We start from the raw sequence: 141,680 nt of genomic DNA, 5'->3' as shown, positions 1-141,680 counted from the left end.
CTGATCGGTTGCTTTTGGGATGCAGGGTTGGAAGCTCGTCAGCTAATGCGTCCATCTCCCTCTTCTCTTCCAGGTGGGATGAGCACAAGATTCCCTGGCAAATTTGGCAGCTCGTAAGCGTTGGCGCTGCCCCCGGTTCCTCCCCCCTGGAAAGCTTGACTGAGAAAAATAAACCTGGGGATGGAAAATTGGTGTCCTGCTTCCTCCGGTGTCCTCTCAGATGGGCCTCTGATACATTAGTGCTGTGATACATGAAGGGGGGGAGGGGAGTAGCTCCCTTTGATGAACACCCAGCCAGCCAGTTAGCTGTGAAATCCCTCTTGGTCAGTTCTCTGCTTGCTTTACCTGTAAAGGGTTAACAAGCGCACAGGTAAAAGACAAGGAGTGGGCACCTGACCAGAAGAGCCAATGGGAAGGTAGAACTTTTTAAAATTGCCCTCTGTCTGTTGTTCTCTGGGCTGCAGGGACACGGGGCAGTGATGCTGTAAGCAGCTTTAAGCCGGGCTTGATTATAGATGATCAATTCATACCTCGAACCTACTTATCTGGAGCCTCAGATATGCACTAAATTTAGGGAATGTCTGAAATGATGCGATTTAGGGTTATTTCTTTTCTTTCTTATTGGCTTGTGGACTCCTCTGTGCTAACCCCAGATGCTTCTGTTTGCTTGTAACCTTTAAGCTGAACCCCCAAGCAAGCTATTTTGGGTGCTTGACTTCTGGAATTGCTCTTTTAAAATCTAGCAAAAGCCTAAGTCCCCGGTGTATTTTCTTTCTTTTTGTTTTTAATAAAATTTACCCTTTTTTAAGAACAGAATTGGATTTTTGGTGTCCTAAGAGGTTTGTGCACGTTTTTAATTAGCTGGTGGCAACAGCTGATTTCTTTCTCATCTCTTCCTGGGGGTGTGTGTGAAAGGGCTTGAGTAGGGTTACCATACGTCCCCTTTTTCCCGGACACGTCCGGCTTTTCGGCAGTCAAACCCCCGTCCGGGGGGGAATTGCCAAAAAGCCGAACATGTCCGGGAAAATGGCGGCTCTGCTCCTCCCCGACTCTTCGGCTCTGTTTAAGAGCCGGGCTGCCTGAGCGCTACTGGCTTCGGGCAGCCCCCGTACCTCCAGACCCTGCGCCCCCAGCCGGGCACTTCCCCGCCCGGGCTCCGGCGGCACGGGGGCTGCCCGAAGACGGTAGCGCTCGGGCAGCCCGGCTCTTAAACAGAGCCGAAGAGTCGGGGAGGAGCAGAGCCCCCGTGGCTGGAGGCTTTGCTCCTCTTTGGCTCTGTTTAAGAGCCGGGCTGCCCGAGCGCTACCGGCTTTGGGCAGCCCCCGTGCCTCCGGAGCCCGGGCGGGGAAGTGCCCGGCCGGGGGCGCAGGGTGCGGAGGCATAGGGGCTGCCCAAAGCCCGAGTGCTACCGGCTTCACGGTTTGCCGGGCAGCCTCCAGACCCTGCGCCCCCAGCTGGGCGCTTCCCCTCCCGGGCTCCAGCTGCCCTTGGGAATCGCTGGCTGGGGGCGCAGGGTCTGGGGGCTGCCCGGCGAACCCTGAAGCCGGTAGCACTGGGGCAGCCCTTTCCCCCTGGCTGGGAGTGAGAGGGAGGAGGGGGCGGAGTTAGGGCGGGGAAGGGGTGGGCTAGGGGTGGGGAAATGGGCGGGGCCAGGGCCCGTGGAGGGTCCTCTTTTTTTATTTATGAGATATGGTAACCCTAGGCTTGAGGGTACCCCACGGGGAGGAATTCCCAAGTGCGCCTTCCTGGGTCCAAAGGGTTTTTTTTTTTTTTTGCATTTGGGTGGTGGCAGCGTTTACGAAGCCAAGGTCAGAGAAAAGCTGTAACCTTGGGAGTGTAAAACAAGCCTGCAGTGGCAAGGCTTAATTTTTGGAATCCTTGTGGGCCCCCACTTATGGAATCATAGACTAGCAGGGTTGGAAGGGATCTCAGGAGGCCATCTAGTCCAACCCCCTGCTCAAAGGATAAACAATTGCCAGACAGATTTTTACCCCAGATCCCTAAATGGCCCCCTTAAGGATTGAACTCACAACCCTGGGTTTAGTAGGGGAGTGCTCAAACCACTGAGCTATCCCCCCCTTTCTGCACTTGGAGTGACAGAGTGGGAATTCAGCCTTGACAACTGCCTTAACAGATGGGCCTTTATTGATCAGCTAAGCCAGTAAGTCTCTGGGGGAGACTGAGACGGGGGCAGAAATCTGGGACCCCCCCACCTTGAATCTAGCAGCGTTTGCAAATTCTATTCATGATAGAGGAGTTGGGTGATGGGGTGAGCGTAAGCAACAGTGGGGTGAAGGGTTTGCCAGTGTCCCCTGACATCAGCCTTTGATCCCTATCAGTCTAAGCTTCTTTCCTTCTCAGGGTCTGCAGAGCAAAGCTCTGTTATCTTTTTCCTCTCTCTCCCCTGCCCTGAGAGAGTCTTAGTTCACCCAATAAACTTCTCACCTCCGATAACGACTCTGTTCTCGTTACAAGACAAGTGAACCTACTAGTGAGCGTCTGTTACAGGTCCCCGATCCACAGAGGTTGTTCCTCTACTGCCTATGCTAAAAAACCCAGCTATCAGGACCGGGGTGTGGGAGGTCAGGCCTAGTTGTCGGAGCAGTGGTGGTCAGGCCTAAGGGTCAGAGCTGGAGACAGAGGCCAGGCACAAGTCAGAGCCGTAGTCAGGAACCAGGAGACAGAGCCAAGGGTCAGAGCTTGAACCAGAAGTCAGAGCTGGAGTCAGGAATTGAGCAGAGAAGCTGGTCTGTGATTGTTTTGGGATCAACGACCCACTTGATGTTACTGAGCAGAGCTGGGTGAGTGGGGTGCATTGTGAATAGGGCTGGTCAGAAGATGGATTTGCTGGCCCATGAAAAATTTGGGGATTGTGGGGAAAAAAATTCATCCTGAATTGGGATAAAAAGCCAAAGCTTCAAAGTTTTTTGCATAACGAAATTCCGAGACAATGACCTTTTCAGGCCAATCGGAACAATCCCTTTCCACGTTGACCCTTTTTTATTCTTAATTTTTTTAAATATAAAGTAAAGAAAATTTGAAACCAAAAAAAAAAAAATCAAAACTGTTCTCCCCCCTGCCCCCGTTTTTTTCCCTAACGAAATTTCATAGAAATGGAAACGATTTCGCAAAAAAATTCAGATTTGGCAAAGTGGCGATGTATTCCAACCATCTCAAATTGGGCAGGGATGAGGGTCTGGGATGGACGTGGCAGAGGATTTGAGGGCAGGGGAAGGGCTTTTCTGAGCGAGGCATCATAGGAGCAGAGAAGAGTCAAGAATGGGGTCAGGAAGGGAGTAGCCGGATCTGGGGAAACTGGAAGGGAAGAGAGACATAACAAAGAAACCAGTGGAAGAGGAGGAGAAATAAGCACACAAGTGTCCACTTGCCATGAAGGTTTAAATTTCTCTCCCCTGCCAGCTGGGACGTGCAGAGCAGATCATAGAATATCAGGGTTGGAAGGGATCTCAGAAGATCATCTAGTCCAACCCCCTGCTCAAAGCAGGACCAATCCCCAGACAGATTTTTGCCCTGATCCCTAAATGGCCCCCTTAAGGATTGAACTCACAACCCTGGGTTTAGCAGGCCAATGCTCAAACCACTGAGCTCTCCCTCCTCTCTGAGCAGCTTTGGCAGTTTATATACTGGGGCACAGAAGCTGTGCTGAGTAAATGTTTACCCCCTCCCCCCATTCTCCAAATGGGTGAGAGATTCCCTGTCTTCCCTCGAAATACCCCCTCTCCTCCTGCTGTGCAAGGACGCTGGGTCTCACTCCAGAGCCTGTGCCGGCTCTTGTGGGTGGAGATGGTGCCCCTAGCTGGTTGCTCGAAGGCAGCTGGGCTCGTCTCACTTTTTGCACTTTGCACGGGGGAGTGAGTGTGAGCGAACGCGAGAAATGGCTCAAAATTCTGAGCCCAGCCACTGGCACAAAGAACAGCCCGTGCTATCCACCCAGCTCCGCCGTTGGGCAGAATCCAAAATGTTGGCGGAAAAAACTGTTTCAATTTTTAAAAAAAGTGCAAATAATTCAAGTAAAAACCCCGGTTGAAATGGAAACAGCTCGAACATTGCAAAGCTGCTGCAGCAAAGGTGGTGGCCCAGGCCAGCTCAAAGCTAGCTTGGGGATGTTACATGTGCTGCAATCACACCTTTGATTGCAGTGTAGACATATCTTCAAGTCAGGTCTGTCAGGAATCAAGGCCTGGTAGAGCCGTCTCTGGGCAACCTAACGAGCGCAGCTGGCCTGGAGTTGGCTGCCTGATTGGCTAGACAGCCTGATTGGTGGGAAGAATAAGCAGACCAGCTCTTAAGCACAGCAGCAGGTTAGCAATTGCTGAGAATATTTGTGGTTGTACCTGTTTGGCTCCAGCCTGGCCTTATTCCAGGTAACTTGGCTCTGACCCCTGATATCTGGTCTCTTATTCCTGCTGATTGACTCCTGCTCCCAACACTAGGTGTGGCCACCCATGTCCTGGCTGTTGATGAGATCAACCCCCCAGACATGTTTGCTGGTACAGTAATATTGCTAGGGGGTGTGATTTTTAAATTCTATTGTGGCAAAGCTCTATTGTAGACACACTTGTGTTGGCATAAAAGTGCCAGCATAGCTTAGCTCGTTTGGGGAGCTGGTGTGATGAAGTGGGGGTTTTATTCACCTTATGTTGCATGTGATCCTTACTGTCCTATACTAATACTGTGTATACCTTGGTTTCCCAGTGTACTGCACCAATACTTAGGTGGTGGGAATTGGGGGTGTGACTTTGCAGCCTCACCTGCCCTGAGGGCCTCAGCATCTATGTAACCTGAGACCCAGGAGGGGTGTGTGACCAGGTGACACCTTTGGCCCAGGAAGTGAGACAGAGAAGGTGGAGGGGGTCAGAGGTCAAGTGGCTGGAGGCTGGCAGTGGGGGGGACTGGAAGAGGGGGAATTCAGGGCGTCTGGCCCAGGATTCCCAAGATAGACTTGGCTGAAAGTCACTGATGTCTGTAATGGCAAGCTCTGTTCTACGCAGCGTTTCTGTCAACGAATAAACCTTCTGTTTTACGCTGGCTGAGAGTCCCGTCTGACTGCAGAGTTGGGGTGCGGGGCCCTCTGGCTTCCCCAGGAGCCCTGCCTGTGCGGACTTGCTGTGGGAAGCGCACGGTGTGGACGGGGATGCTGAATGCTCCCCGAGGTCAGACCCAGGAAGGTGGAAGCTGTATAAGCTTCTTGCCCTGGAGACAGTCTGCTCCGAGAGAGGAGGCGCCCCCAGTCCTGACTGGCTTTGTATGGAGTAGTTCCGTGACCGCTGGTATCCGCTATAAGCACTCTTGCTGCTGTAAGCTGTGTCTACACTAGGAGCTCTGCTGGCGAACTCTTTCTAGTATGGACTAACTGCCCCACTATGTGCTTAATGGGGCATGATCTCCAATGCTGAAGCATTTGGACCTGGTAGCGTTCTACACCAATATTGTATGTCTGCTTTAGACACTGATATGGCCCGTTACCATAGCACGGGAGCACCTCCCAATCCTTGAGTGTTTAGCCTCATAACCCTTCTGTGAAGCAGGGCTATTGCTCCCATTGTGCAAATGGGGAAACTGAGGCACAGAGCGGCTAAGTGCCTTGTTCCAGGTCAAAGGAGAAGCCTGTGGCTGAGTTGGGAATTGGCCCTCTGTCTCCTAAGGCCCAGGCTCATACCCTATCCTTAGGAACAGGTATAAATGACTAATGCAAGGTGCAAGGCAAATTGAGGGTTGAGTCCTGGGTGCTCCAAGCCATCCAGGTTTTCCTTGAGCAGCGAGCGCATCAACATTTCCTGTCAAGGGCGCTGCATGCAAGTTTCTCTGCTAGGTGGCACCGTGCCCCCTGCTGGGGCATGAGGGAATTGCTTCAAGGGGAAAACTGGCTGGATTCTCCTTGCTGCTCCTCTTTGGGGATAAGAAATGTCTTTGTTCCCCGGAGAGGGGCTGGAATGCGTCCAACAGACCTCCCGCTCCAGCTGCTCTGACCTGCCCTCTCTGCTAGGAACGCACAGCCGTGGGGGCCTTTAAAAACAAAACCTGGCTGAACCACGCCATGCATAATTCTTCCCCTGGGGAGAGAGCATGAGGCACGCGTGAGGGATGTTAGTCGTGTCCCTTAGTGCATGGCTGGAAGATGTTCAGATCCGACAGGGATGAGAACCTACAGAGGACAGATCAAGTGTCTGGTTCCTTCCTCGCTGCAGTGGGGGCAGGCTCCGGCACTGGGGGCTGGCTCAGGCTGCACGGGAAACATTTCTGGTTGAGGCTCCTTGGTTAGCATCTGTGACTTGGCACCAATTTCTGTCGCCAAATAGCTAACGGAAAGAAACTTCAGCCTCTGGGCAGCTCACAGACTTTCCACTTTGCCTAGTTACTACTGGTCATGTGTTGATTGGTTGCCCAAGTCACATGGGATGGCTCCTGTTCCTGGATTGGATGACTAGAACTCTTAAAATGGTGGCTGAAGGATAAAAAAATGAAGAGCAAGTGTGACATGCTGTATTATTGGGGGTCTACATAGAGGATAAGCGCCTACTACTGCTGGCAGCCAACGGAGTTACTACTTCTGCTCAAGTGGTAAAGGTCTACTCTGCATTTGAGCAGCCTGTGTTTTCAGCCTTGCTGGGGAGATGTGCTAGGTGCTGTGCATTATTTATTAGGTGCATTATGGTAGCACCTATGTGCCTGTCACGGATCAGGACCCCATTGTGCTAGGCACTGTCCAAGCAGAACCAAAAGACCATCCCTGCCCAAAGAACTTACCCAGCAGGTGTCAGAATAATCAGACTCCACAACTAATAGAGTGAATGCTCCTTGTTTGTTCATGAGGGCCTCAATCCTGGGCAGATCCTGTTGTCCATGCAGAGCCCCATCATCTTCAACGGGACTCTGCCTGTTTCTGTGTGGCTCAGCACGTGGGATCCGGCCACAGATGTTGTTCCAGGAGCTCAGTGGAATACTGGGAGCCCGTGGGGTGAGTGCAAACAACCTGCCTTAGGCTGCAGTGGGACCGGTTCGCTTGCCATCTGGTGCCTTTGTTTTTCCACATTACCGTGATGACTTGTAAATTATGGATGCCCCTTCTGGGGATGCTGCTGGGATCCACCCATTCCTCTTCTGTTGCATTTCATTTGTTAGAACATGGAAACCCCAGTCCGTGTCTGTCAGGTCAGAGCTGTGCTTCGCTCCTTGGGGGTAGCGGGGCTGAAAGGGCAACAGACATTTCTTCTCCTCTTCCTCCTTCTCTTTTCGCCTTGGTCTCCCTCCATGTGGCCCCTGTCACTGTTATAGTAGGATCTCAGCACCTCTGCAAAGGCAGGCAGTGCCTCCCAATGTATTCTGGGAGGTTATCTCCTTCCTCTGAAGCATCATCAGGCATGGCCACGGTTGGAGATGGGATAGGGGTGGGCCAGGGCTCTGAGGTGGCACTGAATAGTCTTTCAAGTGCTTGGCTGGCTGGTTCTTGCTCCCCTGGACAGGGTCCAGCTGATGGCCATGTGTGGGACCAGGAAGGAATTTCCCCTTCACAGATTGGCAGTGGCCTTGGGTTTTTTTGCCTTCCTCTGCAGCATGTGGATGTAGGTTCCTTGCTGGGGTTATGGGGGGTGTATCTCAATCCTTTCCTTGCCACTGGGCACTGGTGCAACTCCATCGCCCCTATTCTCTGCCTGTGGCACAGCAGTCTAAACCCAAGTATTTCAGCTCTCCAGAGACTAATCTTGAGTGTCAGGTTTAGTGTGCGGGAGCTGGGTGGTGTTGGTGGCCTGGGATATCCAGGAGGTCAGAGTAGATGATAGAGTCCCTGCTGGCCTTAAATTCTACAGCAATGTGGCCTGCTAGGTAGGGCACTGCCTTGGCTTCAGGACACCTGGGTTCCATTCCTGGCTCTGTTGCTGGGTGAACTTAGGTAAAGAGAGGGGTATGTGTGTGGTAAAGCACTTGGAGGTCTATGGCTGAAAAGCGCTCGGTATTCCTAGGAAGATTGGAAAAAGAACATGAAGCTGATGTCGATGACAGTCCAAGCCTTGAATCTAGCCCCCACCCCATTCCAGTGTCAGCAGTTCATGAATCCTACAGTCTTGCTTTTGAATCGGAACAAAGTTTGGCAGGTGCTGGCTTTGGTTCCAGATCAGCTGAGCTCGGGAGGTCTCTGTCAGTGAGGGGGTGGAAGACTGGCAAGTTATCTGCTACTTTCGGGACAAAACCTGGGTGGAGCAGCAGACCCAGCCTGAATCTTGATTCAGCCTCTAACCCAAACAGTAGCCTAAATCTGGACCAGGATACAAACATCATCTCCAGGAGAAATCAAACCAGCCCTTGACCTGTCTTGGTGCTGTGCTGAGAAGGGGTAGCTCAAGCAATTGTATTTCCTGATGCATAAGAGGCTGGTGATAAGGTAACACAGCTAAACCTTTGGGGAATCAACCCCTCTTGTGGGCAGACATTAGCACCTACAAGGTGGGTGAGATAATGTTTTTTATTGGGTCAGCCCCTCCGTTGGCGAAAGAGATCAGCTTTCTGCAATAAGATCAGGAACAAAAATATTGCATTAGGAGAGTGACAATGCTACCCTGGTCATCCTCAATGCAAGGGAGACCTCTGGTGGGCAAAACACTTTGACAAGCCTCAATACAATATTTTAAATACTTCCTGTGCTGACTAATTGTCTGCTTCTTGAGCAAGGTCGCCTGCTGCAGGAATTCTGCTGCAAAGACACCCCTGGCTGGGTCATCCACAGGGACTGAACCTTGCCTGGACCCAAAAGTATTGGCTTCCTTTGCCATAGCAATAAAACCAGGTTCATGAATAGGGCCCTACTAAATTCACAGCCATGAAAAATGTGTCCCGGACTGTGAAATCTGGTCTTTCGTGTGCTTTTACCCTACACTATACAGATTTCATGGGGAGACCAGCATTTCTCAAATTGGGGGTCCTGACCCAAAAGGGAATTACAGGGGGGTTGCAAGATTATTTGGGGGGGAGGGGGTTGTGGTATTGCCACCCTTACTTCTTAGCTGCTGTCAGACCTGAGTGACCGGACGGTGGTAGATGCTGGCCAAGGGCCCAGCTCTGCAGAGAGCAGTGCAGAGTGAGGGTGGCAATACCATCCCACGCCATCCTTACTTCTGCGCTGCTGCTGGCGACAGCTCTGCCTTCCGAACTGGGATCCTGGCCACCAGCCGCTACTTTCCAGCTGCCCAGCTCTGAAGGCAGCACCACCGCCAGCAGCAGCGCAGAAGTAAAGGTAACAGTACCACACTCCCCCTGCTACAATAACCTTGCAACCCTCCCAACTCCTTTTTGGGTCAGGACCCCCCAATTACAACAGTGTGTGGAATTTCAGATTTAAATAGTTGACATCATGAAATTTCTGATGTTAAAAATCTGATGACTGTGAAATTGACCAAAATGGACCATGAATTTAGTAGGGCCCTATCCATGAACTCAGATGCAGTAGCAGAGGCATACATGGGCTTGCCACCAGAGGGAGCCAGAGCCACACAGTGGGTTTTACTGGGAACAGCAGGAAATCCACCGCATTAATGCAACACTTTCCATAGGGAAGCCTCTGCCGACAAGGTCTGATGCTGGACCTCTATCTCCTTGCAGAGCCCTCTGGGATCAGAGTCTCCTGCACCCAGGGTGGGCTGAGTTCATTGGCAGGGCTGGGTGGGAGGCTCTGGACAGGTGGACAAATTTTGCCTGGATACATGGGAGTAGCGCCCACATTCACTGGAGGAGCTCACGGGAATCTTTGAACTGGCTGGATAATAGTGATGCTTTTTGGTCCAGGGTTCAATCCTGACAGACCCACCCACCCTGAGGGCTGCCACATGCCCACCTTCAGACCTCTGGGTTTCCCACAATCCAAGGGACTTCACCTTGTGGAGTATGGAGGCTTGTGTGTTGCAATGGCTGTGCTGGCAGGACCTTTAACTCCGGCTAGGAGCACCAAGGCCAAAGGGTAGGGACCAAAGAGCAGACCACAAGCCCTCCAGGCTGGGGCTGAGGGGAAGCTGAACAACAGAGCCTCAGAACTTTCTTTAAGTTACAGAAGTACAGCTAGGCAGCGGTGCCAGCCAACAGCACACCAGACAGGGCACACACCAGGCCCCACCATCCTCATGTGTCTGACAAACTCTCAAAGCTGGGATGCAATGTGTGTCAGTCACAAACTGAGGGGGACACACACGGTAGTCACCCTGGACACATATCTGGGGAGGTTCCTTCTCTGATGTGGGACTGTTCTTAATGTTTTCTTTGGATACTGGGTGGGGAGTGTTGACCTGGGACGGTTGCAAGGGAGTTTGGCTGGGATGGTCTGCATTGGGGATGGGAGACTTTCCTTGAGGGAGGATACCTCATGTTAGGTGCATGTAACATGAGAACCCAGGAGGGGGGGTTGGAGGCCAGGTGACACCTCTGCCTGGGAAACTGGACAAAGGATGGGTGCTGAGTGAAACAGCTGGAGGGAGTTTCAGTTTGGAGCTGGCTGGGATGGGGCTCTGGCCTCCCTGGTCCCCCCAAGAGGGACCTAACTGAATGGGGGGGGGGGATCCTGTTGTCTGTGCCTGTGCTCCTGTTTAAATAAACCTTCTGTTTTACTGGCTGGCTGAGAGTCATGGTGAATCACAGGAAGCCGGGGTGCAGGGTCTTGTCTTGTCCCCCCCCCCCCATGTCCGTGACTCCTCCTATGAAGAGGAAATCAGGTGTAAATTTTTAACAGTGAGAGGAGGGAACTGACCACTGGAATAACTTACCAGGGGCTGGGGTGGATTCTTCCTCAGTGGCAACTTTTAAATCTAGACTGTCTAAAAGGACCATAAACCACACGATTGATTGGCGGTCCCTCAATTTGAGGATGATCTCTACATGGATTTACATATAGGTTCTGAGTTCATTCAGGAGTTTGATCCTGGAACCGCAAATCCACCCGCAGTAAGTACAGACACTCTCCTAGCAGGCAGCTGGCCTGCCACAAAGTTTTCTTCTCTCTTTTCAGCTTCGAGGGCAAGGCGTTTCTCCTCGAAGCGGGCCACTGCCTAATGGAGGATATGGCGCCATTGAGGTTGGTTGGTGGCTTGCTCCTCCCAGCTGGTGATGTCCACATTGGTTTTCTGAAGATACGCTTTCAGTGTGTCTTTAGCATTTCCTCTGACCACCATGGGATCTCTGACCATGGGTGAGCTGAGAGTAGAGGACTTGTTTTGGGAGGTGAGAATCTGGCATCCGCACACAATGTCCAGCCCAGCAAAGTTGGTGCATGTGGATCATTGCTTCAGTGCTGGTGACAGTGCGGCAATCTTGCCTCTTGATGCGAAGGATCTTCCGGAGGCATTGTTGGTGGGACCTCTCTAGACTCTTGAGGTGCTGTCAATGGGTCACCCAGGATTCGCATCCATAGAGGACTGTAGGAACAACAGTTGTCTTCTAGACCTGAATCTTGGCATCCTGACTTAGGTTACGGTCCGTGAAAACGCACTGGAGCAATTTCCCAAAGGAAGACCTTGCGCACCGGATCCAGGGCTGGATCTCACGGTTGGGGTGTGTGTGTGTGTGTGTGTGTGTGTTTTTTGCATTTTGAGAAAATTGGCTACCAACGTAGCCAAAGTGCTCGACTCTCTCCAAAGTCTGACCCTCGATGGCGATTTGTAGTGGGTCACATGCAAAGCCTGCGGTAGGTTGATAGAGCACCTTAGTCTTCTCCATATTGAGTGAAGGTCCCTATAGGTTATATGCAACAGTCGGTGTCTTTCTAGCAGCCTGTCTTGGCACACTAGACAGCCTGCTGTCGCAGGCTGAGCTCAGGACATTATATAGGGCTCTGACTCTCTCTGTGGCCTTGTGCAGTTTTTCAGCTCCAGCCCACGGGGCAATGAGATCCAATTATCTAGGGCCTATAACAAGGGTGGTCAAACTTAGTTACTGACTTTCTGAGTCACATTTGATCTTCAGAAGTCGAGCGCTGCAAGACACGTACAGCCTGCCCTGTGGGGCCTGCTGGGGTACAGGGCTAAAGCCCAGAGATCTTTCCCTTCCGCCCCCCCCCCCACAGGGCAGAAGTCACGTGGTCCCACCGCATGGCAGAAACCCCAAGTGCCCCTCTGCCCAGTCCAGAATGGGGGAAATGGCGGGGGGGGGGAGGGGTGGCTCCATGAGCCGCACTTTAACTGCAAAAGAGCCTCCCGTATCTCATGAGCCATGGTTTGGCCATGCCAGGGTCTGAAAATTCTCTAGAGTCTATAGAGTGAATAACTAGGGGCTTGTGGATGAAATTAGCCAGGGAGCTTGTGGGTGAAATTAACTAGGGGCAATGGATTGAAATAAAGAGGGGTGGGGAGCTTAATTACCAGGCAGATCTCCCTGACCTGGGAATGTGAGACTGGGGAATTGGCCCCTGGTCAGGAAGCCCCCTACCAAAGCACAGGGGAATATGATGTAGGGAAGAATTCTGCCCTGTCCAAGGTGCTTGGATGGACTAGGGGACCGAATAGGCTTTGCCCACATGTCGGACTTGGATTCTTTTGATTCCTCTTGGTTCTGCCCCCAGCGGCTCAATGATGGGGATACACTGGGACAAGCAGCAGCTACAGAACTGGCAGCTCCCACTGGAGGGCAGCAAAGGAACAGAAATGAAGCAGGTGTTTTCCAGCCTGGAGTGGGATTTCTGTGGCTGGCAGGTTAATCTGCCACACTCCTGTGGGTATTTAACTGGTGTGGAGAAGACGCCACCTCCAGACCTGCTGGTGAGCTGGGCCTGGAAACTGTTATAAGGCCAGTTCCATCCCCAGGACCAAGGACTCTTGTCAACTTTTTTAAAGCCAGCAACAGGCTGGGAGCAGGACTCCTGGGTTCTATTTCTGTCTCTGGGAGCAGTGTGTGCTCTAGATGTTAAGAGCAGGGAAGTGCAAATTGGGGCTTTGGGGTTCTCCTCCCAGATCTGGGAAGTGATTAGAACAGGGGCAGAACCCAGGAGAGAAGGAATCGGAGGGCCTTCTATCCCCAGCTCTGACCCTGACTTTGTGGGAGTGTAGGTATGAGCTCTGTAAAATGGTGCTTAGTGCCTTGATGGATGGATGACAAGCAGCTTAATAATTTACTGGGCACTGCTAGTTTCCAGAGGAATCAAGTGCCATCTGTTCTCATGAACTTTCCCTGCTGTTGTCGGTGTTCAGTGACTCTGAAAATCAGAGTTAGCATCTCTTCCTTCAGCTGATCTTTAACCAGGGTGTGAGATCTTAAAAATCTGTGCACAATGTCACTGCATTTCAGTGCATCGTTCCAGCAGAGCATGAATGGGCCCCAGTTTTGGGCATTAACATGGCGCTTAGGACAACTGGGTTTATTTCCCTGCTCTGCTACAGGCTTCCTGTGTGATCTTGGGCAAGTCGCTTAGTTATACTATGACTCAGTTGCATCTGGCCAAGGGGGAGAATAGCAAACTTTCTGAGGCAGCTGCCTCTCACCGAGGTAGCTTTTGGCTGGTATAAGTGTGGGGATTTTGCTGGTACAGCTATGCCCACTAGTGGTGTCTTTCATAGATATGCTGGCAAATCTTTTCATGGTAGAGCAGACCTATCTGGCGTAGGATTCTGGAGCTGATGCATTAGGCTGGAATGATTCAGGAGAGGAAAAGTCCGAATGACACCATCTTAAGTTATTATGGGGCCTTGATCCCAAAGCAAATAGGCAGGGATCTGCCCTAAAAGGCGCTTTCTTTGGGTTGGAATGCTGCAGGCATTTCATGCTATTACTCACTGAAGTCTTTTCCCCAAGGACCTCCAAAGCCCTTAGCAAGCACTAAGTAGTTAAGTATACAAGACCCCTGTGACTCACCAAGGAAAAGCCTTGTTAGCGCATCCCAGGCAAACCTGTTCCTTCAGCCATGGGCATAAGATGTGGAGAAGTCTCTCGTTCCCCAGGTGCGGGAAGGTTAAATGACTCATGCAGGGCACACGGTGAGTCAGGAGCACAGCCAGAAATAGAACCCAGGCGTCCAGAGGCCCAGCCCTAACTGTGTAACCCCCCTCACCCCCCATTCCTGAAACTGTGGGCAGGGGTGAGTTGTGGGGTAGGTACAAAGGCTGATTGACACCCCCTGCAGCACAGCACCCCCTGTGCACTGGATCCCGCTCTTCCCTCCCCCCACTTCTTGTGGCTCAATTCCCCCTGGTTGTCTCCCTCCCAAGGGCTGATCTTTCAAGTCAGGAAGAGCTCCCAGCCCGAGGAAGGACCGCACGCAGCTGGGATGCTTCACACCGTTTGTGTCCTGCACTGGCATTACTTGCTGCTACCTGCATGGTGCTGCAGATATCAGGGGGAGGGAGGGAGCATCACTTCATTTGTCCTGTGGGCTGCCTCAGGCCTGAGCTCCTGCTAGCCATTGGCTCTGTCCCCTGCAGGATTTCTGCCTCTTGGGCCCAATCTGCCCCTGGTGCTTGCAGATCTTTGTTCCTTGCAGTGGTGCTGCTGCAAGGAGGTGGGGGGGGGGGGCAGGGGAAAAGATTTCCCTATACCTGACTTGCACTGATTTGCACGCTCTCCCTGGGGCTGTGGCAGGAGGGAGACTGGAGCCCTGTTCTCAGCTTCACCCGGTCTATGCAGCACCGCTTCCCCCTTCCCCAGCAGCCTGTCTGTCCCAGCTCAGGCCAGGGCCCTGCTGCACCTGGCTAGCTAACGCTGCCCCAGGGTTATGTTGGAGTCAGGGTGCCCTCGCCGGAAAAGCAAAGGGGAGGAGCTCTGCCAGGGAGCCCTGCTGGACCCTGCAGTTCTTGGCTCCGTTCTCCCAGCGGGTGCTGCACCCGCCACGGACTCATGGTGCCAAGCCAGCGCATGCCTTAAACTCCAGGCCGAGACCGCCCCTGCCTCGACAGTGTTCTCTTCGCTGATTGGCCTGGCCATCCCCGTGCAGGACTCCCAGCACCCCCTGGGCTTTCTGTGATCCCTTATGCTGCAAAAGTAGCAATAAAATGTATCTTTCCCCTGGCCACTCATTTTGAGGGGTGCTACTTGTGGGGCACCTCATTTTTGTACCCCACTGACTTAAGATGGGGTTGTGGGGGCTAGACCTGACCTGACAGTGGAACCTCTGAAAAGGTCTCAGGGAAACTGGCAGCCCCTTTTGACCTCCCTCCTTAATCCTCCCCACGCCTGGTTGGGCAGGATCACTGTGCCCCTCCCCTCCACTTTACCAATGGGGAAACTGAGGTACAGCACAGGGAAGCAGCTTGTCTGCAATCCTAGAGCACCCAGGCCCCCTAACACCTGCTGTAGCTGCTGGATGATGCGATCTCCCCCTTAAAACCCAGATGGGATTCTCTCATCTGTGCCTCAACTTTGTTTAAATGGGGGACTGATTGCTCCTGAGTTTAGGGTGGCAGCAAGGGGATTGGAGCAGGGAGACTAAATGGCCGGGGAACCTTTCTCTGCATCAGGGGCCAGGCACCCGTTTTCTGGCTAGCAGAGAAAATCCCCAAATGTTCTGTCCCTGCCCTAAGCACCCACGTTGTGCCAAAGCTTGTAATTTATTTTAATTAAAGGGATTAAATATCCTGGTGCCCTCCCATTAAATCCTGCAGCGAGGCAGAGGGGTGTATGTGTTGCTCCTAATTCATGCTGGGAGATAGGAGCTAGGCACTTCCCAAGGACATGCATGGTCAGACCCCTCCAACTCCTGGCTCTTCTAGAGAGCTGGGAGTGCTCCCTCTTGGAGCTGAGGAGTATAGAGAGAAGCACATGCCACTCCTACCCATTGCGTGTGTCCTCATTGAGTCTAGTGGCTGGAGCAGGGGGATCTCGGAGGCCAGACGCCCAGGTTCTCCAATTCTAGCACTGACACTGGACAAGTCCCTTCGCTCTCTCTCGGCCTCAGTTTCTCCAGGTGTGAGACGCTCTCGGCCCTCACCTAGCGCTTTTCATGAATAACTCTCAATATGCTGCCAGCCGATCAGTCAGTATCATTGCCCCCTCTTTTACACATGGGGGAAACTGAGGCACAAAGCAGGGTAGTAACACAGCAGCTCAAGGGCCAGGCTGGGAATGGAACCCAGGAGTTGTGGCTCCCAGGTCTAAGCCACTAGGCCGTGCCGCTGTATCTACCTAGGGTTCAGAGGGCTTGTGTGCTTTCATGAATGAGGCTCTGGAAACCACTTGGCGCTCTGCAGATGAAAGGGGGCATTTGATATAGCGAAGGGCCAGAGCTTGGGGGTGGCGGTTTGAATTGAGCTTGCAGCAACACATTGGCTGGGTTTGCATATTGCAAAAATCCAAAGCTGGGGTGGTTTGTCTTCTGATCCCCTGGGGGTGTGTGTGTGTGTGAGAGCTGAAAAAAGAAGGGGGGAGGAGGAAGAAGGAGCCTGTTTTGGCCCATCTCAAAGGCCTTATTCAGATCACTGATGACCCTTTGGATCAACGCCTTTTCCAAAGGGGCAATTTGAAAAGCCAGTTAACGGCAGGGGAGGGTCCAATTCTCCCCCCTCGCCCCCACTGCCTGCCCCCAATCTCCCTGCCCTGCTGGGGGGGGGGGGGACCTGGAGCCCACAGCAGTACAGCCTTCTCCCCCCCCCCCCCCCCCCCCCGCCTGGTTGCGCAGACGAAAACCTTGGGAGCTGCACTTTTTTGCTGAGCTTTCTAAACGCTCGGCTTGTGGTTCCTGGCAGGGCTCCAGGCAGCTGGGTTGCGGGTGGGGCGGCCCCGCCCGGACAGGCCCGGGCAGAGGGCTGGGAATGCACTGGCTGCATGAGGGCGATTATGGGTTTTGGAACAAGAACAGGGCTTTGTTGTCAGAGGCGTGGCGCTGGGAGCGTAGCGCGGAGGCCTCGCAAGAGATAAGAGGTTGATGTGCTGCTGCCCTGCAGGGCTGGTGAACCCCACTTCAGAGTAAGGGGCAGCAGGGCTGCAGAGAGGAAAGAGGAAAGCCAGGCCAGGAGCCCCCCTTAAGGGAACTGCAGTGAGGAGGCAGGTTCAGATCTGGCTTGCCCTGCACAGTAACGGTGCATTGGCTTCTGCTGCACAAACCTAGCATTGTTAGGGGTCTGCTCATGGGGGCCCTGCCAATCTCCCTCTCCTTCGCATCAGGGGGTTCCCCTTGTTCATACTGGCAATAGGGCAACCAGACAGCAAATGTGAGAAATCGGGACGGGGTGGGGGGTAATAGGAGCCAATATAAAATCGGGACATCTGGTCACCCTAACTGGCAGTCCCCGCTCTGCCCTGTCCAGGGTTCTCCCAAACACAAGGCCTCAATCGCCGCTTGCTCCTGCTAAACCTCTCATTGGTCTCCTGATTTGTAGTGTTCCCAACTCTGACTCCATCATGAGTCTTGTGCACTTTAGCGCTTTCCTTAAAGCCCCAGCTCTTGGAGTCAGGTGAGATGAGACTGTCAGTGTTGTTGTTTTTTAAGTTTCCACCCTCATGGTTGTGGATTAAAAACACAACCTATTCCAAAGAATAAGGAACCCCATTTAAAAACCCCTTGCTTTTTAAAGTGAATTTCAAGATTTGAGGGCTGACGCATGCTCTGGAAGGCTTGGGATTGGCAGTATTGAAAGAGATCAGCTCACTTAGGCAGCTAAATGAAGCAGTCAGGGCAACGACAAAACAGAAGACAAGAACCCTTCGAATCACCATGGCTGTGTTGAAACCCTAGTTCTTGGACTCACTGCTTAAGATCTCCCTCTTTTCCCCCCCCTCCCCCGGTCCCAGTGACCATTCAAGGGGCTGATCTTGCAAAGTGCTGACCACGCTACCTCTCGGAGCAGCAAAGCATTAAGAACAGGTGTTGGGGCACTGAAGGGCTGGCCGACATGCTGGATGCAAAGCACAGGCTAAAGTGTGTTGCTGAATCAGGGCCAGAGTACTCTGCGCTCTGCAGAATTCAGCCCTGGGTAGCTCGGTGAAGTGGCCAGATATCCAAAAAACGCTCAAGCCGGCAGCTCCTGTGGGGAACAATGGAGATCTCTTCTCTCCCTCCCCCACCAAGGCCCTGGCCACTTCCCATGGAGAACAACAGGAGCTGCTGGCTTGTGGATCTACATGAAAAATCTGTGGCCCAGAGAGGGGTATCTTGACCATTGCAGGGCTGCCCCCGGATACTTTTTTTTCACATGGGACGCACATGTACCCACGTGCACTGGGGAGATCCCAGGTGTCACCGCCAATCCCTGTGGAGCCATTACTGCTGGCCCATGGCCTGTCTCACTGGGGGTAGCTCTTGTTGTGCGGAGCTCTCTCTCTCTTTTCTCCTCCCCCCCACCCCCCGCTCAGGTTTGGCCCGTCCGCCCCTCCAGAACATCCCCAGGCAATGCTAGCTGGCGCGGGGTCCCTCTCAAACAGGGGGCCCAGAGCAAATGGCCCCTTTTGCCAGCAATGTGCACTACGGTAACTGAATTTCTCTCCCAAGCAGCGGTTGACCCAGCTGTGACTCTGAGAGCAAATCCCTCGGGATCATCCGTCCTTCTAGGTGTCTCCCACAGGCATTTGGGCTCATCTCTCTTTTGTACGGCTTTGCAAAGCGCATTCGCCCCCCACTGACACGGTACCAATGGAGCTGGTTTGTTCTGGCTGCACAGGGAGTGTGTGTTTGGGGCAGGGGGGGGGGGGAGCAGAGGGAGGCTCCCAGAGTCTGAGAGAAGCAACCAGAAGTTCCTGACTCAGCTTGTCCTGGTGCAGCTGGGCAAGCCAGGAGAGGAGGGTGGTGGCCGGCAGCCAGGTCTCCTGAGTCATCGAGGGATTCCGTACAATGCCCTCTGGGGCAGGGCGTGCTAGCAAAGGACCGCGCTGGGTGCTAATCCCCAGGGGAGTGGCTGAGTCCTTTGCTGCAGCCCAATCGGCTGGCGCCAGGTTGCTCCTCGGTTGGAGATGTTTCGCAGGCCGGGCCTATGCTGCGTCCTGGCTGACCTGTGTTTGCATTAGGCCTTGTGCTGTCACACCAGGGCTTCCCCCAGCAATGTATACACCCCCCCCCCCGCCGTGCCTGATGTGCTTCTGTCAGAGTCCCCAGGGAGGTGGGGAAGGGGTTTGCCATCCCCTGCCACAGATTGAGTTTTAGGGGGTTTGCTTGACTTCTGGTTGCCTTGTCTTGCAGAATGTAGGCAGTCAGGACTCCTGCGTTCCTCTTCTGGCTCTGGGAGGGAGTGGGGCCTAGTGGCTAGAGCAGGGGCCTAGGCCTTGCGGGGGCGCTGTGCATGCGGCGGGGTGAAATTCACCCCCACACAAGGTGTAAGGGGCAGCGATTGGGGTGGGGGGAGGAAGATTTCCTACAAAAGAAATGAAACCTGTTTTTGTGGGAAGGTGGAATTTTCATATGCAAAGTGGCCTGGCTGCCGTCCTCTGAGTGACTTTGTGACCTGGGTTCTCTTCCTGTCTACGGCCACAGCTGCTTAACCTTGGGCAAGGCACTTAATCTACCTGGTGCCTCAGTTTCTCCATCGGCAAGAAGGCAGTATTAGCCCACCCATATCTTTCAGGGATGCTGTGAGGCCGACTGGCTTGGGAGAACTGGGCGTTATTCCCAGCTTTGCCACTGGCCTGCTGGGTGACCATGGGCAGGTCCCCCTCCCGTGCCTCCATTTCCCCATCTGTAAAATGGCGATAATGATCCCAACCTCCACTGAGATCTACGGAAGAGCTGGTGTGCGGTGCTCAGACACTGCAGGGGTGAGGGCCGTGTCACTACTGCGATGGATGGTCTCACTTGCAGGCGAGTTTTGTTCCCAGCCCTGCACGCTAGCGATTCGCTTGGAATGTTTACAGGGGTTCCACTCACCCAGCAAAGAGGGGAAATACCCCCAAAGCCAAACCACCCTCCTGCACCTCAACCTGTCCCCCTCCCGCTCGGATTGCTTTCTTTTGATGGCAGTCAGCAGCCGTGCTAGGGAGCGGCGGGATCGGCTGCCAAGCGTCCTGCCCGGTTCTGAGAGCAGCGTCGGGGTGTGGTGAGAACTCAGCACTTCGCCTCCCACTCAGCCCAGGAGGAGACGCGCCCGGCCGTAAACAGAACCATGCGAAAGGAATCCAGGTCGCTTCCTGGGCACTGGGCTGTCTGCAGCGCCTGGGACCAGGGGGTTCCTTCTTTCACCCAGTCAACTTCTTTAGCCCTGGGGTAGTCTATTAAAAACTGCCCACTTCTTTTGTTAATGCAGCAGCAGAAAGCGTAAGCAGCCTAATGTAGTAGTAGCATCGCTGCGTGACCATCCTCGACCAAATCCAGGGCCCCCGTTGTGCGCTGTCACGAGACGCTGTTCCTGCCGCCCAATGAGCTAGAGGGAGGGGATGGGTAAATGGGGAAACTGAGGCAGAGAGGACAGGTAAATGGGGAAACTGAGGCAGAGCGACGAAGTGACTTGCCCAAACTGTAGAACATAGACTTCCTGATTCCCATGCCCGTGCGCTAACCATGAAGCTGCTTTATCTAGGCCAGCCAGTCCCTTTCCAGCACTAACCCAGCTCAAACACATCAGAGGGTTGGGTCCCTTCTTGCTCTTACCATTCGACTATCGGAAGCAACAGGCCCTTACACCCAGCTGTGCTCTCCTGGGGAGAGGACGGTGCTGCCCACAGATCAGGACTGTGACTACCGGATGTTTTCTCCCCCTTTCTGTCTCCTCCAGCAGGCTTGCCCCAAAGAGGATGAGATTGGAGGCTGTGTGGTTGTCTGGTTCAAGAGTCTTCCATGCAGACCTTTTAGCAATCTCCGTGGTGTGCAATAGGCCAGCTCCTCACCCTGGGTCTAGCCGCGGGCCCCATGCAACGTCTGTTTCCCCCTTCTTGTGCTCATGGGAGGCCGGCTTGCTGCCCCTCCCCACCAACTGTGCACCCTCCGCATTTTAGCCATTCACCGTTTAACAGCTGGCCAAATTCTTCTCTCAGTCATAGAAGCTTAGGGTTGGAAGAGACCTCAGGAGGTCATCTAGTCCAACCCCCTGCTCAAAGCAGGACCAACCCCACCTACATCATCCCAGCCAGAGCTTTGTCAAGCTGGGCCTTAAAAACCTCTAAGGAGTCCCGCCTGCGCACCCTCATTGATTTCACTGGGAGAGAATTAAGCCCAGTGTGTCTCTCTCTCTTCTCTTCCCCCCGCTCCAGACTGAATAATCTTGCAGGCAGTGGTCCAAAGGCTACTGAGCTCCATGGGACCCTCTCCATTGACTTTGGCCATTGGATCAGGCCCTGGTAGAGAGATCAGAAATCTGGGTCCAGTCTGGCTGGAGTTTCTTTGGAGCTCGTCAGTAATTGGAGCATAGCCCTGCAAGCCCTTTCCTTTGGCTTTTTACTGAGCATCTGTTGCTGTCTGTACTTGCTTTGTACTTTGCTCTCTGAAAGATTTCTTCCTGACTCTTCACCCTTGATCCACCTAGTGGACACCTCTCCACCAGAGAAATAGCTAAGAATTGTCTGTCTAGTTGATCCATCTATTTTTTTCCAAAATCAAAGGGAGTGGAGGGGGGTTAGGTTTTTATGTGGTCTGTGTATTATTACATTTGGATTATTATTTTTTCATGCATTTCAGGCTGTGTTCCTCCATGCGGTTTGTTGGCTGTCAGGTAAAGGGGTGTGGTTTGGCCGTCCCTTGAAAAGCAAGATTTGGCTTGCCTTGGAGTCTTTCCAATTGAAAATTATAGCTTATGCAGGCCCTACCCAAAGCTTGTCTCTTCACATTTTCACACACACACCCTTTGATTCCTTCCTGTCCTCAAACCCAGTGCAAAAAGGGGCTAGTTGTTGAAAACAATCAACAAGAACAAAAGCGGTCTGGACAGCTGGGGTTTTTTTATTTTTATTTTTTGCCTTTTGAAGCCAATACAAAGGTTTTGCTTTTAGGGTATATGTAGATTTCTATTCGTGCCCCCCCCCCCCCCCGCATCTCATGACGTCATCTAAAAAGGCAATAAAACTTCTGCTGATGTAGAGTATCTCAAAGGGGTCGTTGCCTTCTGGGATAATATTACCCAGGACGGGACGGGACGGTGTGGTATAGCGTCCGAAGAGAAGCTTTAAAATTCCTGGGTTCTAAAACCTGGAATGAAAATGAAATCAGAGAAAGCTTCATTTGTGGACTAGGATGACCAGATAGCAAGTGTGAAAAATCGGGACAGGGGATGGGGTAATAGGTATCTATATAGGAAAAAGCCCCCAGAATTAGGCCTGTCCCTATAAAATCGGGACATCTGGTCACCCTATTGTGGACTTAACTTTGCTTCATGGGAAGCACCATCCTGCAATAATGTCTGTGCCCTCTAGAGGGCACTCTTACCTACTTCTTTGAAGTCTTACCCAAGCGTGGCTCCAGTGCATAGGATGTTAAGACTAGATTGGACAGAGCATTGGAGGATGTGCTGCAAGGGACAATCAATCCTGCTCCAGGGCCGTCCAGAGGATTCAGGGGGCCTGGGGCAAAGCAATTTTGGGGACCATTTCCATAAAAAAAAAAGTTGCAATACTATATTCTTGTGGGGGCCCCTGTGGAGCCTGGGGCAAATTGCCCCACTTGCCCCCCCTCCCACTCCCCGGGCAGCCCTGTCCTGCTCTGGTTCTTGCGGTGGATGGAGAGGATGGCAGTTCCTATGTCATCTGATTCATGGGCCCACCGGGGGACAGCGAGCCTATAGTCCAGGGGTAGGCAACCTATGGCACATGTGCCAAAGGCAGTATGAGCTGATTTTTCCAGTGGCACTCACACTGCCCGGGTCCTGGCCACCGGTCCAGGGGGCTCTGCAATTTAATTTTTCAATGAAGCTTCTTAAACATTTTTAAAACCTTATTTACTTTATCTACAACAATAGTTTAGTTCTATATTATAGACTTAGAGAAAGAGACCTTCTAAAAACGTTAAAATGTATGACTGGCATGCGAAACCTTAAATTAGAGTGAATACATGAAGACTCGACGCACCACTTCTGAAAGGTTGCTGACCCCTGGTCTAGTCCATTCTATTCTCTCCAGCAGATTCTCGCTGCAGTTTGTTTTAATGTAGCTGTGGGCTCAAGATGCAAAATTGCAAGATTCTGAACAATCACATTTTTTGGGTGCTTAGGGAGTTGGTTGGGCCTGTTTATGTTTTGGGGGTATCTGCAATTTGGATCCAGATCAGGGTTTATATTCCCCCCCCCCTTTCCCCACCTTGCAATTCAGAGGTGTTCAGGGTTTGAGGCACATACCTATTTTAAAGGCTATTTTGGGTGGATTCCTTATTTAACTAATTTAAAAAGGGTGTAAGGTGATGGATTGATTCAGGAGCAGAACCCCAGGCCTGGTTCTGATCACGCTTCCTCCAGTGTACAGCTGTTGACTTTGAGGGAGTCGCTCCTGATCAACATCCGTGGAATCAAGATCCGGCCAGATTTATTCCTGAAAGTTAGAGGACAATATTTGGGGGGGGGGGGGGGGAGAGAGAGAGAACCAAAAAGCCTAATGGTGAGAAACCTAATGACTGCCCCCATCCCCAGTGGAAACTTCCTTTTCCAGAGGCAGTCTGTCTTCTCTGCTTCCAGGTAGCTATTCTTAATCTAGCCCATCCCCTGAGCCCCAGTGTAGGGGGAGGGAGAAGATGCACTGACCCCTTGTTCACTGGAGGCTGCTTCATGACTGTATGTTGGACACACACACTGCAATCCTTGCAGCACACTGATGTTTGAATGACTGAGGCCAGCAGTGTTTGTTAGCATGTGTGTGAAAGCAGAACCACAGACACGAAGCTGAAAAGGAAAAATCTGGTTGTAAGAGAAGCGGGGTTTGCTGGTAGAAACCTTTCAATTGAGTCTGGAGACTGTATTTGTGTTACAAGGCAGCAGGGTGAGCTTGTTCAGCCATCTCCTTTCCTCCCCTCTTGGAAAGAGAGGGGTGTCTTTCTTTCCTGTGTCTAAAATTGCCTGGGTAAACTCACAATCCCAGTGGATTTAGGTGGGAGCTGTCACTCTTTCCTCCAGAGGGCCTCCCGTATCTCCAGGGACCAAATATGAAACTGACAAAGGTAGAGGCATTGGAACAATTTCTATAGTGGGGTGCTGAAAGCCATTCAACAAAACTGGAAATCACTTCAAGCCAGGGGGTGCTGCCTAGTTCCAGCACTCCAGGGCAAAGATCATTTCTGTCCAGGTACGGAACATTTCCCATTCACTTTCTAGCCTGGATGTTCTGATCGGTTTTTTTCTGCCGCTGGGCTTGATCACAGCTCTTTCCTGACATGAATTGCCTGAATCCGAGCAGCTCCTTTGAAGAGGAAAGTCCCTTCCCCAGCTGATCCTAGGGGTGAATTCTGGGTGTGTGTGTGTGTGTGTGTGTGTGTGTGAGAGAGTGAGATCATGCAGTTACTGAGGAAGGCCTAAGTGTAAGAAGGAAAAGGAGACGGCCTTGGATTCTGTGTGTGTGTGTGAGAGAGAATATAAGAACAATAATCCAATTCCTTTCCATCTTGTGTATTGGTTGCTAAAGCCTAGAGGCTTTTAACTATAATGCATCTCATGACTGAAGATGTAGCAGCATCACTCTGGTCTAGTAGTTCCCATCCTAGTTCTCCCAGTAATTACTTTAGACAAGTCACTTCACCTCCCTTGCCTTGGTTTCGCCACCTATCGTAAGTTACCTGCTCGTAGGATGGCTGTGAGAATTGCTTTCTATAAAGCACTCCGAGGTAAGACGTTAGTGCAAAGTATAATTAGGAAGGTATTCAGAGTTCAGGGGTAAAGGACGTTATTTAGCTCATTGAACACGATGGAGCTACTCTAGATTCTATGGTGGTAACTGAAACCTAGACCCTGGTCTACACCGGGGGAGGAATCGATCTAAGTTAAGCAACTTCAGCTACGTGAATAACGTAGCTGAAGTCGACATACTTACATCGACTTACTGTGGTGTCTTCACCGTGGTGAATCGACTGTTGCTGCTCCCCTGTTGACTCCACCTGTGCCTCTCACGGCACTGGAGTACAGGAGTCGATGGGAGAGCACTCAGGGGTCGATCGCTGCCCGCCGATCCAGCGGGTAGTGTACCCATACCCTTAAAGTCATTGGAGCTATGTTGCTTTACACCAGTTTACTGTCAGACCTGCCGGTCAGGCTAGATTCCAACCTCACGCTGGCTTTGCACCATTTTCACCCCAGTGATGCCTGTGGAGTCACTAAATCAGAGATCAATTCTGATCTCCTTTATGCCAGTTTAAATCGGGAATCCCCCCCCTTAGGCTTCAGTTGAGTGACTCCACGTTAGCAGAGGTGTAAGTGAGATCAGAACTGGATCCAAACCCCGGAGTTTAACACTTGATTTAGTAAGGGGAGGGAATAACTTCAGGTTTTTTCCAATGCTTCCATATTTTGGTCGCCGCCCCCTTTTCCCCCCGATCCTCCAACCAACCTACCATATTTTTACACGTTTTATCTCCAGCTTTTCCAAAGAGCGCCGGTTCCATTTAGGCTTTTAAGTAGTGAAGCAGCCAGATTTTTCAAAAGCATTTAGCACCCAGCCTCTCCTCCTTGAGGAAATTCCCCTCTACCCCCCCCAATGGAGAATTGCTGGGGGCTGAGTGCTCTGACAAATCGGGCTTGTGAACTAAAATATCAGCACAGGCAGAAATAAGTCTGTCCTCCTTCGTGATGCTGGAGATGTGCTGTGACAGGACATCCCTCCCTGGCTAACGGCGGCAGAGCGTTGATTACGGACATCAGAGCAGCAGGACAAAATGCCTGTGGATGTTTAAAACCTGGTTTATCCAGATGTCTTCTGTTGGTTTAAGCCTGCAGATTTTTGACAGGGCCTTTCCAGGCCCAGGCTAGCTTGGCTGATCAAAGACCAGCCAAAACCCTGGGAGAAATACCGGAGCTGAGCATTACATGGAATTTGTTGCGTATCAAGAGATCCGTATGAGAAACGTGTTGGGTTTGTAAGTGTTGCTGCAATATCATTTTTTATTGCAGTGTTTCACATGATTTATTGTAGCAGCAAATCATGGACATTGTGAGCATCTGGCAATTAAAACCCTTTGAGCCAGGTCACTGATTCATTAGCCCCATTTTACAGACTTCCTCAGGGAAAAACTGAGGCACAGAGGAATTAAGCCCTTTGCCCAAGGCCACATAGTGAATCAGTGGAAAAGGCAGGGTTATGACTCCAGCGTTTCTGCTGTCACACACAAAGCCACATGCATTCCTAGGGTTTTTCAGCCTCCCTCCTCTGAAGCATTAGGACTGGCCACAGCTGGAGACAGGACACATGGTAGTCTGACTCAGTGCTCTGAGGTGGCACCAAACATTCTGTTTCTCAGGTGTGTGGCTGGCTGGTTCATGCTCAGGGTCTAACTGATGGCCATATGTGGGGTCAGGAGAGAATCTTCCCCAGGTCAGATTGGCAGTGACCTTAGTGGTTTATTCACCTTCTTCCGTAGCATGAAGTGCGGGTCACTTTCTGGGATTATCTGGGCATTTCTCACTTAATACACCTGAATTTTTGGTTTCTGCTTTCTGAAAACCAATGCTTTCAAAGAAAGCATGAAAAAAATTCAAAGAAAAGGGACATTTCCCCATTCAAATGTTCATTTTGCAGGAAAAAGTACTTTTTTGGGGAGGGGGTAACCCAGAAGAACAGCACAATGTTTAGACAGTAGAGCTGCCTGAAAACTGAGTCTCCCCCTGCCCCCCAGAACTTTGGGAAGGATTTGGTTCTGCTCGGAATCCAGACCCTAAATTGCTAGGTAGATGCCCTGCCTCTAGGGTCTAATCTGAAGGGGACATTTCATGAGGCTTCTCACCTTCGAGGTCCAAAAACCCAGGAGCTCTGGGATAGTCCCAGCAGCTCTGGGATAGTCCATAAAATTGGACAGCTGGCAGCGTGCATTGAGTGCCCCCAACGGATTTCCCAGCTACCTCAAAGAAGGGATGATCGCAGGAAAACCTGGTGGCCATGTTGTGGTGAATGCGTGCATATCTAGCCTAGCAATGTGGAAAGCACATTAGGGTGTCTAGATCTCCATGAGAATGACCGGGGAAAAATGTGGCTGTAGGTAACGATGTCTTGCTGCTGGGAACAAGTGAGGAAGCGTGTGCTGACAATCTGTGAGACCTTTGATCCACCATCTCCTCTCTACCAGAGGGCTCTTCGCTTGCAGTTGCCCCATATCTCTTGATCCTCCCTTTGACTGTTTTCCTGAAGTAGCTGTTGACTAGCGTTAGGGATCTAACAAGATGCGAACTCCAGGCCAAAACAGCATATGCATGTGTATCCTCCTCTGTGCCTGCTCCCCAGAGGAGGCGAGTCTCTTACTACGGCAGCAGCTAGGTAGCCTTGGGTCTTTGGCATGGCTTTGGAGGCCCCAGGCTCAAGCCCTGAGGCATCAGTGAAGATAGCAGCTGACCCGTTGGCATGGAATAGCTACTGCTCACAAGTCTACCATGTACCGAAGTGTGTTTCTGAAATGTCCAAGTAAAATTGCAGCAAGGCTCAGACACGTGTTTAGAACAAGCATTTCTTCTTCCACTCCCTTGCTTGTTGTCCAGTAGACTGTCTTCATAATAGATACCTTGCTATAACATATGCCTGTCCATTATGCCAAAGAACAGCTCTCTATAAACAAAGAGAAAAAGACTCTTAAATATGGTAGAGGGATAGCTCAGTGGTTTGAGCATTGGCCTGCTAAACCCAGGGTTGTGAGCTCAATCCTTGAGGGGGCCATTTAGGGCTCTGGAGTGCTAGCTCTGCTCCCTAAGCCATCCTTCCTCCTTGAGGCACTAGAGGAAAGTGAAACAAAATGTTCTTGGTGGTAATACCATCTGATTGTGGCAGCATTTAAAGAACTGTAGGATATGGTCTCATCTCCTTCATTTGGAGTCTCATGCTGCTGTTAGGACCCATCCTCTTGGCCAAGACGCTAGGGACTGAACCGGGCACCTCCAGAAGGACCAGGATAAGACAAGGGCGCCTTGTAACACCTAAAAAGCAACAGAGGGTCCTGTGGCACCTTTGAGACTAACAGAAGTACTGGGAGCATAAGCTTTCGTGGGTAAGAACCTCACTTCTTCAGATGCAAGACCTGCATCTTGCATCTGAAGAAGTGAGGTTCTTACCCACGAAAGCTTATGCTCCCAGTACTTCTGTTAGTCTCAAAGGTGCCACAGGACCCTCTGTTGCTTTTTACAGATTCAGACTAACACGGCTACCCCTCTGATACTTGTAACACCTACTTACCAGTGGCTTACACTACAATATATACAGTTGCAAATCCCTAGGATGAAGATCTGCATGCACATCCTAGCAGACTGTAGTAGCCTGTCTGGCCAATACAGCGGAAAGTCCCAGTTCGGAGGGGTTTAAAAAAATAAATCAAGATTTATTTTGAAAAAGAGGGAAAAACAGCCACAAGGAATAACCTCCATAAGTCTCACAGGCCCAAGCTCATCCTAATAGACCTCTTGTCCTGCAACTCTTGATTCCCGTCTGGAAGCCACTGTCTTTTATAGAGAGCTTCTCCACCCAGAACCCTTTGTGGGGAGGGGAAGTCCCACCCCAGTCTCTCTCTCTCTGATTGGCTGGATGGGCTATCAATCAGCTTTTTCTCCCTCACTCCTGGTTCTACAAGCGCTTTTCTCCATCCCCTGTGTTGCCGATCGAATGAAGCTTCTCACTATATTGCCTGTACTTTTGTAGCCCCACCAGCATAAGCCACAGCTGCCTCATTGTCTGGGGGGGGAACGGATAGCTCAGTGGTTTGAGCATTAGCCTGCTAAACCCAGGGTTGTGAGTTCAATCCTTGAGGGGGCCATTTAGGGATCTGGGGCAAAAATCACTACTTGGTCCTGCTAGTGAAGGCAGGGGGCTGGACTCTATGACCCTTCGGGGTCCCTTCCAGTTCTATGAGATAGGATAGGTATATCTTCCATGGTCACATGGCCAACACTGGAGCACTGTTGTGATCTGGGTTGGGGAGGGCAGTGTTTATTTAAAGCTCCAGGTAGCTGTTGGGTACTCTGCAAATGGAAAATCCATGCCTCAGAGTGTGAATTTTGTGTAACCCATCTTTATTCTTCCAGAAACCAATTTTCATTTATGAGGGAGCTGTCTAACTGCCAAGGAGATTACACGTTGCTCAAAATGACTCGATAATTATGGAGCCATTGGGACGCGTGCTCAAAGAAATGAAATGCACCCCAGGAACAAGGAAAACTCAGTGAATTCTCAGTGGTGGCATTTGTGTGGATTCATGATGGAAAAACCTTCAAACTCGAAGGCTAGTTATGGATTGGAATAGGCTACCAAGGGAGGTTGTGAAGTCCCCATCACTGAAGGATCTTAAAAATGTGTTAGACGTACACCTGTCAGGGATGGTCTGGTTTACGAGGTCCTGCCTCAGCATGGGACTATGGACTAGATGTCTTCTCGAGGTCCTTTTCAGCCCTACTTTTCTATGCAGCTTTGTTACTGTGGTAGCAGTGGGGGCCAGGTGGCAAATTTTAAAGAGGTTCCTGCAGGGGGGCACGCTGGAAATACAGATCCAGATGTTTGCAACAGAGAACAGGGATCATGTCCTCTACTTTCTTCTTGGGTTTCGAGATTGATGATAAACTAGCAATTAAGTGGCACAGATGTTTTCAGCCGAGGAGTCAGCAACCTAAGGGGACGTTGCAGCAGGTTTTAGGGGAATTCATGATGACTTTACAGCTGGGGAGAGGAGGAGAGAACGGACGTGAGAGATGTTGGTCACGTGGCTTAATGCATAACTGGAAGGTGCTCAGATACTATGGTGATGAGTGTGGTTAGGAGCCTATAGAGCAGTGGTTTCCAAACTGGGGGGTGCAGAGGAATGTTTGGGAGGCCTGGGGGGGCCCAGGCCAGCCCCCATAATGGGTGGAGAGGGAGCACCGCCCGGCTGTGGCTACAGCCCTGCTCCTAGCTGCATTCCGGCCCTGATCCTGGCTCCGGGCTCCCATCCCTGGGCCTGGGTTGCAGCTATGGCTCCGCCCCCAGCTCCTGACCCTGGCTCTGGCCCCGCTCCCAGCCCCGGCCCCAGCTCCTGACTGTAGCAAGTGGGGGGCAGGGCGCAGACAGGTTCCATTATGAGTAATGGGGGAGGGGGAGGTGCCACAGAAAGTTTTGGGACCGCTGCTCTAGAGAAGAGAATATTCCGGTCTAAAGTTAGCATTTGGAACTTGCTCTGAGCAAGAGAACAACATGCTATTTGCAAATAGGATTCTGGTTTTGATCCAGCTCCATTAAAGTGAATGGGAATCTGTCCATTGCCGGTAATGGGGTACGGCAAAGTCGTATGTGACTATAATACAGAAGACTTTGCGGTGACAGGACAGCATTGCTGTGTGCCTGTTTTACAGATGGGGAAACTGAAGCACCAGGTTGCGTCCTGATCTGCCCGGCCCACCCAAGCCCACTAGAAAAATCCTTAATAGAGCCAAGATGAGAACCCAGGAGTTCTGGGCTTCCCGCCTTATGCTCTAGTTTCTAGATTAGGACTGGTTGAGTGGGAAAGGGAAGCGGAATTTATTTTGAAATTTCCCTCCCTTCTTCCCTCTCCCATTAAAAATTTCAGATAGTTTTGACACTTCTGAAACTCTCTGACATTTCAGAAGAATTGTGACCAGCTCAATACAAGTGCTTTTGCTTGGGGAACCAGTATAAATTGTACCGGCGGCAGCAGCACTCGCCTCCCCCCAGTATAAGCTGTGTATACTGGGATAGCTATATTGGCAAACCTTTTCTAGCATAGACCCAGCCTACATCTTAGATCACTAAGGATGAGTATACAAAGAAGGCGAACTGTAGGGCTAATGTAGTTGCGTCACTGCCCCATGCCTCAGTTTTCCCATCTATAAAATGGGGATAATGAAGCGGTTTGAGACTTACTGATGAAAGGCGCTAGCTTTGAGCTAGGTGGTGGTAATAATAATTAACGATTTTTTATTATTATTTTATTAATGACTTTGGCCCAATTCTACAAACACGTTAAGCTGAGAACACGGCTTTGTACCCTGAGTCACCTCATTGGCTGACTCCAGTAGAACTAAGGAGGTTAATGAGGACTATGCCTGGTAGTAAGTGTTTACATTATCCGGATTCTGCTCTTGTTCGCATCCAGGAGTAACTCCCTTGGAGCTGGGATTCGGCTCGGACTTTGCTCCACGTGCCAAATAGTACAGACTGCAGCTAGGAAATAATAATAATTAATGGAGATATCCCATCTCCTAGAACTGGAAGGGACCTTGAAAGGTCATCAAGTCCAGCCCCCTGCCTTCACTAGCAGGACCAAGTACTGATTTTGCCCCAGATCCCCACCTCAAGGATTGAACTCACAACGCTGGGTTTAGCAGGCCAATGCTCAAACCACTGAGCTATTGCTCCCCCCGAAGTAGGCCAATGCCAGGTGCCAGACACTCCAATGCTGAGCAAAGTGTCTTGGGAAAGCTTTTGGAACAAGCTCAGTGCAAACATTCGAGGGCCTGATTTTCCTCTCTTCCCTCCCCCCCCCCCCCCCACTGTAAATCAGGCTGAATTCCACCACGGTCCTTGCCCTACGCTCCCGCCGTGCACCTGGGCAAAAGATCTCCCAAATGGCCATGTGGGTGAATTGAGAGGACTCCCCATGTTCCCCTGAGTCTACCTACATCACGAGACCGGGAGCAACTGAGGTTGGGATACTGCTCCCCTTCCCATACAGGGGGTGGGTGGGTGTGTGTGTGTGTGTGTGTGTGTGTGTGTGGTACACAGACCCTTGTCTGGCCAGGCTGGGCCAACATGGTGCAGATTCCTTCCCCTTTGGAGCAAGAGGGAAGCAAGAATGGAATGTGTGACTTGGTCTGTATCCTGCTTTCCTTCGTGCTGCCCCTTGCTTGGGCTGGCCGGCCTGGTGCCAATCCAGCCCTTGATTAAAACACCTGGGGCAAAATTCTGCTCTCTCACGCCCCCTGCCGCAGGTCCCACTGGCTTGCATCAGCCCCAGCGCGAGTCTGACCAAAGGGTGCTGCCCCGGCCAGTAGTGTTTTCCTGCAAAGTTCTCTGGTGAGGAACAGCTGCAGCAGGAGTCGGAGGAACAGGTCGAGTTCTTGGCCTTGGGCAAGCCATTTGACCTGCATAGCAGCAGCAAGGAGCCCAGATTAGCTTGGCTATTAGTGCTCCGAGCAGGAGCTTAAAGAAAAGGAGTGTGTGTCAGCGTAAAATGCACCGCACCACAGCAAGGGAATGAGCACTGGGGATTGCAGGGATCCAGGCCTGAATGCAGCCTCGCAGGGCAGCGGGTGAACTGGCTACTTTAGGGTTACCATATTTCAGCAAGAAAAAAAGAGGATGGGAGGAGCCCCGCCCCTGCCCCTCCCACTTCCCGCCCCCCCAGAACCCCCAACCCTCCCCCCGTTCCTTGTCCCCTGACTGCCCCCTCCTGGGACCCCTGCCCCTAACTGCCCCCCAGGACTCCACTCCCTATCTAAGCCTCCCTGCCTCTTGTCCCCTGACTGCCCCAACCCTTATCCACACCCCCACCCCCAGACAGACCCCTGGGACTCCCACGCCCCATCCAACCACTCCCCACCCCCTGACAGCCCCCCCCAGAACTCCCAACCCATCTAAACCCCTCTGCTCCCTGTCCCCTGACTGCTCCGATCCCTCTCCCCACTCCTGCCCCCTGACAGCCCCCCCCAGAACTCCCAACCCATCTAAACCCCTCTGCTCCCTGTCCCCTGACTGCTCCGATCCATCTCCCCACCCCTGCCACCTGACAGCCCCCCCCAGAACTCCCAAACACTCCCCCCCTGTTCCTTGTCCCCTAACTGCCCCCTCCTAAGACCCCCCCCCAACTGCCCCCCAGGACCCTACCTCCTACCTGTACCCTGACTGCCCAAAACTTTCTCCACTCCCCCCAAAAAGCCCCCCCCCGTTTCTTGACTGCCACCTCCAGAACCTTCCTGCCCCCGGTCCCCCTTACCCTGCTGCTCAGAACAGGGTGTTGGGCTCTGTGCAGCCGAGCCGGACACGTGGCTGAGCTCCCCTGCACAACAAAACCCGGTCCCTGGCCTTGCACAACAAAACCCGGTCTGGCCCTGCACAACAAAACCCGGTCCCTGGCCCTGCACAACAAAACCCGGTCTGGCCCTGCACAGTGCTGCCGGACTGGGCTGCAAGGGAGCTGCTGGCTCAGAATGCAGGGCGGATCCGGCTCCTCTACAGCTGCTCCTGAGTCCAGCCCGGGACTTCCCTGCAGCCCTCCCAGCCGCTCGCTCTGCTCTGCCGGGGGGAAATCCCGGACATTGTGAGTGCTTTACAAATTCCCCCCGGACGCTATTTTTAGCACACAAAAGGAGGACATGTCCGGGTAAATCCGGACGAATGGTAACCCTAGGCTACTTCCCTCTCCTGTCTCTCTCTGGCAGGGGTGGAAATCAGCTCCTGCTGTCACCAGCTCTGCGCAGTACCTTTCTCCGCTGACATGGAATCATAAGACTGGAAGGGACCTCGCGACATCATCTAGTCCAGTCCCCTGCACTCACGGCAGGACTAAATATTATAGACCATCCCTGGTCAGTTTTGTCTCACCTGCTCTTAAAAATCCCCAATGATGGAGATTCCACAACCTCCCGAGGCAATTTATTCCAGTGCTTAACCACCCTGACAGGAAGTTTTTTCTAATGTCCAACTTAAACCGCCCTTTCTGCAATTTAAGCCCATTGTGTCTTGTCCTATCGCCAGAAGTTAAGATGAACAATTTTTCTCCCTCCTACTTGTGATAGCCTTTTTATGTACTTGAAAACTGTTATCATGTCCCCTCTCAGTCCTCTCTTCTCCAGATTGAAAAAATTGGGTTTGTTTAATCTTCCTTCATAGGTCATGTTTTCTAGACCTTGAATCATTTTTGTTTCTTTTCTCTGGACTTTCTCCAATTTGTCCATGTCTTTCCTGAAATGTGTCAAACAGAACTGGACACAATACTCCAGCTGAGGCCTAATCAGTGTGGAGTAGAGCGGAAGAATTACTTTTCATGTCTGTATTACAGCATTCATACACCCCAGAATGATGTTTGCGTTTTTTTTTTTTTTTTTTTTTTTTGCAACAGTGTTACACTGATTCATATTTAGCTTGTGATCCACTATGACCCCCGGATCCCTTTCTGCAGTACTCCTTCCTAGGGAGTAATTTCCTATTTTGTGTATGTGCAACTGATTGTTCCTTCCTAAGTGGAGTACTTTGCATTTGTCCTTATTAAATTTCATCCTATTTACTTCAGACCATTTTTCCAGTTTGTCCAGATCCTTTTGAATTTTAATCCTCTCCTCCAGAGCAATTGCAACCCCTCCCATTTTTGTATCATCTGCAAACTTTATAAGTGCACTCTCTATGCCATTATCTAAATCATTGATGAAGATGTTGAATAGAATTGGACTCCGAACTGATCCCTGCGGGACCCCATTCGATCTGTCCTTTCAGCTTGACTGTGTACCACTGATAACTGGTTGGAAAACCATTTCCAGAGAGTAGTTATGCATCCACCTTATAGTGGCTCCATCTAGGTTGTAATCCCCTAGTTTTGTTAGTAAGGCTTTTGATACTGTCATAGAATATCAGGGTTGGAAGGGACCTCCGGAGGTCATCTAGTCCAACACCCTGCTCAAAGCAGGACCAATCCCAACTAAATCATCCCAGCCAGGGTTTTGTCAAGCCTGACCTTTAAAACCTCTAAGGAAGGAGATTCCACCACCTCCCTAGGGAACCCATTCCAGTGCTTCACCACCATCCTAGTGAAAAAGTTTTTCCTAATATCCAACCTAAACCTCCCCCACTGCAACTTGAAACCATTATTCAAGTTCTTGCATGACCTTCTCATAAAGTTAAGATATACCATATCTACCACTTCCCCCCCCCCCCCATCCACAAAGCTTGTTACCCTGTCAAAGAAAGCTAGTAGGTTGGTTTGGCACGATAACTTCTTGACAAATCCATGCTGACTGTTACTTATCACCTTATTATCTTCTAGGTGTCTGCAAATTGCTTAATTATTTTGCTCCATTATTGTTCCATGTACAGGGACATCCGTGTTCCACTGGGTGCTCCACTCTTTCTGTACCCGTGGGCTCTGGCCGCGGTCCAACAGGAGCGATTTAAAACCCCATTCCATGCCAAATGAATGCCATGGTATACCTTCCTACATCCTCCCCAGGAGAGCCGCTGAGGTCCATGGGACTGTCAGTATGGGGAGTGGCTACTCCTACGGAAAAGGGTGGCAGGTTCAGGTCCCCAGAATTGGGTCTGAAAGTACCACAAAGAGGACAAGTGAGAGGGCGGGATGCAGGTACGGGGCTGGGAGGCAGGTGATGGTGGCACGGGCAGAGTGGGAGGAGGAATGTTGCACCCAGTCTGGATTTGTGCCACCTGTAACGCCCATCATGTTTCAGTTTTACTGAAACTTCTTACGCCTTCCCAGGTCTTGGTCATATAATGTTAAAGAGGAAGAAACACACGTGGAGTCAATATACAGTGGAAGTAGCACTAAGGACCATCATGTCCAGCAGACAAGTCTCCTGTCTTAAGTGTCCACTCTACGGTCTCTCTAAGCTTTTCCGTTGTCTGTCTGACAAGCCTGGGCCTTGGAGACAAGCTGGCCTGCGTCTCTCCGCAGAACAGAAGCGAGATGAACACAGCTGAAGCTGGAACCATTCAGTCCCTTGACAAGCTGATCTCTCTAAAGGCATGTCTGACATAGCAAAGGAACCCACGATGGTGCCAGGGACCTCCAGGATCCCGTAAAGAGAGTGGGGGCGGGAGGAAGGGAGCCCCCTGAAATCTGGGTCCCAAAACACATTTTTCCAGTGAGGAGATGACACAGCTTCCTTGAGGCTTCTCTGCTGGTTCCTCTCTGCTGTCCCATCCCTGGATGGAATTATGCCTGATGATGGGTCTCATTCACCCATGCAGAGCACTCCATGCCACCGAAGCCCCACGGGGACCCCTCTGGCAGTGTGCCCCCTGCTGATTCTGCAGGGGTCTTGGGCAGCTCTGCTGGGGGGACAGAGGGTGGCAGTTCTCACCCTGGGGTGAATCCTCCTCTGAGGAACAGAGACACAATCCTTTGTGGACAGTGAATCAATCTACTTCTGGAGGGTGGGGCGGGGCAGATCCGTAGCTGGCGTCAGTTGTCACAGCTCTAGTAAAGCTGATGGAGCTCGGACAATTCACTGCCACTGCGGATCTTGATTATAAGTAGCTAGAGTGTGGCTAAAGAGCATCCCTTCTTTTTCCCACTAGGAAATGAAGAGCAGGCTTCTGGCCTAGGCTTCTGGCCTGGGCCCCTGGGATGCTTACTCAGGGAAAACCTCTAATCTCCAGGCTGCATCAGCGGTTCCCAGCCAGCCGCCTGCTTGGCTGTGGCCGGCCCAGCAGGAAGACCGCAGCAGCCTGTAGGTGGCATTGCTGGCAAATGAGGAGCTCTCTTCAAGCTGGAACATGTCAAGAAGCAGCTTCTTGCTTTGTAACCAGCCCCCTCTCCCCCCTTCCATTCTGTCTTCTCCTCCCGTCCGGATGGAGCACAAATGCAGCTAGGCCTGGGGCCGGGTTCGAGACTCCAGGGTGAAAACCAGACCCCGTGAGGTTACTCTGGATTGACACTGGTGGAGGTATGATAGGGATTTGGCTCTAACTTTTGTCTGAGGCGTGGTACCAGCAACAGGCATGTGTGGCCTTTACCGTCAACTCCAGGTGTTCAAAAATCATAAATCAGTCCTCCCCCCAAATCATGAGTGGCTTAAAATCATGAGACTTTGAAAATTAAATAAATAAATATACTTTGTGTTCTCTTTCTTTGAGGTTTTTTTGAACACAAATGAAAACAGTCTCACCTAGTCATGTGACTCCAGGTGCTGGGGCTTTAAGGCAAACATGGAATATTATGAAGCTGGGGACAGTCCTACTGAATGTGCATGTCATGCTTATCTGGCTTTTGGCCTGGAAAGAACGCAAGATTGGACAATTTTGGAAGTTCTCCAGCGTTTCCTAGTTTGGCCATTCCAGAAACATATTCCCTTGTGCCTTTTAGTGCTGTGGCATCTCCAGCGCGAGGTGGAAATAGCATGTGCAGAGAGAGACCAATTGAATAGCAACCAAAAAAAAAAGTGAAACCAACCTTTTGGCCCTGGTGTAACTTCTCAGGTTTGCTGCAGTTCCAGATATTCCCACATTGACTTCTTGGTAGAAATTTGAGACAGGCCTAAGTTCAATCACAAATCTGAGCCACCCAGATTTTCAGAAGGGAGGTGGAGATTCAAAATCTGGAGTTGGAAACGCATGTGAATTTTGGATGAAATTCACCCAAGGTCCTTCACATGGGGTTGAAGCAAGGCCTGAATGGTCTGGAGCCCACTGGTACTGCAATGAGTTTAATCTTTCGCAATGGGGCACCTGGTTTAGGTTGGATATTAGGAAAAACTTTCTCACTAGGCGGGTGGGGAAGCACTGGAATGGGTTACCTAGGGAGGTGGTGGAATCTCCTTCCGTAGAGGTTTTTAAGGTCAGGCTTGACAAAGCCCTGGCTGGGATGATTTAGTTGGGGTTGGTCCTGCTTTGAGCAGGGGGTTGGACTAGATGACCTCATGAGGTCTCTTCCAACCCTGATATTCTATGAACTGCTGCTCAGTTACGCCAATGTAAATATGGAGGCGTGCCAATGATTTCAGTGGAGCTCTTCTGGATTTACACAAGCTATCAGAGCAGAATTTGGCCCTGGCTCTAGAATGTGTTGAACCAGGACCCAAATTTATACAGCCACCATCTCTTTAACGTTGAGTATCAGAGGGGTAGCCGTGTTAGTCTGAATCTGTAAAAAGCAACAGAGGGTCCTGTGGCACCTTTGAGACTAACAGAAGTACTGGGAGCATAAGCTTTCGTGGGTAAGAACCTCACTTCTTCAGATGCTAGTGGTATCTTGCATCTGAAGAAGTGAGGTTCTTACCCACGAAAGCTTATGCTCCAAGAACCTCACTTCTTCAGATGCTAGTGGTATCTTGCATCTGAAGAAGTGAGGTTCTTACCCACGAAAGCTTATGCTCCCAATACTTCTGTTAGTCTCAAAGGTGCCACAGGACCCTCTGTTGCTCTTTAACGTTGGTTACTGGAGTTTGAAATCCTGACCTAAACTTAGATCCGTATTTTTGCCGCTTAGGCCCCTTTCTAGGTTAATGGCTTGATCCCACCATTACCTCACATCTTCAGTTGTCACTGATGCTTCTGCAAAGATTGCAGAGCTGGTTAGAGTTCTTTTCATCTAAAAGATTTTTTTGGCAAAAAATGCCACTTTCCTAAAAATCAAAATGTTTTGAATATCAGTCAATTAAGATGAACTTGCATTGGGGGAGGAACCCAAAAGAAACATTTTGCTAATGGCAAAGTGTCCTGTTTCGACGCTTTAGGAACAGAACTTTTTTTATTTCGCAGTGGCACGGCAGAATAAAACTTGTTGATGTAGTTTGATGATCTACCTTAAAAAGTTTTGCAAAAGGTTAAAAATCAGAACAAAATGTTTTGATTTGCTTGAAACGAGATGTTTTTTGATCGAGCCGAAGTGAATTTTGGTTCGCAGGCTATTTCAAAACTCTTTACGTTTTGTTCTATTTCACAGTGACATTTTTTTAAATGGTGACATTTTCCCATGAAATGGAAAATCCGGTTCCTGCCCAGCTGTGAAAGACTGTAAAATGCTGCCATTCTGATTGGACAGAGCGGTATGACGTTTGGCTGTGCAGAAGATCAGAGAAAGGGCTTGTCTATATGGAGCAGTAATGCACGTTACCAGGGGCGTGATTTCTAAAGGGCACCTACGTGTTGTGCATTAACTGGTTCCTGTAGACCTTCCTGGTATGCACAAAAAGTTCCCTAATACACTTCAATGTAGTACAGTTTCAAACAGCATAGGCTGCAGGAGGGTCTACATGGACCAATCAATGCGCAGCACATTAGTTTTAGACATCACACCCCCATCGCATGCATTACTGCTCTTCGTAGACTTCTGGCTTTCAAAGCTATGAATAAACGATGCTGCAAAATGCAAAGCGGAAGAGATACAGGCCTTAAATCTTCTAGAGGAATAGAGATGCTGATTTCTTGTAGTAGGAAAATACTAGACACGTAGGGAGGTTAATGCTAATGCACAATCAGGCAAAGGTGTATAATCTTTTATTATTATTATTTTATTTAAGTATTTATAGAGGGCCACATGAGTGACACCAGTTCCCATGGGGAAGGTGTTGCCTGTAAGCTACATGTTAACGAAATAGTTTAGTGCATTAAGAAAAACCTTCCTTACAAGCCCAGGGGTTCCTTTGTTCTCTGGAAGCTGTAACAATGACTGGCCTAGGTGTGCCTGCAATTTTCTTTAATAGTTGTCTTTCATCACTGCTTAGGCTCCACCTTCCTATTTCTGCCTCATGGTTATTAACTCTTGTCCCAACCCTGCAATTTGCCATCTTAGTAAATTGCAGCTTCGTGGCGCCTGCCTTGATGGGACAGTGTTCTACTTTTCTTCGAAAATAGCTTCTTGGTTTCTCCTCTTTGTGACTATAGCCTGGCAGTATTTTCAGTAGTGAACTGGGCAGCCCAGGCATGCTCTGACCCATTTTATTTTAGTGGTATTACACTAGTCTCTGAGGACCCCCGAAATGTTCATAAATTAGGCACGGCTTTTCAAAGGTACCTAACTACGTTAACTCTGGGATTCAGGTGCCTACATTCTTTGAAAAGCCCAGTGCTAATTGTCATGACGATGCTTCCTGCTTGCCGAGAGGCTTAGATTTGTTGGCCTTTGGAGCAAGGAACTGAGGCACTAAGTGGTGATGGGACTTGCCCAAAATCTCACAGGGGATGGTAGACAAAACTCAGATCTCTCCGAACATAAGAACGGCCATATTGGGTCAGGTCAAAGGTCCGTCTAGCCCAGTATCCTGTCTTTTGACAGTGGCCAATGCCAAGTGCTTCAGAGGGAATGAACAGAACAGTAAATCATCAAGTGATCCATCCCCTGTCGCCCATTCCCAGCTTCTGGCAAACAGAGGCTCGGGACAACATCCCTGCCCATCCTGGCTAATAGCCACTGATAGACCTACCCTCCATGAATTTATCTAGTTCCTGTTATAGTCTTCTGGCCTTCACAACATCCTCTGGCAAGGAGTTCCACAGGTTGACTGTGGGTTATGTGAAGCAATACTTCCTTTTATTTGTTTTAAACCAGCTGCCTATTAATTTCATTTCTTGACCCTTAGTTCTTATATTATGAGAAGGAGTAAATAACACTTCGCTGTTCACTTTCTCCACACCAGTCATGATTTTATAGACCTCTATAATATCCCTCCTTAATTGTCTCTTTTCCAAGCTGAAAAGACCAGATCTTTAATCTCTCTCCATATGGAAGCTGGTCCATGCCCCTAATAATTTTTGTTGCCCTTTTTCTGAACCTTTTCCAATTCTAGTAAATCTTTTCTGAGATGGGGCGACCACATCTGCATGCAGTATTCAAGATGTGGGCGTACCATGGATTTATATAGAGGCAATATGATATTTTCTGTCTTACCTATCCCTTTCTTAATGATTCCCAACATTCTGTTCGCTTTTTTGACTGCCGCTGCACATTGAGTGGATGTTTTCAGAGAACTATCCACAATGACTCCAAGATCTTTCTTGAGTGGTAACAGCTAATTTAGATCCCATCATTTTATATGTATAGTTGGGATTATGTTTTCCAATGTGCATTACTTTACATTGATCAACACTGAATTTCATCTGTCATTTTGTTGCCCAGTCACCCAGGTTTGTGAGATTTCTTTGTAACTCTTTGCAGTTTGCTTTGGACTTAACTATCTTGAGTAGTTTTGTATCATCTGCAAATTTTGCCACCTCGCTGTTTACCCTTTTCTCCAGATCATTTGAGTACGTGGAACAGCACTGGTGCCAGTACAGACCCCTGTGGGACACCACTATTTACTTCTCTCCATTCTGAAAACTGACTATTTATTCCTACTCTGTTTCCTATCTTTTAACCCAGTGGTGGGCAACCTGGGAGCGGGGGGGAGGGGCGTGCCTGCAGACAATCAACGTCAGCAAAATGACTTGCGGCCCGCAATCGGATTACCCTGATGGGCCACAGGTCACCCACCACTGTTTTAACCAGTTACTGATCCATGAGAGGACCTTCCCTCTTATGCCATGACAGCTTACTTCGTTTAAGAGCCTTTGGTGAGGGAACTTGTCAAAGGCTTTCTGAAAATCTAAGTACACTATATCCCCTGGATCACCACCCTTGTCCACATGCTTGTTGACCCCTTAAAGGATTCTAATAGAGTGGTGAGGCATGATTTCCCTTTACAAAAATCTTGACTCACAAGTCTGAGCCTTCACCACAGCCGTTTCCTTCCTGTGCTTAAAAGACTCAGTGTTGGGAGTTAAAACATGCTAGCTATTAAAATATGCTTTTGTGTATTGAAAGGTGTTTTTAAAATTGTAAACTGTCACTTTAAATTTTAGGGATTTTTTCCTGGTCCTGCTTGCAGGCCAGGGGACTCTATAGGGAAATGTGTGATCTGGGCTTACCAGCGGTCAGTCTGCAGCTAGCCAATCTAGAGTAAGGTGTGGTGAGTTGTACCCCTCTGCTTTTGGGAGCAGCCTGCTTTGTCTCTCCCTGTTTCTGGGTTCTTGCGGTGGTGGCCTGAATTCTAAGTAATAAAGGAGTGTTATGTTGCAACCTTCCAGCAAGAGTATTTGTTTGTACCTAACTTCTCTGGGAGTATGCTTTGAAACATAATGACTTTCTAAAGCTCTTGTCTTAAATTCTGTCCCAAATTTAGAATGCACCCTTTTCAAATGGGTTCTAAATTCGGCCCAAGTGGGTTCTCCGTCCGTCTCTTTCTAGGTTTTTAGATCGTGCCTATCACCACGGTATTCGAGGGATTTCTGGATTCTCCTGCCCGTGGAGGAAGAATAATTACTATCGGGCTAATTTACAGTCCGGGGTTGAAACAGGCATATTATGTAGCTACCAAGGGGATATTGAGGAGCATTACTGAAGAGTTCAGTCCCCGTAGAAGTCTGACTGGTGTCTCTAACTCCTGCAGAGCGTCACCTTGAGATGGAGGGCTAGATCCACAAAGAGGACTTCGGTGCTGCAGCATCGCAGCGCTTAATGGAGTTTGCAACCCTGAGTTAGAGGCCGGGGCTCCCTATGGGATGCGTGGGGAGAGTTAGGTGCCCAAGAATAGGATTCACAAAGGGGGATGGGGTGGAGAGGGCTGCCTGAGCAAGCCAATAGGAAACGTTGAGGGAAGAGGTGGGGGCTAAATGCCAAAGGGAGTTAGGTGCCTAAATCTGGGTTGGAGGGAGATGCCCATCTCCCCTTGGGATTCTCAGCTGTGAATCCTGTCATGAAATTAGATATCTAAGCCCTTTCTCTCCTCCCCCCCCCTTCCCCAAATGAGGGCCCCCCCCTTCCTCAATTTCTAGCCTAGAGGTTAGGGCACTCAGACAAGATGGGGGGGTGACTTAGGTTTGCATCTGCCTGTTGTGGACCAGAGATTAGACTCCACATCTCAGGAGAGTGGCCTAACCTCCGTATGATGGGATGTTGTGGCCTGTGTGTGTCTGTCTCCCGCTGAAGCTGTTCCCCTTTATCAATAGTCTTTGGGCCACAGAACAAGTGAGACCGACTCTATGCCCCAGCGCTTCGGGCACTCACCTGGCCTTTAGGAGATCTTGCTTCAAGACCCTGCTCCACTTGAGAGAGGCCTGGACAGGAGCGCCGTCAGCTTTTCTGCCGCCCTAGGCGGCGGAGGGTCCTGCCCCGAAATGCTGCCCCCGACAGAGGCGGCGGAGGGTCCCGCCCCCGAAATACTGCCGCGGTCGCCGCCCCCCAAATTGTAGCGCCCTAGGTGACCACCTAGGTCGCCTAATGGGTTGCGCCGGCCCTGGGCAAGGTTAAATGGGCAAGGTTCCATTGAAACCAGCGGAGGTGTGCTGATTTCACACCAAGGATCTGTCCGAAAGGGCTTAATTCTCCGCTCCCTTGGGCGGTCATTTACACAGCGCCGCATGTTCTCGCTTCAACCGCGAAGTGTTTTACACCTACGCTACACTGGTGTAAAGGCCAACACAAGTCGCAGGGCAGTGGCGATTCAGGCTTGAGGGGTTGAATCCGGCAGCCCCGTACTCCTGAGTAATCTATGCGCTGGTGTGTAAATTCCATTGCACCCAGTGATGCGTTTGGCGGTGTTAAGCCCTCTATATGCACAGAAGGGGTGCAGGAGACATGACGCAAAGGTTTTGTTTTTTCCCCATTGGAAATTGCAAAGAAATTGAAATGTATTTTTTTTCCATTTAAATTTTCCACAGAGGGAAAACCTCCCATTTCTGGGACTAGCTCCATCTCTTTTGCCAGAAGCTGGGAATGAGTGACAGGGGATGGATCACTTGATCGTTACCTGTTCTATTCATTACCTCTGGGGCACCTGGCATTGGCCACTGTCGGTAGACAGGACACTGGGCTAGATGGACCTTTGGTCTGACCCAGTCTGGCCGTTTTTGTGTGTGTGTTTTCCCCGGCCCTACATGCTCGAGAACTGCTATGTCCCTGACTACACAGCTGATGACAACCCATCAACTAAATCTCTGCAGGGCTGAGCCAGGCGGAGCCCGCTGAGTCAGCCGAGTGCTCTGTTGTCTTTCACTGATGTAGTGTGAGAACCTTGCTGCCTATGGTACTTGCCAACAGGCGTGCAGTGGGTGTGGAATGCGAATGAGCAAGAGGCGAGGGTGCTGAATCAATCTACCACAAAGGGAAGATGAAACAGAGTCCCAGGCTAGTGGTCAGGTCCTTAGATGTTACAGGAAGGATGGGATGGAGGAGGGCAGCTCTTTCTACATCCTCAAGCATACCACTAGGGCATGCGGGGTGAGAAGTATTCTGATTCTGGGTGGGAAGTATTCCGATTCTGATCTCTTACCCTAGTTTTCCTGTGGTGTCAGACCATTGGTTTAACTGGTGTCACTGCGGATTTACACCCATGTGTGTCAGATCAGAATCAGGCCCCAGAAGTCCAGCTGAGTCACCTTGGTCGCCTCTGCTGTCAGGAGGCTTTGAGGGGTAACTCTTCAAAGCTACTCTGCTGTCATAGGACCTGGCTGCACTGTACCTGCTACCAACGCATCTTCCTGGTGGAACATGTATGGAGCCAAGACACAGGTGTGCATGGGACAGTCAAGATGTGGCTCACTGAAATAAAGCCAGAGGTGGAGTCTAAAGGAGAGGGGTCTTGGTTATGTTCCAAGCTCCTTTGCTCCCAGAATATGGCAAGGAGCTAGAGACTGGCCGTCCTCTTCGCTCTTATTTTAGGACCTGATTCCCCTCTCATTTACATCCGTTTTACACTGGCTTGACTGCATGGGGTTACTCCTGATTCAACCGAGTAGAATTCTACCCACTTTGTGGAGTTACACCTGATCTACACACCTGCACCTGAATGGAGAATCAGGTCTCTGCGCTGTGGTATCTTCCAAGTGCACTGAGCCAGATTTATCTGTTCAGTAATCTCCTTTCCAATTGCAACGGCAGAACAGCGGCTTGGGAGAGGTTTTGGGTGTAACAGGTGATGACAGGCCCGGTGTTCTGGTACAATCGGAGAGATGCCCAACAGCAAGGCACAAGCCTATTGGAATGGGAACTGTGCAACACGTGTTCAGGTAGGGCAGGTATGTTAATAATCACTTTGCTCTCATGAGATTACCTGCAACAGCTGGGAGTCCTTGCACTGCAGGTCTGCATGAAGCATAGCGTGACCCAAGCCAGCAGAAGCCCCTGGGTCTGTAATGCCCCAGTGGGAAAGGAGAAGTCAGGAACGTTTGCTGTTCGCATTAGGAATTGCTTGCACGTGTCAGGAATTTTTTGACCTGTCAAAACGTTCCCAACCAGCTCTACCCACACCTCCCCTGGAAACCCTGGCCTGAGTAGAAAACTGAGTGAGGTCCTCAGCATATTTGGCCCTTTGACTTCATTGGGAGCTGAAGGCACTCAGGACTGAGGTGCCCAGGCTCTTCTGAAAAGCCCACTAGTCATCTAGCGGCACCTCGAGGTGCCTAAATCCTTTTAACAATCTAGCCTTTGCCACCTCGGGGGATTGGATCCAGATTGAAACAGGAGTGGCACCAAATGTTACCATTCCAAGGAGCCGAGAGGCGACCACCTCTGCTGGAATAGTTTGACTTGTAAGGGCCTGATCTAAAGCCCCAAGCAAGTCTCCTAGAAACGAATTAAAAGTAACGCTGCCCTGCAGAGCACAGAAGTCGTGTCGGCTACAAAGAGCTGCATTTAAAAACAATTTGTATTCAATCAGCTATTTCTCTCTTTCTGGGAGTGTCTGATTTTTTTTCCACTTCACTTAACGCATTTAGGCCCTGCTCTAGCAAAGCGCTTCAGTGTGTGCTTAATATCAAGCATGTCGTTACTCACATGCTTTAAATTAAACTTGCGTGTAAGTGCTTTGCTGGAAATTCACGCCTGTGCAGCATAAGCCCCATAAACCACCGAAATCCCAATTACTCCCTAAAGGGCAGAACCTCAGGTGGCATAAATTGTCACAGCTCCGTCTCCTTACAGCAGCTAAGGATCTGCTTCTAAAGCCTTAAATGGGACTTAAGTCTTGCGTGGGTCATGGGTTGGCTTTTGGTAGGGGAAGGAATTCCCTCCTGCCGCTGTGGGATCTTCAAGCCAGGGACTCAATGCGTCACTCGGTGCTTGCCAAGTGCCTGGCACCTTCTGGGTGCTGCTGCAATTTTAATATAACAATAATTACTGATAATAATAGAGAGGAGGGGCTGTAACTTGAACCCTCACTCCAGCCTGCAATGAGATAGGCACGAGAGATTAGGGGAACGAGTTTGCAGGCAATTCACACCGGGGCCATGTTGGTCCATCAGGTTTTTCGACGCTACGCCCCGTTGATTTCAAAGGGCAGCTCTGCTCAGCTAGTGGCGGCGTGTTTCCCACCCCCTGAATCCTTGGCACGAGATCTCTTTTGCGACTGGCGTGACAATCTCGCCAGAGGTTTTGGGGCCTGTTGATTGTGGTGCCCCTGGTCTCCTTTGGGGAGGGGTGGTCTTTTCCTCCCGCGTCTGGTTGGTGATGTTGCCTAACATTGAGTGACAGAAGGTGGCAGAGAGAGAGAGAGAGAGAGAAATATGGAGGGCAAAAAGGTCTCAAGATGTTGCTCCAAACAAGGTAATCTGGTACGGGTTGCTACGTGCATCTAGCCAAGAAGACGAAGGCTCTGTCTACACGGCAATCCGAGGTGTAGATACACCCTAGCTAGCTCCAATAACACTAGCAGTGAGTCCCCAGCAGCACGGATTTCAGCACGGGAGAGCCAGCTGAGTACGTACCCAGGGTCCCATGCGGGCGTGTGCAGCCCACACGGCTATGGATATCTGAGGTAGCTAGATCAAAACTAGCTCTGGGATGTTCCGCGTCCTGTTTTGAAAACACCTCTGACGACAGTGTATACGTGCCCAAGTGTGCCACTGATTTATTTAATTTTAAAACGAGAGAGAGAGAGAGGCCTAGCCCCAGGCTCTCGGCACCTTAACATAATTAATTATATAATGGGTACGATGTAAATTAAACATTAAAATCAGCAGTTCCACAGGAACTCAGCCAGCCATCCACCTACCTCCTTCATCTAGGGAGCATACCCCAGCCTTTTCCATAAACAGGTGTCTCTTTGTAGCGTGCCTGGGAAGTAATCAAATCTGGGCTACTTCGGCCAAGGTTGCGGGGTCTTGGAGCTCTGCCAGTAGCATTCTCCTTTTTATCATCATGATGGCGTCTTTTTCCAGTCAGGGAATATGATCTACGGTATATTCAGAGATTGGGCTTAACAAAGCGGCTGGGAAACTAATGGAACATCCAAGAGGGAAAAATATGGAGATGTCAAAAAAGAGGCTGGGGGGCAGGGAAGGCAATGGGAGGAAGGAGAAAATAAAAACAGAGGAGGAAAATCAAGGGGACAGGTAGGGAACATCCACCTGTGATTGACCAGTCACCTTATATCCAGAAAACATCTACAAAAACAAATGCTCCCCCCACCTTTCCTATCGTATTTCTTTTCCTCCTGGTGTTGGTCTGTTTAGCCAAAGGCTGGGTCAGAATTCAACCACAAAACTAGCCCTTTCATCCCCATTAGAAAGGATTGCTTGTCAGATCAAGAAGCCCTAGTCAAATATCCTCTCTCTCTGAGAAATGGGGCTTGAATATGTTTTCATTAAGATGGTTTTCCAGAGCCACTCCATTTCCCTTTGAAAAGGCTTTAGATTTCATGTTGGATTCGTTTTCTTCCGTGTATCCTCCTCAATGCATTTCCAAACATTGGCGTGGATTTCCTAGTGTGTTTGCCATGGCACTAAGGAGCCTGCGGTCTCTGTACTTGAAATCCCAAGCCTTGTGCAGTGGCAGGAGTATGTTTACTTTGTTGGTTCCACGGGCCCCTTATTCCATTGACATTAACGCAACATTGCAAAGAGTGGGAGACGCCAAAGAAGCATTTCCAGGGATCGGCTTTACATCTGTTGCCAACTGTCCTTGAATTATGACCGCTTGCCTCCTAGAACGTCTTTGCACCTACCCGTCATTATTACGGCACATGGCGCTATCCCCTTTTATATGTCTTAACAGCATGACTCTGCACCCCATAGACGTCAATGGCAAAATTCCCTTTGTTTTAAATGGATCCTTAACCAAGAAGTCCTGGCCTATATTCTCAAAAGCGACTAACAATAATTTTTTGGGGTGTCCGGCCTGGGACACCTTAAAGGGATCTGAAAGCTCTGAGCACAGCCCCCCTGAAAAGCAGGCCCTCTATATGGGTTGGACGCTGCAAATTGCTAGCAAAATTTAGGCTCCTGATCTTGTCAGGATCTCTAGTCTTCTCCTTGACCTTCTCCTTCTGCTCTGTTCTTGTGAGATGGGCGGCCAGAGAGCCCCACATGTGGGCAGCCCATCGACTTCTATAACATGACGCCACACCTCACGATCACAAGCGGGTAGGCCCACTATAGTACCCCGGGGACTCGGGGCACGCTGGCTATTGTCACGCCCAGAAGATGAGAATGGGATGCCCCACTGTAAAAGTGTAGGACATAAGGTAAAGTAGCTACTCTGGAAACTCCCGGTAGCAACTCTCCCTGTAATGGCCAACAAGACTCAAACAGGTTAATTCAGTTTTCTAGCAGACTTGTCAACCGCGCAAGACGGGAGAGAGACAGACTCCGCCTCACTCCCATCAGTGAAGAGCTGAGTTCAGTCCCTTACCTATTCATTTCATTGCACGCCCTGGGGAAGTATGCGGAGAAGCCATGAAAGAAGCTGTTCGCGCCTAGAGACCTGGGGTATCCAGGCGTTCTGGCATGGAAAAGGTTTCCTGGGGCTGGACAGAGGGTTATATATAGTAGGTGACATTCAGCCCTGTGTAGAGCCAGGAAAAGGCCTATGCACCGTTTAAACTTTCAAACTAATCGTGCAAGTTCTATTCTATTCTGCACAGTGTGAATTTTCACCTGCTGGGCAAATTCATTGGCCAGTCCCCTCAGGTAGAAGATGTTGTGGCCTTAAGGCTGAATTTGCAATGCAGGGAATATCTTTCCTCCAAATCTATGGCCTCCTGGGGGGGTTTCCCCCATCCCCAGAAGTCCCCTTCGTGAGTTGATTTACTAGACTCCATGTATGGTCTAGTTAGATGCAGAAAGAACTGGGGCAAAACAAGTGGGATTTGAAGAATTGGTTCACTAAAAGATTACCCACAAGCCTTACGAGAAATGAGACTGTGACAGAGTGCACAGCACAAAATCTGGCTTCCTTGTCTCGGTTCAGGAACAGCCTGGGGTTGGGGCAAGGTGTGGGTTTTGTTCCAGGGGCATAGATGAGGATCTTGCATTTGTGTGACTAAGGACACCAGTGCTAATTACAATATAAATTAAGAGCTGAATGAAGCAATTAGATTTTTATTGCTTTGTTTGTTTTTCCTCTCCTTTGCAGCGAAAGAGTCTGTAGATGACTAGTGCAGAAGCAGCAGAATCTCACGAGGGCGGAGGGAAAAAACCAAGGCATCGTTCCAAAAATGTCTTGCAAAATGTCAAGGAGAGCAGCTGGTTGGGAAATGGGGTTTTGTTTCCCCCATGGAAAATTTTGCCCTTTTCATTGAAAAACTGAAATTTTCAGGCTAAAACTTTTTTTTTTCTTTTTTTGGGATGAAAAGTCAAAATTTTCTACCCAAAGCCAACACTGTCCGTGAAAAGAGTCTGTGCATTGAAATGCCAGTTTTCTATTGGAAGAATGGTGTAGACATAATTTTTCCCCCACCAGCCCTATCAGGGATAATGTTACCTACCTTCTAAAGCTGTAGATCTGAAAAGCACTTCACAGCAGGTTGCCATTTTACAGCTAGGGAAACTGAGGTACAGAGTAAAGAAGCAACTTGCCCAGGGGTTTCACACCAAGTCAGCGGCAGATGTGGGAGCAGCACCCATGTCTCTTAATCCTAGGCCCCATTCATGGGACTTTGCTACTTGTACCACAGAGCTGTCTTGCTAGCTGTACCTTGTACCGAGAGTCGGTCGAGAGTTTCAGGGTGAGGTTAGCTACTGCGATTGCCGTCTATCGGAGATGGATGGTGAGCACAGGAAACAGGCAAAATCTTTTAGAGCCAGCAGCTTGATCCTCCGATCACCCAATTTTACACTAGTGGAGCTGGTGTGATTTAACAGAGTTACGCCTGCGGAGGGCTGGCTGGAAAGCCAGAACTCCGGTTTGTGAAAAATGGCTTATTGTTAAAGGCGGCCTCGTCAGCAAGCTGTAAATTGGCCATTCAGCCGTCTCAGCTTGACCAAGGCAGGAGGGGAGGGGGAGTTTTGGGGTGCCACAGAACGGGCAGCTGGACCCCGCGTCCTTCCTGATAAGAATTGTGTTGAAGTTGCTGACACATGTATTTTAAAAGAGCAGGATGTGCCCCAGGAATGTCCATTGGGGTCTCCAGGCTGCAAACTCTGGAAAAACCCACCCCTGGTTAATCAATAATCAGAAGGAGCCTCTTGCTTGCCCATTGGAACTGCTTGCTTAACAAGTTTTCTTTAAGGGACATGTCATTGTATTACTAATGTATAAATAAGGGGAAAAAGCTTGAGATAGTTGGACTCGTTTGGGGACTCTTTTTGGACTCTCCCTCTTGCGATCCCCACTGGCAGACAGAAGATTTGGCCACCGGAAGCCTGCCGCTGTTTCACTCGAGCGCCACACTCTGCTTTGGTAATTATCAAGGGTTGGGGGTGTTTTACTAATCTGTTGCGGACATGTGTAAGTGCTTGAGACTAAAGTGTAGCTTTAAGTGAAGCACTCTTGTGTTGTCCTGTTTGTGCCAGCCATCTATCGGTCGGACAGCCGTGTCTCCCCTGATTTATTTCCTGACACCACCTCGCACAGAGTAAAAGTTACCAAGAGCTTTGGGTTGAAAGAACCCCGGGTAACAGGAGATGCAGGTGCAAATCTGTGCTGTGCTTGATTTTAACTAGGCGAGTGCCCTAACCACTGAGCTCTCGGCTACTCTATCCTCTGCTTCCCCACCCCTGAGAAATTCTAGCCTGGACCTGAGAAAATTTCATTGAAGCCAAGATGCTTCTGGGAAAAGTTTCCATTTTGAAGAATCAGCATTTGCTAAAAGAAAAACATTGTTCAAAAATCCCCCTCTAGCTCAACTCCTGTGGTTGCTAGGTCTCCCTTGCCTGACACGTGATGGAGATGGACCCGAATCTAGAGCAGTAGATATTACCATCTCCGGTAGAACTGTACGTCACTCGAATAGGCCCAACGCAGAACACCAAATCTGAGCCACCCTCCCTGTTCAGGAATCCGAGCTGGCCGCTGGAGTTGAAGTCTGCTGTGGGGGGTCCGCCCTTGCCCATAAACTGTTTGGGTGAAGTACCGTGAAGTCTTATGGAAAAGCCTTGTAGAATCTCATAACAGCACCACCAAGAAGATTCTGTAGAAATTAAAGGGCATTCACTAGGAACTCCTTATAAAGTTTGCTAGAGAATTTTATCCTTGCTGTAGAATTTGGCAGGTTGGTCGACAGGAAGTCTGTAGAAAGGTGATCATCTCCATTAAATTCTATTGGACTCTTCTATATCTATATTTATCTATTCTGTATAATTCTATACAGGCAGGAGCTACCCAAAAGACGTGTGTAGGAGCATACTGAAATTCCAATATAACAGATGCAAAGAACCCTGTATAAATATATGCACAGTGATTCCTGTTTTAAGTGGCCAACGTGAAACCAGTTTACATGAGTGGCCAGTGGTCTAGTGGGTCGTGTATTGGACGGAGACTCAGCAGACCTGGCTTCTAGTCTTAGTCAGGTCATTGGCCTTCTGGGTGACCTAGAGCAAATCATATGACCTGTTTTGGCTTAGTCTTCCCATGTGTAAAATGGGGATAATCATACTAGCCTGTAAAGAATGTTGAGATCTACTGATGCAAAGTACTAGGTGCTGTTATTTACATTTCTATTACCGTCGGCCTGCACCCAAGGGCTTGTTTACATGAGTTACTACATGGCGCCCTGTAGATTCACACCCAGGCTTGCTGTGCAGTAACTTGATGTGCAGACAAGCTCTAAGATCAGGGCTCCATTGTGCTAGGTGCTTTGCAAATACAGAGTTAGAGACGGTCCCTGCTCTGAAGATCAAAATAGGCAAAACACAGGAGGGGAAAAAGTGGCATGTTTTACTTAAGGTCGTGCAGTGGATCTGTGGTAGAGTGTGCCCCAGTCACTAGATCACGCTGGGCTTCTAAGAAAAGGAGGGTCCGCATTCATCTCACTCCAGACGTGTATGGGATATTTTGGGTGGGATCTTAAGACACGAGGTGTGTCACAAAGTAGTCTTACGTTCAGGTTCCAGTGTGTTTAGTGAAACACAACAAAGGCATGTAACACTAGCCGATGTGACCATCGCAACGCTGGTATGCTCGTTTGCCCACAACCGCTTTCTTGCCAAAGTCAAATGGCCTGGGATCAGTTCACCCAAATGTTCCTGATTTCACGTCAAAAGGCCACCTGTCCTGTTGAAACCCCATGAGACAGACCAACAACCTATTGATGGGCTGTGATGTACAGGGCAACGCTGGGATCTTTCCTCTCCTCACCAGCCCAGAAGGAATGGCATTTCTAACCTGCAAGACTCCAGCATGGTAGGTTCCCCAGATACCTCAGTGGGTGGAGATCACTAGAACTATTCTGATGTAGTTTGGCCCCGTGAGTGATTCGTACTAAAAGCAGAATACCCCTCGCCATGAGCACACACATCATCATTAACTGAATGTAATGTCCTGAAAAAAATATCTGAGGGCCAGTTCCCTGCGCAACCCACTAATGGGTCCATGTTGGAGATGGGGCACTGGATGGGATGGATCAATGCTCCAAGGTGGGCCAGAGAATCCTCTTCCTAGCTGCCTGGCTGGTGGGTTTGGCTCACATGCTCAGGGGCATATTGATACACACAATTGGGGTTGGGAAGGCATTTTCCCCCAGGCCAACCTGACCTGGGATGTTGGAGAGTTTTGACCTTCCTCTGCAGCATGGGGCGTGGATTGATTGCTAGGCTCATCAAAGCATATCTCACCTAATCAATTCCCTGCCATTGCAGGGGTCTTGGGCAGTGGGGTCACCTTGGTCTCTCTTGTTCTCTGCTTGCCATATAGTGAATGACCTTGTCTTTTCTAGCTTGCATGCTGAGGCTGAAATGGGGAAGCTAGATTGCAGACACTAAACATTTGATTAGAACGGTTGGTAATGAAACGCCTCACATCTCTGCAAACCTATGTATGTTCTCCAGCTAGCATGCATCAGTCCTCTTAAATAGGACCGAGAAATGAACACGGAGATTAATGTTTTAATGTTTTAACTAAGTAAACCCACAACCTCTTTTCATTGCTATAGTTCAGACAGCTTCCCTCTCTTCCCCCTGGATTAAGAAACTGATTTTGGAGAATGCAAATCAACATTTTTTCCAAGCAGAAAGTTGATTTATGGGGCAATCCTGGGGTGTGTTGTTTTTTGTTTTGTTTTGTTTTCTGAATTGTGAAAGGCAGGGTATTTCTTCTAAATTCACTAAACCAACACTTGCCAACAGGCTTTAAAAAGTCAGTGATCTGGATATAGGAAGGGTCTTGCCCTAGGGCAAAATATGTCAAGGAATTTAGAATGCCGTGCCATCGAAGAAAGACTCTGGATAATCTATTCTGGGTTGGTACAAGGAAAACGCAAGTAATTTGAGGCAAACGAGTTCCCAAAGACAACAGTACTGCTGCAGGTTTTTTAGCTCTTTGGGGTGTGTTTCAGGGAAAGTCCTTTTTTTTGGCAAAGGGAAGAGGTGATGGCTTATCTAAGCCCAAAGAACACACAAAATGACACCTTTCTCCACTTCCCTGTTACCTAGCCAACTCCCTGAACAGATAAAAAGGAAGAGATTTGCACTGTCTTTAGAGGGACTCAACGGCTTTTGCCCTGGGACTTTCCTCTGGTAGCTGCCCCGTCAAGGTCTCCTTCTCTTTTCTCTTCTGCTGCAGAGAAGCTGCCGCTATGTCTCACCAGTTTTCTGGCCAAAGCCTGGGAAGCAGCATTAGGGGTTTCAGCTCCAGCTCTGCCTGTTTTGGTGGTGGGAACAAAGTCAGCTTCAGCACGGTGTCACGTGGAGGATGTGCAGGCTCAGCCTGTAGTCCCAGAGGCTTTGGCAGTAGGAGCCTGCATAACTTGGGAGGAAATAAAAGGATTTCCATTGGTGGATTTGGTGGCACTTGTGGAGGGTTTGGGTCTGGCGGCCAAGCGGGTGGAGGGTTTGGCGGTGGTGCTGGGTCTGGGGGACAGTTCAGTGGTGGGCTCGGTGGTTGCTTTGGTGGTGGGGCTGGAGGAGGATTCGGTGGTGGATGGGATGGCCCTGGATTTCCTGTTTGCCCACCTGGTGGCATTCAAGAAGTGACCATCAACCAGAACCTCCTGACTCCTCTCAACTTGAAGATCGACCCAGAGATCCAGAAAGTGCGGAAAGAGGAAAGGGAGCAGATGAAGACCCTGAACAACAAATTTGCCTCCTTCATCGACAAGGTGAGATGAGTGGGGGAAGGGACATTCTACTGCCCCTAGAGACCCCATGCAAGATCAGCCCCTCCTCAACTGCCTGTGACTGTGCAAACACTTTGCAAAAGAGAGCCCCTTCCCCCAAAGACCTTACATTGTAAATAGACGAGACAAAGAGTGGGAGGGGAAGTGACTTGCTCAAGGTCACAGAGAAGGTTATTGGTAGACTAGGGAATTGAACCCTGGGTTTCTGCTCTACCTACTGGACCATTAGCATTGGTTACCAAGGCAACAAATTGTACGATGTATTCCCTGCTAAATGTCATCTCCCATCTGGTCAACACCATCCATTTACGTAGTTAGCCCTATTGGCGTGGATTCTTCTAATCCATTGGTGTCTCTGTGATGAGAAAGCTCAAGTTTCTTTTGCCTATGACTGAGAATTTTGTCTGGAAAAAAATCCCTGCACAAATATTTGATTCTGCTGTTCGAGGAGCATTTTTTCCTGTTTTTATTCAAGAGGATTCTGGAGCAGGGTTACTGAGTCATTGCTCTCAGGATAGGTGTATAGGGCAAAAGGTTAAACTCACTAGACCTGGTCAACAACAATAAGAAAACAAACAAAAAAGAAGGATGAAAATTTTAACTAATCTTTTTTTTCCCCCCCAACCACTCTTGGCTTTCAGGTCCGATTTCTAGAACAGCAGAATAAAGTTCTGGAGACGAAATGGAAACTCTTGCAGGAACAGGGCCAAGGCCCCATTAAAAAGAGCCTTGACCAGCTCTTTGAGGCTTATAGCAATGGCTTGAGAAAGCAGCTAGATGGCCTGTTAAATGAGAGGAGACAGCTGGATACCGAGCGGAAGAACTTCCAAGATCTGGTGGAGGATTTCAAGCACAAGTAAGGAAATAATAATGAAGTATAATCATTGCAGTCTGACTCCAGTCAGAAAGCTGGGAAGCCAACTGGAAATTTGCCAAAGTTCAGATTATTGGGTTCTGGGGTTTGGCCTGGTATGGTATTGTCACCCTTACTTCTGTGCTTCTGCCTGCAGAGCTGGGCCCTCAGTCAGCAGCTGCCACTCTCCGGCCATCCAGCTCTGAAGGCAGCGTGGAAGTAAGTGTGGCACGGTACGGTATTGCTACCCTTACTTCTGCGCTGCTGCTGGCAGGGCGCTACCTTCAGATCTGGGTGCCCGGCTAACGACTGCCACTCTCCAGCCACCCAGCTCTGAAGGCAGTGCTGAAGTAAGGGTGGCAAGACCCCCCTAAAAATAACCTTGTGACCCCCCCGCAATTCCCTTTTGAGTCAGGACCCCCAATTTGAGAAATGCTGGTCTCCCCTGTGAAATCTTTATAGTATACGGTAAAAGCACACAGGGGTAGACCAGATTTCACAGTCCGTGATGCGTTTTTCATGGCTGTGAATTTGGTAGAGAGAGAACAGCAGAGAACTATCAGTTTGACTGGATGGGCTCCACGATTCTTATTCCAGAGCTATGAGAAATCCACAAACATTCCTAGGGTATAAACTCATGGGCTCACAGAAGTCAACAAAATCCTTTGATCCTTCACTGAACCTGTTCTCTCAGCTTACACGCATCCCTCACGCAAGCACATGGACAGTGAGAAGAGTTTTCACCTCTACGATCCCGCCATATTGGAGGTTTCTAAGTACAGGTTAGACAAACATCTGTCAGAGATGATTTAGATATACTTAATCCTACCTCAGCATGGGGAGATGGACTAGTCTAGATGACCACTGGAGAGGTCCCTTCTAGCCCTATATTTCTATGATATTGTTACATCCCCCTTGAATATAGACAGTCCTTTAAAACAAAGCTGCACAAAACACTAGAAAGTGTACAATTTGCTAAGCCATTTTAGGGGTGGCCCAGATGACCTGATAGGTGTTTGCACTGCTAAGTCCCTGAGAGATCATGATTCAATACTTGAGTGCAGTTATATCATAATAAGTTGGGTTATCAGACGTAGTATGGAAGAACCACTTTGTGTGTCTAATTTTGCAAACACTTGCTATCGGGTGCAAAGTTTGCTACCATGAGTGGCCCCACTGAAGTGAATGAAGCTCCTCATGGAGGTCACATGCTGCTCTTGGTAGTAAGTATTTGCATCATTGGACTCTTTGTTGGGTTGGGAGTTTTAGAAAGATGGCAGCAATCAGTGGTTCGTTTGGGAAGGCAAAATGTTGCTGTTTGTCCATAAATCCTCAAACATGGTGGTAGATTTTTGCCAAAGGGGTCCGACCCATTTCTATTAGCCTCTTTGTCTTGTTGCCAATGACTTAAGCAAGAATAAAAATAAGTAACCGGACCCTGTTTTCTCTCTTTACACTCAACAGGTATGAAGAGGAAATAAACAAAAGGACAGTTGTGGAGAATGACTTTGTGGTCCTGAAAAGGGTGAGCCAACCAGCCGGGTAGAATCCACCGGAAGCTTTAAGCGATGAACAGAAAATGGTTGGGATTATTAGGAACTCTTTGTTTAAAATTGCCCCCCAAAAGAACAAAGGGAGAGTTGATAATTCATAATTTGCTGATCATCACCAACCAATGAATTGATAAGCAATGACTGCTATAATTTTAAACTGTGATTATATGTTTAGGGAGAGTGGTTTTCTCGAGTCGGGATTAGTTCAATAACAACCCCCCAGTAAGTCAGCTTTGATTGGATTTATTGAAGTAACAGTTAGTAAAAACAGCACATACACAGAGAGGCAAACAGTTACTGCTGAAGACCTCCCCGGAGTTTGCAGATTGCCTGCATCCAGTCTGCAGAGGGTCTTACTTCTCTATGATTTAGGAGCCACTATACCCTTGTTACCCATATTGTGTATCTTCTGGTTCTTATCCATTTCCTTTTTTTGGTACGCACTTCTTATCTGAGGCTAGTTTCAAAGTTCTTTGTTCCACTGCATATCCTGTGGCTAGTACACTGCTAAGATAGCTCTTAAAATAGTCGTCAGAATATGCTAAGAGTTGCTGCTCAGTAAAATTCCACTCTTTAAAGTCTGTTTCATCTTAACGGAGCTCCCCAACACACCTTAAGATCTTGTGGTGAAGCACTGGAACGTGTTACCTAGGGAGGTGGTGGAATCTCCTTCCTTAGAGTTTTTTAAGGTCAGGCTTGACAAAGCCCTGGCTGGGATGATTTAGTTGGGAATTGTCCTGCTTTGAGCAGGGGGTTGGACTAGATACCTCCTGAGGTCCCTTCCAACCCTGATATTCTATGATTCTAAGGTCTTGGCCTATCTTGAGTTTGGACCAACTTCTGTTGGTAAGAGAAACAACACAAAACTCTTCTTCAGGTCTGAGTCTCAGAAAAGAGTTCCGGTCAGGCTGATATAATAGCAAAATAGATCAGGAAAAAGGTTGTTAGGTACCAGTGTTTCTACTGCTGAAGGCCAAGTACACAAACTGTGTAGACAAATACACAATTTACACAGATGCATGTCTCTTTTTTGTACATGATTAGCCTTAATTCTATAGGTGTTTTACTCCATTATTATTTTTTATTTATATTGCAATAGAACCTAGGAACTCTAGTCCTGGCCCAGAACCTCATTGTGCAAGGTGCTGTACAAACCCAGGACAAAAAATGGTCCCTGCCTCAAAGAGCGTATAATCAAAGTATAGTAAGACAAAAGGGTAGAGGCAGAGAGACAGAGAGCACAAGAAAAGAACGAGACAATATTGTATGCGTATGCATAGAAATACCCTTCCTCAATACACAATTCAGCTTGTCCCAGCTTCAGGTTTACTGTAGGCAGACTAACATTAGAGACCATTTTTTGGAAGCATCACTAATAAAAATGATTAGAAGTTTTTTTTTTTTTGTCCCAACTTTTTTTCCCCCCAAAATGCAGTTTTCGTCAAAACTGAAAAGTTTAGAAAAATGTGTCAATGTTGAGGAAATTTTCATTTGAGCAAAAAAAATGAAAGGAAGTGTTTTGATGTCCAAATGTCCCAGTTTGATATTTGTGGAAAGGAGCATTTCACTTTTTTTCATTTTAAATTTTTTTTTAAAAGTTAAAAAAAGATCAAAATCGGAAGAAAATGTTTCACTTTTATTGAAAAAACACCAACAAAAAACAGTTCAATTGTCCCCAAATTATTATTCCCTCGCCCAAACTGAGCCGTGCAGGAAATTCCAAAATTTTCTGGTTTTGTTTCATTTCAGAACAGGAAAAAATATCTTAATCATGGATTTTCCTGCAAAATGGAAAATCTGGTTTCTGTCCAGCTCTAATTAGAAGCCTGATTTTATTAGCCTCAGGAGATAAAGATTCACTCTATTACCGATCTTTCCTTTAGGACCTGGATGTTGCCTATATGAGCAAGGTGGAGCTGCAAGTGAAACTAGACTCCCTGACTGATGAGATCGACTTCCTGAGATGTCTGTATGAGGCGGTAAGAAGGCTTGCCTTTCTCTTGGTCAGCTGCGGAATACACCCCCTGGAGAGCTAATTCTAAACAGCTGGATGGTGCCATTAGATAGCTGGGGGTTGGGATTTTTGGCTTTCTGAGGATGAATATTCCTCTTTAAAATACATCCATGTCGACTGTGTAGGATCAGGTTTGTGTCTTAGCAGCCTCTCTCCAATTTAAACTGAAGCAGCACCAGGGTCTAAATAGATTCTTAGTGTTTAAGGCCAGAAGGGACCATTGTGATCATCTAGTCTGGCCTCCTGTATAATACGGCCAAGAAATTTCTGTATCAACCCCATAACTTCTTTGTAAGCAAGAGCATCTCATAGAGAAAGATGTCCAGTCTTGATTGAAAGACTTCATGTGATAGAGACTCCATCCCTAGGCAAGTTGTTCCAGTTGGTTAAATCATCCTCACTGCAATTAAAAATGTGCACCCTATCTCTAGTCTGAATGTGTCTAGTTTCACCTTCCAACCACTAGATCCCGTTGTGCCTTTTGCTGTTACATTAAAGAACTGTCTACTATCAGAAATCTCTTCCCTGTGAAGATACTTGGAGACGGAGATCAAGTCATCTCTTAAACCTCTCTTGGATAAATTCTACTGGCTTGGGAGGACCTAACTTGTGATATATTTAAAGGGGGCTGATTTTCAGGAAGTGCTTCTGAAATCAGGCCTCTTGAAGGCGTCTTATGCTGGGCACTCCAAATCACTAGGCGCTTCAGAAAATTCAGACCAACTTCTCTAGTCAGGGAGGATCTGAAATGGAGAAGGGCTGAGAAAGAGAGGAACATATACAATGAAAAACATGGTGGGGCTAAAGCCCACGTTTATGGGACTTTCAGGAACTGTCTCAGATGCAGCAGACAGCTTCTGACACCTCCGTGGTCCTGTCTATGGACAACAACCGAAACCTAGACCTGGACAGCATCATCCGGGAGGTCAAAGCCCAGTACGAGGAGATTGCTCAGAGGAGCCGAGCGGAGGCAGAGTCTTGCTACCAGTGCAAGGTGAGTCCTCCAGCGTCTAGGGTCCTGATCATGCCTCACATGGGAGCTTTGCCATTGGCTTCAGTGGATGCAGGGAGTTTGGATGCAAAATGCCTCGTGCCACTGGGCAAATATAAGCCCAATGCTATCCTGTACAACTGAGTAGCGACTGCCATCCACAGGTAGGATGCTCTGTCTTTTCACATGCAGCTTTGGCCAAAGCAAAGAGGCTGTCACCTCCTTGGTGCTGCAGACCAAGATGATTGAGGAGGTCTAAGCTATGATGGGGGTGGTGTGTGTGTAGGGATGGGGCTCCATAAGATTATTTGCTCTCCGTCCTTTACTCATCTAAACACTTTGTCTCTGCTCTATAACACTTGCTCACAACTTGGCTAAGCTGTGCACATAAGACACAAGCCACCCCAGTTGGTGCTGCAGATGGTTAGAACCCAAAGTGCCCCTTCGCCCAGGAATGTGAAGTAACGCCCCACTATTGCTGGCGGCCACAGGTGTGAGAATCCCAAGTGCATTTCCAAAATGCAGGCTTCCTCAGTAGTAGCAATTCCCCCAAGTGAGTGGCAAAAGGAGAGGGCATGGAAAAACTGCCGGTCCCATGAGTTACGAACCTCTGCTACAAATGCAACTCACTGGTGAGTGTATCCCACTGGGCTGATGCACAAAGGGGATGAATTGCCAACTTCTGCAGCTTTAGCTCAAGCAGCAGCTCATATTTTTTAGCTTTGGGGGTCCCCGGATTAATCCCTGGTATGTCGACCAAGAGGGTGGCCGTCTCCCCACTTGGAATACTCTACTGGATTCTTCTGAACAGTGTCCTCTTTGGAAGATAACTCACTAGGTGATGATGGTTTGCTGCAAAGAGTATACGCACTAGCTTTTGTCTGACACCACCCGGTTATGTTGTTTCCGAACACCAGTTCGAAGAGCTGCAGGTGACAGCTGGGAAACACGGAGACAGTTTACGAGACAGCAAGAGCGAGATCTCAGAGCTTAACCGGATGATCCAGAGGCTACGGGCTGAAATAGAAAATGTGAAGAAGCAGGTATGGCTTTTTTTCATGCACGTGAGTGTGAACCTGGGATGATTTCCTTTAGGGTTTCACTGTAGGCAATTCAAATCGGGTAGATGTAGAGCTCACGAGGAACTTTCCATTGCAATGATTTTTCTATTCGAAAACGCCCTTTTCACAAAATTTCAATTTTCTTTTGAGAACATCAAAATGGCAGCTCCCAAGGTCCCTGCTGGGAAAGCTCTTGTTAATTTCACTTCCTTCCTGGAGAAAACAAATTTGACTAGAGCCTTCTCCTAAAATGGAATTTTTCTGCAAATCCCTTCTCATGAAAAATTTCACATATTTGGCTTTTTGCCCCAATTTGGGATTTTTTTTAAATAAAAAGGCACATTTCCATTTTCCAGCCAGCTCTGTTCATGTCAGGAAGCTCTCTGGCTAAAGGAAAGCATTGAGGTCTATCTGTCTCCCTATAGACTCCACAACAGCTAAGTGCTGATGAGTATTTAACATAATTTCTACCACAATACCCCTTGTTCTTCTAGTTTTGTCTAGTCTAGTTGCCTTTCTTGAGTGGTGACTACAATGTTGTCAATTCTTGTGATTTTTAATCATACATTGCATGCTACTTGGTGTTTTTTTTCTTTTTAAAAGCCCCAGCTCCTGGAATCAGGTGATGACATGAGATTTTTCAGCTTTCATTTAAGAAAGGGCCTCATGATTGCAGAGATGAAGTTTGAACACTACAGCTTCCAAAACCAGAAGGTTGATAAAAAGAAGCCCCAACTTATTTAGTATGATCTCATGAATTTTGATCTCATGATTTTTTGGTGCCATGATTTCTGAACACCTGGGCAATACTGAGACTGGTGCTTTTATCAGATTGTGCCATGTGTTTCTGAAGTGTTTCATTTGTGGCCGGTCTTGGGATTTGGACCATGGTGGCAAATGAAAACCATTCTGGTGATCTCACTATTGTTGCAAAATCTGGGGTAATGTAAAACTCCGGCAGCCTGATTCTCCCTCGTTCAGTCATTTATACCAGTGCACATGGAATGTAATCCACTATCATACCAAAATGGCAGTGGTTTACGCTCACTTTGCACCATTGTTAATGACCTACACTACAGGGCAAAGGAGGATCAGGCCTGGGTTTCTGTGCTACCCTCAGCAGAATCCGTCAGATGTCTGTCTTGCCTTGCAGTGTGAAAGGCTGCAGACCTCCATTGCCGATGCCGAGCAGCAAGGCGAGCTGGTCCTCAAAGACGCCAAGGGCAAACTGGCTGAGCTAGAGGGTGCCCTGCAGAAGGCCAAGGCAGACTTGGCGCGTCAGCTGCGGGAGTACCAGGAGCTGATGAACGTCAAGCTGGCACTGGATATCGAGATCGCCACCTACAGGAAGCTGTTGGAAGGAGAAGAATGCAGGTTAGGGCAATATAACGAGGACCAGATCTTTTGAAGTCAATGGGGAAACTTGGCGCATGTCACACTCATCCTTTTAAAACAATGCCCCAAACTATCTGGCAACTAATATTGCCCAAATAATATTGATGTATTAGCATTTAGGACATGCTGCTGCTTTAAGAGCAAGAGGTGGTCTGGTCTAGTGGATAGGGCTCTGAGTAGGCACTCAGGCGACATGGGTTCTAGTCTGCTACTGATCATCTGGGTGACCTTAAGCAAGACTGTGTGCCTTTGGCCTTGTCTACCCATATGCTGTAAGTCAGTCTAAGTTATGAGAGTTAAGTGATGTAACTTGCATTGAAAATGCAGTTTTGTAGGAATTGAAATGTTTTGTGGAAGTGTTTGGTTTTGAGAATTTTTCAACAGGAAAAAGTTGGAATGTTCCCTTTTGATAGCATCATTCGGACTAATTTCATTTTGACTTTTTTAGATGATAGGAGAATATTAATTTTAACATTATATTACATTTAGTAGCATATGTACATAATACATATATTAATATTTTACTACAATACAAAAGTCAAAATGACACTGTTACGAATAAGTTTGAAATGTTTCTTTCATGGCAAATTTCAAAATTTCAGCTTTTTCATTCTGAACCGGAATAATTTCTTACCCCCAAAATGTTGGACTATCCTGCAGAATGGAAATTCCAGTTCTCGACTAGAAATTGACCCTGGCCTTCAGCAGATGAAATATCACTGATTGCAGGGTTCCTAGCAGTATAACGGCTCTGTTGGATGTGTAACACATACCACTTTCTTTCCCTTGCAGGATGTCTGGAGAGTGCCAAAGTGCTGTGAGCATCTGTAAGTAGCTTGCACGTTCTTCTTGTTCTGTTAGAGGTGGTGTCAGGTTGTGGGTTGTGCGCTAGGACTCCTGGGCTTGCTTCTGGAATAACCAACTGCCTTTGTTTTCCTCTGCAGCCATGGCGGGTGGCAGCTCAACCTCTGGAGGTGGACTTGGAGGTGGGATTTACCTTGGAGGAGGAGGAGGCAGTGGTGGTAGAATCGGTTTCAGTTCCGGAAGTGGAAGAGGTGGATATGCCTTAGGTGGAGGATCCGTCTCTGGTGGAGGATACAGTGCAGGCAAGGGAGGGTATGGATCTGGAGGCGGGTCCAGTACCATTGCAAAAACAACCGTCACCTCCACGTCGGTGAAATCGACAAGCAGGAGAGTCTAGAAGATGGTGCCTTCTCTTATCATCTAATGGCTGCAGCTCAGCCCCTCCACCCAACCCTGACGTCCAAAAGAGAAATGAACGGTGTCCCTTACAGCTCAATAACCTGCTATGTATTGCCTCAAAGAGACCAACGGTCATGGTGACAATTGTCCCCCAACCAGTTGTCATGGTAGTGACACCTACTCTCCCTCTAAGTTTAAGCCAGGTACCATAATCTACTTAAAACCACACCATGAAATAAACTATGGCGGATAATGGCCAAGATTTTCAAAAGTGGCTATCGATATGGGGTACCTCCAGTTCTGAATGACCAGCTTGATATACCATAAAGGGGCTGATTCTGAGAAAGAAGGGAGGACCCACCCTCTGGAAATCAGGCCCCTTTAAGGTGACTCCAGTGAAGCATCAAAAACTACAGCACACAAAATCTCTCATCACTTTTGAAAATCTTGGCCAATCAGACAAAACATACATGCCTAGCTTAACTCCATAGACTTCAGAAGGATCATACCAGAAACAGATTTGAGCCCAAAAGAGTGATATTCCATCAGCAACCTGGAGGGAAAACATTCCTATGCAGTAATATTCAGAAAATTAAACACGTGTGCATATGTCAAGAAAATGACTTTATCCCATAAAATAAATAAAATGGATTTACTATGTTAAAAATTTGGGCTGGATCCTGGTATAAATTGGTACAGCTTCACTTAAGTCAGTGATTTACATTAACTAAGGATTTGGCCCCTTTTTGAGTAAGGGCTTGTCTATACTTGTGGCTAAATTGGCGCTGCTGTGATCGATGCAGCGGTGTCGATTTAGCAGGTCTGGTGAAGACAAGTTAAGTCGATGGCAGAGTGCTCTCCCGTCGACTTCTGTACTCCACCTCCCTGAGAAGCAGAAGGTAAGTCAGCAGGAGAGCATTGTAGACACTGCTGTAAGTGGACCTAAGTTACATCGACATCAGTTATGTAACTTACGTAACTGAAGTAGCATACGTTAGGTTAGATCAGCCCTGAGACAAGTATTCCCAGCAGCTGAGAAGTTCTACCCCATCTGATATTTTTCTCCAATGAGCTGATAAGCTTCACCAGCCTATAGTTGTTAAAACAAAAAAATGTGTATCTACAGTTAATTCTAGGTGTGCTTTTATGTAATGGTCATGAAGCAACTTTTGCTTGTCTTTTTTCAGTTCCTTTTCTTGCTGGGTGATGCACTGTATCTCATTAAACTTGACAGTAAGAAATACAATGGGTTAGTTTGGTTTTTGCCCAAGGAATTTATTATTGTTATTTATTACTTTGTAATAATTATAAACCCATTGAAAGATCTGAAAGCATTTGATCAACTCTGGTAGATGTAGGCAGGAAATATTCATGGTTTTCCCTGGACAAAATTTTTAAATTAAAACAAAAAGATAATTTTATTTAAAAAAAAATTTCTACAAAGCTTTTCGAATTTTCGTAACAAAACCAAACAAAAACCACAACAAAAACCACAAAAACAAACACAGAACCTCCCCTGCACCAAAAACATAAAAAAAACCATGTCACCAATGGAAAATTGAAAACTTTCACCAGGTTGGACAACATTTTTTGGTTTTACAGAAAACTTTTGCCAGATTTAACAATATTTTTCAGTTTTTGGTTATATTTCAATTTGGTGGGTTTTTTTTTTGAGGACCTACCTCTGAGCCTGTTTTCTTTGTCGGCTTGGGGCTCCAGAACCCTGACTTGTTGAGTCAGATACGCTCGCCTGCTGCACCACAGACCCAGGGTCTGAACCATGCCCCCAAAGCTGCAGACTAAACTGAAAACAGCTCAGCAAGTACTCCTTTCTCCAGCACCCAGACACCCAGCTGTCAAGGGGATCCAAACCCCAAATAAATCCATTTGACTCTGTATAAAGCTTATACAGGGTAAACTCATAAATTGTTCACCCTCTATAACACTGATAGAGAGATATACACAGCTGTTTGCTCCCCCAAGTATTAATCACTTACTCTGGGTTAATTCATAAACAAAGGTGATTTTATTAAGTATAAAAAGTAGGATTTAAGTGGTTTCAAGTAATAACAGACCGAACAAAATAAGTTACCAAGCAAAATAAAACAAAACATGCAAGTCTAAGCCTAATACATTAAGAAACTGAATACAGGTAAATCTCACCCTCAGGGATGTTCCAATAAGCTTCTTTCACAGACTAAACTCCTTCCTAGTTTGGGCCCAATCCTTTCCCCTGGTACAGTCCTTGTTCATTCCAGCTCAGGTGGTAATGAGGGGATTTCTCATGACTGGCAGCCCCTTTTGTTCTGTTCCACCCCCTTTTGTAGCTTTGGCACAAGGCGGGAATCTTTTGTCTCTCTGCGTCCCCACCCCTCTTTCTAAATGGAAAAGCACCAGGTTTAAGATGGATTCCAGTACCAGGTGACATGGTCACATGTCCTGTGATACCCCAAGCCTCCATTCTTCCCGGCCTGACTCACACGAACACAGGAAGGCTTGCAAGTAAACAGAGCCATTTACAACCAACTGTCCTAGTCAATGGGAGCCATCAAGATTCTAAACCACCATTAATGGCCCACACTTTGCATAATTACAACAGGACTTCAGTTATACTTCATATTTCTAGCATTAGACACAAGAATGATACATACATACAAATAGGATGAACACACTCAGTAGATTATAAGCTTTGTAATGATACCTTACAAGACACCTTTTGCATGAAGCATATTCCAGTTACATTATATTCACACTTATTAGCATATTTCCATAAAACATATTGAGTGCAATGTCACACCTCCCTCCCAGATTTAATCAAAAATGGACATTTCCTGTGGAAAGAAACATTTTGGATGAAAATGCCATTTTTTGTTGTTGAAAACATTGTTTCGAATGAAATATGTCAACCAGCTCAAACATTAAAGGATCACTTTGTCCATCGCAGAAATGCATTGACCTCAGGGGTCAAAGGCCTTTTATCAGTGCTCCCCAATACTTGATCGCAATTCAGGGTGGAGAGAGAAGGATCCAGCATTCAATAGAAATAACTGGGGAACTGAATTTAGGCAGAATGGAATATGGAGATGTACCTATGTCATAGAGCTGGAAGGGATCTTGAAAGGTCATCAAGTCCAGCCCCCTGCCTTCACTAGCAGGACCAAGTACTGATTTGCCCTCAATCCCTAAGTGGCCCCTTCAAGGACTGAACTCACAACCCTGGGTTTAGCAGACCAATGCGCAAACCACTGAGCTATCCTTCCATCCCTCCCATGGGAATTTGTGGCAGGACACTGGCAATAACTTCCATACTTTTGTGGGGAAAGATAAAACCCTTGAGTGTTCTTGGTGCTTCTAGACTGCAGGTGGTCAGGACTTTGGGATAACCTCTCACCTGATGGTGACACCTTGATGTTCAGTGACCATGGTGATGAGCATGGTACAAATACAATAGGCAGATAAACCCCTATCCCAAGAGAGAGATTGAGATACCCAGAGAGATGGTTTTCATTCATATCTATCTAGTTTTGGCCTAGCTGATGAAAATAAAATCCGTGCTGTGGGGTCTCATGACATGTCTGAAATCATGTCAAAATACTGTGCGTAGGGTGGGCTGCAAGGAGTTTGCAGGTAAGAAGGGGCGTGATCCGCATCCCCTTGCATGATGACCACTCAGCAGCATTGAGGGGTGTTTGAGGTCTGGAAAGGGAAGAGGCAGGAGCATTATCAGTGAGAGGAAAACCATTGGCCCAAGACATTCCCATTTGGGGGCAGGCAAGGCTGCCTGATGGCTTCCAATAACGCAACCAACTTGTTCTGCAAGCACAGTAGGGTCAGCTCCATTCCCATAAGGAGCACGCTTGGAGCCAGGATTGTTCCTTGGGAGATTACACACCTGAGAGCAGTCGGAATGTATAATGATCCCTTCTGGCCTTAAAATCTATGGGGCAGATCCACCACTGATGTAAACTGAAGCCAGAGGAGCTATGGCCATTCAGCTCAGCTAATGCCCGAGCCCCTGTGAACCTATGGCTCTATCGCTCAAGAGAAGATTAAGTGAATTCAGGGCCTGTGGAAGGTGCTGCATGACACTTTCTCTGGCTATTCTCGAAACAGATGGCAGCAGCACAAGCATCCCCACTGTGCCGCTTTCCTGACTCAGAGAAACCACACTGGTTGGGTGGAGTGGGGTGAGACAATGACTCTATTTTCCCCATCAGTCCGATGCTCAGCCTCTCTGCTGAGATGGCTAAATGTGTGGATAATTGGTGCTGCTTTCCTAGTGGAAGTTTATGATAGCAATGAAATAATTCACTCCAGGAACTACTCCCACTCAGCTGGGTTTTCCAAGCAAACACATCATTTCTGTCAATTCGTCAGCTCACTTACTCTGCTCTGTTTGATCACATTATGCAAGACGATGGATGCAGCAAAAATGTGACCCTCCCTTGGTGACATTTTTCAATGCAGAACAGTCAGCTGCACATCTGGACTTTCACTTTAAAAGACCAATTGTGGATTAAAGCAAAACAACCTTCCCTTCACCCCATTTAAAAGGAGGAGGAAGAGGACAGTGTGTGTGTCTCCTTCAAAACAGTCTTAGGTTATAGATTCCAAGGCCAGAAGGGACCATGGTGATCATGTAATGTGATCTCCTGTATAACACAGGCCGTAGAGTTTCCCTGAATTTATTCCTGTTTGAAATAGAGCAGTTCAGTGGTTTGAGCATTGGCTTGCTAAGCCCAGGGTCGTGAGTTCAATCCCTGAGGGGCCATTTAGGGATCTGGGGCAAAAATCTGTCTGGGGAATGGTCCTGCTTTGAGCAGGGGGTTGGACTAGGTGACCTCCTGAGATCCCTCCCAACTCTGATATTCTATGATCTCTTTCTGAAAAACATCCATCTTTGATTTAGAAATTTCCAAAGATGAATGATCCACCGTAACCTTTGGTAAGTTGTTCCAATGGTTAATTACCCTCACTGATAAAAATTTGCACCTTAGTTCCTAGTCTGAATTTGTCTAGCTTCAACTTCCGGCCATTGGATCTTTTTATATTTTTTGTCTTCTAGTTCGAAAAACCCCCTATCGTCAAATTTCTGTTCCCCATGTAGGTGCTTACAGACTGTGATTGACTCACCCCTTAACCTCCTCTTTGATAAACTAAATAGATTGAACTCCTTGAGGTTTTTCACTGTAAGGCATGCTTCCCAATCCCTTAATCATTCTTGTGGCTCTTCTCTGACCCATCTCCAATTTTTTAACATTCTTCTTGAATTGTAGACACCAGTACTGGACATAGTATTCCTTTAGAAGTCACACTAGTGCCAAGTACAGAGGTCAAATAACCTTTACTCCTACTTGAGATTCACTTGTTTATATACCTGAGGCTCACATTACCTCTTTTGGCAACAGCATTGCACTCGGAACTCATGTTCAGCTGATTATCCACCGAGACGTCCAAGTCTTTTTCATAGTCACTGCTTCCAGGATAAGTCCTCTCTCCCATAGATATAACTTGCATTCTTGGTTCCTAGATGCATGATTTTACACTTGGCGGTATTGAAATACATGTTTGCTTGAGGCCAGTTTCCCAAGCGATCCAGGTTGCTATGTATCAGTTGTCCTCTTCAACATTTACAACTCCCCAATCTTTGTGCCATCTGCAAACCGGATCAATAATGATTTTATGTTTTCTTCCATGTCATTAATAAAAATCATTTGCAGTATTGTTGCTCATGTTTAGGGTGACCAGATGTCCTGATTTTATAGGGACAGTCCCGATATTTGGGGCTTTTTCTTATATATGCTCCTATTACCCTCCCCACCCTCTGTCATGATTTTTCACACTTGCTATCTGGTCACCCTTATGTTGGTCCCGGGATATAAGAGACAAGGTGGGCAAGGTAATATCTTTTATTGGACTAACTTCTGTTGGTGAAAGAGACAAGCTTTTAAGGTACAGAGACCTGAAGAAGACCTCTATGTAGCTCGAAAGCGTGCCTCTTTCACCAACAGAACTTGGAACAATAAAAGATATTGCCTCACCCACCTTGTGTCTCTCATTGATAAAAATGTTCTGTAGTGTAGGGCCCAAAACCAAACCCTGTATGATCCTACTAGAAATGCACACATTTCATGATGATTCCCCATTGCCAGCTACATTTTGAGACCTACCGCTAGCCAGTTTTTAATCCATTTAACATGTGCCTTGTTAATTTTGTATTGTTCAAGTGTCTTCATCAAAATGTTGTGCGGGACCATCTAAGTATATTACATCGACACTATTCTCGTTATCACCGAACTTATGATCTCGTGAAAAAAGAAGTAACTTACTTCACTTGAACTGGACCCAAAATGGCAGCTGCCTCCACCTGTACATTTAAAAGTGCAGTACATAGCAACAAAACTGCAAGTGGTATGTTGCTACCTATGTTGAGAACTCCAGAGGTGTACTGGGGCACTTTTAGAAGAGTGTGTAGCCAGGGAATAATTCACCTCTATTATTAGTATTGTTGGTGGTGGTTGTTGCAGTAAGTGCCTTACAAACACGGAGCAAACTGATTGGTCCCTGCCCCGAACAGCTTCCATTAAGTCTCTTGGGGATGCAAGATAATCCTCAGTGGGTTCTCCTGTCTTATTTTCAAGAGACAGGCCATGAAAAGGACATGGCCTGTTACTCTCTGAAACTGTAGTAGCTGCAGAATTCAGGATGGAAGGTCTCAAAGCAGCCAGAAGTTGCTTCGGTGAATTTGACCGAGATAGGGACCATGATAAAGTAGATGAGCTGTTCAGTGGATTAAATTTAATAACCCTACCGGCACTGATCTCCTCGCCAGCACTGGCTGCTTCAGCTTTCTTGGTTGTTTGCGTTGTATCTGCCTAAGCAAACTGTAAGTCTTCCAGGGTAGGGGAGCCTGACCCTGCTTCCTGTTAAATCAGTGGCAGTTTTGGCTCTGGGTTCATGGAAGCAAGAGCAGGTAGGTTGTAGAGCACCAGGGTAATATATCTAAAATTGGTGGCAGTGAGTGCACTGGGATTGTCTGAAATTAACAGTGGAACTCTGGTTGGCAATGAAAATTCTCCGTTCTGCAAAAGGCCTTTGAATATCTTCCAGTTAATGAGCAACAAATAATTGAATCCAAAGCATTTTGAATGATGCCAAGCCATGGAATGATCTTCAGAAGTTCCCTCTGTTTTTGCACTTGCGAATGCATGTCAGTGACACTTCGCTGTGTAAGGAAATGCACGTCCTCACAAATGAGATGATGCTGGATTCGCAGTTACGTTAAGGCCCATTTCTACCGCTTTGGCCATGCAAAGATAAGTTGTCTGTCTAGTGATAGGCAGAAAAATGAGAAGCCGGTTAAAGCCAGCTGAGGCTGGTCCTAAATGTTTGAGATTAGAGCTGTGAGACATGGAATTTTTGGTGTGCTGGCAATGCCAAAAAATTGGGGAACATTTTTTTTGTGTTGACCCAGAACAAACTTTTTCTGAAATGTTTGGTTAGTAGCAAAAAAAACCAAAAAAACACCAAAAAAAAACACTGGCTTGGGGGTTGAACGTAACCTTTTGTTTTACCTGACAGGAAATGTTTCCTTTTGATTTTGAGCATTTTAAAATCTTTTTAATTTTTAAAAATCACAGTAGAAGGAAATTTCCAAGCCGAAAGTCATTTCAAATCACAAGATCAAAATGTCTTGTTTGGAAAAGGTTGAAATGTTTTTATTTTTTCTGGTTTTTTCCCCCCCAGCTAAAACAATTTGGTGAATTTGGCACAAAGAGGTGAAATGTTTCAGTGTCGAGGAATCTGCATTTTTTTTTTTTTTTTTTTTTTGCCAGTGAGGATAATATTTCGTTACTTTCCAGGAGGGTTGTGAGGATTAAACCCATTCATGCTTGTGCGATGCTCGGTTGATTTGGTGGTCAGGGCTATGTAACTACTTAGATCAGGGGTGGCCAACCTGTGGCTCCGGAACTCTTCAGAGGTTAATATGCGGCTCCTTGTATAGGCACCGACTCTGGGGCTGGAGCTACAGGTGCCAACTTTCCAATGTGCCGGGGGTGGGGGGGCTCACTGCTCAACCCCTGGCTCTGCCACAGGCCCTGCCCCCACTCCTCCCCTTCCCACCCCCTCCCCTGAGCCTGCCCTTGCTCTTCCCTGCTCCCCCCCAAAGCCTCCTGCACGCCACGAAACAGCTGATCGGGAAGTGTGGGGAGGGAGGAGGAGGCGTTGATCAGCGGGGCTGCCGGTGGGTGGGAGGCGCTGAGAGCAGGGGGAGCTGAAGGGGGGGCTGCTGACGTATTACTGTGGCTCTTTGGAAATGTACATTGGTAAATTCTGGCTCCTTCTCAGGCTCAGGTTGGCCACCCCTGACTTAGATGGCTATGTAGTCCAATCAGCTGTGTTGCACAGCAAATGTGGGAATAAGTGAAACTCAGGGTATCTGATTGAGACAGTGCTACTTACACACTAGGAGACAATATAAGTTTTCCCTCACAGGTAACTCAAACAAACCTTGGTTACATCCATGCAGATTTGTCTTTGTTTTGCCTCTTTATCATAAAAGACAGATGAAGAAGAAGCAAGTGGCTTTCCCTGCACTTCTGCCTGGGCATTTCTCCATACTCAGCGCAGCTGATACAATGATGTTGTTTTGGTTTGTGAAGTTGGAGCTTAGACTGTCTATCAAGTTTGAACTGGATGAGGATGATTGATGATAAAATCATGCTTTAATTGCCTGACTTTGGCTGGAGACAGTGCTGTGACTCAATACATGTGTTACCTGAGTGACTGAAATTAGGACAGCGGCGTTCAGCTGACTTAACAACTCCCCTCCTGTCGTGGGCCGTGAGATTTTATGATAGTGTATTTGGCAATCGTCAGAGAAGCCAGAGAAAAAGCATCCTGGTTGTTGTATCTGCAAGAGCACAGCACCTCCATGAACCCTGCACTACTGTGCACTACAGTGGAGTGAATTAGACTGATCAATAAAACGGGAGTGCTTTAGTCTGTGTATGGTATGCAGAGTGCATTGGTTGTGGCTTGTTGTGTGTTCGCTGCACCTTTAAAGGGGGAGCAGGCCCACTCCCCACTGCAGGGACGGCAGTGTTTTGTGTTTAGATGCAGCCTGTTACAAAGGAGTGAGACACACCCTGTACTCTCTTTCTCTAGTGGAGACCTGGGCTAAAATTTTCAAAAGGGTCACATTTTCCAAAACTTGACCCAGGAGTCCCATTTTCCGAAGGACTTAGGCCTTTAGGAGCCTAGTTCACACCCTGTGAAAGTCGGTGAGAGGCTCCTGAGTGCGTCAGCAACTTTTGAAAATGGGACTTAAGGCCAGATTTTCAAAGGTATTTAGGTGCCTAAGGATAAATGCCTAGTGGGGATTTTCAAAAGCGCCCACGTGCCTGACTCCAATAGTGGTTTAAAAAAATTCTGCCCCATGACTTGTATTATTTGTTAGTGCAGGCTGACTCTCAGAAAGAAATTCAAATTGCTGAATAAAAATGGGCAAAACTAGTCAACAGGTGTATTTGATAAATAGTATTCAGCCAGTTAAAATGACGATTGTATGACACTTTTATATATATTTATAAGTCTCTCTCTTTCTCTCATGAGCTACCCAGCTGTTTTACAATACTCAACAGCTGTATTGTTTATTATCTAAACAGCACCATAGTCATGCATGGCACTTTTTAAACAAGGCCTCCACTAGCTAGCTATCATTTGTTACTTATTTATCTATTTCTTTGTCTCACTGTCTAGTTCTCTATCTAGTTGTATGTCCACACTCATCACCCTAGCATCTGAATACGTCTACACAGCAATTAAACACTTGCGGCTGGCCCCGGTCAGCAGACGCGGGCTTGCGGAGCTTGGGCTGAGGGGCTGCAAAATTGCTGTATAGTCACAAGGCGGGGGAAGGTGCCAGAGCCTGGGCTCCTGCCCAAGTGTCTACACAGCAATTTTTAGCCCTGCAGCCCATGAGTCCAAGTCAGCTGATCTGGGCCAGCTGCAGCCATGCTTTGGGGCTTTTATTTCAGTGTAGCTGTATCCTGAGTGTCCGTTGATGCTTCTCAGGGTTGCTTATTTGCTTTTAGTCTTCAGAATAACACAGAGGACAGGGGGATTTGCACGCTCTGTTGATCATTGCATTTCTCATCCAGGTTGCTGCCCAAGTTACTCACGATACCAGATAATCGGGAGATTCTAGGACTACAGATTCTAGGATTCACCTCTGCAGGAATTAAGGTCACTGGTAACAGAAGCTCCCATTACAAGAGATTTTTAGGAAGCTTCAGGGGTGAAAAGCCCAAATTCACCTCTCTGGTAAAAGTCTTATTTTAATGAGACCGTGTAGAGCCTCCTCCAATTGCAATATGCTCAGCTCCCGCTTTGGATTGGGCAACCTGTTCTCAGAAGCCAAAGGCAATTTTCCATGGAGAAAGCAGATTTAGGGTGTAATCATAGGTGTGTGTGTGTGGGGAATTGTGAAAGCTGTGCTATTATTTGGCATCCCCTAAAACGTTTGCCTGCCATGGGGCTTTACGAGGCAAGTTCCAGATAAAGATACAGATAAACGGTACCCATCCAGAATAAGGGGGAAATGAATGATTCACAGCATCATTTTAAAGAGAGATCATTTCAGACACCCTAAAAAAGTGCAAGGCATCTTAGTCAGAGAGAGTTACCGGGAGGCGTATGTGACATTGTTCTTGTTTTGCTTTTTTCCCTTCTGCGCTGCAGGGGCGTGTGACTGGGCAGGGTCATTGGCCAATTGAAGATCAAAATCTGTCAAGCACACCAAGCTCAAGAACACAATAAGATCATATCCTCAGTCACGCCCATGCAAGCCCAGCCCATCTCCCGAAGCAGCTAAAAGGGAGCATCTCGAGCACTGGATTCAGAGGGACTCACTTCCCTTCACTCTGCACCCATCTCCTTGCACCACAGAAACGGTGATTCTTCTCCTCTTCGTCTCCCACTCTGTTTAGAAGGAGCAGCCATGTATCTCCAGCCGTGCACGCCGTCCACTGGAGGCAGCAGAAGGAGCTACAGCTCATGCTCTGCCATTGGTGCTGGTGGAGGAGGGGGGGGCAGAGTCAGGAGTAGCTACAGCTCCTATTCCTCCAGGGGCTATGGAGGTGGCGGACGCTGTGCAGGGTTTGGCAGCAGGAGTCTGCATGGTGTAGGCGGAGGTGCGAGGATTTCTTACGGTGGAGGATTTGGGTGCAGAGGTGGTGGCTTTGGTGGTGGCTATGGAGGTGGAGCGGGCGGCTATGGAGGTGGAGCGGGCGGCTTTGGAGGAGGACCGTGTGGCTTTGGAGGAGGAGCGGGCGGCTTTGGAGGAGGAGCGGGCGGCTTTGGAGGAGGAGCAGGCGGCTTTGGAGGCGGACTGGGCTTTGGTGGACCTGGCTTTGGACCTGGCTTTGGACCTGGCTTTGGACCTGGCAGACCTGGGCAGCCTGGAGGCATCCAGCCCGTTCACGTTGACCCAAGCCTCCTGCAGCCGGTCAATGTGGAGATTGACCCCCATATCCAGCAAGTGAAAACTCAGGAGAAGGAGCAGATCAAGGTCCTCAACAACCAGTTTGCAGTATTCATCGACAAGGTGAGAAGTCAGGGCAGTAGGGGGGCACTTGGAACGGCTTTGTGTACTGCAGAAAGGGTGGTTTCCGTATTTCCATCTCAGTTTTGGTAAGAAAGGACAATTGAGCAGTGATCAAAAATAGGCTAGAATTTCTCATCCAGAGACAGAGAGAGATCAAAAGCTTCTCCTGCATGGGCCTTGCCATGGATTCAGCTACCCCAAGCTACTCTTGGGCTTTGAGCTGTAGGATGCTCCAGAAAGTCACGTTCAAGTCATCACAACATCTTTAGCATTCGCTAGCTGGTCGTACTACTGTGAATTTCTCTTTCCACATGGCCTCCTGTCAAATGCTACCTAATTTGATTATCAAATGACCCCTTTACAGTGGAAAACTAGGATTTCTAATTTGGCAGATCCTCAGCTTCAATGCAACTAGGACAGTTTACACTAGCTCAAGATCTGCCCCAGAATGTTTTCAGTGATGGAGCTCACTATTTCAGATTCTGTTTGGTTGCCATTCTGAGTTTTGACGGAATAGTCCTAAGTTATATTGCAAAGTGCTGGTTGGAGGGCAGTGAGCGGAAAGGTTTTTGCAAAAATCGGTTCTCCTAAAATTTTCCAAAAGTTGAAACATTTCAATGTGCTCAAAGATTTTGCAGGGTGAAAATGCAACTGAAATGTTCTGCAATTTGGTTTCAAATCCCCAAATGCCATCCATATCTTGAAATTTCATCAACCTTTCAAACTTTGATGACTTTGACCACCTTTGATATTACCATTCAACTGAGAAAGAACTCTCCTGTTTGCACAATGCAGCAGGATCTTTGAGTAGTGCCGCTCTTCCAAGTATTATAGGGAATACTTAATCCATCTGCTTTTTGGGTTTCAGGTCCGGTTCTTGGAACAACAAAATAAAGTTCTGGTCACCAAGTGGGAACTCTTACAACAGCAAGGCGGAACAATTATTAAGAAGGACTTAGCGCCCTTGTTTGAGAATTTTATCCAAACCTTGAGGAGGAGGCTAGATGGACTCCAAAATCAGAAGGGACAATTGCAGTCAGAACTGGAGAACATGCAGCAGTATGTCGAGGAGTACAAGCGCAAGTAAGTGCATTAAAAGAGTAAGAAACAAAATATTAAATTAAATTAAAACATATTACAGCTATAGCAAACTCGATCAATCAATTTACTGTGCCTTCAGTGGTAAAGGGCAGGGGCTAGTTTTCACCATGCATAAATTCTTTGATACCAATTACGGCTGAAAATCCCAACATGGCCTAATTTCAAAGGCACAAATGGCAGAGAGGCACCTGACCCTGGGTAGTCAATGGGAATTGGACCGCTAATTCCCATCTGTGGTTTGAAAATCACAAGAAGGCTAAAGCCCAAGAACAGAGAAACATTTTTATTCACTACTTAAGAAAAAAACCCACCCCATTCTGTTTATAGGTATATAATAAGCCCTGAGTTCTAATGTTCTTTCTTATCAGTTGCGTTACAGCAGTTCTTTTCTTAAGAGGGTGGCTGATGGGCTGTGGACCTCGAGGAAGAAGTGTGTTTTGAGGAGGGATCTGAAGGTGGAAAGGATGTAGGAGTGATGAATTGGATCCCATCTGGATGCTAGCAAGAAAGAGTTAGTGGTAATACAACATGAAGGGTCATTTAAATGCTCATCTTTGGTGTAGTAAAATGGGGAAGAGAAGGAGATGAGAACAGAGAGTTAGACAGGTTCTCTGATTTAAATATCTAGATTATTTGACATTAGACTTGATTTGAACCTTAGTTGAGTCTAGCCTTTCTTTACTGGTAACTGAAGCAGCAAAACTCAAATAAACCCAGCTTGTCTCTTTACTTGAAACAGGTACGAAGACGAAATCAACAAGCGCACAGCTGCTGAGAATGAGTTTGTGGTGCTCAAGAAGGTAAGCAGCAATGCTAACTAAAGAATGCGGTGGGAAGCTTTAAACGGGGTCAGCGGGATTCTGTCTTCAATGAAAATATAACCAATGACAATCATAATTAGAAGCAAAAAAAAAAAAATGCCAGTTAGACATAGTCCTGCACCAAAATACCCGAATTGCTACCACCTGTGTGTTACAACCCAATATCCACTTGTGATTGGGTAACTGAATTTGTCAGATGCCCAGAAAAATATATGTCTGCCTATGCAGGTATTTCTATGGTGCCCATCACAGTGCTATCTGAGTACCTGACAAAAATTAACACATTTTTGTGCCTTACAAGTCAGGTTTTCAGCTTCTCCACTTAATGTCCACAAAATCTTCCAAAGATGCTACATCACCTTGGTCTTATTGTAATGGGTAATAAAATAACTAATCCCGAAGGTCCTGTTTTCCCCACACCTTTCTGAGTGCTACATTGGAAGCCCCAACAGCAGAACAGCTGTTTCTTGACAGGGAACACAGAATGCTATTTCTGCCATGTTCAACCATACCCAATGGGAGATTAAACAATTCACGGTATCTCTGATCTTTCCTTCAGGATGTGGATAATGCCTACATGGTTAAAGTAGAATTGGAAACAAGGGTACAAGGTCTGACTGATGAAATCAACTTCTTGAGATTTATATTTGAGGAGGTAAGGAGTCTTCCGTTTCCCTTGAGCAGCTGGTAATTGGGTGATGTAGATCCCTTCCAAAGAGGCTTGACTTTGATTAGCTACCAGGGTTGGGTTTCTCTTGGGTGATGGCTAGAGCTGTTGGAAACTGACAATGATTTTTTTTTCCTTCTGCAAACATTTGTGCCAGAAAGTCTGACTCCATACAGGTAGAGACTGACTCATTTCTAACCTGGAACCAAATGCCAGGCACCTGAAATCACCTTTAGGATGCCAGATTTTCAGAGCCGCTCAGCACCCACTTCTGCTGAAGTCAATAGGGGCTCCTTGTTTTTGAAAATCAGCCCATTTATTCGGAGCGTAAATATGGATCTAGAGGCCTAACTTTAAGCAAACATGTTTGATCATTGTAGCCGCAGACAAATGGACTGAACTCAAGGCTGAGGACCAGTTCTAGTCTCTGCTTTGTCACTGAAGGGCCTCAAGAATTCTTGGCACTTATTGTATAGCACTTCACAGACATTGGGTTAAACCGCGGCCCTAATGAATCAATGGGACTTTTGCCATTGAGTTTAATTATCCCAAGTTTTCACCCTTTGGCTTCAATTTCCTGAAATAAGTAGCCCAGTACTCCTGTAGTTCAGAAATGCTGACATGCTGTCTAATTACCAGGGCTGGTGGAGAAACCGGGAAATATTTGTTAACAAATTTCCAAAATGCTTCTGTTTGGGAGTTCTTGAAAAAGGGCTGATTTCTCATATTTACATCTATTTTTGTAGAATATGCCACATTCTCCCCACCCCTTCCTTTCTATTTTTGTATAATGGGGGGCGGGGAAAGGCAAATGTTTTCATTTTCCAGTTTCAGCTGAAGAATGAAACTTAGCCACAAAAAGTTTTCTTTTTGAGACAAGGCTGTTTATTTTCCTTTAAGAATTTTGATCAGCTCTCATAATTGCTGTGATTTTGGAAACAAGCCAAGGACCTCTTTGTACCACCCTCATTTCTGAAAGATCTCCTCCTCCTCAGCTGTGTTTATTCTATGACAGGCTATGTCTGTTCTAAATGGAAGTAAACAGATCTCTATAGGCAGTCTTTAGACTGGAGAATAGGAAAAGGGGCAGAGATGGGAAATAACATGAATGAACGATACAGGAGAGAGATGACTAATGTTTTGGTGCTTTGCAGGAATTATCTCAGTTGCAGACGATAAGTCGTGACTTGTCAGTGGTTGTATCCATGGATAACAACAGACATCTAGATCTGGATGGCATCATTCAGGAAGTCCGAAATCAATATGAGATCATCGCTCAGAGAAGTAGAGCTGAGGCAGAGGCCTGGTACCAGTCCAGGGTAAGTAATCAAGCGGCTAAAGATACGTGGATGGTAAATATCGCTCACAGCTGATTCATAAATACAGCTCAGTTGCAGTGGAAGAACTACACATAGTAAGCAAATATTTACACCTATAGACTTCCAGGCAGGAGCTCCCTTCTTACACACAATCCAAGAGGATCCATGGTTCATGTTTGTGCACGAATTCTGAATAGAACCAAAGATGTGGAATGGGGTCATGGGGGCTTCACACTGCAGAGAACCATATTATATTTCCCAAAGATCTCTGCATCTATGTGGGCGCCTAATGGAGATACTATAGGCCAGTATGATGGGCAGCAGACATGGCACAGCAGCTGCCTAACAATTACCAAGTGTTCTGTAGGTATCAGCAATATGTGGTTCAGTGGTTGTTTTATTTCTGCCCATCAGTATGAAGAGCTGCAGAGCACAGCTGGAAGACACGGGGACAACTTGCGCAACACCAAGACAGAGATCCAAGAGCTAACGAGGAGCATCCAGAGAATGCGGGCGGAAATTGAAAGTGTGAAGAAGCAGGTATGGCTCGGGAACTTTTTATATGTATCAGTGCGGGGCTGGATCAGGGATAATATTCCCTTGGCATTCCAGGAGCAGCAGTAGAGTTCTGGAAGCCCTTTCGCAGCCTGCAGGCGTGGCATCTGCTGATTAAAAACACCGATGCTGGTTGAAGTCGGTGAAACTTGCAGATCTTTGCTTGGAACGCATCTGCCTCCTTGGCAGGCTCCATCTCTCAGCACTTTGTAATATGGGGTGGTGTGGGGAATGGAGAGCCAAGCTCTCCTGGGGGCTGTTGAGTCACACTAGGCAGCTAATGCATACACAACGTGGAGACAGCCACTTTTTTTTTTGCGGGGGCGGGGAATGAAAAATTGAAATTTTCGGCAATGCCCCAGGTCGTTTTCCAGCCACACGTAGCCTTGGTGAATCCGATCATGAAGTAGGTCTAGAGTGGAATTTAGACATTGCCTTTCCTCTTTTGCAGATTGCAAATCTGCAGTCTGCCATCGCCGAGGCAGAGGAGAAGGGCGAGTTGGCTCTCAAGGATGCTAGGGCAAAACTGGATGATCTTGAACATGCCCTGCAGAAAGACAAGGCGGATCTGGCTAACTTATTGAAAGAGTACCAGGATCTGCTGAATGTCAAACTTGCCCTGGATATTGAGATCGCCATGTACAGGAAACTGCTGGAAGGAGAGGAGTCCAGGTAGGTGCATTGCCTGTTGGGATTTGTGTTTCAAATGGTTTCAAGTTCCCAGATTTGCTGGTAGGAGCTATTATAAGTGGGAAATAAAGAAATACTTAGCAACATCCTTTGCACTAAGGATGGGAAGTTCTCAAATGAGCAGGGCTCTTTGGAAGCATGACCTGCTTTCCTGGATGAATGACCTATGTCCCTTTCCCTACACAGGATAGCCGGAGGTGGCCATGTGAATGTCTGTAAGTAGCTTGTGGTCTTCACGTTGATATATGTTGTTTGTATTTCCCTGTGGTTTGTGGGCTACCCTTACACTGACGGGGTGACCCTGTGCTTTTCTTGCAGCTGTCATTGGTGGAGGTGGAAGTGGAGGAGTCATCGGGGGTGGATTTGGCGGCGGAAGCGGAGGCGGCATCTGTGGTGGTGGATTCGGCGGTGGAAACATAGGATTCGGCGGCGGAAGCGGAGGAGGGATCTGTGGCGGTGGATTCGGTGGAGGTGGAGGATTCAGTGGCGGAAGCGGAGTCGTCGTCTGTGGTGGTGGATACGGCGGCAGAACCGTTGGAGGTGGTGGCTTCTCTTCTGGAAGTGGAAGAGGCTATGGAGGTGGCGGCAGCGGCATCTGCTCCAGCGGCGGTTCCTCGGTCACACGGCGATGCACCACGTCTTTCTCCACCAAATCCGGTTCAGGAGGGTACTGAGCACTGGAGCCAGGCCCCAGAAAGAAAGAAGCATCTTTTTATCTTCAAATGGCAGCAGCACAGCCCACCTAACCCAACTCTGGTATCCAGAAAAGAAATGAACTGTATCCCTTACAGCCCACATCCTCGAAACACCACCTGATCCCGACCGCATCTTCCCCGAAGGGAGGGCGGGAGCGATGCGCCATCCTGGCAGCAACGCCTGCCGGGTTTAAACCAAACGTCCGTATCAATTGAAATGCACCCACCGATTAAATGTTATAAGACCCTGTAAAGTAATGCATCACTTGAGGATATCAATAAGCAGCGAGCTGATTTAGAGGAGGGAGAGCTCTGCCCCTCTGGGTGTGCTGTAGATTTTTGGCTGTTGTGGCTGTCAAGGGGTAATGTGTATAAAACTCAACTTTCCTTCTCTTTTCCTAGCGCTTCTTCCAAAATGGCTATGTTTTCTTGGGTGCTATTGTATTTCCTGTGCCTTGCATCTCCTATTTGCGTGCTTTACAAATAGGTCTGAGTTGCGGTAAATGTGGGGGGAAATTATAATCCACCTTCAGCTGAGTCGAGGAATTAGAAATGTTTGTGTGGCTATCTAGACACGATAGGCTTCCCCTTAAGGAATGATTAGGCAGGTTTGTTATTTTGGGTATCCAAAGACAGGCTCTAACCAACATTCGCCATAAACCAATTCCACTCATCCCCCATCCTCCTTTAGTTGCACCTGATTCCACCGGATGTATTTGTGCCTTTATTGTAAAGATAACAGAGCAAACTATTCACTGCAAAGCATTCTGTGATGTAGAATATACTGTACTGTCACCATTTACCTACCTTTCCTACTCATGGGGCATCCCATTTTCTTGGGGTGTGACCATTTTCAATAAACTGCAGACAACTCAGATCATGTCTATGTGTCATTATTATTATACAAGACTGAATAGGTCTGTGGTCAGGATCCTGAATGAAAAGCCAGAGCTGTTCTGCTGGTTAAAAAATAGACATAAAACGATACACTGGGCAAAATTCTCAGCTAATGCAAATCAGTGAAGGTCTGTTGAAGTCCATGGACCTAGGCCAGCTTACAGTCTGGCCCCATATGTTCTGAAATGTTGTTAAGATTATTGACATAGGGTTCATTTCCTAGAGGCAGGGCAGTTTGAATTTTTTTTTGAGGTCACCGTGCAGCTGAAAAGAAATAATAACAACTGGGCCTGGTTTTCCATTATGCTAGTATTATGCAAGTGTGTCTCTACTGAAATCAAGGGAGTCACACTTCATGTTATGGAGTGGTGAATAAAACCTAGGTCTCTACATTACTGTGGTCACAGCAGACAAGACCCACATGCTACTGAATCTGAGACACGTCCTTTGAGCAGAGAAAGAGAAGTGTCAGTGGAACAATTCTCACCAGCACGTTGTGCAAGGTGGGAGCTTGGTGCTCATTATGTCTAGCAAAGACATAACAACATTTAATCCCTGGAAACGAAGCTAGATGCACGGGAACTCAGGTGCATGTTTTTAACAGAGAAGGTAATTAACCATTGAAACAGCCTGGGAAGAGGTGGATGCTCCATCACATGGACACCAAGACTTGATGTCTTTCTAAAATGTACCCTTTAGCTCAGCCAGAAGTTATGGGAATGATGCAGGAATCACAGGGTGAAATCCTACAGCCCGTGTCATGCAGGAGATTAGAAGAGATCCCTTCTGGTCTTAAACTTCTCTGGGCTCCGAAGGGCAATAAATAGGCAAATTTCCGAAGAAACCCCAGCTTAGTTGTAACTTGAACTGATTGAACACTGGAATTTTCATCCAGTGGGAAATTCTGATATTTCAAAATTTATTTTAGTCCTGAATTGGTGCCAAAAGCTGAAAAATCAATTTTTTTCTGGCAGAATGGGAAATTCCAAAAATTTTGGATTCATAACGTTTTGTTTTGACGTTCCCAAATTGAGATGGTTTATTTTGCCTCGGTTTGACATTATTGTGTGTCCCACTTGAGCTGCTGTAGAGCCTGGTGGCAGTTGTCATATGAGTGCCTCATGTGTCCAGTCTCCTCGATGGGCTGGGTGCCCATGAAGCACTGTGGTAATGTGACTTCCATGATGCACCGCGTTGGTTGAGCCTGAGGACTCATCCAGTGCTCTGAGGGCATGAGGCTGCGGAGGATCACTCAGTGCATCCGACAGCCTACCTCTCAGCAGGATGGGGATGTTGGTAAATGTCACCGGTGAAGGGATATAATGAATGGAAGTTTTGAGTACAGAATCACCTCAATGGTAGAGTGCATCATGGGAGATGTAGTCCAGTCAGTAAGTCTGGCTCTGAGAGAGAGATGGGGGCATGAAGCATCCGAACTGCAGCTCCCATGAGGCACAGTTAATGTCAAACTGACTTGAAACACAAAAAAATTTTTTTTTCAGTTTGACAAAGTGAAACATTTTGATGAGGCCCAAACCGACCTGCAAGGAAGTGTTTCCGTTCGATTTTTTGTCATGGAAAATTGAAATATTTTGGCAAAAATACAAATTGTTTCTGTGGAAAATTTCAATGCTGAAGAACCTGCATTAGCTGCCAAAAAATAATAATAAGATGGGCTAGCCATTCGAGGGTGTACACAGGGGCTCAGCCAGGATTGTACGCAGGCAATTAACCTGAGTGGGCACGGCCAGACTGCCATTTTTAGGTGCTGACGCAGGCAAAGGTAGTGGGGGTACATCTACCCAAGCTGGGAATCGCACCTCCCAGCTCTTGTGTGGACGTAGCCTAACAGTGCAAATCCACCACCAGGCTGGCATAAACAGGTAGTAAAGGAGTTCTCCTGCCGAGGGGAGTCCTCAGGTGGCATAGAGCTGCTGAAGAGCCTCTACACCCCAACCTCCCTGTAGTGGGGGTGGTTACCCCGCTCCTGCCCTGAAGGGCTTAAAACAGCCCTGGGAGAGGGCTGTGGCAGGGAAAGCTGGGCTGATTGGGGAAACCACCTCAGCTGTGGCCACGCCCCAAACAGACCCAGCTGGCCCTATAAAGGCCAGGGAAGCCAGGAGCAGAGCAGTCTCTTTCTAGTAGTAGAGAGAGAAGGGTCTGGCTGCCTGGAAGCTGAGAGGGTACCTAAAGTAGAGCAGGGCTCGGGGAAGGCTAGAAGGAGCTGGGGAGCTCTGGCCTGGAAACCCCCGAGGCTGCAGGCCTTGTTAAAGGCCAGAAAAAGGTACTGTGGAGCAGGGCTGGGGAAAGGCCAAGGGAGCCGGGGAGCTCCGGGCTAGGAAAGCCCCAAGCTGCAGGCCTGATAAGGCCTATTAAGTACGGGTTTGCAGGGGGCAGCCCATGGGTAGGCAGAGGCAGCAGGTCCGAACCCCTTGCCTGTGATGAGTGGCTGATACTGCAGTCTGCCCCAGTGAACAGGGGCTAGATGGGGACTGGGCAGTAGCCAAGACTGAGGCAAAGTGGGGGTAGTGGGTGGAATTCCCCTGGGAGGGGGAGACCCAGCCTGTGAGGGTACTGCCAGGGGGCACCACCAGTTAAAGGGGCACCGGGGTCCTGGGAGGGACACGGGGGCCAAGCGGTAGCGGGAGACCGGCCTGCAGAGGGCGCTCCAATGGCTGGAGAGCTAATTCCTCAAGACAACCAGCAGGAGGCGCAGCAGGGGTGAGTCTGCACGTTTACACTCCCTTGTTCCTGGCATTATGGATGTGGCAAAGGTGTCTCTACTCCTCAGTAACCCGCAACTGCTGGATCAGTCCTTTGAGGCCTTAGGCAGCCAGATGCAAAATAGAGAAGCCCTCGGGCTGCTCTAACTTGCACTGATTTGGTCTCTGACAAGCCACCGGATTAGTGTTTGGGATTCATAGATTGATAGCTTATAAGGCCAGAAGGAACCTCTGTGTGATTATCTGCTCTGACTTCCTCTATAATACAGGCCATAGAACTTCCCTGAATTAATTCCTCTTTGAACTACAGCGCAAATTTTAGAAAAACACATCCAATCTGGCTTTAATATTTGCCAGTGGCTGGTGACTCCACCACAACCCAAGTTGAGAGGGAGCACAAAGATGCTTTAAAGCGATCTTTGCTCGTATTGCTTTTGTTTAGGAAGAAATAATGGGGAAAAAATAAAACATTCTGAAAATGTCAAAATGCCCCGTTGTGACATTCTCAGACCAAAGACTTACAATTTTTCATGTCAAAACAATTTTTTGTTTCAAAATGTACTTTATGTCAGCGGGGGAATGGTCCTGCTATTGTGGGGAACTTTCCTGGCTTATACACAACCCCGGTGAGATGGGCTAGTGAGAGAATCTGAGTCCTCGCTCCCACTCCCTTTACCCAGAAGCCTGCCTGACCTCGAGGGCTCCCCTTCCACTCTCCTGTCTGGCTGAGTCCTCGTAACCGCGACAAGGCTGGGCCCAGGATTCCTGGGGGGCTCCACCCCCAACCTTGTCGTGCTCACTAAGGGCAGGGGCTAGGGTGTCCCCACTCTGGGGGGCTCTCTCTGCTCTGGACGCTTCACTGACCCACTGATCATCACACACCGTTCAAAGTAGATACAATTTATTAAACAACAACCATTTAAAAAAAATAAGGAAAAAATGGGAAAGGTGAAAGGAAAACCCGTCACCCCGCTCTGTGGCACGGGGACATCACAAGCAGCGTCTCTGGGATGTCAGGGCAGTTCAGTCTGTTCCTCACACGTCCCAGGCCCCTGCCCAGGCCCTGGCTGTGTTGCAGGGACGCTGCGGGCCGGATACCTGCTCTGGCGGTGGTCACACGCCCTCAGGCTCTAGGTGGCAGGACCCTTCTTCCCAGCGTCGCCCCCGCCCCGTCGGGGTTACGATCCCCCTCCAAGTCTGGCCTGCCAGGCCTCTTGGCTGGGGGCATCTCCCAGCGCTGGGCCCGCTGCCCAGGGTCCCTCCTCGCTCCCCCCAGCTGCTCACCGCACCTGGCTCCGGATGGCCCCAGCCCCAGCTCCAGCTCCCCTCTGCCTCAGCACGGCTGCTGCTCTAGCCCCTCGGGCTGGCCCGGCTCTGCTCCCCAGCTCAGCTCGGGCCCCTGCTCTCTCCTTAGCTCTGCCCCACGCTGACTGACCCAGGCAATTCCGTCTCACATGGAGGATGGGATCCCCCTGGCCTCCTGACTCCCTGATTAGCCTGCCTGCCCTGTCAATCAGGCTGACCTGGAGCATAGTCCTCTCCCCATTGTTCCTGAAGACTATCAGTCTCAGGGTCCTGATTTCCCATCGACCCTCCCCCTTTCTTTGGGGACTGGGAGCTAGCCAACCAACCCCCCCCCCCCCCGAGTTTTAGTAAGGGGACATTTAGTTTATATTCAAATTTCAAAGGACAATATCGAAACCAAACATTTTGAATTTGTTGAAACAAAACACTTCGCTTGACCTGAAACAAATCTTTTTTCATAAGTTGGTTTCACAAAACTTTTTCAAAATGTTGTCTGTTCACCCCAATTTAAGATGATTTTTTTTTAATTCAGTTTTTTGCAGGACTAAAATCCGATTTTCTAACCGGTTCTGGTAGCACCATATCCATATCTAGATAGGCTTTTAAACTGGCATCCAGGACTAGTATCCTAGCAATGCAAAGACATCAGATGATAGTCTTGGATATTTACCAGGAAATTCTCCTAGGAAAGATATACAATATTACATACACAGTCAGGAATGTACTGGTATAACTCCAGTCAGTTTGGCCCGGGGACTCATAGTTATGTCACTGAGGGGAATCCCATTGCGTCAAAACTAATTTGACTGCAATGACACATAGCTGGGAGGATTCTTCATAACGGTTGGAATTAGAGATACTATTAATTATCATCACCATCACTGTGAGTTACATTGTATGCATTGCGCCTCAAAGCCAGGTGCTTTATAGACGTAAAACAAGACAGACCTGTGTTTCAAAGATCTGACCATCTAAATGCGGACAAAAGAAATTGGAAAAGAAGAAAGAATCATTTCACCTCTTAGTATAATATTTACTCTGATTTTCCTTTTTTATTAACCTCCCCCCCCTTCTCTTTTAACCCTTCAGTACTGGATGTATCATTGTCATTAGTCCAATGCTTATATCTACCATGATATGACTTACCCTGTTGTTTGCATTATCAGTAGAACTGGTGGAATTATTATTACGATTATTATTTCTGAGACTTTTTTTGATGGAAACTGAAAAAATGTTGGTAAAAATTCTGTTTTTGTCCAAACGTTTCAGATTTTGGTTCAGTTTTGGGGTTTTGTTTTTCGAAAACTTTTTTTTGTTTGTTTGCTTTACAGAATACAATTTCTGAACAATGAACATTTTTGGTTTTGGTCAAAAAACAATAGTTTTTGCAGAAAATTTGGAAAAATGCCTAAAGTTTTAAAAAATGTCATGCAAAAATAATTAGACACGTTAGGTGAGGTAATATCTTTTATTGGACCAAGAGACATGCTTTCGAGCTTACACGGAGCTCTTAAGACTTGAAGAAGAGCTCCATGTAAGCTCAAACACGTGTCCCTTTGGCCAAATGTAGTTGGCCCAATAAAAGATATTACCTAATGCACCTTGTGTCTGTCATATCCTGGGACCAACACTGCAAACAAAAACCTAGTTGGCATATTTGGATTATCACTATTTTCTATTCCTTTTTAAAAAACTTATCCTAGATTTGTTTTTCATTCATTATTTGTTCACTCCCTTCCTCTCCTCCCCCATCAGTGGTTTAAACCCCTTCCTGTGTTCATTTGCTGCTTCCCCCAATTAAGTCTCTTCCCCATCCATGACTCAGTTAGGCCAGTATGGAACCCTCTCTTCATCAGTTGCACAGGTTGTTGAAGTAGCTAGACTCACATAAGCAAAGATCCAGTGGTTTCTTCGCGAGCCCACCACTTGCGTGTCCCCTTCATGGCCTTTAATTGGTGTGCCCCATGCAGACAGCACAGAGACCTTTCCCCTGGTATGCAGTCAATGCTGCACCCAGCACTACCTCTGGTGCTCTCATGCAGTCTCCCCAGAAAATGCCCCCCCAAAATATATGTCCACCTCTCAATCTATACAGGTATTTCTGTGATGCCCATCGCTGTGGCATCTGAGTGCCTCACCAAAATTACCACATTTTTGTGCTTTAAAGTCCCGTTTTCAGCTTCTGAACTTACTGTCCCTGAAAGTTGCCAAAGGGATAGTTGGTAAAGGGAGAGCAGTGGAAGAAAGAAAGAAAGAAAGAAAGAAAGGACATTCTAACCTTTATAGTGGTGCAAATGAATGACTTTATGCCATGTCCCCCTTGGTTTTATTGCAATGGGTATTAAAATAACTAATCCCGAAGGTCCTGTTTTCCCCACACCTTTCTGAGCGCTACATTGGAAGCCCCAACAGCAGAACAGCTGTTTCTTGACAGGGAACACAGAATGCTATTTCTGCCATGCTAAACCATACCTAATGGGAGATTAAACAATTCACGGTATCTCTGATCTTTCCTTCAGGATGTGGATTGTGCTATATGGCCAAAGTAGAGTTGGAAACAAGGGTGCAACCTCTGACTGATGAAATCAACTTCCTGAGATATATATTTGAGCAGGTAAGGAGTCTTCCATGTCCCTTGAGCGGCTGGTAATTGGGTGATATGGGTCCTTTCCAAAGGGGCTTGATTTTATTAGATACCAGGGTTGGGTTTCTTTTGGTTTTCTGTTTGAAAACGATGATGAATTTTTTTTTCCTTCTGCAAACATTTGTGCCAGAGAGTCCAGACTCCATACAGATACAGACCAACTTGTTTCTAACCTACAAATCAAATGCCACAACACCTAAAGCCACCTTTAGGCTGCTAGGTTTTCAGAGCTGCTGAGTACCCGAGCTTCTAATGAAGTCAAAAGCAGCTATGGGTGCTCCTCACATTTGAAAATCAGCCCAAATATTTAGAGGCTAAATATGGGTTTAGATGCCCAATTGTAAGTAACCATGTTTCATAATTTTAGCCACAGGAGAATGGACTTAACTCAATGCTGGGGGGGAGGGGAAGGAGCTGTCAATTCTATTCCCTGTCTTGTCATAAGTGGCCTCAAGAATTCTTGGCACACTATAGCACTTCACAGACAGTGGTTGAAATTCTGGTCCTAATGAAGTAAATGGGACTTTTGCTATTGATTTTAATGAGGTCAGAATTTCACCCTTGGGTTCCCAGCTAAAAGTGCTTACTGAAGTAGCCTTGTTCAGAAATGCTGAAATTCCATGTAATTACTAGGGCTAGTTAAAAAAAAAAAAAAAAAAAAGAGGAAATTTTGTTAAAATTTTTGCAAGATTTCATAATTACTTCTGTTTTGAAGTTATTTGAAAAGGCTGATTTTTCATTTCCCCCCTCAATTTTTGCAGAATTCCTCCTTTATTTCCTACCTCCAGTTCTTCCCTCCCTTTTTCGTATAATAGGAGAAAATGAAAACATGTTTTCTGATTTCATCAAAGGAAAGGAAATGATGTCCTGAAAAGTTTAGATTTTGAAAAAAAGCAGTTTTTCAACCCCCAAAAATGTTGTTTGAAAAATTTTGACTAGGTCTTATAAACAGGATGACTCTGGAAACAAGCAAAGGACTTTTTTGTGCAACTATGTAGTTCAATGATTGTTTTGTCTGTGATTTCTTCTTCTCATGTGCTTTTTCCAGTGTTGGGCCCATGATATGACCCAGGCTGTAGCCCTCGTGAGATCTTCTATAGTGCACAGTTCCTCCGGGAGCTGGGAGACCAACAGATGTTCCATGGTTGGTCCCATGTGTCTGGGTAGTTGGAATAGCCCCACATCCACACCCTGCCCTTGTTCGGGGATGATTTAAACATCCCCAGGTTGACCAATCCTTCTTCGCACCTCGACAACGTCCATATGCATTTTGACATCCTTGTCAAGTATTTCCGGCCCTGTGTGCCGCACTTGCCGTCATGTAGCCACTGGCGATTGTGACAATTGGTGGTTGTTTGTGACAATCGGTATGAAGCGCTGCAGAACACAGCTGGAAGGAATGGGGACAGCCTACACAACACCAAACGAGAGACCCAACAGCTAATCAGGTGTATCCAGAGCCTGCGAGCTGAAATTGAGAAGTTGAAGAAGCTGGTAAGGCATGTGAACTTTTTCATATGTACCGGGCATGGGCCTTGATTGGGGATAAGATTATCCTTGGAATTCCAGGAGCGGCAGTAGAGCTTCGGAAGCTGTGTGCAGCCTGCAGGCGCCGTGCCTGCTGATAAAGACACGATACTCATTGAGTTCAATGCAGTTTAGGAAAGATTACAGCACATGAACGATCAGGCTTAGAGTGTCTGTGTTAATCGTCCAGCAGGTTGGGCCTGGCGCTTGAAAGCAAGCAATCTGGGTTCGGGCCCAGGTCCTGACAATGATTCCCTTGGAGATCGCCTTTACGGTCTTCCCTGAATAAGGAGGGCCCTAGCCCTGTCCGCCATATTTGCTTGCAGTTATTGGAAGGAGCGTTCTCATTGTGGCCAGAGTCACAGTCTGAGAAGGGTAGTAAACTGGGGTGGGGGAGGTATCATGTACCTGGGCAAGTCACTTTCCTTCTCCGCTGCTCAGCTTCTGACTTGATTAGGGCTGGTCGAAATCTAGCATCCAGCAACCAAATGCAGAGAGAGACACACACAGCAGGCTGCTACCTAGGGCACAACTCCACCCACCTTGCTCCAGACTCATTCTTTTGCAGGCTGACCACTGAGGACCCAGATTGCAGGCTTCCCTCAGAGCCCCCTAGCCTGCAAGCAGGACCAGGAAACCCTTTAGAATTTAAAGGGATAGCTTGTAATTTTAAAGCCGTTTTCAATACACCCCAGGAAAGAAGGGAAATTAATAGCCTGGTAAATTGAAAAGGCATGGATGGATACTTTAGGGGAGCCACAGACACTGCAGACACTTACGAGACACTATCACTATAATAACACAGGTCTGCAATCTTCTTTTACCACCATACACGCCTATACACTATAGATAATAGGGAAGAATGCAAGAGAATTCTGAACCAGCCATTCTGGCTGAAGTGTTGATTCAGTGTTTAGAAGAGAAGGGCAAGATATTTTCAGAGAAAGGCTGTTGCCGCAAGAGGCACAGTGCTGTTATTGCTAAATACTTTGCCTTTGATAGCATGTCTCTGTAACCCGCTTGCGGCCATGTGTTACAGGATGTGAGTTGTTACAGTCCCCAACTATAGCACTCAGCCAAGTTCTTTTCTTTTCTGGCTCCCGACATCTGTCCTGTGTGGGTGGAAACTAGCTAGGGGAGTCTGATATTAATTAAATCGATGCCTTCAGGGGTGGCAGACATGCTCTCTGCAGTGACAGAAAACGACCAACTGGTTTTACCGAGGCAATTAAGGTCTTTTTTTGGCTCACACGCACTGTGCAAACAACTCGATGGCATGAGCTGACACTCTGCCCACCTCACCGGCGATCTGAAGGCTCAAAGGGGAGCATCTGATGGGCCGGACGGAGTGTGTGGGGCTGTCAATCTTCGGTGGAAAGTGACATGTTGCTAAGCAGGGCTACGGGGATTAGAGCTGGGCGAGACCTTATGTGAGGACTTTTGAAGTAGCCCAGAACCAAAACCCTGGATCCAAACACCTTGGACCCTCGGAGTGCTCAGACAGGGAACCAGATGCCTCTCTTTTGGCAGTACTGGAAGAGAAATTAATCTAATTATTCTTATTTTTGTAAATTCTTTGGGATTGGGACCTGTCACGGGGTCCACTCACCACAGGAGGCACCTTCTCCTGGTTGCTCAGGGGATTAGCTCTGACCAGGCATTTCACTCTCCTCTGGCATGTCTCCCCCATTGTCCTTTCATCCTGTGGATTCCTCTCGATCCAGGAACCACAGCCTCCTTTTCGTGACTCGGCTCTCCGGCCAGGTCACTACATGATTCCCCCTTCTGGGGTATGTAACAAAGTCTTTCTGGAACAAATCAGCGAGTCCACTGTCCTCTGCTTGGTCGGTGTCACATCCCCAGGGGCTGGTTGGGGAACCCGGGCCCATCCTCTACTTTGGGTTCCAGCTCAGGGGCCCTCTGGTCAGCAGCCAAGGTCTACAATTGTCTTCCTCGCTGCTTTACCCATGAGCCTGCTCCTATCTTCCTGGCTTCCGTCCTGTCTGGGTTTGCCAGCCTCCCAACTCCCTCTTCCCAGGGAGTAACTGCACTACTCTCTTTAGATCTAACACACTTCCCTCCTCCCAGGGAGTGACCTCAGACTACCTCCCTGCAGTCCTTTCTGTTGCCAGCTGAGCCTGGTCTTCTTAAATCTCTGCTCCCTGTCTCCTTCTCCAGAGGTAGCCTGGGCAGTTTATTGGTCCACTCAGCCATTTTAACCCTTCCAGGCCCTGTATGGAGTGAACAGCCCATCACAGGACTGTTTTGTTGTTCTGTGTTTGTACAGCACTTTGCACAATCAGGTCCTAGTTATGATAACTTTGAGAGTGGATACTATGGTAATGAGTGCTACAGAAAAGCATGTTGTCATAATAATCATAATTAATAAGTCATATAGTGCCTTACATGTTCAAAGCACTCGTCAAACATTAATTCTCCCGTCCACATCCCCAATAGGCAGGCAAGTAAGTATTTATGAAAGCTAACAGCAACAATAGCCAAGTTTGCAAGCTCCAATACTCGTCCAACTTTTCTTTTGCAGCCAACAGCTCAGTGGCGAACAACTTCACACGAGGGTGATTGAACGGTGATCCAGAGCCAACATACGTAATTACCACCTTTACTACCATTTAAAATGGTTTCATTAAGCTCAGAACACCCACACTGCTGACATGAAACTGATCCTCAAGGGTATAGATCACTCCCTGTTTAGTTGGGAGTGTATGCTAAAAGTATGTGAACATTGTACCTCAAAGGGAAGAAGCCCAGCAAGTGAGAGGGATATTCAGTTAGATGCAGAGTCTACCAGCTGAGTGGTGAAAAGTGGCCAAAACAGGAGGTGGGATTCTGGCCCAAATCTTTCACCTATTTTTGCAATCAATTCATTTTTTTTTACAAGACGATCATTGTCACGTACCTCTCAATCACTCTTTAGTGATAAATTGGGTTGTTAATAAGATTAGCAAACACAGCTGTGTTTCGTCACCGGTTCCTGATTCTGATTTGATATGACTATAATTCCCTTGCCTCTGGCAGAAAAAGATGATCATCTTTAAGACACGCTGGGTGACCGCAGTGCAGCGCATTCTGCACCCAGGTGACATGATGAGATCAAAGACTGACAATTGCATGTAGAGAAAGTCACTAGATCTATATGCTTGTTCAGGCTATGACAGCTTCTAAAATAGCTTCCGTATCAGGAGAATAAGGCAAAATAATTTCCATTATTCACTTACAGTGATGAGGTGCATCAGATCCCATGCTATTAAAGAACAAATGTAAGTAAAGCGGCTCAGAAATTTTCCAGGGTAAGGTTTTTCTCTTGGAAAATCTTGATTCATCTAAAGTGACACCTTTTGCAGAAAGTGGGAAATAAATGAAAGAGAGCATTTAAATGAGCTTGTTCCGTTTTGACATTATTGGACTGTGACATTTCTATTTTTCATTTCAAATGTTCTTTTCTATTATAAAACATTTATAAGGATTTAAAAAATGTTGACGTTGGAACAAAACATCTTGATTTTATTGAAACAAAATGTGTTGATGAGGTTTTTTTTTCAGAATTTTGTTTCATGAGAAGTTGCACATTTTTGTTCCATTTCAGTACTGTCCTAGTGAACAGAAAATCTGGTTCCCATCCAGCTCAAAACGTAAGATGTATTAAACGTAAGTGCTATTAAATAATAATAAAAAATCCAGCATTACTTAGACTGTAAACTCTTTGGGAAATTGACCATCATTTTGTTCTGTATTTGTACAGTGCCTAGCGCACTGGGGTCCAGATCCATGACTGGGGCTCCGAGCTGCTACCATAATAATAATAATAACAACAATCTATGTTTACATAGAATATTTTCCAAAACGGATTGGAAAACCAACATTTTCCTTCAAAATTTCCCCTCCCCCCAGTTTCTGTAGGACCTATCAAAACAAAACGTAGACTTTCCTGTGATTTTAAAATGTTGATTTGAAATTAAATGAAAAATTTCATTTTGTTCAAACATAAAATGGCATTTCGGTTTGTGGAAACAACAATTTCAGATTTCCATTTGCAGTTTTGTACTTTCCCCCTACCCCTTTTTCTCCCCATTTTTTTTCACTAGAAAACGTGAGAGAAAGTGCAGAAAAATTCACACTCTCTCAGTGGCTATGCATTTTTCCAATTGGAAAATTTCCAGTGGAAAATTGCAATTTAAATGAAACCATATTTTCAGGTGAGAAAATTTTTCAACCAACCATACTGAATATCTTCGGAAAGTATTCCCCCAACTTCTGAAAGCTGAGCCATCTTTCATGATAATGACACCAGTTGTGATTCCACCTGCAGCCCTTCCATGTGTCTTACCTGTCCTACCTGATACAATTTCCATGCCCTGACGGTTACTCACTTTGTGGAAAGTTGGGGTAGAGCTTCATAATCCGAGCTTTCCTCTCCTTTCCTATGTGCGTTGACGACAGTGAAAAAGTTAACAACGTTAACTTTGCAACATCATCATTGGCATCTGACTTAGGCCTGCCTACACCAAAATATTATATCTGCCCAACTACATCGGTTAGGGATGTGAAATATTTTGCACCCTGTTTGATATAGTTAGGTTGACTGTAGATGTTGACTGTAGATGCTGTAGAATTCTTCCGTCAACCAAGCTACTGTCTCTCGGAGAGGTGGATTACCTACATCAATGCAAAAACCCCTTCTGTTGACGCAAGAAGTGTCTACGCTACAAGGACAAAACCGCACTGCCATACCTTTGAGCCTGTAGCCTAGACATAGCCTCTGTGTGAAGGCTGCCTTCTTGATCGACACATCAGGAATTGAACGGGGGATCTCCAGAGCTAAAAACATGAGCGGCTCCAGCTCCTTAGACAGGGGTAGTAACAGACTCATATCCTCTGTGGACTGGACACAAAGGAGGGTCTGGAACATGCACTCATCAATGGGTTACTTTCTGGGTACAAAGGAAGCACCAGCGGTTCACATCAGGTCTATCTTAGATAATTATGTAGCACCCCCTTACAGTAGTATCTGAGCACCTCACAATCTTTAATGTATTTATCCTCCCTCGCCCCTAGGAGGTAAGACGTGCTATTATCTGCATTTCATAGATGAGGCACAGAAAGAGGGTCAGTGACTTGCCACGGTCACACAGGAATTCTGTGGTAGAGTTGGGACTTGAGCCCAGATCTCCCAAATGGCAGGTGAATGCCCTAACCATGGGACCATCCTTCCTCAAATCCCGGAAAAGCTTCCACTTGTTTAATGCCCATCATTTAGTGAAAGAGTCAGTCGCTCATGATTTTAGCTCTGGTGGTCGCTGGTCCACCCCAGATGTGCTGGCCAAATTGGGGATGGTCACACAGTGCTTATTTTACCGTCAAAAAACCCATCCACCCTGGAATGAAAATAATTTTTGTGCCGGGGGTGAGTTTAGCTGAAGTTAAGTGTTTAGTAGGTTGGAATAAAGAATGGGCTTCCTGCCAGGAAAACCAAGCCCATGAATAGCTGAGATTGTTTTCTTTACACCTGCTCTTCCAACCCCAGCTCAAAGACATATAAAGGAGGACGGAGCAGCTGTCATGTCAGAGGGGCGCCTACTCCTCCTGTCCCAGCTCTGTTCTCACGCCGTAGCTTTGTCATAGTGCTCCGGAGTCCTCTTGGAACAAGCCACCATGAGTCGGCAGCTGAACGCCAGAGCCGGAGGTTGCAGCAGGGGCTTCGGCAGCGTCTCTGCGATTATTTCCAATGGGGGCAGATCCAGCTGCACCTCTCTGAGCCGAGGAAGAAGTAGACACTGTGTCTTTGGCAGCAGAAGTCTCTATAATCTAGGCGGGATTAAAAGCGTTTCCAATAGCTTGATTGGTGGAGGCTGGCGGCTCGGCGGTGGCTTTGGTGGTGGATTTGGCACTAGTGGTGGGGCTGGTGGCTTTGGTGGTGGTGGCTTGTTTGGTGGAGGAGTTGGTGGTGGGAGGAGTAGCCCTGGGTTCTCTATTTGCCCACCTGGTGGCATCCAAGAAGTGACCATCAACCAGAACCTGCTTGTGCCACTCAACCTGGAGATCGACCCAGAGATCCAGAAAGTGCGAGTGCAGGAGAGGGAGCAGATTAAGACCCTCAACAACAAGTTTGCCTCCTTCATCGACAAGGTGGGCCCGGTAGTTTCTTAATTATTTTAATTGTCGTCATCATTGTTGCAGATTCAGCAAAGCCTCCATAGTCGTGATAACACTTTAGCATGGGCCTAAATTTAAGCATGTGCCCAAGTCCTGCTGAAATCATCAGCATCATTATTCTGCTTCTCAGGACAGCTAGAGAGGTGTGTAGGGGGATACATAGATTCATCAATTGGTTGATCAGTAGTGGAATGTGTAGGGGGTAGATTAATAAATAAACAGAGGGTCAGATGCTACCGATTTTTTTTATTTCCATTGCATTGAGAATAGCAAATGACCAAATCCTGTTGAGGGTTAACCAAGATTTCCCTGATGCTGGAATGGGAGATGAGCAGGTTGCTAGGGTAACTGACCTGCCAGTGCTCTGGAGGATCGTCTCCAAAATCTGGGGCCTCTTTTCTCTGTTTGGATCTCAGGTCCGATTCCTGGAGCAACAGAATAAAGTTCTGGAGACCAAATGGAACCTGCTGCAGCAGCAGCCCACGTCAAATGCTGGGAACAACCTGGAGCCCGCCTTTGAGGCCTACGTTGGCAGCCTAAGGAAGCATCTTGATAGTCTGGTGGGGGAGAGGGGAAGGCAGGACTCAGAACTGAAGAACATGCAGGATCTGGTGGAGGACTTGAAGCACAAGTATGTGAAGAAAGTGCTGGGTCGTGTTCATGTTCTCCATGGACTAAGGGCCAGGTTTTTAGAGGCATTTAGGCTCCTGAAGATGCAGAAAGGCACCTAATGGTATTTTCAAAAGCACTTAGGTGCCCAGCTCCCGACGTGCTTTTGAAAATCCCACTAGGCGTTTGTGACAGAGCTGCCACTTATTGAGCGCCTCCTCATGCAGTGCTGTCCCTCTATTGTCCCTCTTCGGGGCCCCTGATGAGCTCCACAGAGTCTCTCTTGTGAGTAGTGCCAACCTCTACTTGGGACTGGTTTAATGACCGCAGACAATGCCACATAGTCCTTAGTGTCTCAAAAATAAAATCCAGCATTGCAAGCCCAGGGCTTCACTCCAGTCTCTGGCTTTTCTGCCCATCTCAGTGGAGTTCTTCTCCTGCCAGCATCGGTTCTTTGCAGGGTTGTTACTCGTAGCTGTTTCTAGCTAGAGCTAAGCCTTCTGGATATAGCTTCCTTCTCCTACCTGCCTCTTCCCTGTTCTGAGGGAGAAGGCTGTCTATATACTGCCTTCCTCTTGATTGACTGGAAGAGAGGAGAGCCCTAACTCATCCTAGACTACAGGGCTCCTGGTCCTGGACCCTTAAAGGGACAGTGTCCTGTTCCCTTCCTCCCCCATCCAACAGCTAATTTCCTGGGACTGTTAATTCTTTTCCACTACAACAGTGTTTCTCAAACTGGGATCGTCGCTTGTGTAGGGAAAGCCACTGGCAGGCTGGGCCGGTTTGTTTACCTGCCCCGTCCACAGGTCTGGCTGATCGCGGCTCCCCCTGGCCACGGTTCGCCGCTGCAGGCCAATGGGGGCAGCCGGAAGCGGTGGCCAGTCAGTCCCTCGGCCCGTGCTGCTTCCAGCAGCTCCCATTGGCCTGGACAGCGAACCGGGGCCAGTGGGAGCCGCGATCAGCCAGACCTGCGGACGGGGCAGGTAAACAAACCGGCCCGGCCCGCCAGGGGTTTTCCCTACACAAGCGGTGACCCCAGTTTGAGAAACACTGCACTACAAGGCAATTTCCAGTGTTTTTATTCATTCCCACTTTCTGGAATGGGGTCTTCTGGCCCCCTATATATTTAAGGACCAGTATACCCTGTTACAGTGTCTGTCTACATCTTTAGGTGCCAAAATACCTTTAAAACTCTGGTCCTTTGACACTGCATAACTATTAGGCTGTGTGCCAATGTTCGTACATGTTGATTTCACCATATGCACGCAAACCAATGAAAACAATTTCAATAGTTGTTAATCGGAATGTACTGACAGGCAAAATAAGAAAACTGCTGCTTGAGAACTTATTCAAGTCCCCTCTTCATGTGTATAAAACGTGTTGTAATACCTCCGTTAAGCAATTATTGTCTGAAACTCCACCTCACGATTTCCTGCACTTGTGACCATTTAAATCAATAAAAATAATGTTCAAATATGCTTATAGCCCATAATTTTGTGCAACTGTGGACATTTAAATTGATGATAAAATCGAAAAAAAAAGGTTAAAAATAAACATCGACGTTATCCGTCAAAATGATAAAAACCTAAAGGTTGAATTCTGCCAGGCCTAATAAGAATTCTGGGCTGGTGTTTTGCAATAAGTCCTTGGACAGTGTGAAGCATTTAACAATGCTGCAGGTGCCGGATGAGAGATTTTTTTAACCTGAGTGAGTGCAAAAGGGTGCCGGGTGGGATTTTCAGAAGCACTGAGCATTGGCCTAACTCGACTCCCATTGACATTGCTGGGAAAGCGGGAGCAGGGTTACGCCAGCAACGAATGCTTTCGAAAGTCCCAGCCAGCACATCTACCAGTGCAGGGATAGCGCAGGACTTGCAAGCAGCGCTGATTGGAAAAACATCATCGAAAGAGGAAAATTGGCCAAACTAATTTTGCGTGTGTTGGTACAATGTGAAATTGTAGCAAAATGTTGACGAAAATTCCTGCACAGGGAAAAATATTGAAAGAAAGAGATTTGTTTCTGAAAGTTTTCATTCTGAATTTAATTTTACATTGAGTTTACATGCTTATGGTATTTTTGTGATGTTTACATTATTTGGGACTTGTCAGCAGTAGTACTGCATATTGTCTTCTGTCCTGACAGATATGAAGAGGAAATCAACAGGCGCATGGCAGCGGAGAATGAGTTTGTGCTGCTGAAGAAGGTGAGTAACACCTTATCAAAGATTAAGGGTTGGTTGTCTCTGCTCCACTCTCATGGATGCTAATTGGAGCATATGCCTTGGTCCAGTGGTTAGGGCTCTGGGCTAGGATTCAAAACACCTGTGTTCTCCTCTTGGCTGTGACCTTGGGCGAGTCATTTCTTGCCTGTTTCCTCTCCTATGTCTGTCTTGTCTATTTAGTTTGCAAGCTGTCAGGGACAGGGACACTGTCTCACTACGTGTTTGTACAGCACCTAGCAGGATGGGGTTCTGATTCAGCAGGATAATTTGTGATGTAATGAAAACTGTTGCTATCCCTTTAAGTGTGATGGGTTTCCTAGTCCTGCTTGCAGGCTGGGGGGCTTTGTAGGAAAGCGTGCGATCTGGGCTTTGAGCAGTCATTCTGCAAACAATCAGCCTAGAGCAAGGTGACCCAGGCCTCTCCTTGTTAGGAAGCAGCCTGCTTTGTCTCTCTTCGTCTTTGGTTCTTGTGTGTTAGGATTCTGGATTCTAAGAAATAAAGTAGTGTATTGCTGCAACCTCACAGAAAAGGTGTTCTATGGTCTTTATCTAACTTCTCTGTGTGTATGCCACGAACATAACAATAATGTTGGCAGGGGGCATGCATGGGGAAGAGAAGATAGTACAAAAATAAAAACACATAAAACAAAGGAAACCTTGGACCGTTCACAAGAAGGGAAGTGGCTTTAAAGCTATGGGGAAAAGGCTTGGCCACAGGCATAAGTTGAAGGCAATGCGGTATAGTGGTTAAAGCAAGAGACTGGGAGCCAGGGCATCTGAATGCCACTGGCATGCTGAGTAACTTTGGGCAAGTCGCTTTCCTGCTGTATGGCTCAGTTTCCCCATTTGCAAGAGGCAGACAATACTGACCTACCTGGGACAGAAGGTCATGAATGTTTATACATTTTGGGTGAGAGACTTTAAAAATATCTAAATTACATAATAGAAGCCAGGTTTGATTTTATTTAAACTGTTTGTATTTCTAAGAGTGGGATTCACAGGCAAGTCTACAGCTAGGAATGCAGGTATATGTGTACATAGATAGACAGGTGACTATTAGATACAGATAGTTACGCAGTTTGAAAGGACTGAGGTGTTAAATTTCAGCTAGAGTACCACTGGAAGGCACGTTTGGCATACAACATTATGTATCACAGCATTAGGGCCAGATGCATCTATACTGAAGTATAGTATTTTTTCTCATGGAAAATTGCTAATTTTTGGCAAAATATTGAAAACTGGAATCTTTTGGCTAAAAACCAAAATAATTTGATTCAAAATGGTGCTATGGTGCCACATTGAAGATGTCGTTCAGGTGCCTGATGCTCACTTTCTCCTCTTCTGTGGGTAGGGTTGCCAACTTTCTAATTGAAGAAAACCAAACACCTTTGCCATGCCCTTCCCTTCCCTGAGCCCCCGCTCACTCCATCCTCCCTCCCTCCGTTGCTTGCTCTCCCTCACCCTCACTCACTTGCTCATTTTCACCAGGCTGGGGGAGGGGGTTGGAGTGTGGGAGGGGGTGAAGGCTCCGGCTGGGTGTGCGGTCTCTGGGGTGGGGATGAGGGGTTTGGGGTGCAGGAGGGGGCTTTGGGCTGAGGCTGAGGGGTTCAGAGTGCAGAGGGGGTGAGGACTCCGGCTGGAGGTGTGGGCTCTGGGGTGGGGCCAGGGATGGGGGGCTTGGGGTGCAGGAGAGGGTTCAGGGCTGGGGCAGAGGGTTAGGGCATGGGAGAGGGGGAGGGCTGCAGGCTCCAGGTGGCGCTTACCTCAGGTGACTCCTGGAAAACGACCAGCATGTCTCTCCAGCTCCTAGGCGGAGGGGCCACGGCGTTCTGCTCACCGTCCCACGGCTCCCATTGGCCGCAGTTCCTGGCCAATGGGAGCTGTGGAGCTGGCGCTTGGGGCGGGGGCAGTGCGCGGAGCCCCTGTGGCCATCCCTACGCCTAGGAGCTGGAGGGACATGCTGGCCACTTCCCGGGAGATGCACGGAGCCGGGTATGGAGCCTGCCAGCTCCACTGTGCCGGCAGTGCTGCCAACCGGACTTTTAATGGCCCAGTCAGTGGTCCTGACTGGAGCCCCCAGGGTCCCTTTTCGACCAGGTGTTCCAGTCGAAAACAGGATACCTGGCAACCTATCTGTGGGCCAGGCTCTCTTGCTGGACTACATCTCCCATGATGCATTACTTTGTTGCCTCTTGGTGAGGAGATAGAGTGGTGTATCCTGGGTGATGTAGGCCAACCAGAGAGCCCAGCCCATAGAAGAAAATGGAAGGGTAAGGCACTTGAGCTACAACTCCCATAAGGCCCAGTGTGAACTGAAACATTTTGGGTTTAATCAAAAATTTTTCAATTTTGAGCCATTCGGTACTGTGACAAAATTGTCAACATTTTCCGTGGAAAGCAGACACTTTTCATGAAAAATTTAATTTAGTCAAAAACACGATGTTCAATCAAAACGCAGTTTGGGCAAAAAAGTTTTGGCCAGTCCTAATCTCTATCCTCTGGCTGCTTTGCACATTACTCTGATAATGCAAAGTGGCCATAAATCTGGATTAACTGGCTAAATGAAGCTGATAGCTGCCTTGCACTGGGCTATATCAATGCATCTGTCCCTGAAAGCACAGAGTTATTCAGTATGAGTTGACACACAAGCAACAGGTGTTTTGGATGCAGCAAAGTCAACCTATCTAGAATACGGAATAAATTTCCCATTCTGGACACTGGGGAAGGTTCTCTCCACATGGCACTTTATAGCACCAGGAGGTATAATTGCTCTCTATAAATGCATCAGAGACCTAAACACCAGGGAGGGAGAAGATCTATTTAAGCTAATGGACAATGTTGGCACAAGAAAAAATGGGTGTAAAGTGGCCAGGAATAAATTGAGGCTGGAAATTAGTAGATGTTTCTAACCATGAGAGGAGGGAGGTTCTGGAACAGCCTCCCAGTAGGAGTAATGGGGAAAAACAGTCTAACAAATGTTTAGATGGAGCTTCATATATTATAATGAATAGGGTGACCTGCAATCATAGGAGACTGTCCTCAATGACCCAGGAGATCCCTTCCAGTCCTGTGTCCCTGTGTCTCAAAGCTGGGCCCCCAGGGGACCCAGCAGATTGTCACCTCTCTGTTCCCACCCGCTGTCTCCCTATGAACCAACTGAGCAGGAGAGATGATGGAACCTGAAGTTACATCAGGGAGGGCTTCCCTGGGCCTGGCTGGAGGAACATCGTGCTCTCTGATTGGTCAGGGCTTCCTTTTTAAACCCAAAGAGAGGCGCAGGAAGTTGTCTACACAACTGGGCTCTGCTTGTCTGCTACGTTGGATTCTGCCTTCTTGCCTGACTCCTTAACCATGCTTTCCTGACCTGTTCCTGGTTCCCTCCCTCCTGGTCTCTGGCTCCAGTGCTGACTCTTGGCTTGACTCTGTCTCCTGCTCTAACCACTAGACCTGGCTGCCTATGTCCTGGCCCCGACGTATCTTGCCTCCTGTGCAAGGCGTGTGTGAAACTCTGTTGTTCTGACCTGTTGGTGTTTTGCATCCACTTTGCATTTACTTCGTATTAGTGGAAATTACCACACCAGGAGCAAGGCAACGGGAAATCAGCCCTTCCTGTTCTCGAAACTGTCACCTGTTCCCCTGAGCTTGAAAGAATGATCTCCATGGCCATTTTTCAGGACTTGGATGTTGCCTACATGAAAAAGGTGGAGATGGAGGCCAAGGTGGCTGCCATGACAGATGAGATCAACTTTCTGAGAGCCCTGTATGAGACGGTGAGGATGTTCTCGGTTCTCCTAATCCACACAGAAATGCCCCACATCATATTGAGTACTTTTCTAGAGCACCTTAAATGTTTATATATGTCTTATACCTGTCACCAGAAAAATTGCAGTGGTGGAATTTCTAAGCAAGCCTCTGATTGCTTCCAGAAAACGTACAAACATGGCAGGATGGCCCAACACTAAGGAACGGAAAGGTCTAAATAGCAGGAGAAGTTGGAGGACAGTAGCATAGTTGCCCAAAGATCCAACACTCAATGCCACATTCTCCCCTGACCTGCATCTTGTATATACACCAGTGCAAAAATGAGAGCAAACAATACTGAATTTAAAAGGTAGAAATCTACATCCATTTTACCCTCACTACGCTGGTGTGAATGACCATGCAAGGCAGAGGGGCTGGAACAATTTTTGTAGTGGGGCTGCTGAGAGCCATGGAACCAAACTGCAAACCCTGTATATGATGGAAACCACTTCAAGCCAGTGGGTGTGGCAGCACCCCCAGCATAGGCACCAACTCCATGGGTGCTCCGGGGCTGGAGCACCCACAGGGAAAAATTGGTGGGTGCTGAGCACCCACCAGCAGCTCCCTGCCCCCCCCGCCCAGCTCACCTCTGCCTCCGCTCTGCCTCCGCCTCCTCCCTGAGCGCGCTGCATGCCAGCTTTTCCTCCCTAGCTCCCAGCGCTTTCGCTGCAAAACAGCTGTTTGGCATGTCTGGGAGGGAGGAGGGTGGAGGGGGAACGCGGTGTGCTCGGGGAAGAGGCGGGGCCGGGGCAGGGATTTAGGGAAGGGGTCCAATAGGGGTAGGGAGGTGGCAGAGTTGGGGCAGGGACTTTGGGGAAGGGGTTGGAATGGGGGCGGGGTAGGGGCGGGGAAAGAGTGGAGTCGGGGCAGGGCCGGGGCCAGACGGGGTCCGAGCACCCACTGGCACTGGGGAAAGTTGGCGCCTATGCCCCTAGTTCCAGCACCTATGATGCAAAGTGCCAGGAAAAGGCCGAGAATCTGATCCTGATGTCCTTAGCAAGAACACGACCCTGTTCCCACTGATGTCAATGACAAAACTCCAGCTGACTTCAGGATTAGACTCTCGGTACGCACCCAGGCAAAACTCATACCGAGTACAAAGAGAATTCCACTGGTGGAAGGACTTCAGAGTGTGGCCCCCTCAGGAAGAACATCACTGCAGAGGTTCTATAGTCATTTAGATAAGACATAAGAGTTTTGGAAGGCCTAAAAATCCATGCTTCGAAGCAATCTCTATTAAGAATCAGGATGAGACCATCCCTCGCCTGCCTATTATAGTGTTCTTGCACTTTCCTCCAGGGCAGCTGGGGTTGGCCACTGTCAGAGACAGGATGCTGGATTAGATGGATCTTGCGTCTAGTCCGTCTGGTAATTCCTATGTTCCCAATGTGAGTGTGTGTTACAAGGCCCAGAGAATTTGAGCTGTTACAGCCCCTCCCCTACTCTTCAGCTTTAGCTCAAGTTGTAGCTGTTCATCCTTAAAGCTCCAGAGGTCATCTATTCATTCCCTGATGTTGGCCAAGAGGGTGCCTGTAACGGTAAGACATACCTAGAATAATACCCTGCAGGCTAGATGATATATGCAAGGAAATAAGGACAGATACAAGTGACCAGCCTGATAGATGTGGGCTTTTGGAGACCAACTACTTAGAAAAAAATACACCCATGAAAATTCTGCATAGAGTTGTCCGATGGGTAAACTCTGGGCTAAATCTTATTCAGGCAAAACAACCATTAACATCAGTGGGCGTTTGAATAAGACATGAGTAAAGAAGGGTAAGGACTTTGAGGTTCATTCTTTGTGGCTCAGTACAACATTTAACCATATGAGTCATTTCCCCTCATTTTTATTTTCAGTAGCTAGATAAATAAGTCAATACGTATGGCACAGCGAGCTAGCTAGAAAGACAGCAATAAGAGTTGGGGGAAGGAGGAAGAAATACATAGAGAATGATAATAGATGAGAGCAACAGGTTTCTAGAGAGAATCATAGAATTGTAGGACTGGAAGGGACCTCGAGAGGTCATCTAGTTCAGTCCTCTGCACTCATGGCAGGACTAAGGATTATCTAGACCATCCCCGACTAACCTGCTCTTAAAAAACTCCAGTGATGGAGATTCCACAACCTCCCTGGGCAATTGCATAACCACCCTGACAATTAGGAAGTTTTTCCTCATGTCCAACCTAAACTGCCCTTACTGCAATTTAATCAGCATCTGGCATCTAGAAAGGGCCACTCACTGATGGGGACTTTGTATGTTTTTCAGGAATTGGCACAAATGCAAAGACAGATCAGTGACACCAGCGTTATCTTGTCTATGGACAACAACCGAGCCCTGGACCTGGATGGGATCATTGCTGAGGTGAAGGCTCACTATGAAGACATGGCCAACAGGAGCCGAGCTGAAGCCAACTCCATGTACCAAGGCAAGGTGAGTCATCGTGTGGCTTCAAGGTATGGAGCCATACAATGCCACATGGAAAAGAGTCAACCAGATCTTCTGTGCCCCCATTCTGTGGATAAAATAGAGTTTTCCAATTCAGCACCACTTATGTGAACTAAATATAGTTAATACAATGTTTATAGTAGTGATATCTTGTCACATTGATTTTTCTCACTTCTTAATGACATCTGAAAATCTACTTATCGCCCCACCAGCATAGTATCTGAATGCCTCATGTATTTATCCTCACAACACCTCTCTGTGGCAGGTATTATTCCCATTGTACAGATGGGGAAACTGAGGCACAGAGTGACTCGCCCAAGATCTCTCAATGTCTGTGGTAAACCATGGAATTGAACTATGGTTTCTCAAGTCCCAGGATAGCACCCTAACCACCCTGCTAAGGAATACAGAACATAATGCAGGAATAAGAGAGGTACCTGTCACTTTAATTAAGGATGCTGTGAAATATATCCATCTCCCATTGATTGTATAATCATGATCAAGCAGGTGTGGAGCAGCTGTAGCTCCTATTTGCTTCTCAGAATTAGCCCTGATCAGGTTAGATCTGCCTTTGGAAAATATAGTCTATTATAATAATTTTTTTTTTCTGGCCATCAGTTTCAGGAGCTTCAGGTCACTGCTGGGAAACACGACAATGATCTGAAAAACTCCAAGCTGGAGATCTCGGAGCTGACCCGGCTGATCCACAGACTGCAGGCTGAACTTGAAAATGTGAAAAAACAGGTAGAGCACATCTTCTTAATATAAAATGAGCAGATGTGCTATGGACCCTGGACATGAGGGCAACTGTGACAGACTGCCAGATGTGCTTTTCTCGTCCTGAATACTGCCACGGTGCCTGTAATGGTGCTAAAAACAAGGAGGTTGTTTCTGCTTGATGTAAAACAAATGTGTTCATCCTGAACTGAAGCTGGGGAAAAAATTTCATCCAAAACTTTTGCGTGTGTGAAAAATCCAGAAACAGCAGCACCACAACGTTTTGGTTTCGCTGAATTGTTTTGGTGGGAAAAAAATTCTCCCCAAATCTTGACATTTTCAAAATGTTTCCATTTTTGGGGGCTCAAAATGACTTTTCATTTCAAAATGTCAGTACATTTTTTTTTTAAATAAAAAAGATAGTCAACATCAACACAACATGTTTCAATTGTGTAGGACCAAAATGTGATCTAAAGGGAAGTTTTGTCTTTTACTTTTCTGATTTGCTGAAAATGTGATACATTTTGTTTTCGGTTCGACACAAACCAGTTTCTTTTCTAGTTTTTGGAATTGCCAGTCAACCAAAAAATCCTTCATCCGCACAGCTCTGCTATGAACCCTGGCCGCTAGTACAGAGTGACAGATGTGCTCTTCTTGTCCTGAATACTGCCATGGTGCCCATAGTGATGCCAAAGATGACACGAGAGGCTCTACAATGTCAATGAAAGGAGTTAGTCCCAGGGCGAATCAAGTCTCATCCACATATTTCATGATTTCCCTGAAGAATAGTTAAAAAGTGCCTATGGAATTTAACATCTGTATATGATATTGTGAGGCATTATATACAATTGCCTTGATCTAATTCAGTTACAGTAAAGACCAAGAAGGAATGAAATAAATGGATTTCTTTCTTTCCACCTAGTTCATTTCTCTTTCCATCTAATGCCTCTTTCATTCCATCTGTCTATCCACCTAATCATCTTTAAATACACCTAGATCATCTATCTATCCATCTAATGCCTCTTTCCTTCCATCCGTCCACCCATCTAATCATCTTTAAATACACCTAGATCATCTATCTATCCATCTAATGCCTCTTTCCTTCCATCTGTCCACCCATCTAATCATCTTTAAATACACCTAGATCATCTATCTATCCATCTAATGCCTCTTTCCTTCCATCTGTCCACCCACCTAATCATCTTTAAATACACCTAGATCATCTATCTATCCATCTAATGCCTCTTTCCTTCCATCTGTCTACCCACCTAATCATCTTTAAATACACCTAGATTATCTATCTCTCTATCACATTTATAGTGTGTCATTCACCACAGTATCTAGGTACTGGTTCTTGTCTACAGAAAGATGATCCAAAGGTCTGATGATAAAGAGTTCATTTAAAAGTCTTAAGGCCTGTTTCAAAAGTCCACTGAAGTCAATGGGAAGATGCTCATTGACGGTCATGGGGTTCCAGATGAGGTGCTGAGAATGGATGACCACATGGTTAGTTTGCTTTCTTCTTTTCTTTGCAGTGCGCCAAACTGCAGTCGGCTGTTGCCGAGACAGAGGCACGTGGGGAGCTTACCCTGAAGGACGCTAGGGAAAAGCTGGTTGAATTGGAAATGGCCCTGCAGAAAGCTAAGGAGGAGATGGCTCGTTTGCTGCGTGATTACCAGGAGCTCTTGAATATCAAGCTGGCCCTGGATATTGAGATTGCCACGTACAAGACGTTGCTGGAGGGAGAAGAATGCAGGTGCAATATATACATAGGGCCTGACTTTTGCAAAGCAGCCTCTGTTGCGGTTGGTGTACACTTTTTTTGCCCACAAATCATTGTGCTCGCAGGTTTCTGCTGGCTGATTCCAGAAAACTGAAATATTTCACAGGGTTCTATCAGTTTCGTCAACATTTTCACGGGAAGTAATGGCCACATTTTGTTTTGACTTTAATATATTTGAAATGATAAAGTCGAAACACGTTTCAATAGGTTCAACACTGTCTGCAGAATATTTAATTTAACCAAAAATCCAGAGACTTTGACTTTTCTTCCCTTTTGGGATGCATCCAAATTTTGAAATCTCGGAATCTCCCACGGGATGCAAATTCCGAATTTTGACCAGCTCTAACCTACAGGTGATTAGATGGAGATCCAGTGGTTGGGGAAACTCTGAGCTTCGAGGACTGAATAACCCTGTTCCAATCACTGTTCTCCCATCATGTGACTGCATCCTCATAGTCTCCAGTGAGCTGTGCTTGCTGGAATACAAGAGGTGTCCAAATCTTGTGGGAGGCACCCAAAACTTGCCCCACACCAGCTCTAAGAACCGTATGACCTCATTGAAATGTAGCGCTACGAGCCGCACTGCGCCCTTTTGAAAGCACATGCCTTGTCTACTATTGGGAAGGAAATTCTGCATACTTCCCTTGACTTCAGGTTTCAGGGTGTGTCCTAACTTGTAGCAGCCAGGCTAAATCAATGACCTAAATGGTGTTTCTTTCCTCAACAGGATGTCTGGAGAGTGTGCCAGTGCTGTGAACATCTGTAAGTAACTTGAGCGTCTATTTGCTAAAGATAGTCACAGGCAAACTGGAAGCCTCTATTCTCCTCCCCCCCGACCACTACTCAGCACAAGACAGAGTAGGAAACAGTTTCCTGGTGGTTATCACTGGTCTTGGCTCTAATGATGCTTAGAGCAGCCCAGTAGCTGCTCTAAGTTGCACCATTGGTGTAGGGTCCTTAATAAACCCAATGCCAGTGGAGGATTGGCAGCATGGAACTATACTCCACCATGCCCCCTTTTACAGCCAATATGCCGCCTTCCCTCTCCTGACATGCTTCTCATGCCATGCAGGGGATGAGCAGCAGTATCAATGCAAACACGAGACTTCTCCGTTGTGCATTTGCACCCTGATTATAGACCCTTTGCACAACCTGAGTGATGCATAGAGGCCCTAACAAGAACTGGTTGGAAAATGTCGTTTCCCCCCGCCCCCAATGGAAAATTAAATTTTTTGGGGGGCAAAAATTCGAACCCCACTATACCTTGATTTGGAAATACAGCTGGGACATCTCATGGGAGTTGGAGTACATGTGCCTCATGGTCAGACTACACAATCCAGGAAGCCACTAAAAAGGGGGTAGAATGCGGATCCTAGAATCCTAGACTATCAGGGTTGGAAGGGACCTCAGGAGGTCATCTAGGCCAACCCCCTGCTCAAAGCAGGACCAATCCCCAGACATGACCCAATAAGCTAGTTCATGACACTGGCTAAACAAATGCGTTTGGGTTTCGCTCTGCAATTCATGGGCTGCGGCTGGAATAACTTGAACATCTTGGTCTTTTGCAGCGGTAGTCAGCAGCAGCTCTGGAGGCGGGAGTGGGATAAGCTGGGGAGGAGGAGGAGGAGGCGGGCTCAGTCTCGGAGGAGGCGGGCTCAGTGTCGGAGGAGGCGGCTCCAGCTCTGGAAGCGGAAGAGGCATTGGAGGATACAGCTATGGAGGCAGGGGAGGTAGTTCCTGTGTGAAAATCATATCGACGACCTCTTCAAGCAAAAGAACCACCATATGCTAAAGCCTAGGAACTGTAGTTACTATTACCTGAGCACCGGAAGATTTCCTTTATTGTGGCGTAGCGGGCAGAGCACTGGATTGGGACTCAGAAGACCTGGGTTCTATTCCCAGCTCGCCCACTTCTTCCCTGGGTGACCTTGGACAGGGCTCTGTGCCTCAGTTTCCCCATCTGTAATATAGGGATAATGATACTGACCTCTTCTGTAAAGCGCTTTGAGATCCACTGATGGAAAAACACTGTAAATGAGGTAGGTATTATTATTGTTGAGACCAAATATCCACATGCTCACACCCAACACTATCACTGAAAAAGTGACTGGTAACATCACAGTAACGCAACTGATGTGACCAGAGATCTTGTTTCTTCCGAATTTCCCTCCCAGAAAAGTTTTACCAAAAAGATCTTGAGCCTGAAGATAATTCATTCCCCCCGCCCCCATCTCTACTGCACTTTGTATCCAACTTCCTGTATACTACACTAGAAAAATCCCATACATTTCTGCAGTCTGGATGTGATCATGGATTGTAGCTTGCTCTCTGCTTTGTGTGTTCCTACTGTACTTGTTGTAGCCGTGAAAGAAACATTTTCTGTGTTGTTCTTCTAAGCCAGGGCCTTCAAATGGGGCTAAAAGACTCAGGCATCTGACTCCCATTGACTTTCTATGGCAGTGTGTACATCTTTAATATTCTTTTAAAGTCGCAGAATTAGTCCCACTGAGTTTCTTTCCATTGGATACATTAATCCCAATGGGCCAAAATTCTGGTGCAGGTCCATTGAAAATGAAGGAATAACTAGGGCTGGGCAAATAATCTTTTTTTTGGCTTGGGGGTCAACTCAAAATTTGGGGAAAAACTGGTTTCGTATTGAATAAAGTTTCATTCAATCTGAAACAAAAACATATTCAGTTTTGAGTTGCATTTAGTTTCATTTTCATGGGGTTTTCAACATTTTTGAATGTTTTTCTTTCCAAATTACATTTATGTTAACCACTGAGCAGAAGGTCGTTCCGAAACGAGAAGTCGAAACATTTTATTTCAGCAATTCCAATTGTTTTTCTTTCTCAGCTGAAGCTATTTGCTGAAATTGACCCAAATTCACAAATAGTTTTGATCAACCCAATTTTTCAGCGAAAAAAGGATTCACCTGAAAATTTCCACCCAGCTTTAGGGGTAACAAAGAGGGGAATTTGGCCCACTCTCTGGCTCAGCAGGGTAACCCCTTGTACTCCTTGCTCTGAGAGCGGTATGAAACATTACCACTAATAAACAAGATGCCTTCCTATCTTAGGAACAAATCTTGGGAGTTCCAACTCATCTCTTGGCCTTGATGCCACACAAAAGTTGTACCACTTTAGTTCACTGGTAGAAAGTAACAGAGGGTCCTGTGGCACCTTTGAGACTAACAGAAGTATTGGGAGCATAAGCTTTCGTGGGTAAGAACCTCACTTCTTCAGATGACTTGCATCTGCCTTGCATCTGAAGAAGTGAGGTTCTTACCCACGAAAGCTTATGCTCCCAATACTTCTGTTAGTCTTAAAGGTGCCACAGGACCCTCTGTTACTTTTTACAGATTCAGACTAACACGGCTACCCCTCTGATACTTCACTGGTAGAGTTAATGCTATAATGTGGATGAAGTTATACTATTAAAAAAAACAGTTTATGCCAATATCCTGTACAGGCAGAGCAATAAGCTATATTGGTAGAAGCACTCTTATGTGACTGTCCACATTACGGGTTGTACCAGCATAACTATTTTGGCAAAAACACCCCCCCTAACTGAAATAGTTCTATTAGTACACAATCTGTGTGTAGACCAGGACTTAAAACTCTCAAGGAAGTCAATAGGAGTCTTGCTTGAATAAGGACTTGGGCCTTGTCTACACTATAGCCTTCTGCCAGCATAGCTGTGTTGGTCTCCGAGGCGTGATCCCTGATCAGTACAACTGTGCCACCAGGATCCCTAGTGTGGCTTGTTTTGCTTAGGGAGGGTGGAAAGGTCCTCACTGGACAAACTAGCCAGGAGGATGCGCTCTGTATGTGGTTTCTGTATGTTGCGTGCGTACTGGGTGGCAAGGTTCTCCTCCATGCTGATGTTGTACTGTTGAACATTCCACGCTTCCTGGTGTATCTCCAATAAACTGCAGCTGTCATTCAGGGTTCAGAGAGTGAGAAAGCTTTAGTGGGAGGGTCATCCGAGGCCAAATCCTCAGCAGGGGTACACTGAGGATCTGACCCATATTGTTACTGGTTTCATGTCAATTGTACACGGCTGTAAAAGCAATCAGCCCAATTATATGCTGGTGCTAATCAGCTTTACCTCCTTTGATGGCAGTAGAGCTCTGCAAACTCCAATCATTCAAAGATCATGAGATTAAAAAAACAACAACAACAAGAAACCCAACAACCCCACCATATTTATTTTCCTTCCATGCCTTCCTGTTTTGGAAGATGCAGGTGGATCACATTTTTCAAGCTCTAACTTACTCTCTGGTTCCCAGGGACCCTGGAAAGTAAATAACCATATAACAGTGCACTTTGGATACACAGTGGAAGATGAGAGCAGGAAAAGCCGTAGGGTGAGGAGGCCCTTAGCAAGAGGGGGTTTTCAGCTGGTCTGGATCTGCCTGTTTTAAGGCCACTTGACATGGCCAGAGAAGCATCACAGGGCCCAGTGGAGGAGGAATTGTATAGAACTGCTGACAATGAGAGGAGAGTCAAACCTAAAACAGCGAGATGTGTTAGAGGGCTTTCCCTTCACCCCCACCCCTGGTTCTTGTCACGCAGACAGAAAGCAGAAGACCAGAAGTCTGAAATGCAGGCAATGCAATGTTTATTGGGATTAGTTCCAAGCAAGCATATGCATAGTTCTACACGCCGGCAGAGTCTGTTTCCCAGTTTTTCGTTCCCAGCTCTGACGCAGAGCATTTACCCCGTGTCCCCCTTCCCAGCTCTGACGCAGCAGAGCCTTGCCTGTATCCCTATTCCCGTTTCCCATTTCCCACCTCCTCCTCCTTAGCAGGCCCAAATATACCTGCAATGCACGCCGGTGGTCCCACCCCTTACAATTTATGATCATGTTCTGTTTTGGAGGGTCATAGGTCTGGGGTCTTTGTTTCCTCCTTTTTTTTGTATTTTATGGGAGGGGGGAGGAGTGAGGTTGTGATCTGGCCAAAGCCAGGCCTTTCTTTGGCTTTTAGTGTGTCTTATGCCTTCCCCTGCAGCCTCTTTTCCCTTCTAACTGGTTCCTTAATCTTGGCATGAGAGAAGAGCCAGGCAGCCTTCCAGTGTATGCTCATATATTACATTCCCATCTTGCCCCAGAACACTTTACCTGCTCTATCCCTTATTTTTTCCCATTATACTAACAAACCCATTTGGCCCAGCAGAAGCAACACACATAGTGTCCTTGTTCTTAGTATCAGGGGGTAGCCGTGTTAGTCTGTATCTACAAAAACAACAAGGAGTCTGAGGTTTTTACTCACAAAAGCTTATGCCCAAATAAATCTGTTAGTCTTTAAGGTGCCACCAGACTCCTTGTTGTTCTTGTTCTTAGGGTTACCATACGTCCGGATTTTTGGGCCTTAAATCCCCGTCTGGGAGGAAATCCCAAAAAGCCGGACATGTCCGGGAAAATAGGGAGGGAAGGACCGGCAGTGCTCGGCTGGGGGCCGGAGCCGCTGGGGTCGGCAATGCTCGGCCGGGGGCCGGAGCCACCGGGGCCGGGGCCAGCGGTGCTCGGCCGGAGGCGGCGGTGCTCGGCCCGGGGGCCGGGCCGGACTGGGGGTGCTCGGCCGGGGGCCGGGGCCAGCAGTGCGGAGCCAGGGGTGCGGGGCTGGGGCCGGGGGCCGGCGGTGCGGGGCCGGAGCCACCAGGGCCGGAGCCGCCGGTTCAGGGCCCGGGGCCGGCGGTGCTCGGCCGGGGGCCAGGCCGTGGCTGGCGGTGCGGCGCTGGGGGCTGGGGCCGGCGGTGCTCGGCCGGGGGCCAGGCCAGGGCCGGCGGTGCGGGGCCGGGCGGTGCTCGGCCGGGGGTCAAATGTTTGCGGGAAGCAGGGGAGGGGGAGGGGCAGGGGGTGAAGTGTCCAGGGGAGTGAGCGGAGTTGGGGCGGGGCCGGGCTGGGGCGGGGCTGGGGCGGGGCTGGGGCAGGGGGGCGGGGAAGGGGCGGAGTTGGGGCAGGGCCGGGGCCCATGGAGTGTCCTCTTTTTGGACACTTAAAATATGGTAACCCTATTGTTCTTTGTTCACACATATTAGTATAAGATATAAGAGTATCAAAAAGTCAAACCCAAAATTCTATCTCAGGCTGACAAACAAGCCTATATACTAACAAGATGTTCCCCCCCCCCCCGCCTTCGATTAATAACTTTAATTAAAGCTCCTGTTTGTTGTTTACCTCTGGTCAGGAGAGAACACCAGCCAGCAAGACCTAAAATAGTGCTCTCCAGGCTTGTAGCTAACAGACTGCCATTTTTCAGGCCCTTATCAGCTATAACAGAACAAGAAGCAATGGTCACAAGTTGCAGTGGGGGAGGTCTAGGTTGGCTATTAGGAAACACTATTTCACCAGGAGGGTGGTGAAGCACTGGAATGAGTTACCTAGGGAGGTGGTGGAATCTCTATCCTTAAAGGTTTTTAAGGCCCGGCTTGACAAAGCCCTGGCTGGGATGATTTAGTTGGGGATTGGTCCTGCTTTGAGCAGGGAGTTGGACTAGATGACCTCCTGAGGTCCCTTCCAACCCTGATATTCTATGATTCTATGATTAAACTCTCCCGCTGGGGGCCAGCCTGGCTGCAAAAAGCATCAGGCTTGTCAATGGGGGATCTGTAAAGTCCACACCATTATACTACTGCTGTGGTATGTACTTGGCAACTTGGACTTGATGAGAGCCTAATCCGGACAGTTATTCAGGGGTCCATGCTCCATGGACAGGGTGACACATGAATGTCAAGGAAGATGCAAGTTGATACCGGCACCCATCACGCCAATGCACACAAGGAAGCAAGCAGGCCTAAGAAATGCCATGTTGCTGAGCCATATACGTAGGAGAACAGTACAGTAGAATGGCAGGTACATTGCCAAGGATGAGCACGCCGCGAGCCTGGAAGATGCTCACACATGTGGGACAGCTTCCAGAGCCTTGTCGTATAGCCATGCAAAATCTGCTCGTGTCAGTGGCCAGGAGGATGTCCAGCACTAAGTGCGACACCTGTGATTGGTTGGCTAGGCTCCAAAAATGCTGTTCGGATGTGTATATAAAATAACCATGTTAGCAGTTTTTTGCAAATGGCTCGACGCTGCATGTTGCTGGGAAACAGCATTGTGCAATTCCTATTGCACTCTTGAGTTTGGAACCAAGCTCTTGCATGAAAGCACAAGTTAGGTCATCCCCCTGCACTCTCCTCGCCATTCCCAGGGTTTGTGCCAAATCCCAGCTCTAGTTTAACCACTGGCAAAACTCCCGGTGGCTTCACTCAGGGTTTGGCAGCCAAACATGCATCCATTGGAGTTAGTGGTGAAACTCGCGTCAGTTTACACGGGAGAAGAGTCATGCCTTTGGCCTTTTGTATGTGGAAATGTGTGGGCTCTGTACAGTAACAGTGTCGGATTCCCCAGGGCCACCCAGAGGATTCAGGGGGCCTGGGGCAAAGCAATTTTGGGGGCCCCTTCCATAAAAAAAAGTTGCAATACTACAGAATACTATATTCTTGTGGGGGCTCCTGCGGGGCCCGGGGCCTGGGGCAAATTGCCCCACTTGCCCCCCCACCCGGGCGGCCCTGGGATTCCCCACCACCTTTGCCCCTTGTGCAGTCATTTTCATGTGCGCTATATCAAAAAGGGAGAGCTCTGACACGCTCGCTTAGCGTGCACTGGTGAAACTGACGATGCAGAGTGCAAGGCAGTGGACAACTAGGCTTAAATGAATTCACTTGGGTTACTGCAGATTTGCTGTGGTAATTGAGATCAGAATCAGGCCCTTGTTCCAACCTGACTTTCAAACAGCTCCGCAGCTGGGGTAAACGAGTGTGTCTCCATTTACATCCGTGGGGGCTCTGACCCAACAACCGCTTGTGCTCTGGGGGAAGAGGAAATGTAATGATAGCTGTGCAATGTATTATAAAGAAACATCAATAACGTGCAGACCTGCTCTCTTGCAAGAAAGAAAATGCTTCATGTAGCCCAACGTTCATCATTAGTGTAAGACTCCGAACAAACCACCAGAAGGGGTCCGTCTTTATTTATAGCCGGAAAACTTAATGCTTGTGAAATGGGCCATATTGACTTCGCTTTCAGAAATGCTGATCAGCTGGAGCTCCCGTTGCTTTTGGCTGGAGCTGTGTCTGCTCTGTAGTTCTGCAAATTAGACCCCGCTGTTTGCAGAAGAAAGGCTCAGTGGTGAACTTGTAGCGCAGGCAAAATTCCCAGTCAACAGAAACTGGACTTTACCTATCAGTCAGGAGCGCTGGAATAGGTCCAGAGCTGGTAGAACACAGGTAACTAGCAGGGCAGGTTGTTTGGCCAGTGTATTATTAATATTTATTATTTATTTGTATTAGCGTAAGACTTACAAACCCCAGTCATGGAACAGGAGCCTATTGTGTTAGGTGCTGTACAAACACTTAACAAAAAGACAGTCCCTGCCCCAAGGAACTTACAACTGAAGTATAAGACAAGAGACAACAGGTGGATACAGACAGATGGGGGAGTTTAAGGAAACAGTGAGACAATATTGGTGATCACAACACAACAGCAGCCGCTGGTGGGGATGAAATCTAAGTAAAGTGAGAGTGAACTTCAAGGGATTCAGAGAGCCAGATCCAGCAGCTATCGATGCGATATCCACTATCTGAGGGTGACATTTTCAAGAGCACCTATGTGAATTAAGATCCACTGATTTTCAGAGACTTAGGCTCCTAAGCGCCTAAGTCACTTAGAATAGATAGATATAGATATTACTAATCTTCTTCTTTACATTGTACCCTAAACACCTTTGAGAATCCGGGCCTAAGCCCCTTAATGTTGTAATATAAAACCGACTTAAGTGGGAACTGAATGTGGCCATAAAAACTTCTAGTTGTTAACGGAGAGAAGGAGATGTCCAAAGCACGCGGCTTTGAAGTAAGATGTTGCAGAGCATTCACACTCGTAATTAAAAACCTTGTAGATTCCTTTGAATTATTTTGCATTAAGGAGTTCTGTGCGGGGAAAAAAAGACAAAGCGAGGTGAGACGATCATTGAGTAACAGAGATAATTTCATGCCATGAACGCTGACAAGCAATGTCTGTGTTTTTATCCACTTCAAAGGGATGCTTAAGGGGGTTGAAAAGGGTGACTTGCTGCAAGGCAAAACCAAGCCCGTAAACAATCTTAATGAATTAACTAGCTTCAACCAAGCCCAGCCCTTCAATCGTATATAAGGGGAAGCCACAGCTTCCATCTCAGAGGGGGCTCAGTCTCGTTTCTCTCTCTCTCTCTCTCTCTCTCTCTCTCTGCTCTCATCCTGCATCACACCCTTCGGTTTCTTCTTTCCGACAGGTCACCATGAACAGGAAGTTCAGTTCTAAGTCTGGGAGCGGGGCTAGGGGTTTCAGTGGACGCTCTGCGACCACCACCATCACTTCCAGTGGCAACAGAGCTGGCTTCAGTTCGGCTTCTTTGTCTCGCGTTGGGAGAAGAAGTGGAGGGTACAGTGGTGGTTTTGGCAGCAGGAGCCTCCATAGCTTGGGCGGAAACAAAAGCACTTCCATCCGCATAGGGGGTGGAGGCTTCCGGAGTGTGGGGCTTGGATTCGGTGGTGGTGGCGGCTTTGGTGGTGGTGGATTCGGTGGTGCTGGTTGTGGTGGTGGATTTGGTGGCAGCAGTGGGTTTGTCTCGAGTGGGTATGTCAGTGGAGGATACGGGGTTGGTGGGGGATACGGTGGCAGAGGCTTTGGTAGCGGCAGAGCTGGTCCTGTTTTGTCTCCTGGTGGCATCCAGCAAGTCACCGTGAACCCCAACCTCCTGGCGCCCCTCAACATTGAAATTGACCCGGAGGTCCAGAGAGTGAAAGTGCAGGAAAGGGAGCAGATCAAGACCCTCAACAACAAATTTGCATCGTTCATCGACAAGGTGAGACCAACAATTCAACGTCCCAGGCACGAGGAATCCAACAGCATGGGAGACTTCCATGTTCTGCAGAAGAAGAAGGAGTTAATAGTCCTTTTGGATGTTGGCCTTGAAGAACACATCTCGAGGCAGCATCCTGGTTAGGAGTTAGGTCCTTATTCCATTTTTACTCATTCCTTACTCATGCAACCTATTACTGATGTCAAGTAAGGACTGACTGAAAAACTAAGTAAGGGCCTTAGGTTTGGGTCGGACATGAATGCACAAAATGATATGCAGTAACTAGGAGTTATTTGCAATGTCTATGCCAAGCACATTTTTTTTCAGGTGTTTATAACAGTACAAATAAAACTTAATCTCTTTCTCCTCTCCGTCCCCTCCCCATCTGTCTCCCTCTATCTCCATAGTTGTATTTCATACATTTTTGCCACCACAACACAGCAGATGGCTTTTATGGATTTGAATCTTAGCTGTAATGGACTGGATTTGACAAGGTACTTAAATATGGGCGTAATTGCACTATGATGCATCAAGCATGTGAGTCAGCCTGTGGATTTCAATGGGACTTCTCACATGATTAAATTTATATGTGCTCTTAAGTATCTTGCTGAATCAGGTCCTATCTATCTATCTATCTATCTATCTATCTATCTATCTATCTATCTATCTATCTATCTATCTATTATTATTTATTATTATTATTAATATTTTTTATTTATTATGCAGCTATTTGGGGATAACCAACTTCCTTTTATTATGCCTTATCTTAATTTTTCCTTGAAAATGCCAGAGTGGAATATTCCACCTCTCTGCTTAGCACTCATATAGGGCCAGATTCTTAGCTGTTGTAAATCAGCAGCTATTGTAAACTGACTCCCACCACTAGGGCCAAAGTTTCAGCTGGAAGTAATCAGTGTATCTCCATGGCCTTGAATGGCGCTAAGTCGATTCACACCAGCTGAGGGGCTGGTCCATCAATGTTCTGACGTGACAGCTTCCCCTCTCGTCTTGATTCCAAAAGAAGAACCAAGAAGGATTTCTGCTTCAACTCTCCTAGTGGTAGTAATTCCATCAACTTCAATGAAGCTGAGCCTGATTTACACCTGTGTAACTAACAGCAGAGTCTGGCCCGATGCCATAAGGATATTGTCCAACATTTAACATCCTCTTGCCTGTTGGGTTTCAGGTTCGATTTCTGGAGCAGCAGAATAAGGTGCTGGAGACCAAATGGGACCTCTTGCAGCAGCAGGGCACCACAATCACTAAGATCCCTATCGACCCCCTTTTTGAGACATATATCAATAACCTGAGGCGGCGTCTAGATAGCCTAGTAACTGACAGAGGTCGGCTAGATGGAGAGCTGAGGAACATGCAAGACCTCGTGGAAGATTTCAGAAAGAAGTAAGTCAGAAAGACCAGCCTGAGAAATGTAATGGTTTTGTTGCCTTTTCTTGGCATGGATTTCTGGTTGTGGTTCATGCGGGAGCTATTTTCCTTCCTATTAAAATAACGAGAACTTGTAAACCATGTAATTACAAGTTAATCAAATCTGCTCTGCTTTCAAGGCAATTCTCACGGCCATAATTAACATAATAAGCAATGTTTGCCTTGAATCGTATACAGATTTTATGGTATGCGCATCAACCTTGGAAAAAATTATTTTTATAGCATATGATATCTATCTATCTATCTATCTATCCCCATACACCTTCTATCTATCTATCTATCTATCTATCTATCTATCTATCTATCTATCTATCTATCTATCTATCTAACCAATGATATTTATTTTATATCATATTATCTTATCTTACTACAGTGATGAGACGGTTAGAAGTGTATCTTTTAGTACAATTTGGGTGCTTAACTCCATGTATGTCAAGTATCAGAGGGGTAGCCATGTTAGTCTGGATCTGTAAAAAGCAACAGAGAGTCCTGTGGCACCTTTAAGACTAACAGATGTAGACACAGATGTCTACATCTGTTAGTCTTAAAGGTGCCACAGGACTCTGTTGCTTTTAACTCCATGTAAACTCTCTTGGAAATCTCAGTCTTAATCACCAAGATAAACGTAATCTTGGCTCGAAGATGATAAAGGGGACACACTTATGATGTAATAGCAAAACTATGATACTGATCAGAAAAACACAGCAATGCTCCAGGTCCAAACTACTGTTGTATTGAATTAAGAGTGTAATGTGTTGAATAATATCTCTGATCCATTGCAACAAAGTATAACATTGGAGGCTTCACAGTTAGCAGTCATCATTCAAGTGGAGTTGCCAGAGATTAGCATTGTATGTAAGAACCTGGCAGACACATGCCTTGCATCACTCCTTACTACTTTTTCTTCGTAGTTGAGAAGGTAGAATTCAAACATATCTCTTTACCCAACAGATTTGAAGAGGAAATCCACAGGCGCACATCTGCAGAAAATGAATTTGTGGTGCTTAAAAAGGTGGGCAATGCATCTCTCTCTCTCTTCCTCTCTCTCTCTCTCTGTTATTATTCTGTAGCTATCTGAGGATAAGGCAGCAGACTGTTGCAGAAATTTAGAACTGTAGACGCTGAACGAGAAACAATTAAAAAGATAATACTGCAAAGAAAAATTCCTATGTATTATAATTTCTGTTAAAATCCAGGCCAAATCCGTCCTGTGTCCTGAAGTTGCTAACCACAGTGTTGCATTAATTTAAGCGTCTTACTTATTGCATTGTCATTTCTCTCTCTGTGTGTGTGTGTGTGAGTGTGGTGGTGGTGTATTTTTCTTGAAAGAAATGACAAAGAAAAATTAACCATGCTTTATATTAAGGTTTCTTTTAAAATATTCATTAGTTAATAGTTTTAATAAATAGATTATTATTGTTTGTTATGGAGTCCACCAGACCAATAGGTTGCTTATAACTCCATCAACCAAAGTGCTTATAACCACCAACAATACATATTTGTAACACACTTATAACATCTGTTAACCATTTAAAAACAGAACCTCAGTGGAAAATTCAGCCAAAACATTTAAAAGGCCAAATTCAGCTCTCAGTTACATCAGCATGAATCTGCAGTAACTGAGACCCTGATCCTCAAAGACGTTTTGGTACCAAACTCAAAGATAATATAACTCCACTCCTAGGCCTGAGTCATTTGCACAAAGACGCCTTTACACTGCTTTAGTGGGCCAGACTGGTATAAAGCAGTTTTAGGTTGTGCCTTTACTGCAGTGTTTGCTCTAGGTATGTCTCAAGTGTTGCCCCAATCTGATTCCTGTCCACACACACAAATCTCTAGCGTTTTAAACTTGACCTAAGTGGCCTGTCGGTGGGAGGAGGGGTTTCATAGAATATTAGGGTTGGAAGGGACCTCAGAAGGTCATCTAGTCCAACCCCCTGTTCAAAGCAGGGCCAATCCCCAGACAGATTTTTACCCCAGTTCCCTAAATGGCCCCCTTAAGGATTGAACTCACAACCCTGGGTTTAGTAGGCTAATGCTCAAACCACTGAGCTATCCCTCCCCCCTTTGAAGCCAAAGTGTTATTGATGCTCAAGCTAGTAATGCAGTGGGGACTCAGCTAAAGGCTACAGCTCGGAGTTGGTTAATGTTGTTTCCAGGGTGGCTGCTCTCACTTGAGCTAGTAATTCAAGTCGAGTAACTTTTGCAGTGAAGACAAACCCCTGAGTGTAAACGGGGTCAGACTCATACCCAATAGCTCTTGTCCTCGGTAGCATTGTCCCAACATTTGGTGCGTTTTGTTTTCAGGAAGTGGATGCTGCCTACATGAAAAAAATGGAGCTTCAAGCAAAGGTGGAGTCCCTCATTGATGAGATAAACCTCCTGCGAGCTGTCTATGAAGCGGTAAGGCTCCTATTCACAGGCTCCTTCCCATGAGACCACATTGCTCTTTTCCCAATGACAATGTTGTGAGCAAAAGACCCGTCACATTTTTCGCTGCTTTATGTATGCATGATGCAACTCCTGGAATGAGTGAGGTCACTAGTGGAATACTATATCCAGTGCTGTGTTACCTACAGGAACTAGCTCAGATGCAAGGCCAGATCAAAGACACCAACGTCATCCTGCAAATGGACAACAACCGAGATTTGGACCTGAACAGCATCATTGCCGAGGTCAAAGCTCAGTATGAAGACATTGCTAACCGGAGCCGGGCTGAGGCAGAGGCTTGGTACCAAAGTAGGGTGAGTCATCATGCTGCAATGGAGCATATAAGCGTAGATTGAGAATAATCCTCACAGGTTGCGGTGACCCAGTGCTTTGAATCCATAGCACTCAAAGCACTTGGCAAAAGAATGCCAGCTTCATTATCACCATTTCACAGATGGGGAAACTGAGGCAACAAAGTGGGAAAGTGACCTGCCCAAAGTCAACTAGGAGATCAGTGTCAGGGCAAGGCATAGAACCCAGTTCTACTGATTAATTGAACCACAAAATGATCCGTCCTCACCGGCTTAAATAATAAATGTGCCTACTGTAGGGAACTGTACCTTTAAGAGTTTAGTCTCCTGAGGGCTGCAATACCTTGGTCTAATTTCAGTTGCTGGGTTTAATGAATGTTGGGTGTGGCTGGTGGCCTGTGATATACAGGAGGTAAGGCTAGATGATTTTGTGATCCTTTCTGGTCTTAAACTCTATGACTCTGTAAATCTAACAGGCTCTGGCAAGACCCAGTTGGAACTGGTGTATCACCAGCTAGCTCTTATCCACAGCTTTTCGTCCATAAGTTGCATAGGGCTTTATAATAGATGGGGAAACTGAGGCACAGATAGGCCAAATGCCTGGCCCAAGGTCCCACAGCAAGGCAGTGGCAGAGATGGGAATAGAACCAAGTTCTCAGCCACTCTCTTATGTCCTCAATGACAATAGCTTTGTCAGTCTAGTACACTGTAACTACACGCCAGATTTTCCAGTGGAGGTTACCCATGGCGCTCCTCAGCATATCAACCCATCCTAATCCTATTAGCCTCAACTTCCACAGCTGTGCTCTCATTTTCTGGGGTCAAAATATGATTTCCTTGGAATGTCCTTACATGATCCCTATTGGATAAGCGAGGGGACCCATATGGATTTTCTACCCCACTTAATTCATATATTAATGTGTCAGTCATATCACTGCTTAGTAACTGTTATCAAAGTATTTGTTCACGTGGGGCCTAAAAGTGTGCTAGATGCATTATGAAATGAACATAAAGACTGTTTGGAGAAATTCTGATGGAACCATAGTCCTTTGGACGATGCCATTCAGCCAAAATCAAAACACTTTACAAAATCAGGTCAAGTTCACCCGAATTTCGTTTCGGAAGAAAACCGAGGGGGAAAAAGGTTGAATATGGTCAGACTGAAACATTTCAATTATTTTTTCCTGGTGAAAGGGCTTTTCATTTCAATTTTTAAAATGATATAATATATTACAAAAGAAACCGTTGGAAATCAAAACGAAATGTTTGGATGTTTCAGAAACAAATGTTTCAATCATCCCCAATCCATATTTTGTTGGAATTTGCCTTCCTGGAGAATTAATTTTGAAACCTCAAATCTTTCATGAAATGGACCTTCCATCCACTGCCCAACTGTTATAAAGACAGAGGATAACATTTTCAAAACTTTCAATGATCACTGATAAAGTTTGCAGATGACACAAACTCGGGGAGGGGTAAATAATGAAGAGGAGAGGTCACTGATTCAGATGGCTTGGTAAACGGAGTGAAAGCAAACACGTGTTTTAATGTGGCTAAATGTTAATGTATATGTAACGCCGACAGACCCCGGTCGTCAGCAGGCAGGATCGAACCTGGGGTCTCTGGAGCTTAGTGCATGAGCTACAAGCCAGATGGCCCTTAGCTAGGGCTGTAGAGAAGACTCATTAACTCTCTCTCTCTAAGTGGTCTCGATGCCACTAGATGGGACAGAATACCCCACCCAGAAGGTGTGTGGGTTACATGTACATCTGGGAATAAAGACTGCAGGCCATACTTACAGGCTGGGGGACTCTATCCTGGGAAGCAGTGACTTGGGAAAAGATTTGGGGATTGCGGTGGATAAGCAGCTACACATGAGCTCCCAGTGCAATGCTGTGAGCAAAAGAGCTAATGTCATCCTGGGATGCCTAAACGGGGGAATCATGAGTAGGAGTAGAGCAGTGGTCCCCAATGCAGTGCCTGCGGGCGCCATGGCGCCCACCGGGGCATTTATGTGCGCCCGCCTAGTGCCCAGCAGGGGAGAGAAGCCGCGGCCCCGCACCTGACGGGGACAGAGAACTCTGGGACTGCGGGCGCCGGTGTTCTTGGTCCCTGGCAGGCGCCAGAGAGAAGCCGCGGCCCCGCGCCTGCCGGGGACAGAGAACTCTGGGGCTGCAGGCTGCGGGTGCCGGTGTTCTCTGTCTCCAGCAGGCGCAGGTCCCGCCTAGTGCCCAGCAGGGGAGAGAAGCCAGGGCCCTGTGCCTGCTGGGGACAAAGTACTCCGGGGCTGCGGGCGCCGGTGTTCTCTGTCCTTGTGGCTTCTCTCTTCTCTCTGGATTCATATATTATGTAATATTAAATATGATGTTTTTCGTATTATTTAATGTACAAATACAAAATAAGCCTTGAAAAATTGTTGGCGCCCACCACACTCTTCTGAAAACATGAATGCGCTACTGGCCACGAAAAGGTTGGGGACCACTGGAGTAGAGAGTTTATTTTAACTCTGTATTTGGCACTGGCAGGAGCACTGCTGGGATACTATGTCCACTTCTTGTGCCTGCAGTTCAAGAAGGATGCTGATAAATTGGAGAGGGTTCAGAGAAGAGCCATGAGAATGATTGAAGGATTCCATGCCTTATAGAAGCTCAATCTATTTAGTTTAATAAAGAGAAGATTAAGGGGTGACCTGCTCACAGTCGATAAATACCTTCACAGGGAACAAATATTTAACAGTGGACTCTTCAGTCTAGCAGAGGAAGGTATAACATGATCCAATGGCTGGAAGTTGGAGCTAGACAAATTCAGACTAGAAATAAGGCATTTTTAACGGTGAGTGTAATTAACTATTGATACAATTTACCAAGGGTCATGGTGGATTCTCCATCACTGACCATTTTAAAATCAAGATTGGATGTTTTTCTGAAAGATCTGCTCTAGGAATTATTTGGGGGAAGTTCTGTGACCTCTGCTATAGAAGAAGTCAGACTAGATGATCACAGTGGTTCCTACTGGCCGTAGAATCTATGACGCTATGATCTGAACATCTCACACACATTGGTAAACGTTTCCTTTGATATTATGCTGACAGCTGGTTGGAAGAAACTGCAATTTTTTTCCATCTCCCCCTAGTTCCTCTTCCAATTTATTTATTTATTTTAAATATGAAAAAAAAAAAATAGAAAAATGTTAAAATTTAAATAATTTTCAACAGCGTAAAAAAAAATCACCCAACTGGTGGAAAAACAAAGGGAAAATTGCATTCAATTTTTTCCTAATTGGAAATTGGAAAATTGAAACATGTCTTCAACTCCAGTTATGAAAATCTTTTCTAATGACCTTATGGCTTGTATCTTTCAGTATCAAGAGCTTCAGGTCACGGCCACGACACACAGTGAAGACCTGAAGGTCACCAGGAACGAGATCTCTGAAGTGAGCCGGGTGATCCAGAGGTTGAAAGCTGAAATAGATAGTGTGAAAAAACAGGTGGGAAAGACCTTGATACGGAATCGACATGATTTGTGGTGTTTATTACAGACCATTTTAATGAGCTCCGTAACCTTGTGAGTGAGACTCTCTGTGTTGCCAACTCTTGTGATATCTGGTGTTTTTCTTAAAGCCCTGGCTCTTGTAGTCTAATTATTTCTTGAGAATCTCTACTTCTATTTATTTATTTACTTATTTTGTTTTTTAGCTAAGTTTCTAGCTCTCGTGGTTGCAGAGTAAATCTTGGAAATGAGTCGCCACCATGTCATAAAGGTTCAAAAACCTGGACACATAAAAAAAACTTTTGATTTTCAAGACAGTCTTATGATTTTTGGGGACCTAACTCTTGATTTTTGAATGCTTGGGGTTAGAAATACTCGTTTTCTGGCATATAAGGAACTGCTAAAGTCAAAGGATTCTGTTTAAGCTCTCTGGGCCAAATCCTCATCTGATAAAAATGGATGTAGCTAGGTATACTTGGGTCCTGCCTCAGTGCAGAGGGCTGGACTAGATGACTTCTTAAGGTTCCTTCCAGCCCTACATTTCTGTGGTTTGTTGACTCATTGAAATCAATCGACCTGCACTGATTTATACCAGCTGAGGATATGGCCAATTATATTTAAGTGCAAAACTATTCTGACATTTCAAGGCATCTTGGAATATTCACAGGTATCTCAAACAGTGCTGTCTGGCATTCTGAAAGGAATGTCACTTGGTATGGAATAAAACACACTCTCCTCCATGATCCGGATTGGTATATGTCACCATTAAAAACCAATAATAAACATCAGAACTCCTGGAAACTGCATAATTCAGTCAGTTATATATGCAGGATCTGACCCTTACAACAGTAAGGAATGTAGGGTAAACCTTTCAAAAGCACTTAAAGGCAAAAATTTCCAGAGTGTCTGAGTAAGTTAGAACTTTAAGTCACATTTTCAAAAGTGGCTTAGGCACTGACAGGCATTTTCAAATGAGCCCAGGTGAAATCAATGGAAGGTAGGAGTGTACGTACCTTTTTGGATCTGGGCCTACATCCCTGTAGAAAATGGGGCTTAGGTTCCTAAATCAGGTGCTTTTGAGAATTTTATCCATAGTGCTTTCTATCCTAAGGGTATGTCTACACTGACTGTAGATTGATGCTGCGGCAATCGATCCACTGGGGGTCGATTTAGCGGGTCTAGTGAAGACCTGCTAAATCGACCGCAGATTGGTCTCCCATCGACTCCGGTACTCCAGTGGAATGGGAAGCATAAGGTAAATTGACAGGACAGTTTCTCCCGTTGACCCAGCGCGATGTAGACACTGCAATAAGTCTACCTAAGCTACGTCGACTCCAGCTACGTTATTCATGTAGCTGGAGTTGCATAACTTAGGTGGACTTAACCCCATAGTGTAGATCTGCCCTAAGAATTTCAATGGAACTACTCCCAGTAGTAAGCCTTCTGTTTCCAGGTGTTTCTCTGCCAGGATCTTAGAGATATTCCATAGAAGGCTGAGAAATCGGGAACGAAAATGGTTAAAGAGTTGGGTACCCATGTCCTTCCTTCTATACTGTGAAGAGAGAAAGAAATCCAAGGGGCTAGAAATCCACTAACTACATAGCTTGCCCTTTGGGTGACACTGGCTGCTGGACACTCAGGCCTGGTCTACCCTAGGATTTTACATCGGTATAACTACATCTCTCCGGGGTGTGAAAAATCCAACCCCTTGAGAGACGTAGCTATTCTGACCGAACCACCGGTGTAGACAACACTGGATTGATGGAAGAATTCTTTCATTGACCAAGCTATTGCCTCTCGGAGAGGTGGATTAACTACAGCGACAGGAGAACTCCTCCCGTCAGCACAGGTTGCGTCTACACTGAAGTGCTATAGCGGCATAGCTATGCCGCTTTAGCGTTTTAAGTGTAGACATACTCTTAGGTTTATTAATTCAAACCTTTATTTGACCCAAAAGCATGCCTTGTGATTTCAATTACTACTAAAGCAATGAACAACAGATATACAGAAAAAAGACAAAGGCCAGTTGCCTTCTCTTGTGGCGTAGGTGGGTCATGCTTGATTTCTCCTACGTACCTCTGACTACCCCTTACAGTCTACCACATTTTAGACACATCCAAATTATACATCCATCAGTTCTCTTCCAATCACCATCAAGTACAGTATTATGTGTTTTATGCAACACATACAATACACCTGCGCAAGCCTCAGTTTGCAGGACGTTTGCTGCCCACGCTGTTTTCATCTGATTATTGCTCTTTTCCAGTTGGTTTGTTACCGCTGATCACGCACACGTGACCAGGTTACTACACTCTTTACTCGATATCATGGACGTTCTCCTGTTTTTCTCTGACTGCTTCTCGGCAGCAGATATTTTATATCCATGGTGGTCCAATTTAGGCACATCCTATGATCAAAACATCACCCACATAGCAACCTATAAAACATCACTTAAGCAAGCTTATATAAGAAACAACTCCAAAGCCAAACAAAGGATAGGGGGGGTCAGCATAAGTGTCATCTCCAGACTCATTCCACAGACATGAATGAGCCTTGTCACAATTCCCAATACTGGAATCTCATGATTTGTCCCTTACAGATTGCTGGGTTGCAAACGGCCATTGCTGATGCTGAGCAACGCGGGGAGCTGGCCCTCAAAGACGCCCGGGGTAAGCTCGCTGATCTTCAGAACGCCCTTCAGACCACCAAGGATGAACTGGCTCGTTTGCTGCGGGATTACCAGGAGCTGATGAACATCAAGCTGTCCCTGGATATCGAAATCGCCACCTACAGGAAACTGCTGGAGGGAGAAGAATGCAGGTAGGTGCAATACACAAAAGTGTATGGTAATTATGGGGCTGGGTAAATCAGCAAAGTTTCTGTCCATGTGGCTGAGTTGCTTCCAGACTAACTCGCCACATTCCCTTTTCCACTGGTGTCTTCCCAATAAAAGTCCTGGCAGGGAACATTGGTCCTCTGACTCTAGTTCCACTGATCACGAGATGTTGGGTTCGTATGAAAATTTTGGGTGCGGAGCCCTTGAAAATCTGCCCCTGAGATCTTTTGCAAATGTTGTCATAATTAGTGTGAATGAGAATCAGACCCCTTGTCCTTTTGGGAAGCATTTAAGCCCTCTACATTTCAATATTTAGTAATTGTATTATAGGGAGTTATGGGGTGATTTATATGAATTACTTTTCTTTCCCCGACAGGATGTCTGGAGAATATGCTGATCCTGTGAGCATCTGTAAGTATCTCAAGGATTCACCTTCATTTGTCAGAATTAGAGCTGATCCGAAAATGAAGGGGTGTGTGTATTTTTGATATTTTACCAGAATAGCAAAAAAACACACACAATATTTCAGCCAAAACCTGAAGAAATTCAATTCAGAAATGCCACCACAATGCCTCTGGGGAGTTGTAGTTTGGGTGCCTCATACATCCACTTTCCTGTATAGGCTGGGTTCCCTGGTTGGACTACATTTCCCATGATGCACCATGGTCTCCTCTCTTGGTGAACAGAGGCTGTGCATGATGAAGTCATTGGCCATGGTGCATCATGGGAGCTGTAGCCCAGCTGTGGAGCTTGGTCCATAGAGAGGAATGGGGACATGAGGCACATGTCTGAATTACAACACCCATGCGGCACTTCAGCAGCAATTCTGAATTTAAATATTTTGGTTTTCAGGCATTTGGTTTTTCAAAGAAAAATTGCAATTTTCCAAGGAAAAATTTTATTTGGTCAAAACCCCAAATTTCCATCAAAAAACAGTGGCAGAAAATTTCCAACCAGCTTAATTAGATGTAACACCAGAATTTGTCTCTCTTTGGGAATCACAAGCTGCTCCCTGAATAACCAGAGGGATGTTTTTCTTGCAGCTGTGGTCAGCAGCACCACCAGCGTAGCTGGCAGCGGTGGCGGAGTTGGAAGTGGATATGTCCTTGGTGGAGGAGGTGGAGGTCGTGGAAGTGGCCTCAGTCTTGGTGGTGGCGGAGGTGGTCTCGGCCTTGGAATTGGCAGCGGGAGTGGTTTTGGAATTGGTGGTAAAAGTGGGATCAGTGTTGGCGGGAGTGGGATTGGTTTAGGAGGAAGCAGTTTTGGCTACGGAGGGGGGGTCACCTCTGGAGGGGGAAGCAGCTCTAGCATAAAATATGTCTCGACATCCTCTTCATCAAGCAAAAAATTAATTAGATAAAGCGTAAAAACTCAACTCAGGGACCTCTGAATTAACCCAGGTTTTTGCTGCTTGGTGACGGGAACTCCCACCCCACCTTTCAACATTCATGGGGAAAAAACCCCTCATCCTGGGACAAAATTTTGCCCTCAGTTGTACTGAAGTCAATAGGTCTGAATGGGAGTAACTGAGAGAGTAGAGTTGGCATCTGACCCATTGCTTATTGGAAAACTGAGATAACCGTAGAAGCACGGATATACTTTCCCTATAGCTTTGCCTCATTCAGGACTGGGCTCTGTTGTCAACTGCACCAACTTTACTCTAGTGTGGTGACCGGGGGCCTGATTCTCCTCTCCGTTATGTTTGTCCTGCACTGGGGTAATTCCATCACGTCCGATTCTCCGTTGCCCTGCCATGGTGCAATATGTGTGTGAGACCCTATAAATAACTGCACAGGGTGCAGGATAGCAGAGAATCAGGCCTGTTGACTTCAGCAGATGAACTCCTGAGTTACGCCGGTGTATCAGAATCAGGCCCTACGTTTTCAGCGTTCCGGTTGCTGTGGATGTCCAAGGTTATTTCCACACTCATGAAGTAACCCTGGGTTTTTCCACTCCGCCACTTTCTCTTGAATTTCACTGCATCAGCTCACAGGTGTTTCAGGGCTTGGTCAGGACAAGGAATACTGGCTTTCTGCAGAGGGCATGAATCCCACCCATTTAGCATCATGAACGTTAATAGAGGCCATGAATCAACACATCCCTACTACTTCCTTTCTGCGGGCCCACTCCTGTGTGATGTTCATAAAATGTAACAGCGTTGCCTTATTCTTCCCTTGTTGTTAAAGGACCTGCGGCTTTTCACTCTGTGCATCACCAATAAACTGCATTGTGTCATTAACGTCATGCGGCTGAGTTTTTAAACTAGGCTGTTGCCTTAAATTGCTGGTTGGGCTAGTCTTTTGTTGCACTGGGTATGTCAACACTACCCGCTGGATTGGCGGGCAGCAATCGATCCAGCGGGGATCGATTTATCACGTCTAGTTTAGACGCGATAAATCGACCCCCAAGCGCTCTCCCGTCGACTCCTGTACTCCAGCCTCGGGAGAGGCCCAGGCAGAGTCGACGGGGGAGCAGCAGCAGTCGACTCACCGCGGTGAAGACATCACGGTAAGTCTATCTAACTACGTCGATTTCAGCTACGTTATTCACATAGCTGAAGTTGCGCAACTTAGATCGACACCCCCCCCACCGCCCCAGTGTAGACCCGGGCTTAGAATTAGGCTCACACCCTTTATGTACTAGGTTAGTCTTTAGCTGAACTTCCATTGGAGTTTGCAGGTATTATTTTTGGCTTCCGTATCCACTGAAAACATAGTAAAATGGATTAACATAAATAATTATAGGATTAGAAGGGATCTCCAGGGTCATTTAGTCTAACTCCCTGCCAAGATACAGGATTAGTTGTGTCTAAAAATAGGTAATAGATTATTAACTACAGCTGGGAAAAAAAATTGTCCTAACCTTTTTTTCCAGTGAAAAATGACGATTTGGTGACACTGAAACATTGTGTTGGTGTCACCAAATTGTTTTGGTAAAAATAAAAATGTTTCCTTTTGACATTTTGGAAACAAAACCTTCTGATGTTTGTTTTTGGTTCCTAATGGCTTTTCATTTCAAAATTTTATTTGATAAAAAATCAAAAATGTTTACAAAGGGTCAAAACTGAAATGAAACATTTAGCAAAACAAAATGTTTTGCTTTTGAAATGATTTGTTACCCCCAAGGGTTTAATTTGCCAAAAATGTAAACAAATAATAATCCTTCTTGGCTCCACCCAAAACAATTTTAATTTTTTTTTTCGGAACTGCCAGATAAAAAAACATTATTTCACAGCTCATCTCGTAAGCCTCAGAACCCCGGACTTTCTGCCAAACGAACAACTATGGGCTAGAGATCGTCAGCTGGTATAAATCAGCGTAGCTTCTCTGACATTAATGGCGCTACGCCGTTTTACACCAATTGAGAATCTGGCCGTACAAATGGGTCAATGCCTCCAAAGCGTTAACAGCTTTAATGGTAATACTAAACCCATTCCTTCTTATTGGCGAGAGCTATGGGCATGCATAATCTGACGTGATACTCTTGAGGTAGAGAAGAGTAAATATTACAACTTGCCCCAAAATATTTCTCTCCCAAGAGGATTTGAATGCAGTACCTTTTGAGGTATAACCCTGATGCATTACCCATGTAGGCATGCGATCTTTGGTTATTACTTGCTGGCATTGGCACGGATTATTTTAGGCAATAAACTGCCATCAGTTTCCCCATGAATGCAGTAAAGTCATATCCGCAACGGAGATAAAAGTTCTTAATATCTCCAATCTCATGGGGGCCTGATTCTCATCTCCTACGGATGCAAATCAAAAGAAGCGGCACTCAAGCTAAACCTGTGTAGGCCTGATCAGAAAGAGGCCAGTGGTCCCCATGCGTGGTCTCAATTGCAACGCGTTAGATGCCCCATTGGGTTCAGTTTGGTTAGAAAAGGTTGGCTGAACACTACACTGGCCCACGGTGATGCTTGTGATGGGAAAGTGGCAGTTTTTCCCCTCTCTGCTGCCCCGGGTGCCTGTCCACACTTATTTAGGCTAGTGTGCAGGAGACAGTAGCAAAGTTGATGCTGCATAAGAGATGGCTTTGAGACATGGAATAATAGGAATTGTCCGTGGTCAAAACCATCTTTTCTACCCCATGCCTCTCTGTGGGTCTCCTGGGGACAGGGGCGGCGAGTTGTATGGGCCCGTAGTGCCCGGGCTCCAGGAATAGTCAGAGCACGGGGGCCGGCTCCACCAATGTTCCGGGCTGGGTCTCTCTCCCGCCCCCCCCCGCCTCCCCCGGAGCATCTCCCAGCCCCGCCTGCCCCCCCATGGTGATTTAAAAGGGCCCAGGGGCCCCCGCCGCCACCACTGGCAGTGCAGCGGGGCTAAAGCGGTTTCCTGCCCACCCTCGCTCCACGCAGCGCGCCACTCCCGGAAGCGGTCGGCACATCCCTGCAGCCCCTGGGTGTGTGTGTGTCTCTGTGCACTGCCCCCGCCCCGAGCGCCAACCCTGCTATTGGAACTGCGGCCAATGGGAGCTGCAGGGGCGGTGCCTGCGGGCAGCAGCGCGCGGAGACCCCCGGCCTCCTGCCTAGGAGCCGCTGCCAGAGGGGTGTGTGGGTCGCGTTTGGGAGCCGCCTGAGGTAAGCGCTGCACCCCTCACCCCCTCCCGTACCCCAACCACCTCCCCAGCCCAAAGCCCGCACCCAAACTCCCTCCCAGAGCTTGCCCCCGCATTCCCTCCTGCACCCCAACCCCCTGCCTCAGCCCAGAGCCCACCTCCACACCCAAACCCCCTCCCAGAGCCCGCACCCCTTCCTGCACCCCAATCCCCAGCCCAGAGCCCGCACCCCGCACCCAAGCTCTCTCCCAGAGCCTGGACCCCTCATCCCCTCCCGCACCTAATCTCCCTCCCAGAGCCCGCACCCTTCACCCCCTCCCACACCAAAACTCCCTCTCAGAGTCTGCACCCCAAACCCCCTCCTGCATCCCAACCCCCTGCCCAGAGCCTGCACCCAGCACCCAAACTCGCTCCCAGAGGCTTAGGCAGGTGTGGGGGGGGGGAGGGAAGAGGAGGGGACTTGGCCCCATTCTGGGCACCACCAAAAATTATACAACCCTGCCGCCTGCCTGGGGATCAGGTATGCTCGCGGTGGATGGGGATTCTGTGCAAGATGTAGTTTCACAGCGCCTCCTTGCACTGTTGTGTGTGCGGGGGATACCAAATCCACCATCTACGCTTTAGAGACCCCTGCCAGATCAACCCTGGTAACTGCAAATCTCCCACCTCGTTAATCTTTAGAATGGATTCCCCCACTCTGGGGCCGGTGCTTTGGACAGAGGAATGCCACAAACCTGGCAGCTGGTATTAACGGGAGGCACAGGATTGTCACCTTGCTTGATATCTGACTCTTGTGCAGTCCTTTGACTCTTCAAAACGCGGCATCCATTAGACACGGAGCTCAATTTTTCAAAAGCGCCTGGGGGACTTTGTAGCGTAAGTCCCATTTTCACAAGTAACATAGGCGCCTACATCCCATTGACTTTCCATGAGACTTAAGCTCCCGAGGAGCAGATTCCCAAAGGGATTTAGGTGCCTAAAGGGGCAGCCAGACATCTAGCGGGATTTACTCAAACTGTTACGTGAGTTAGGTGCCTAACTCCCATTGACATTCAATGGAAGACATTATCAGTACCATGAAGCCAGCATGAGCAATGGCTGGTGATTCAGGTGGCTATTTGAATCTCTATTGTTTTGTATCGTATATGCTTCCTTAGGAAGAGAGTACGAAGATAAAGGCAGCGAGCGTACGGAGGCAACAGAGCTTGCCTTCTTTCCCCATGATGAGTTCTTTCTGTTGCTGTCACAGTTGCTGGGGTTCCCCTCACAGGCTCATCTTCTTTGTGCCGCTCAGCTGTGAAAACTGGTGTGAGGAAACCCACCCTTCTGCCTGTAGAGCAGTGGTCCCCAAACTTTTCAGGGTCACGCCCCCCCCCTTATCCCTGTCCCCCCTCCAGGGTCCAGGTGCAGGGCAGGGAGAAGATCCCCAGGCCAGGAGAGGATCTAGGTGGTGCTTCCTCCCCACCCTCCATGGGGTCTGGCCCAGGCCCCAGTTGCGCCCCCCCGAACATTCCTCTGTGCCCCGCAAGGGGTGTGTGTGTGTGCTCCAGTCTGGGGACCTCTGCTGTAAAGGAACTAGTCCAAATTTCTGCTTTGTCAGCTCAGCTGTGCAAAGCACCTCCTGCCAGAGGGCACTGCATTTAGACCCTTGTGGCAGAGCTCTTCGAGATGGAGCTTGAGTCAGCAGGCCGATCTCTATTAGCACTAATTCGATTCCCTGGAAGAAGGCCTAATTGATCAGGGATGGGCCTGGTTACCAGGCCAGACCTGGGTTAGGAAGCAAATGAGCTAATTAGCCCATTACCAGTCAAGGGGCTTAAACAGAGCACAGGAAGGCAGTGTTTGGAAAGGAAGGGGGAGAGCGACAGAACGAGGGGGAGCAAAGCTAAGGGAGCCGTCTGAGTAGGGACCACTCGCTCCCCACCCCCTCTTTGGAGAAGGGGCCAGAAAGCTGGGAAGCCCCAATATTCATTAGTGGAAGGCCTGAGACACTGTCCCTTAAGCACATGTTGGTGTTTACAAACAAGAAAGGTCTCAGAGTGGCCCTGACTTTGTGGAAGAAATGGGGCTACGGTTGATGTGCCCGAGCACAGTGCTTTAAAAAAATACACTGAGGGGAAAGATAGGAAAGCAGCCCCCTGCTTGTATCTCTGAACAGCTTCTCTGGATACTGGAACCCAACCCGCTGTACAAAACACAGCGTGTTTCATCAAACAGCCCCAGGCGGGTGAAGGCTGCAAGCCCAGCAGTTTTGACCCTTCAAAGCCACCTGGTAGATTGAAAGTGCTGAATAATTACAAGAGAACGTGTTGCTCCCAGGTAAGCCCCGCTCACGAATGTTCTGCGTTAATGTTCTCACTCCCATAGCAACCAAGCCCTGTTCCTCACATTCGTATTGGGAGCATCTCCTGCTCTCCCATCACAGGTTTCAGAGCGGTAGCCATGTTAGTCTGTATCAGCAAAAAGAGCGAGGAGTACTTGTGGCACCTTAGAGACTAACAAATTTATTTGAGCTTAAGCTTTCGTGGGCTAAAACCCACTTCATCGGATGCACGCAGTGGAAAATACGGTAGGAAGATATATATACAGAGGACATGAAAAAATGGGTGTTGCCAGACTAACTATAACGAGAGTAATCAATTAAGGTGGGATATTATCAGCAGAAGAAAAAAAACTTTTGTAGTGATGATCAGGATGGCCCATTTCCAACAATTGACAAGAAGGTGTGAGTAACAGTAGGGGGAAAAAAATTAGCACGGGGAAATCGTTTATACTTTGTGTAATGACCCAAGGATTTCTGTTGGCCTAGGTAATGTACTTGGTGGAGATTGTGGTAGCAGAAGCGTTAGCAGTTGAAGTGGCCTCGGGAGTGGTGGGGGTGTTGGCTATGGTGCAGTGATCGGCAGTTTTGCTGGAGGTGTTGGCGGTAGTGCTGGTCCGGGCAGCACCGTTGGTGATGGTTTAAGTTTTGGCACCGGGGGATGTGGTGTTGGAGGGTTTGTTGGCAGAGTTCCAGAAGGCAGTCTTGGTGGCATCCATAAAGCGATCATCCAGAAGAACTTCTTTGCCCTACAAAATGAGAAGATGGAGCCAGAGATCCAGGGAATGCAAGTGCAGGAGAAGTTGAGGATTTTGAGCTGCTCCAACAAATTTGCCTCCTTCATGGACAGGGTGAGACTGGGAACTTGTTATCAATGGGGGGGGGAGGCGGAGGAGAAATTGCAACACCACTAGCACTGCTGGAGTTTAGATCTCAGGGGCATGATTGCGAGTGACTCCACTTAGCTCAGTGGATTGACTCCAGTTTGACACAGGTTCAACTGAGGTCACATTATGACCATTACAGCCGGGTTCTCTGTTCGCTTACATCTTGTGTAGTCACTTACACCGGTGAAAATTAAATGCAAAGTTGGTGTGAAATGATTCCCATCCTTATTTGGGAGTGTCTTCAACACACTGTACACTGGTGCATAGGTGCTGGGAGCGCTGCTACACCCCTGGCTTGAAGTAGTTTCCATCACATACAGCGTTTACAGTTTGGTTCAATGGCTCGCAGCCCCCCCACTATAGAAATTGTTCCAGCCCCCCTGCACTGGTGTAAACAAATGCATGAGGTTCAGGGCAAAAGAATCTTTACCTTAAGCTTTAACTTCTTGCATCTCAACATTTACCATCATTAAATAATTAGTGGCTGACCCCCTTGCCATTCTCTGAACGCCCCCCCCCGATAATTTTCCACAACTGTGAACATTTAAATAGGTAACATTTTAAGTGCTTAAAACTAAACATGGGTATTATCCATCACAATGATAAAAATCAAATTCTGCCAAGCCCACTGATCAACTGTGATCAAGTCACACCTTAACCTTCTCTACATTACCCGCTGGATTGACCGGCAGCGATTGATCCAGCGGGGGTTGATTTATCGTGTCTAGTCTAGACACGATAAATCAACCGCCAAGCGCTCTCCCGTCGTACTCCACCATGGCGAGAGGCGCAGGCGGAGTCAACAGGATAGCGTCAGTCATCGACTTACTGCAGTGAAGACACAAGTCGATCTAAGTACGTCAACTTCAGTTATTCACGTAGCTGGAGTTGCGTAACTTAGATCAATTTTCCCTCCCCCCAGTGTAGACCAGGCCCTTATTAAGCTAAATAAATTTGACTCCCTTGAGACTATCATGGTAAACCATGTGTTCCAATTGTTGAATCATTCTCCGAACCCCCTCCAATTTATCACCATCCTCCTTGAACTGTGGGAACCCAGAACTGGACCCAGTAATTTTGCAGTGATTGCAACCCAGTGCCAAATAGAGGTAAAACAACCCCTCTACTCCTACTGTTTATGCCCCCTGTTTGTCTTTTTGCTCTGTATTTGTACAGCGCCTAGCACAGTGGGTTGCTGCTCTGAGTGGTATCATTCCTGCAGTACTGCATCTAATGACGTGTGTAGAAGTGGTAGAGTGAGTCACGGCGCCATCTAGTGGCTCTTCCCACAGAGAGACTAAATGCCAGGCTCAGCTGTTTGAAGCCTGTGCAATGGTTGGATCTGAAAAACAAGGGTCCTATCCCTGGCTTCCTCTGTGGGGACGGTTGATACGACATTGGTGTCTGCCGCTTGCCGAGCGTGAAGCCGTCATAGGCCCACTGCAGGCAGGTGGGGTTCACAGCCACTCTGTTCCCTCGGTGTTTCTGGGTCAGAGGGAGCAGCTTTATTATAGAATAGGTACAAAGGGAATGATATTCCCCTGCATGGCCGTCTACTCCAATACCGCACATCAACCTCTAATAGCCCTGCTGAAGCGATACTCTCCTGCTTTTACAAGAAAGAAGGATACTCTTGTGATTAGAGTATTAGCCTGTAGCACAGAGGTGGGCAAACTGCGGCCTGCGGGCCACATCCGGCCTGTGGGACTGTCCTGCCCGGTCCCTGAGCACAGGAAGGCAGTGTTTGGAAAGGAAGGGGGAGAGCGACAGAAGGAGGCTTGTGCCCGCCCACCTCCCAGGCTTTCCAATAAGCCTGTCCTAGTGCTCTGAGCAGCATGGTAAGAGGGCAGGGGAGGTTGGATAGGGGGTGTGGTCCCGGGAGGGGGCAGTCAGGGGACAAGGAGGAGGGGGGGTTGGATTGGAGGTGTGGTCCCAGGGGGGTGGGGGATCCTGGGAGGGTGCGATCAGGGGACAAGGAGTGGGGGGGCGGGGGGTTGGATGGGTCAGGGGTTCTGAGGGGGGGCAGTCAGGGGGCGGGAAGTGGGAGGGGGCGGATAGGGGGCAGGGGCCAGGCTGTTGGGGGAGGCACAGCCTTCCCTACCCGGCCCTTCATACCGTTTCGCAACCCCTATGTGGCCCTCGGGCCAAAAAGTTTGCCCACCCCTGCTGTAGCAGAAGGAGGCTTTTAGGCATAGGTGTAGTTTGACTTCCATAGTTGGGGAAGGCAGTGGCCCTCCAGCCAGGCCAATGAGGCTGTGTGCAGGGGGCAAATTCTGCCTCTTCCCAAAGCGTGCAGGGCTGGGCCTGTCGTGGGGTCACCTGCCCTGGTGTGTGTTTGGTCTCACGCAGGAACTGGGGAAAGGAAGGAGGGCTAATGCACAGGACTGGCCATTGGAAGCCATGGCTGGAAACCACCCAGCCTCCAGGGCTTCGGGGCAGGGCCGGGGCCGCCCCACTCCCGCGCTTGAGTTTCCCATTGACTCAGAGCCGGCCCCGCGCTCGGTCACATGGTGCCGCTGGGCCCCCTCCCTGCATGGCATCTGGCGGAGCCGAGCCAGTCAAGTGACCTCGGAGGCTGGGCGAGCTGCGAGCTGTGCCCAGTGGGGAGAGGCAGGAGCAACAGCTGGGCGGGGAGACTGAGAATAAGGGGTGGAGCCTGCCCAGGGAGGGGGGTCATGACTTGAGCTGTTCGGTGGGCAGCCAAACCTTTAAATTGTGTCCCGCCCACTGTCAATGTGTACACTTTGGGGGCCAACATCCCCCACCTCCTTCCATGCTTTCAGGCACTCCTCACTCTGCCACAGACTTCCTGTGCAGCCTTGAGCAAGTCACTTAATCACTCTGGGAGCCAGTTCCCCATCTGTTAAATGGAGATAATGGTGCTTCCTTTGGATGTTGGGATCGTAAACGCTTTGGAGCGGGGATTGTCTCTTACTATATATACATGTAATGACTAGCACAATACGGATCTCAATCCAATTATGGTCTCTAGGTCATGTCATATACATAATAATTAAAGATAAGCTATGTTAATGTGATCCACGGGTGACTGTGGGTTTCAGGGCCTCATCTGTGCTTGATCCACAGAGGAGATGAGTCTCTTATAGCCCTGTCTAGAAAGCTGTAGCTGCTTGTGTCTTTAGCTCCAGAGGTGTCTGGGTTAATCCTTGGCATGTTGGCAAACATAGCAGCCATCATATTAACAAGGCAAAACAATCGGGGACCAAACTGTCTCCCTCAGTGGCAGAACCGTGCAGTGAAGGATAAGCGGGGAAGGAGGTGCACTGGGTGGATTGCATCACACTTGCAAAGGCCAGGAGAAGGCACAATCGCTAGGGATTTCAAAGCTGACGGGGATGCAGCCATGCAACACCCCCCCCCGCCGAAATCTCTTATTCAGCACGGAAAATCTCAGTCACTGTCTCAAGGCAATATGGACAAGCTATTGCTCTCCATTGATCCCCTGCTGCTAGGCTGGGGAGATCTGGTCCACCAGCTAGTAAGTCGGCGTCGCTCTATTGACTTCTAAGGAGCTACGCAGTTCCACACCATTGGAGACTCTGCCACGGTTAGTTTAGCCCGGGGAAGACACTGGAGACTGCTAAGATAAGAACGGCCATACTGTGTCAGACCAAAGATCCATCTAGCCCAGTATCCTGTCTTGGCCCAGTGGCCAATGCCAGGTGCCCCAGAGGGAATGAACAGAACAGTCAATCATCAAATGATCCATCCCATGTTGCCCATTCTGGCAAACCGAGGCTGGGGACACCATCCCTGCCCATCGTGGCTAATAGCCATTGAAGGACTGATCCTCCAGGAACTTATCTAGTTCTTTTTTGAACCCTGTTATAGTCTTGGCCTTCACAACATCCTCAGTCAAGGAGTTCCACAGGTTGACTGTCCGTTGTGTGGAAAAAATACTTCCTTTTGTTTGTTTGTTTTAAACCTGCTGCCTATTAATTTCATTTGGTGACTCCTAGTTCCTGTGTTAACAGAAGGAGTAAATAACACTTTCTTATCTATTTTCTCCACACCAGTCTTGATTTTATAGACCTCGATCATATCCCCCCTGAGTCGTCTCTTTTCCACGCTGAAAAGTCCCAGTCTTATTAATCTCTCCTCATACGGCAACCGTTCCATACCTCTCATAATTTTGTTGCCCTTTTCTGAACCTTTTCCAATTCCAATATCTCTTTTTTGAGATGGGGCGACCAGATCCAGGCAGGGTTGAGGAGCCAAGCACTCCACTGTAGTCTTTGCTTGAGGATTTGCTTCGTTAGCTTCAATGATTCATTTGTTTTGTTCCCATGTTGCCGCTGCCTCTAAATAAACTTCGCCATCTAGCGCTTTGAGATTGTGGCTGGTTCACTGGGTTATTTAGAGTTGAGTAAGACACGCTGAGGCAGGGTGTCAGCCCAGGAGCAGCCATCCTCACAAGTGCTGGAGGCACCATGCAAGCGCACCACTCGCTGGAGACGACCGGTTTTGTTGCTAGCAAATTGATGACAACGCAAACCAAGTGGATTCCCATCCCTACGAAAAGATTCAGATGTGCATCGGCTAGCACCACCTGGTGGAAAGAAGGAGAACTTGTGCAGTTGTGGCAAAAACGGAACCCTGATGATTAGGTCTCTCTGGTCCAAGATCTGGAGATGCTTGAGGGCTCTTTGCCTTCCAAAGGGACACAGATGAAAATGATTCCTTTCTGCTCCCTCTCCCTTTCTCCTGGGCCTCTTTCCAAAACTCCTGACGGGGAAGAATTCAGCAGAGATGAGCTTTGCAGCCAAAACAATAAATCATTTTAAAAAAAAGGAGACCTTGCTCAGGCATGTAAACGAAACGCTCCATCAACTGAATCCAAATAGGTGGAGACGATCTGGGGTATTTTCACGCTAGAAAAACCGTCCCCAATATTAAACAACACACGAAAAGAATCTGGACAGCTCTTGGGAGGGGGAAGTCATGCCAAGATGCCGTAGCATTTCAAGCCAGAAGGGATCATCCTTAAACCACCTTCATGCTCCCCTAATCTATGGCCTCATCTGTGCCAAGCCGGGCAGCCACACCTACCGCAGTACAAGTAAGAGCTGCTGGAGGGTTGTATCGTCAGTTTGTGGCTCCGAGGAGCGATTTGGGCAGCTGGTGCGAATCGAGGCATAGAGATTACCTGGCCACACCTTTCTTTCGTGGCCTCCTTCGCCACTGTAAGTGAGTGTAATTTTCCCCAGCCATGCCCCCTGATCTGGCTGCCAGGGTGGATGTGAGTTAGGACATGCTGGGATTGCACCACACCTGCAGCTGCTCTGCACAAGGATCTGGAGCTGCTGGCTTCTGGACAAGGATGTCCTAGTGTAGTTGAGGAACTGGCACCGATTGTTAGCTGAGGCTAAGGAACACTCAGCTCATTTGAGGTGGGGAATAAGCCTTTGTTTACCTTCTGGATTGTGAGCATTTAGGATGGGTGTGAGTCATGTTTTCAAGGTTTACGCTACAATTACAAAGGCTAGAAATGGACAAAAACAATAGAGAGAGAGCGGAGATTCTCATATGTTCACATGACTCCAGGAGGTGGGGCTTTAGGAAAAACATCAGCTCTCTCGAGACTGACGATAGAAACCACAAGAATTGGCAAGGCTGAAGCCTACAGAAATCTCTGAAGTTACTCTGGATTGACAAAGACACAACTGCACAACTGAGATCAGAATACCAGTCTTTTTCTCATCCCAGTGCACAGCACGGTCAAGCAACTTTGCATTGCAGTACGGTTGTTTTCTACTTTTTGGGCACAGAGCCATGGATTCTTCCCATACCAGTTTTTAGAGATATCCCTGCAGAATATGTTTTCATATTAACATGATATGTCAGCAATGCCAACCTCTGTGTCTGTTGCATCAGTGGAGAGAGAAGAGATGTGTGTTCCTTCTGTTCACACCCATGTTGTTAAGATATGTGAGAGAGAAAATATGTAGAC

The 141,680-nt window shown here is 47.6% G+C and overlaps 5 protein-coding genes across 5 annotated transcripts in view; all 5 read left to right on the top strand.

Annotated features, from left to right (window-relative positions):
* The window catches only part of LOC128828535 (keratin, type II cytoskeletal 8-like), an 18,603-nt gene extending 17,848 nt beyond the window's left edge, over window positions 1-755 (top strand). Inside the window, exon 9 of the mRNA XM_054013275.1 lies at window positions 74-755. Coding sequence (XP_053869250.1) covers window positions 74-117 — 44 coding nt within the window. The 3' untranslated portion in view covers window positions 118-755. The remainder of the gene's footprint in view (window positions 1-73) is intronic.
* Window positions 756-53,518: 52,763 nt separating this feature from the next.
* LOC128828459 (keratin, type II cytoskeletal 6A-like) lies at window positions 53,519-64,483 on the top strand. Its single transcript, XM_054013156.1, has 9 exons — window positions 53,519-54,149; window positions 54,809-55,023; window positions 56,485-56,545; window positions 58,457-58,552; window positions 59,417-59,581; window positions 60,496-60,621; window positions 61,793-62,013; window positions 62,827-62,861; window positions 62,979-64,483. Exons 1-9 carry the CDS (start codon window positions 53,628-53,630, stop codon window positions 63,233-63,235), a joined length of 1,698 nt encoding a protein of 565 aa, XP_053869131.1. The 5' UTR covers window positions 53,519-53,627; the 3' UTR covers window positions 63,236-64,483.
* Window positions 64,484-74,152: 9,669 nt separating this feature from the next.
* On the top strand, window positions 74,153-81,568 carry LOC128828499 (keratin, type II cytoskeletal 5-like). The gene is made up of 9 exons (XM_054013216.1): window positions 74,153-74,845; window positions 75,714-75,928; window positions 76,686-76,746; window positions 77,327-77,422; window positions 78,589-78,753; window positions 79,168-79,293; window positions 79,760-79,980; window positions 80,185-80,213; window positions 80,317-81,568. Exons 1-9 carry the CDS (start codon window positions 74,240-74,242, stop codon window positions 80,670-80,672), a joined length of 1,875 nt encoding a protein of 624 aa, XP_053869191.1. The 5' UTR covers window positions 74,153-74,239; the 3' UTR covers window positions 80,673-81,568.
* Window positions 81,569-95,352: 13,784 nt separating this feature from the next.
* Window positions 95,353-110,625, top strand: LOC128828429 (keratin, type II cytoskeletal 5-like). The gene is made up of 9 exons (XM_054013119.1): window positions 95,353-95,933; window positions 96,377-96,591; window positions 98,713-98,773; window positions 102,466-102,561; window positions 104,860-105,024; window positions 105,658-105,783; window positions 107,292-107,512; window positions 108,267-108,301; window positions 109,108-110,625. The coding sequence occupies exons 1-9, from the start codon at window positions 95,460-95,462 to the stop codon at window positions 109,329-109,331; spliced, it is 1,617 nt and encodes a 538-aa protein (XP_053869094.1). The 5' UTR covers window positions 95,353-95,459; the 3' UTR covers window positions 109,332-110,625.
* Window positions 110,626-116,746: 6,121 nt separating this feature from the next.
* LOC128828489 (keratin, type II cytoskeletal 6A-like) lies at window positions 116,747-130,180 on the top strand. The gene is made up of 9 exons (XM_054013202.1): window positions 116,747-117,437; window positions 118,621-118,835; window positions 119,832-119,892; window positions 121,188-121,283; window positions 121,460-121,624; window positions 124,982-125,107; window positions 127,709-127,929; window positions 128,322-128,356; window positions 128,989-130,180. Exons 1-9 carry the CDS (start codon window positions 116,871-116,873, stop codon window positions 129,303-129,305), a joined length of 1,803 nt encoding a protein of 600 aa, XP_053869177.1. The 5' UTR covers window positions 116,747-116,870; the 3' UTR covers window positions 129,306-130,180.
* Window positions 130,181-141,680: the final 11,500 nt, after the last annotated feature.

Source organism: Malaclemys terrapin, chromosome 23 (genome assembly GCF_027887155.1).
Source record: "Malaclemys terrapin pileata isolate rMalTer1 chromosome 23, rMalTer1.hap1, whole genome shotgun sequence".
In the NCBI taxonomy this organism is placed as follows: domain Eukaryota; kingdom Metazoa; phylum Chordata; order Testudines; family Emydidae; genus Malaclemys; species Malaclemys terrapin.
Note: the sequence above shows the minus strand (reverse complement) of the source record. Positions and strands in the feature narration are given on the sequence as shown.

What these genes read in the sequence shown, in the direction of transcription:
- LOC128828429 (XM_054013119.1), top strand. Translation starts at nt 95,460, where the DNA reads ATGAGTCGGCAGCTGAACGCCAGAGCCGGAGGTTGCAGCAGGGGCTTC. An exon ending in TTGCCTCCTTCATCGACAAG is followed by an intron (nt 95,934 to 96,376) that starts GTGGGCCCGGTA and finishes TTTGGATCTCAG; the next exon opens with GTCCGATTCCTGGAGCAACA. An exon ending in TGCCAGTGCTGTGAACATCT is followed by an intron (nt 108,302 to 109,107) that starts GTAAGTAACTTG and finishes GGTCTTTTGCAG; the next exon opens with CGGTAGTCAGCAGCAGCTCT.
- LOC128828489 (XM_054013202.1), top strand. Translation starts at nt 116,871, where the DNA reads ATGAACAGGAAGTTCAGTTCTAAGTCTGGGAGCGGGGCTAGGGGTTTC. An exon ending in AGGCTTGGTACCAAAGTAGG is followed by an intron (nt 121,625 to 124,981) that starts GTGAGTCATCAT and finishes TGTATCTTTCAG; the next exon opens with TATCAAGAGCTTCAGGTCAC. An exon ending in CTGGAGGGAGAAGAATGCAG is followed by an intron (nt 127,930 to 128,321) that starts GTAGGTGCAATA and finishes TTTCCCCGACAG; the next exon opens with GATGTCTGGAGAATATGCTG.
- LOC128828499 (XM_054013216.1), top strand. Translation starts at nt 74,240, where the DNA reads ATGTATCTCCAGCCGTGCACGCCGTCCACTGGAGGCAGCAGAAGGAGC. An exon ending in AGGCCTGGTACCAGTCCAGG is followed by an intron (nt 78,754 to 79,167) that starts GTAAGTAATCAA and finishes TCTGCCCATCAG; the next exon opens with TATGAAGAGCTGCAGAGCAC. An exon ending in CTGGAAGGAGAGGAGTCCAG is followed by an intron (nt 79,981 to 80,184) that starts GTAGGTGCATTG and finishes TTCCCTACACAG; the next exon opens with GATAGCCGGAGGTGGCCATG.
- LOC128828459 (XM_054013156.1), top strand. Translation starts at nt 53,628, where the DNA reads ATGTCTCACCAGTTTTCTGGCCAAAGCCTGGGAAGCAGCATTAGGGGT. An exon ending in ACTTTGTGGTCCTGAAAAGG is followed by an intron (nt 56,546 to 58,456) that starts GTGAGCCAACCA and finishes TCTTTCCTTTAG; the next exon opens with GACCTGGATGTTGCCTATAT. An exon ending in TAGAAAATGTGAAGAAGCAG is followed by an intron (nt 60,622 to 61,792) that starts GTATGGCTTTTT and finishes CTTGCCTTGCAG; the next exon opens with TGTGAAAGGCTGCAGACCTC.